General features: G+C 35.2%; 1 protein-coding gene across 1 annotated transcript; it reads right to left on the reverse strand.

The window, feature by feature from the left end:
* Positions 1-10,432: 10,432 nt before the first annotated feature.
* SEP1 (stress enhanced protein 1) lies at positions 10,433-105,943 on the reverse strand. Its single transcript, XM_089802325.1, has 6 exons — positions 105,757-105,943; positions 86,503-86,625; positions 85,785-85,898; positions 79,500-79,675; positions 13,220-13,273; positions 10,433-10,975 (listed from the first exon to the last, which is right to left on the reverse strand). The coding sequence occupies exons 1-6, from the start codon at positions 105,941-105,943 to the stop codon at positions 10,517-10,519; spliced, it is 1,113 nt and encodes a 370-aa protein (XP_089658451.1). The 3' UTR covers positions 10,433-10,516.
* Positions 105,944-144,179: the final 38,236 nt, after the last annotated feature.

Here is a 144,179-nt window from a genome sequence, read left to right on the forward strand (position 1 = left end):
CAAATGGCCTTCCCAATAGGTAGTGTCGCCACATCTGCAAGGCATGAACTATCGCAGCCAACTCCAAATCGTGCGGAGCATAGTTTACTTCATGAGATTTGAGTTTCCTAGATTTGTAAGCCACCACTTTACCATTTTGCATCAGAACACCCACAAGTCCATCCCCTGAGGCATCGGTGGTGACAACAAAATGCCCATCTGGGTCTAGAATAATCAAAATAGGTGCTGTAGTAAGTTTTTCTTTGAGTAACTGAAAGGCTTTCTCACATGCCTCCATCCACACAAACCTCTTCCCCTTACGCTGAAGGGTTGTAATTGGTGCTGCTATGCGTGAGAAACCTTTAACAAATTTCCTATAATATCCTGCAAGTCCCATAAAACTTCTAAGTTCACTGACATTCTGCGGAGTTGGCCATTCAAGGATGGCTCTGATCTTTGCAGGATCCACGGCGATGCCCTTGGCTGACAAAATGTGTCCCAAATAATGGATCTCCTTTTGATAAAAGGAACACTTAGAGAGTTTCCCGTAAAGTTTCTTGTCTCTTAATCGCTGCAACACTATCCGCAAGTGTTCTCCATGCTCTTCCAAATTTTTGGAGTATATTAATATGTCATCAATAAATATCTCTACGAATTTATCAAAACAATCTCGAAAAATGCTATTCATCAGATTCATAAAAGCAGCTAGTGCGTTTGTTAGTCCAAAAGGTAAGACTACAAACTCATAATGGCCATATCTTGTTCTAAATGCAATTTTAGGTATATCTTCCTCTCGAATCCGAAGCTGATGATACCTAGATCATAAATCAATCTTGGAGAATGCGGTTACCCCTTTCATTTGATCAAAGAGATCATCAATCCTGGGTAGTGGGTACCGATTTTTAATGGTCACCTTGTTCAACATACGATAATCTATGCACAACCTTAAGGTACCATCCTTCTTCTTGACAAAAATTACAGGAGCTCCCCACGGTGATACACTAGGACGTATGAATCCTTTATCTAAAAGTTCCTATAATTGCATATTCAATTCATACATTTTCGTAGAAGTCATGCGATAAGGAACCTTCGATTGAGGTTCTGCTCCTGGTATGAGATCGATAAAGAAATCAAACTCCCTTTTTGGGAGTAATTCAGGAAAATCATCTGGAAATAGATCTCTAAATTCTTGTAAAATAGGGTGGTCCTCTATTCGAGGTGGAGTCTCCTCTTGATTTTTAATATGGGCAATTTATAACTGACACCCCTTCCTCTTGGCCTTCTTCATCTGCATTGCTGAAATTTGCCTCAATTCCAAAGGTCGTTTGACACCATTTAGTGTCAAGGAATGACCTGAGTAATCAAGACATCTAATTACCTTATCCCGACAGTCCACCAAGGCCGTATGCTCACTTAACCAATTAATACCTAAGATGACATCATATGAGCCCAGAGGCGCTACATACAAGTTGACCTCAGTTCGAAAACTAGAAAGTTCCAACTCGCTACAAGATAAGCATTGCTCTACCCTGCGTTCAGCCCTGTTATCATACTCTACAATCCATGGTGCTATCATAAAACCAGCCCTAACAGGTATCTTGGTTAATATTTTAGGATCTACAAAACATTCAGTAGCACCAGTATCTATTAAGATAGAAATAGGGTAACCAAAAAGTGTACCAGTCATCTGAATGGGAGTGGCCTGATAATTCGCCTGTCGATGATCCACTGCAACATGGATACGGTGTTACGAGGGAAAGTCTTTCTTATCAATTCGCTGTGAACACTTAGCAGCATAATGGTTTCCTCCACATATGTAGCAGCCTCCCCTAGGCATTCTTCTATGTTGACACCCTCGGTTGTTTCCATTCTTGCCACCACCATTTCTGGAATTTTGATTGTTGTTCCAATTTTCCTTATTTCTGTCAAAATTCTCATGTCCTTTGTCTTTCATGTTCCTAATTTGTTGTTTCTTTTCTTTTCCTTTTATTCCATCATCTTGATACCCTTTGTTATCCTGATATGTCCTGCTATCCTAAAACTTCCTCTTGTAGTTCTGGTTGAAGGATTTGTAGGATGAAGCATCCTTCAACCTCTGCTCCTACTTTAGGGCCTTACACAATGCAAAGTCCATGGTTTCAGGCTCCTGCATCTCAACCTCACTATAAATTTCAAGTCGCAAGCCCATTACAAACTTCTGCGTTCTAAAGAGTTCATCATGCTGATACTGTGGAAATTATTTCACCAAATGGTAAAATCGCTCGTGATATTGCGTAACATTCATGTTCCCTTGTACTAATTTATAGAAGTCTGTTGTTTTCCTATCATAATAAAGCTGAGGTAACCATCGTTTGCGAAACAACTGCAAGAATTTTTCCCAAGTTACCTCTCCATGTTGGAGTTTCTTTTCAACCATAACATTCTCCCACCAGTTGGCTGCTTCACCCATTAGCTAATAGGTCGCCCATACTACTCTAGATTTCCCAGTGTAGTTTCGCACTAGGAAATACTTCTCCATGCTAGTAATCCAAGCCTCTGCATCTTCCCCAGAAGCTCTTCCATGGAATGTGGGAGGAGTTACCTTCTTGAGATCCTTGCTCAAATCAGCAGCTATTTGAATTCTATCGGAATTAAGGAGAGCAATTCGACGGTCAGCTTCTATTTTCTACTCTATTTTAGACCTCCTAAGAGCTTCAGCCATTTGCTCACCCTCACGTTTCTTCCTTAGCTCCTCTTCCTGCTTACTTAAGGCTTCAGAGTGTTGATTCTCCTCACGCTTCCTGGCCTCTTCTTCTGCTTGTCTACCTCGAGCCCCTTGCTCTAGGTTGTCCATCCGCTGGCTTTGTTGTTGTAACAAAGCCCCCTGTTGGGTTAATAGTGCCATAATCTGATCCAACCTCTCATTAGGTTGTTCAGCCCGTGCACTACTACTCGACACTACTGTTGGAAAAAAATAAAATGGCTTGGCCAAGCACTTTTCAACCCAGAATTACCTGTAGAAGAAACAAAAACATAATGCAACCATTCTACAGTACTGGCAGATAGGGAAACTAAACATGAAGATATCCACCTATCTGTCCCATAAATCGCTACATTACACCTGACATGAGGGGATATACTTGTTAATGCTACGAACAAGTTGACATATAATTTCATAACCATCGCACAATATCAGCCATCAGAATACACTTCAGACTTCTGAGGTACATAGTTCAGCCAACTGAATTAGGAGTTATACTATGTTATACTGGTTAACCATCTAATCAATATGTAAAAGTTTTAAAAAACAATATTTCCAAGTGCAGAATAGTAGATACAATGATACAACTCAGTTCCTGAGTATGATATTTGTGAGTTAATTGATGTCTTACCCAAGATAGTCTAGTCCGTACTGATAAGAGTAGTGTTCAAAAAGATATAAGAGTCCAACTTTAACATCTATCCGCAATGTCGTTAAGAGTTGAGGATTACATTAAGGTTAAAACATGCAATCCCTATAGTAAGATTTAGCTTCTAACTTTTAGAGTTTTTTTGTGCTTCAGTATTGATCATAAATAAATAAATAAAAGTTCAGCGTATTAAAGGCATAACCCAGCTTAGGGTATTAAAGGAAACAGTGTTGCTGACGTCATGACTTCTAGATTTCTAGTTTAACATTCTATGGATCTATTTATTAATTAACAGCACTATGGCTTAAATAGCAACCAGTATGGTTAACAGGGTAACAGAACGGTGTCGTCACAATCACAATCAGTCACAACTTTACCGGCTACAGTAGTATTTTTTTTTTTGACAAAGTTCTTTTCAAGACACAGCCCAAATGCTCCCTTTCCCAACTTATGTCTAAGTTTTTTGGTGGCAATTTTAAGATCTTTTAGGTGAATATTTCGAGAGAGGTTGGTATATCATCGCCCTCCATTTTCTCAAGCTGCCTTCTACGCCTTCGCTGGATAAAACCCATCCACTGATTAACAGGGCACCCTAAATAGCAACGCCGAGAGGAATTAAAATGGAGAGCACGAGCACCGTACTTCTCCTTCCTCCTCCTCTCCTTGGTTGACAACTGTGACGAATCTGCAGCAGCCAAGCGAAGGAAGATTGGCTGGTCTTCAAAAGATATAGAATGGACGCTTAGCAGGTCGCCAAAGCACATCTCACAAACAGCAGGATTGGAATCAGTGAAAGCCAAGGCTTTGCAGGACAATATGTGAAAGGAAGAAACACATGCGTACTCACAAACCAATTTAAGTCAAAAGACTCTAGCAGAACTTTAAAGCAGGCATAATAATACCATTTACAAAGGAAAACGGCAGGAGAAGATTTCAGAGCTTCCACATTCACTGAGTTACACAACATGGAATGCCCAAATAAATTCCAACGCAATTTAAACAAAGATTTGCATTTTCCTTCATACTATTGCTAGTCAAAAAGCAACACTTCCAGTAATACAAAAAGTAGATGGAGGCTGAATGTTAAGCAAAAGAAAACCTGGAAGATTGTGATGTCTGTTGATACGATTGTTCCTACCAGTTTTCTGCCCAAGGTCCACTCCTGCCATATGACGTACAAGGTTTTAGATGGCCCTCTTTCCTGTCTTGTTCCCCATTTCTTCCCCAAACCCTATTCTTAACGTTGTTTCTCCCAAAATTGCCGTGTCAACTGACCTAACTGCCCGCTTCGCATTCATGCGGAAATGTAAAACAAAAATATCTCCCCCAAATTTTAACAAATGACTTAATAGGAGAACATCTCAATTTTTTTTTTTAAACAATTCGTTTCACAAGAAAACTTATATATACATAGTTACTATGGTTATGAAATAGTAGTAAGAATGCCCCTAAGAAAGGTATTAATGCTATCCACATATACTCAATTAACTTTAGATCAAAAAAATTCATCAATTTAATTTATATTTGCCTATTTCAGGGTCTCTTATTTAAATCAAATGTTATTTCCACATTCATTCTACTGTCTAGAATTAACATAGTAAGGCACAGTAACAGTATTCTAACATCATATAAATCCTAAGTGAAGTGTGTGTGGTTGCATAATCATCCGACACATCCCCTTCCAGGGGGCTAACCTTCTCTACCTCGACCACACTTCCACCGTGACGATCCCTGCATCCACTCAAACACTCACAACCATAACAAGGAGTCAGTATCGATCATTATTAACAACTTGTTTGCAACATTATTTAAGAATAACATTAACTGAATTAGTACTATAAACATTGCATCATGATTACATCAAATAACATCATCATTGAATGTAATATTTCATATGTATCCATCATCATAATTCATTTCAATTAGAAATTCTAAAACATTTACTTTCATTCAACTTTTAACTAAGTCTTAGTTTTGACCAAGTCGACATAGCCACATAAGCAAGAAGGAAAATGTTCTAAGGTGAGACGTGACATCCTTTCCTACTAGGAAAAGGCATCGTCCCGATGTCTTTCACAACAATTTTTTTTTTTTTTTTTTTTTTTTCACATACCAAAACAGTTATGTTTTCTGAAATTAAACAACTATAAAAAAAGATGGGGAAATGAGTTTTGCAAATCATCAGCATCTTCCCAAGTGGCACTTTCTACCCCGAACTGGTCCCATTGGACCTTATAATGGAGTACATCCCTATCTCGTACCTTAAAGGTACGTTGTTCAATGATTCGTGTGGGCTGAACTGCCATCACCCCTGGATCCTATACTTGTAATGTACGCCAGTCAAGAATGTGAGATATAGTAGGATGATAGGATTTAAGCAAAGATACATGAAAAACATTATGAATGCGGGCTAAAGTAGGCAGTAGAGCAAGCCGATAAGAAACTGTGTTGATGACTTCTAGAACCTCGAATGGACCAACAAATCTTGGAGCAAGCTTGGAGCTTTTGCCAAAAGAGATTGAACTCTTTTGTGGCCTAACCCTGAGAAACACCTTATCCCCGATTTGAAATTGGCGGAAAGTGCATTTCTTGTCTGCATAACTCTTCTGTCGATCTGCTGCCTCCTTCAATCGACTGCAGATTAGAGACATCTGTTCTTCCATGTCTCTTAGCATCTCAGGACCTACAATAATCCTGTCCTCAACCTTATCCCAACTGAGAGGAGTCTGACATGTTCGGCCATAGAGAGCCTCAAATGGGGCCATACCCAAAGATGAAGGATAGGAGTTATTATAGGCAAACTCTACCAATGGAAGATATTCCTCTAGTTTGTACTGCTAATCCATACAGTACATGCGTAGCAAATCTTCCAATATCTGATTCGCCCGCTCTGTTTGACCATCAGTCTCAGGGTGGTATGCTGTACTGAAATTTAAACGTGTACCTAAAGTGGCGTTCAAGGTTGTCCAAAACCTTGAAGTCATCCGGGTGTCTCTATCAAAAATAATACTCTCAGGGATACCATGCAGTCGAAAAATCTCCTGAACAAATTTCCTTGCCAATACTGGAGATTCGTCCTTCAGGCTACAAGGAATAAAATGAGCAACCTTAGTTAACTTATCAACTATGACTAGGATAACATCATTCCTCTGTCGAGTCATGGGTAAACCCTGTACAAAATCCATGTTGATAACCTGCCATTTATACTGGGGAATCTCGTGGGGGTATAGAAGACCTGCTGGATGAGCATGCTCAGCCTTAACACGCTGGCATTCTAAACACTGGGCTACATATTCTATCACATCCCACTTGAGTCCTGGCCAATAATACAAAGGCCTTAAGTCAGCCATCATCTTATTTACCCCTGGATGCCCTAAAAATGGAGTGTTATGCATTTCCTCAAGTATAATTTTCCGCAATCCTTCACGATCAGGAACATAAATCCTATTTTGGTATATAACTAGACCATCCTCATCAAAAGAATAGTCGTCAAATCATGGATCAGCAGCATCCATATCCAAGACTGACTTTACCCATTCATAATGAGTATCCCCAAGAAGATATTGGAGGATATACTCCTTCATGCGTGTTCGAGATGTAGAGATAGCAGCAATATGTCTCCTGCGGCTAAGTGCATCTCCTACTCTGTTTTCTTTACCCCTTATATACTCGATGCCGAAATCATATTCACTGAGGAATTCGAGCCATCGTCTCTATCGAGCATTTAGATTTGGTTGAGTGAAAATGCACCTCAACCCCATATGATCAGTCTTCAGCTCAAATGGCCTTCCCAATAGGTAGTGTCGCCACATCTGCAAGGCATGAACTATCGCAGCCAACTCCAAATCGTGTGGAGCATAGTTTACTTCATGAGATTTGAGTTTCCTAGCTTCATAAGCCACCACTTTACCATTTTGCATTAGAACACCCCCAAGTCCATCCCCTGAGGCATCAGTGGTGACAACAAAATGCCCATCTGGGTCTGGAATAATCAAAATAGGTGTTGTAGTAAGTTTTTCTTTGAGTAACTGAAAGGCTTTCTCACATGCCTCCGTCTACACAAACCTCTTCCCCTTATGCTGAAGGGTTGTAATTGGTGTTGCTATGCGTGAGAAACCTTCAACAAATTTCCTATAATATCCTGCAAGTCCCATAAAACTTCTAACTTCACTGACATTCTGCGGAGTTGGCCATTCAAGGATGGCTCTGATCTTTGCAGGATCCACGGCGATGCCCTTGGCTGACAAAATGTGTCCCAAATAATGGATCTCCTTTTGATAAAAGGAACACTTAGAGAGTTTCCCGTAAAGTTTCTTGTCTCTTAATCACTACAACACTATCTGCAAGTGTTCTCCATGCTCTTCCAAATTCTTGTAGTATATTAATATGTCATCAATAAATATCTCTACGAATTTATCAAAACAATCTCGAAAAATGCTATTCATCAGATTCATAAAAGCAGCTAGTGTGTTTGTTAGTCCAAAAGGTAAGACTACAAACTCATAATGGCCATATCTTGTTCTAAATGCAATTTTAGGTATATCTTCCTCTCGAATCCGAAGCTAATGATACCCAGATCGTAAATCAATCTTGGAGAATACGGTTGCCCCTTTCATTTGATCAAAGAGTTCATCAATCCTGGGTAGTGGGTACCGATTTTTAATGGTCACCTTGTTCAACATACGATAATCTATGCACAACCTTAAGGTACCATCCTTTTCTTGAAAAAAATTACAAGAGCTCCCCATGGTGATACACTAGGACGTATGAATCCTTTATCTAAAAGTTCCTATAACTGCATATTCAATTCATACATTTCCGTAGAAGTCATGCGGTAAGGAACCTTCGATTGAGGTTATGCTCTTGGTATGAGATCGATAGAGAAATCAAACTCCCTTTTTGGGGGTAATTCAGGAAAATCATCTGGAAATACATCTCTAAACTCTTGTAAAATAGGGTGGTCCTCTATTCGAGGTGGAGTCTCCTCTTGATTTTTAATATGGGCAATGTATAACTGACACCCCTTCCTCTTGGCCTTCTTCATCTACATTGCTGAAATTTGCCTCAATTTCAAAGGTCGTTTGACACCATTTAGTGTCAAGGAATGACCTGAGTCATCAAGACATCTAATTACCTTATCCCGACAGTCCACCAAGGCCTTATGCTCACTTAACCAATTAATACCTAAGATGACATCATATGAGCCCAGAGGCGCTACATACAAGTTGACCTCAGTTCGAAAACTAGAAAGTTCCAACTCGCTACAAGATAAGCATTGCTCTACCCTGCGTTCAGCCCTGTTACCATACTCTACAATCCATGGTTATGTCATAAAACCAGCCCTAACAGGTATCTTGGTTAATATTTTAGGATCTACAAAACATTCAGTAGCACCAGTATCTATTAAGATAGAAACAGGGTAACCAAAAAGTGTACCAGTCATCTGAATGGGAGTGGCCTGATAATCTGTCTGTCGATGATCCACTGCAGCATGGATACGGTGTTACGGGGGAAAGTCTTTCTTATCAATTCGCTGTGAACACTTAGTAGCATAATGGTTTCCTCCACATATGTAGCAGCCTCCCCTAGGCATTCTTCTATGTTGACCCCCTCAGTTGTTTCCATTCCTGCCACCGCAATTTCTAAAATTTTGATTGTTGTTCCAATTTTCCTTATTTCTGTCAAAATTCTCGTGTCCTTTGTCTTTCATGTTCCTAATTTTTTGTTTCTTTTCTTTTCCTTTTATTCCATCATCTCGATACCCTTTGTTATCCTGATATGTCCTGCTATCCTGAAACTTCCTCTTGTAGTTCTGGTTGAAGGATTTGTAGGATGAAGCATCCTTCAACCTCTGCTCCTTCTTTAGGGCCTTACGCAATGCAAAGTCCATGGTTTCAGGCTCTTGCTTCTCAACCTCACTATAAATTTTAGGTCGCAAGCCCATTACACACTTCCGCATTCTAAAGAGTTCATCGTGCTGATACTGTGGAACATATTTCACCAAATGGAAAAATCGCTCGTGATATTGTGTAACATTCATGTTCCCTTGTACTAATTTATAGAAGTCTGTTGTTTTCCTGTCATAATAAAGCTGAGGTAACCATCGTTTGTGAAACAACTACAAGAATTTTTCCCAAGTTACCTCTCCATGTTGGAGTTTCTTTTGAGCCATAACATTCTCCCACCAGTTGGCTGCTTCACCCATTAGCTAATAGGTGGCCCATACTGCTTTAGATTTCCCAGTGTAGTTTCGCACTAGGAAATACTTCTCCATGCTAGTAATCCAAGCCTCTGCATCTTCCCCAGAAGCTCTTCCATGGAATGTGGGAGGAGTTAGCTTCTTGAGATCCTTGCTCAAATCAGCAGCTATTTGAATTCTATCAGAATTAAAGAGAGCACTTCGACCGTCAGCTTCTGTTTTCTACTCTATTTCATACCTCCTAAGAGCTTCAGCCATTTGCTCACCCTCACGTTTCTTCCTTAGCTCCTCTTCCTTCTTACTTAAGGCTTCGGAGCGTTGATTCTCCTCACGCTTCCTGGCCTCTTCTTCTGCTTGTCTACCTCGAGCCCCTTGCTCTAGGTTGTCCATCCGCTGGCTTTGTTGTGGTAACAAAGCCCCCTGTTGGGTTAATAGTGCCATAATCTGATCCAACCTCTCATTAGGTTCTTCAGCCCGTGCACTACTGCTCGACCCAACTTTTCGTTTAGATCTTGTGGCCATGGTAGTATTTCAAAACACCTGTCAAACATAGGTGCAATTAGCATAGTAGCCCAAGGGCCTAGATTTAAACCATGCGCTCTACTACCATATATAAAGAACCTTTTTAGACTAACTTTGTCACATAAACTTCAATCGGAAAATGCGGAAGAGACTATGCACAAATAAGTGGAAAAGACATACTATTCGTTACAAAGATAAATAATGCATCATTAAAATTTATCATCATAAATCCTTTTATATACATTTAGGACATAACATACATCTTTTCTATTTAGCTATTCCAGCTTACAGCTTTTCAACAGTTACATAAAAAGTTTCAGTTACAAGTTGCAGCTGATCAACATAACAGTTACAAGTTACCCTTCTTGAAAGAGCATCAAATTAGAGCTGAATTTTAATGAATTACAATATGATAATTAAGTACATCTCAATGACGAACTGGGCAATCAAACTGAGATGACTCTCCAAATAAATAAGTACATCTCAAATGACGAGCTGGGCAATCAAACTGAGATGACTCTCCAAACAAATAAGTACATCTCAAATGATGAGTTGGGCAATCAAACTGAGATGACTCTCCAAATAAATAAGTACATCTCAAATGACGAACTGGGTAATCAAAGTGAGATGACTTTCCGATGAGCTCTCTAGTGGTTCCAGTCTCCAAAAGTTGTAGGACGTCTCCCACCTGCTTCCCGAGACGGAAGTGTGGCCCAGGCGCTTTAACCTCGCCAACCACGGAGTGAAGTACTCCCCCGGGTCTCTTCCTGACACGAAGAGCTCCCCGATCCTGGCACGAGAAGCCTAGCTTCCCGGAACAAGATGGGTCGGATGTATCTGGTGCGACCGTGTAACATTTCTCCATTGCAACCATGTGCCTAGTAGTCTAAACACGAAATGTAGCTGGGAAATAAATAAATGAACTACATATCTACACATATGCAGTAAAAGAATTCCAAATAGGTATAACCATGTGTCACATATACAGTATTTGGAAAAAAATAAAATGGTTTGGCCAAGCACTTTTCAACCCAGAATTACCTGTAGAAGAAACAAAAACATAATGCAACCATTCTACAGTACTGGCAGATAGGGAAACTAAACATGAAGATATCCACCTATCTGTCCCATAAATCGCTACATTACACCCGACATGAGGGGATATACTTGTTAATGCTACCAACAAGTTGACATATAATTTCATAACCATCGCACAATATCAGCCATCAGAATACACTTCAGACTTCTGAGGTACATAGTTCAGCCAACTGAATTAGGAGTTATACTATGTTATACTGGTTAACCATCTAATCAATATGTAAAAGTTTTAAAAAACAATATTTCCAAGTGCAGAATAGTAGATACAATGATACAACTCAGTTCCTGAGTATGATATTTGTGAGTTAATTGATGTCTTACCCAAGATAGTCTAGTTCGTACTGATAAGAGTAGTGTTCAAAAAGATATAAGAGTCCAACTTTAACATCTATCCGCAATGTGGTCAAGAGTTGAGGATTACATTAAGGTTAAAACATGCAATCCCTGTAGTAAGATTTAACTTCTAACTTTTAGAGTTTTGTTGTGCTTCAGTATTGATCAGAAATAAATAAATAAAAGTTCAGCGTATTAAAGGCATAACCCAGCTTAGGGTATTAAAGGAAACAGTGTCGCTGACGTCATGACTTCTAGATTTCTAGTTTAACATTCTATGGATCTATTTATTAATTAACAGCACTATGGCTTAAATAGCAACCAGTATGGTTAACAGGGTAACAGAACGGTGTCGTCACAATCACAGTCAGTCACAACTTTATCGGCTACAGTAGTATTTTTTTTTTTGACAAAGTTCCTTTAAAGACACAGCCCAAATGCTCCCTTTTCCAACTTATGTCTAAGTTTGTTGGTGGCAATTTTAAGATCTTTTAGGTGAATATTCCGAGCGAGGTTGGTGTGTCGTCGCCCTCCATTTTCTCAAGCTGCCTTCTACGCCTTCGCTAGATAAAACCCATGCATTGATTAACAGGGCACCCTAAATAGCAACGCCGAGAGGAATTGAAATGGAGAGCACGAGCACCATACTTCTCCTTCCTCCTCCTCTCCTTGGTTGACAACTGTGATGCATCTACAGCAGCCAAGCGAAGGAAGATTGGGTGGTCTTCAAAAGATTTAGAATGGATGCTTAGCAGGTCGCCAAAGCACATCTCACAAACAGCAGGATTGGAATTAGTGAAAGCCAAGGCTTTGCAGGACAATACGTGAAAGGAAGAAACACATGCGTACTCACAAACCAATTTAAGTCAAAAGACTCTAGCAGAACTTTAAAGCAGGCATAATAATACCATTTACAAAGGCAAACGGCAGGAGAAGATTTCAGAGCTTCCACATTCACTGAGTTACACAACATGGAACGCCCAAATACATGCCAACGCAATTTAAACAAAGATTTGCATTTTCCTTCATACTATTGCTAGTCAAAAAGCGACACTTCCAGTAATTCAAAAAGTAGATGGTGGCTGAATGTTAAGCAAAAGAAAACCTGGAAGATTGTAATGTCTGTTGATACGATTGCTCCTACCAATTTTCTGCCCAAGGTCCACTCTTGCCATATGACGTACAAGGCTATAGATGGCCCTCTTTCCTGTCTTGTTCCCCATTTCTTCCCCAAACCCTATTCTTAACGTTGTTTCTCCCAAAATTGTCGTGTCAACTGACCTAACTGCCCGCTTCGCATTCATGCGGAAATGTAAAACAAAAATATCTCCTCCAAATTTTAACAAATGCCTTAATAGGAGAACATCTCAATTTTGTTTTTAAAACAATTCGTTTCACAAGAAAACTTATATATACATAGTTACTATGGTTATGAAATAGTAGTAAGAATGCCCCTAAGAAAGGTATTAATGTTATCCACATATACACAATTAACATTAGATCAAACTTTTTCATCAATTTAATTTATATTTGCTTATTTCAGGGTCTCTATTTAAATCAAATGTTATTTCCACATTCATTCTACTGTCTAGAATAAACATAGTAAGGCACAGTAACAGTATTCTAACATCATATAAATCCTAAGTGAAGTGTGTGTGGTCGCATAATCATTCGACACATCCCTTTCCATGGGGCTAACCTTCTCTACCTCGACCACACTTCTGTCGTGACGATCCCTGCATCCACTCAGACACTCACAACCATAACAAGGAGTCAGTATCGATCATTATTAACAACTTGTTTGCATCATTATTTAAGAATAACATTAACTGAATCAGAACTATAAACATCGCATCATGATTACATCAAATAACATCATCATTGAATGTAATATTTCATACGTATCCATCATCATAATTCATTTCAATTAGAAATTTTAAAACATTTACTTTCATTCAACTTTTAACTAAGTCTTAGTTTTGACCAAGTCGACATAGCCACATAAGCAAGAAGGAAAATGTTCTAAGGTGAGACGTGACATTTCTAAGGTCAAGATTCTCTTTTATCTTATAATGTAGTGTGGTCATTATCATAAGAACCTTATGATAGAATGAAGGATTTTAGGTATCTTATAGGATTCATAATTTTGATTTGTTCATGGTTTATTACAAGTGTAGCTAAGGCCCAAGAGAAATGTGGAGAATTTGTGATTCTCTTATCATATAATTCTCCTTCTTATGATCAAGTTTTGCTTGATTCTATCAAATTCTTAGGTCACTATGTAGGATCATTATGAGGTAATCCAAATGCTACACTTGGGCCATCAATCTCTTAATTCACGTGCAAATTAATGATCTTGGAAGAATATCAAGTGTGGTGTCCTACTAGGGGATTGATTGGTGCCTACCCCTAGTTTGCTTTTCAGTTATTATTGTCGAACTCTTCTAGGCCAGCTTTATGTTTATACTCGATGCTCAGTGACATTGTTTTTCAAATTATTGGATATTGTTTCATACTCAGTTGATTATATGACGAGTTATTTTGGTACTAGTTATTTCTTGTATACATTGATTTCAATTATTTCATGATGATAGTTAGATGAATTATTTGTGTATTTTATATGGATACTTGCATGTGTATAGTGTACCTATCTGTTTACTTTTTGTATGATGTTTCTGATATGGTTGAGGGAGGGAGTCATAGTCACCTGCTAGTTGGGATCTACACGATGTACCACTTTCGGCCATTGTATGTTTAGTTAAGAATATGAATATGTACATGCATAGATTTTATGCATATTGTAGGTATCAGGTATTGACTTCCCTGAATTGCCAAGATGAGTGTACCCTATCGCAGTATTTCAATGGTATAAGTGGGGAGATAATTCTTAAGTCCAAATCCTAACCTAAGCAAATTGTCCTAGAAAGTAGGATAAGTATCTGAGTTGTTTACCCATCTGAATTTGTCAAGTGACATGAATTTGTGACTTTGACCTTGGAGTTTGATTATGTTCTTTGTCTTGCAGTTCAGTGTTCGTAGTTCATCTTGTGGATCTGCGATGATTTTCAGTTGTAATTAAACCAAATTAAAAGATAATTTATTAATTTAATTTAAATAAAAAATTTATAAATAAAATTCAATATTTAATTATATTTAATTGATTGAGAAATTAATTATATAAAAGAATTAAATTTAAAAGATCATATTAAAGTTTAATTTTGGGCGTAATAATATTTATTTAATTCAATAATTCATTTTTAAACAAATGCTAAATCTTATTATTACTTAAGTTAATAAATATTTTTATCAAAAATGTCTCAAGAATTAATTAAAGAGAAAAAGAAAATTATTTAATAAAGATATTTTAGTTAAATGGCAAAAAGGTTGTACATGAATATTTAAAATGTAATAAAATAATAAAAGATCAAGATCAACGGGTCTTCTTCTGTGAATGCACAATCGAAGTCCTAAATGTAGGGGAGAACTCTTTATCAGAGATCTAGAGCTCATTTTTATAGGAACTGGGTTTTGGAGGAGCAATTTTGGAGAAGGAGGTTTTCAGAAAGATAGGGAAATACTTGCGTACTTCATGCACTGTCGAATTAGCAGCAAATTCAGGTAGAATCTTGTGGTTAATTTGCGCAGTAGATTTTCATTCTTAAATTTCTTATCTTCTTCATGTCTAGATTAATCTGTTCTCAGAATTTTAGATTTGGTTGATATCATTGTGTTGTAATTTACTGGTTTTTGTTCTTGATTTCATCAGTGAATTAATTAATTAAATTGATACCCTTGTCATATACTTTCATTGTTTGTCATTTTGAAATTGTCTGTATTTGAGAAATTGAGAATTGGAAGCCTCATTTCGTGAATTTAATAGATGGGTATTTTAATTAGGTAGGGTTTTGGGATGAAATTGAATTATAGAATGAAAAATTTGATTGCTTATTCGGGTCTTCCCTATCAGATCTAAATTCACAATTTTTATTAAAAAAAATCTAAATAAAAATTTGATTGAAGGGGGGTCATATTTATTTGTTTTTAATAAACAAAAAAAAAAAATTAAAAATGTTTTGGAGGGAGGCAGGACACCACATCCACCTTCCCTCTCGTTTTCTACCTCCCTCATGGCATATGGGGTCGCAGCAGTCTTGTTGTGTCAATAGCGATACCGCTGATGTAGGACCTGTTGCAGTAGCATATTTGTTGCAGGCCTGTGGGCCTTTAAAACACGTTGACCTTTCCTTTTAAATTTTTTTTTATCTTTTATTAAATTAAAATATTATTAATGATTTTTAATAATAGAGAATGATTTCAGTAATGTCAACATGTCAGGATTCCCAGTTCGAGTCATCTGAGATCTTTAATGAGTCTCAGATTCAATAGGACTTTCAAAAGGCATTGATCCTATCGGAGACTCTAGCTGATGATGAGATTTATAATTTAGATGAGGTTGTTACTAATCAAATTAGAGAATGGGTGAGGTCTAATAGCTTTATGGAGCTAGAGAAGGACGATTCTCGGGCTGTTGGGGCATAGGCTGAAGATCTGAAAGTTTCAAACATAAACTAGGATGTTGTAGAGCAACCTGAATCCCAAGAGAAGGCAGAGCTTTGCTCAGAGTTGATAGTCTCAAATTCTGCCCAAATGTCATTAAAATTGGGTTTTGATCCTAAAAAAATACTCTCAATTCAACAGACCCCCTCTCAAATCATCCAAGATAAGCCCACTCCGAAGAAAAGAGGCAAAAAACCTAAGAATACTCAAACTAAAGAAGAAATTGCAGCAGGTATCCAATTAACCTTGGATGGAAAATTCACACCCTCATAAAGATTGACGAGGAGGACTAAGTGTTCTCCTTGTCAACCATGAAGATAATTTCATAGAATGTCAAAGGATTAAATGCCTCTGAAAAAAGATACAGAATCAAGAAAGAGTTGGATTCTATGAGAGCAGATGTCATTATTTTGCAAGAAACAAAAATATCACAAGTAACTTTGATGAAACCATTGGGAAATGGTCAAATTGGCAATCAGTTCATAGAGCCAGGAATGGTGCCTTGGGGGGATTGGTCATCCTTTGGGATTCTAAAGTAGTTCAATGTCATCTATCAAAGTAGAAGGACAATTGGAAGGCATTATCTTTGAACTGGTTTGACAAAAAATTCCTCCTGTTCAATGTATATGGCCCTTCTACAACATTGGATAAGTAGAGAGTTTGGATGGAATTGACTCACGTGGTTCAATCTCACTATGACCAACATATCATAATAAGGGGAAATTTTAACACTATCCTCAAACTGTCTAAAAAGTGTGGTGGCATCACCCTGCCGCTGAAAACCATTCAAGATTTCTCCAAATTTGTAGAAGATAACAACCTTATGGACATCGAGCCAACAAGTGGCTCATACACTTGGACTAATAAAAGAGTTGATTATGCCCAAATAGCTATCAAATTATACCGATTCTTAATTTCTCAAAATTGGAAGTTAACTAATTCTACCTTTCTATCAGATATCATGCCAAAGCCAGGATCTAATCATTTTCCTATCAGCATTCAAGTGAGTTTTCAGCCAGCTCAACATAGCCATTATTTAAATTTGAGAGAATGTGGCTGAGACATTCAGTTTTTCTGCTCTCAATCAAACAATGGTTGACTACTACCTCCCCCCCCCCCGCAACTGACAGAACCAAAATGTATTGATTCGCAAGTAAATTGAAATTTATCAAAGTTCAAATCAAGAAGTGGAATGAAGTGGTCTTTGAAAACATTTTCAAACAAAAGGAGACTGTCAAGCAACAGCTAGAAAATGTTCTTGAGATGACTACCAATCAAGGTATGGACAATGAATCTTTTGCCACACAAAAAAGGTTATCACTTCAATGGGAAGAATTGTGTAGTATAGAAGAGGTTTATTGGAGACAAAAATTGTGGGAACTTTGCCTAAAGGAGGGAGATAAAAATACAAAGTACTTTCATGCTTCAACCAAGAAAAAAATACTTGTCAATCAAATTTTCTCCATTAATAATGTGGATTCTGGCATTATTCTAACAGATCCTCAAAGAATACAAGATGATGGAGTGAGGTTTTTTAAATACTTTTTAGCCCCTCTGATTCTTCTAGATGCCACGGCCACACGCGAGGTTGAACTACTTGAGTCCATCCCAACAATTGTGTCAAAATCGAATAATTTGAGGTTAATGGTGCCATGTACAATCTAGGAACTCAAAAAGGTTATCTTCTCACTTCCTCCAGATAAAGTGCCAAGTCCAGATGGATTTACTGCTCTATTCTTTTAAGCATGTTGGGATCTAGTTGGATGGGAACTCCTTCTTGTAATTGGAGAATCCAGATCTAGCAAATCCATGCTAAAATACTTCAAGACTACTAAAATAGCTATTATTCCTCAAGCTAAAACACCTAAAACCTTTGCTGATTTCAGGCATGTTTCTCTATGTAACAATTTATAAAATCATCATGAAGGCCATATATTTTAGAATGCAATACTTGGTACCGAGCCTTGTATCTCAGCCACAAAGTGGGTTTGTTTCGAGCAGGGAAACAATGGAAGGAGCATTAGTGGCTCATGAAACACTCCACTTCATAAATACTAGCAAATCGTCAGATTTTTCATCAAGTTGGATATGATGAAGGCCTATGATAGAGTTTGTTGGGATTTCTTGTTTAAGGTTTTGCGCAAATTGGATTTGGGAAAATTGAAGTGGGTGAGGGCCTATATCTCAAGTGCTTAGTTCTCAATTTTGATTAATGGGGTGTCAGCGGGTTTTTTGCTTCCACACAAGGAGTCTAGTAGGGTGATCCTTTATCTGTAGTCCTCTTCATTCTGATGGTAGAATCCTTCAGTAGACATCTTCAGAAATAGCAAGCTTCAAGTAGCTGGAAAGGTGCCCAAATAAGTGAGACAAGCATTTCAATAACACACACCTTATTTGCAGATGATACACTACTTTTTGGAGCCTCCACAGTTTCGGAAGCAAGACAGATTAAAAAATCTTTGGATTTGTATACCTCAACCTCAAATCAAAAAGTTAATTCACAAAAGTCAAAGATAAATATGTTCAATGTCAATCAGATAATATCAAACAACATTGTCAGGATCTAAGGATTCACAATAGATTTTTCGCTTTATGTCTATCTGGGTATTCCTTTTTCTGTTGGAGCAAATAGAACAAGTTACTGGACACCCATAATTGATAGAATTAAGTCAAGAGTAGTTTCTTGGAAAGCAAGATGGCTTTCACTTATAGGCAGAGTCCTCCTTATTAAATTGGTGCTTTCAACAACATCAAACTACTACTTATCAGTTCTCAAAGTGCCTACTTTAGTTATTCATGTCATTCAAAAAATTCTGAGAGAATTCTTATGGACAGGAAATATGAATGGGGATAAGAAAATCCCACTTGTGTCAATTGATAACATGGCACAAGCAAAGTAACTGGGTGGTGCGGGGATTCATGACTTGCAAAAATGGAACAAATTGTTCAGAGGTAAGCTAGAATGGAAAATGTATACTAATTTGCAAAATGTCTGGTGTCAAATTATGCAACATAAATATCTAAACAATGCTAATCCAATCAGAATCCTCACCATTCTTGATCCTCCTAAAGAGTCAACAATATGGGACTTTATAATGTCTTCAAGAGAGTTAGTAACCAATTACATCTCTTGGGAAGTCAATAGTGGCTCACAAGTCAAATTCTAGCATGACTCATGGAATGGGGAACCTCCCCTTGCCAACTTTGAAAGAATTGAGGATATTGTTTAAGCTTCTGAAAATGTATGGACAATTCACTTAATAAATTTTGTGTCAGATGTATGTATGTTCTCAAGAAGAGTGATATGGAAAGATCCAATAGAATTGCCCCTTCCACCCATGGAATGTAAGCATATGGAAATGATTCTCTCATAAAAAGGTGGTCTATTTGTCAACCTTGGAACCCAAGGTGATTTGGGTTCCCAGTAGAGAGGGTAACTTCAATATCAAAGATGGATATAATCTTTCTCAACAACAAGAAATTAATAAGCATCCCTCTCATGCTTTATCCTTTTGTTGGTGTCACTTCACACTACCCAAACTTGGATGGTTTTTGTGGTTAGCTTTAAACAAAAGGGCATTAACTAGTGACTAACTCCATTAATTAAAGATTGAACAACCTTTCAATTGCATTATGTGTGATCGTGAAGAGGAAAATGTGGATCGTCTTTTTTTTAATTTGCCCTGTTACCCAACAATGTTGGACATTTGTTTTAGGAAAATTGCAGTACTCTACATCTCTACCAAACAAATTATGGGACTTGTTTTAGTCATGGCCAGAATTATTCTCAAATTCCCTCTTCTCCGCTCTATGGTTATGTATTCTAGCTTTGGTTGTTTGGGTGATTTGGTGGGAGCACAACAAAAGAATTTTGTGTAAAGTAATTACTCCAATTCAAGTGGTTCTTTCAAATTTGGAAAAATCAATCTCTGAGGTGGTAAACACCAGTCGTTCAAAGCTTAAATGTAATCTTCGTATGACATGTTCAGACAGTATTGTTACATGGGAATGGAAGCATATTCATGGTCCAACTGGGTGGTGTCACCAATCATTTTCTTCAAAGACTCAAGACTATCATCTAGTTCATTGGATTCATCTTGTCCAGGGGATTGTTAAAATAAATTTTGACGGCTCTTCGAGAGGTAACCCAGGGAAATCGAGGGTGGGTGTGTACATTTGAGACCACTAGGGCTCTGTTTTGGCATTGAAATATTTCCCACTCCCCCAACGTACAAACAATATGGTTGAGGATCAGGGTTTACTGATTGGGCTGGCTCTTGCAAGAGCAAGAGGATTTCAATGTGTTCAAATAGAAGGTGATTCATTGGTAATAATCAATACTTGCATTAAGAGGAAATCATGTAATTAGTAGCTTGAATAAATTCTTCAACAAGTCTGGCTTCTCCTTAATTCATTTCAAGAAATTTACATATCTCATACTCTCTGCGAAGGTAATGTGGTAGCAGATCACCTTGCCAATAAAGGTTGTGATGGTCATGAAGTGACAACATTTTCCCCTAAAGAAGTTGCTAGGCAGGATACTAAACTTCATGAACTGATTGTATAAGATGTAAATGATCTAGGCAATCATATGAACAACTAAAGCCTTCATTAGATTGCTAGCTGATTGCCAGCATGGCCTGCAAGGAAATAAGTGCTTCTAGTTGCACTCGCGTCCAATTCAGTGTTTTGTTGATAATTTAGGTATTTGGCATCTCAACGACTCTTGGATATTTTGTTTGGGTTCAGCTTAGGGAAAAGGTGCCCCTCATGTATAGCTCTCAGTAATTTTGTGATTTCCATTTGAAAAAAAAAATGTAATCATCCATTGTATATATCATACATGTATATGACAATGATTCTGAGGTTTCTTCCTGATTCTTCCACAGATGAGTCTTTGAATCAGTTTATTAATATAATTACGGTGCCTAGTCCACTTTGGCATATGTATGTATGTATGTATGTATGTATATATGTATGTATGTATATACATATATATGTATATGTATATATATGTATATATATATATATGTATTTATGTATGTATGTGTATATGTATGTATGTATATACACATATATGTATATGTATATATATGTATATATGTATATATATATGTATATATGTATACATATATACATATACATATATATGTATACATTTATATATATGTGTGTGTGTGTGTGTGTGTGTGTATATATATGTATAAATATGTATATATATGTATATGTATATGTATATGTATATATATATATATATATATATATATATATATATATATATATATATATATATATATATATATATATATAGATATGTATACATATATATGTGTGTGTGTGTGTGTTACATATATACATATATACACACACACACATATATGTATACATATATATGTATATATATATATATATATATATATATGATTTTGAATAATAGTTTTATTATTTATTAAATTTGTTAATAATTAATAATTTATTTATTATAGTGTAGTAATTATTAATTAATTTAATTATTGCAGTTTAATTAAATAAATAAATTAAACTGCAATAATTAAATTAATTAATAATTACTACACTATAATAAATAAATTATTAATTATTAACAAATTTAATAAATAATAAAACTATTATTAAAAATCATATATATATATATGTGTGTGTACATACATATATATGTGTGTGTACATATATATGTATATATATACATATATATATGTACATACATATGTATATGTATATATACATATCTATATATATGTATATATATACATATAGATAGATATATATATATATGATTTTTAATAATAGTTTTATGATTTATTAAATTTATTAATAATTTATTTATTATAGTGTAGTAATTATTAATTAATTTAATTATCACAGTTTAATTCAGTTTAATTAATAGTAAATATTGTATAATAAGTTTAAATTAAAATGTTATTATGTTATTATTTAATGATTATGATTATTAATAATCTTGTGATTATTTTATTAAATAATCAATTATTAGTATTTAAGAATTTAGTAATTATTATTTAAATTATTTTATGATATTTAATAGAGGCATTTTTATATTCAAAAGTTAATGGTATTGATGCGTTCAAATTTGAAAGTGAAAATGGGTTAAGTTGTAAGGGAAAAATTTATAAACTTTGGTAAAGTTGAAAACTTACATCGAAATGAAAATGAGGCCTTGAAAACCTATAAGAAAAAATTAAACCTTTGTGTTTTCAAGACCTAATGTATTGAGAAAGTTACATTGTTTTTACTATATGTGATATGTGGTTTATTGATGTTGGGTTTCGAGGTTGACTTAGCTTTGACCAAATCATGATGTTTACCAGAGGCTTGGGGGTTTGTTATGTGAGGTCATGATGATGTTTTGTATATGATCTTTTATACCCAACCTTGGTGATGTGTTGTGTATTTCTATGATGAGTTTGATCTATTGGTGGTTATTGCTTTCCAGTGTTCTTGTGTGGAATTGAGGTGAATGGTGTGACCTTTCTGACATAACCTTTGAGTCTTCAATCAATTATCTTTGGATTGCTTCCCAGTTTCTTGTATAGAACTAAGGTGATTATGAGTTATTATTTTTTAGGTGACGTCATGTGGTTTCATAGTTTTGTATATGTATACTTGATTTTGGATCAGTCTTGTTAGGATGATTGTATTGGTAGAATCTATGATTATGATCACTAATATTTCAATACTTCTCAGTTGCTTGTTTAAGAACTAATGTGTGTTTTATGGTCATTTGAGATCTATTGCTTTTGATGAGCTTAGGGTAGGTTATTTGTATTTCATGTTGGGAAGTGGCTTACAATGGAGGTCAAGACCCTCAAGAGGCTGACGGGTAACCGATTGTAGGTTATTTTAATAAGTGATAACATTTCATTAAATGGGTTTAAAATGAATTAATAAGATATTGGTACCATAGAAAGTCACTAGGGGGTCTAGGGTATTAAAAAACTACCAGGGTAACCTTAGAGATGACTTGTTAGTATGCCTTGTCTGTATGAAAGGATATTGACGCTGCCTAGAGACACTAGGGGGCTCGGAGTACATAGTGGCTACTAGGTTAACCTTAGAGTTGGCTCATGTGATGACATTTACACACTTGCATAGTAGATTCCCTACATGTCATTGTTGCCTATGGGTTTAGATGTCACTTGTGGGTACCTTGAGTTAGATTACTTTCAAGTTTTTCTTGACCTAGATGTTGATTTTGACTTTTGAAATTTTTATCCTATTTGGGACTTGAGACTATCTCCTCAGTGTGGTGGGAGTGGACCCTTTTCAGGTTATCATGAGGTCGAGTGGTAGTGCTTTTTACTTTTGCCATTGAGATCCTACAGTTTGATGCCATGGCCAGAGTTCCTTGTTCTGCATTTCCTTTCATTCTATTTGTGTGTAATATGATGGATGGTTATACCTATTGCATTGTATTTTAATTCATGGATCTTAAAGAGATGATGTAATATATGTTTATGATGCATATTCTTTCAGCCTTTCATATCTTGTGACCTATATAGTGGATGATTGTGCATTCTAACTATTGCCAAGTGGCATTTGAGATAATTATAAATTTTTTAAATGGATTATTACTTGTAGATTATTCTTTAATGTGGATGTGTTATATATTGGTTTTAGTATTAATTAAGCTTAAATGTGATTCAACATCATAGGACCCTTGTTGGAATTTGTTTTATGGTATGTGCTTATGTTTATGTTATTACTTTTGCTATATTATTTATGTTGTTAAGTTACTATCTTTATAAAAAAAATGTTTGGAAAATGTAGTGAAACTTTAGGTTAATTTCTTTTGGGTTCCCTGGTGGGGCGTTACAATGATCTTTGTTCTAAATGATATTTTGTAAAATTTATCTTGTTAAGTTAGTTTCTATATAGTTGTTGAAAAACGTTATTACACCTCTTGGGGAAAAGGCATGTCTTTTCACCTATATTGATTCCTCTATTATATAAAGAGGATCATTATGTTCTAGGGATGAATTCATAGATACAATCTTTTAGAAACTCATAAATTGAAGAATGCATAATTGGAATTTCATTTTCAGATCTTGCATCTAGTTCAATGCAACTTTATTCCTATTATTAATATAGTATCAAGGGCTTCTATCTTTCCAAATTTGTGCAAATTCTTTTTGTTATTTGATTTGTTCCCTGTGGTATCTATTTCACGAAGGTAGATCTTGAATGTGCTATCTTATGGGATAATTGTTTTGATAATATTATGATTTCAATAGAAAAATTAATATTGTTTAACATTTGGATTATGTCTCACTAGCCTTCTCTATTAAATGTGGCATATTAAATAATTGAAACACATAGAAGTCGTTCAGTTCACAAATTTCTTCAAGCAACATATTTAAAAATTGTCTCTCAAGGTTAAACATAGATCACTTAAGCATCATTTCATTACCTAAGGAAGGCAGGCACTGATCTTACATTACTTTGAGTTTTGGTTAAGCATTTCTACATTCTCAAAGCAATCTATATTTAAACATTCACAACATACACAATACATTTAAGCAATCATATAGTCTAAAGCAATTTATACAAGAGCATGTCCTTCTTTAATTTTTTAGGGCCTGGACCCCATAAGGGAGTCAATGCCCTCCTATAGTATAGTTCTCGGTTGTGGGGGACTAACTATACCCCCCAACCTAGTGAAAGGGAAGCTTCTGATTACCACCCAGCCCCAACCCCCTACTTTTGTCATGGCATATAGTTGTAGATAGGGCCTCTGTAGGTTCATGCAAACGCACCACCCTAGGAGAGAGGGATGATACATAAGAGGCCCTTATAGCTTCACTACGGACTTAATTACTTACTTACTTATGAGTGAGAGCCCATGAGAATTGTTTGTTGGTTGGGTAACCACACGTGCGTGATCTATGAATGTAATACCCCACCCTACTGCCCCAACTATAGAAGAGAGGGCGGGACCTTCCATAGCCATAGAATTTGAAGGGAAGGGCGAAATTCTAGATAGATAGTTCCCGATATTGCCTAATCAAATTCTAGGGTGGGAGAAGAACTCAAACATTTTGTATGATTCACAATTTGATTTTCTTACGATATATTGCCAATTTAAGAAAGTGTTTGACTAATTCATATTATTTTCTATAAAATTTCTTCAACCAACAGATTAGGTTAAGGTATAGGCCTACCTACCTTGGTTCTACAAAGGCTAAAGTGTAGGAATTCAATTTCATAAAAGATTGCATTCATTAGACCTCCACAAGCAACATTGTTGCAAAGCAGGATGCTAGGCTAGCTGGTCATATGAGAGATTTAGTGAAGACAAATCCACTCTTATTCCATGGTGAGAGTATTGGTACCAAAGCTGAGAATTGGTTGATAAACATAGAAATATGGTTTGCGATGCATGCTTATGAGAGCAATACTAAATCTATATTTTCTATTCTGCAGTTACAAAGCTTTGCATCTAACTGGTGGAATTCAGAGGAGCAAATGTTGTATTTGGATATTGTTATAGTATCATGGGAGTTGTTCTTAGAGACATTTCGAGCTCATTTCATATCTAATTATTGGAGGCAACAGTGAGCAAATGAATTCCATGCCTTGCATCAAAATAACCTATCCATAGAATCGTATGAGCATTGTTTCATGGAATTGAAGCCATATTCAGGATTCCAGCACGATGAGGCCATGTTAGTACAACATTTTGTGAGAGGCCTTAATGTTCATCTCATTCAGGATGTATGGCTCCTTAAACCTAAAACAGTTAGGGAGGTTGTTGAGAAGGCTTTGGTAACAGAAGGGAGCCTCGCTATAGAGCGTAGTTGCAGTACAAGTGGACAATACAGATGATATTATCGGTCAAGATTAACTCAATGGGGTACCTAGTATTAGGGCACTGGTTACACCATATTTTTCCCTTCATCCTCGAAGGGAGGACAAAACATCAAGAAGAAAAGTTTCCAGGATTATAAGAGCAATAGATCACAATTCAATTAGGGGGGTAATATTGGAAAGGACATGAACTAGTATCATAACAAGAGACCATACAATAGCCAACTCACATAGGATTCTAGGTCAAGTTTCAGTGCAAGCAATGTTCAATCCTCTAGTGCACCACCTATAAAAAAGGATATTTACAAGAGGATAGAATGTTTCTCATGTGGTCATTTTGGACACATCGTAGTTAATTATCCACAGAGATTATTTCAGGGACCCAGTCAGCATTAGGCAGTTTCTAAGCCTACTATAGGAGATGCAGGGAGGTCTCATCGAGTATTTGCAGTTGTTGACCATCACCAAGAAGAGCATCAAGGCATTGTGGTTGAGACATCATGTGTGTGTGGTGATGTTCTGATTTCTATCTTATTTGACTCAGGAGCTACATTTTCATTTATTTCTCCATCTTTAGTAGAGCATTGTAAACTAGTTAGGGAAAAGCAAGATAATAGGTGGCAAGTTGAGTTGGCCTCATGCACCAAACTACTAGTAGAATCTTTCGTGTATTCTTGTGTTTTGGGCCTTGGCAACTTTGTCACCCCTTTTTCTTCTCTTCAAGCCAACTCCTGGATGTATAATGAATTAATGAATTTCAAAAGAAAAGTGGGAAAGATGCGGCAGGACCAGGAAATTGATCGCACAAAGGTCACTTAGATGGAAGTTTAGGTTGGTAATATACTGGATAAACTAAAGGAATATGAACACAAACTTTGTTTATTGATCAAAGAGAATGGCAATAAGATGGAGCGGCTTACTTCCAGCATTTATGCAGCAGTTGCAAGCCTAGGGAAGAGAATTAATGAAGAAATCATGTCTCCAGGTGGTCCAAGTAAAAGAACTAGACAGAGCTCAAGGAAAAAGGCAGCCGAGGTAACTAGGGATCTGCCACTGATACCATCCAAAGCACTGTGGAAGCAGGCAAAGAAGTTGTGAAAATGATCAAAGAGTTGCAGTAGCAGCTAGTAGTGTCCCTGGTATCTGGTCTCTGTTTTGGTAGTACTCCTAGTATCTGGTTATTGGTCTTGGTTTTTTATCTGGTTTTTGTTCGTTGTTAAAAACTAGGTTCCAGGTCCTTGTAAAACCTGGTTTCGTTTTATGGTTTTATTTTGTGGTTTCAGGTCCCTGAACAACCTGATTTTGTTACTTTTAAACTATAGGTTTTAGGTCCTTGTAAAACCTGGTGGTGCTTAATGGTTTTTCTTTTTCTTTTTTGTTAAGGGTTTTGGGTTCCCTTCAAAACCTATTTTTACCCTAATCTAAAACTTTGTCACCCCTTTTGATCTGCATGTTATTATCTTGGGGTCCTATGATTTCATTTTTCGGATGGATTGGCTTGATGTGCATGCAACCAAAATTGATTGTCGTCACAAGAGGATTCAATGTGTAGATGATTTTGTGGTTAATGCAGACATCATTGGTATACAAAGACCTATCTCCTTGTGTATGATCTCAGCAATACAATTGAAACAATGTATGTGACACGAATGACAGCTCTTTGCAACAACTATTGATGACTTAGACGAGAATCAGAGCTGAGAGTCTACCCTAGATAATCATCCTCTTCTACGACAGTATGTTGATGTTTTCCCTATAGATATTTCAAGTATCCCCCCGAAATGGGAGATTGACTTTCCTATAGATCTTGTTATTAGAGTGGCGCCTATCTCTAAGGCACCATATAGGATGACAACACAAGAGTTGAGTGAGTTGCAACTTTAGCTAGAGGAGTTGTTGGGAAAAAAACTTCATCAGACCTTGTGTTTCCCCTTAGGGATGTCCTGTCATTTTTGTGAAGAAGAAGGATGGTTCCCTTCAATTATGCATTGATTATAGACTTTTGAATAAGCTCACTATAAAGAACCAATATCCTCTTACTAGAATTGATGACCTATTTGATCAGTTGAAGGGAGCCAAGATGTTCTCTAAAACAAATCTCAAATCAGGGTACCATCAACATCAAATTCATGAAGCAGACATTCATCGAACTACTATTTGCACTAGATATAGACATTATGAGTTTACAATGGTTCCATTTGGTTTGAACAACGCACCATCAATCTTTATGAGCTTGATGAAAGGATTTTTTTGTACATACTTGGATTGATTTGTTATTATTTTTCTTGATGATATTTTGGTTTACTCAAGGACTATCGAAGAGCTTGTGGGGCATCTGAGGCAGGTATTGCAATGTTTATGAGATAACCAACAATATACCAATTTTTCAAAATGCAATTTTTTTCAAATTGAAATCAACCACTTGGGACATGTATGATATGCCCTTAATATTGGTGTATATAGAGTTATGAATAGTCAACTTGTGGCTATCTTAATCCTTAACTAAGTCATGTTATCATTATTATATTATTATTTAGGTATGAAGGTCAGCCTAGGTGTTATGTAGGGTTGTGTCTATTCAACCTAAGCATAATTAGGTATATATATAAGAGGTTGTGAGTCTTATTTCATCATCACATTGGAAGTGTGTTCTCATTGGAGATATTTGGAGGTTGCCTGCTTGAAGTGGCCTATTACTCTCAGTTATTATCACGTATTTATATAATATTTCATATTATTTCTTCTATTTTGCAAGTTATTTCATTACAAGTGGTATCAAACCATGATCTTGGCACCATAGAAGCAAGATATTTTCTCAACATTGGGGTGATTTTGGGAAGAGCATAACTTTCATATTTTGGTGAATTTTTCAAATATTTTTAAAGGATTTTTGAAGACCAAATTAAAGAAGCTATAGTCCAAAATTTAGAGGAATTGAAGCAAATTTGAGAAAATTATTGCAGAATTTCTATTTCTACACAATTTATTGAGATCTTCATATCTCTCACATTCTATCAAATTGGAGTATAACTTGTATTGAGTTTTTGAATACATAGTAGATAAGCCTAAATTTCAAAGCTTGGAGAAATTAAAGAAAAAAAAATAAGCAAGATATTGCAAAATTCGAAAAATTCTCTCTCAAGACAGCAAATTTGCTAATTTTTTTTGGCTTTTTTTTTTCCAAGTGTATCTTGGCCCTAGTAAGTTACAGTAAATAAATAAATCGAAGAATTTACATTTCATTTGTGTGATTTATTTCAAAAATATTGGTTTCCATCATGACGAGGCCTTCAACAAGAGACAAAAAGAATGCTACCACACTGGGGAAATCCTCTAATCAAGATTGGGAAGCAACAGAGGATTGTAATTCCAATAAGGAACTTAGTAAGTTCAAGGAAGAGGTTACGAGGGATATGTTTGACCTACGAGAAGATATATTAGATATATGAAGCATGTTAAGCACCTATATGAATGAAACAAGGAAGGAGCTCCCAAGCAATCAAGGTGAAACCTTCAAGTTGACTAATAATGACACAAATTTTATTAATCCTACAAGATCTAGGAATTTTTTTCCAAAGTTGGGTATGCGCAAATTTGATGGCAAGGATCCTCTAACATGGATAAATCAAATGGAGAATTTTTTTTGAAGTACAACAAATCCCACATGGACAAAAGGTCATGATGGCTTCCTTATATCTAAAACCAGATCAATTCATTTGGTATCATTGGCTTTGTACTCATAGGAGGAAAAGGGGTCTCACTGTATCATGGTCAATTTTTATAGAAGAACTCCAAGCACAATATAACAATAGTGTGACAGAAAACTTCTTTAGCCAACTTGCTAAGCTTCAACAAATAGGATCAGTTAAGGATTATATTCCAAAATTCTAAAATCTATCCTTAAGAGTGGATACAATTACAGAGAACATGAATGATTTATTCTTGGGTGGTCTTAAGGATCACATTCAACATGAGGTACGCATGTTTTGTCCCAGCTCACTAAATGAGTCTTTTATATTGGCACGCAGTGTAGAGGAGAAGTTATTGATTCCTAGAAAGCAAGGGGCTAATGTGACAAGAGAAAAAGGATATTCAACACCTTCTCTTCCTCAACCTACTAGGTTGACTCCACAAAAAATTGAGGAGAAAAGAGCAAAAGGGTTGTGTTTCAATTGTGATAGCAAAGATAGTCGAAGACATAAATGTAGTGAAAAGAAATTGTTCTATATTGAAGGTCCAAGTGAGGAAGAAGGGGATGAGCCCATATTAGAGGAGGGTAGGGAGTCAAGTGAGGAATCACATGATTCTCAGCCAATCATTTCTTGTCATGCACTTTCAGGTTTTAGTGCAACACAAACTCTCAAGATAGTGAGTTTCTTAAAGAAGCAAAAAGTAACAATGTTGATTGACTCAGGTAGTACTCATAATTTCAACAAAAAGTCGGCAACTCTTCTAAATTGTTTTATATATCTAGCCCCAGAGTTTCAGGTTTTGATCACAAATGGGGGTATAGTTAGTTGTTTAGGGAAGTGTCATAGTATCAAATTATCCATGGGAGATTATCAACTTGATACCCCAATGTATGCAATATTCATGGGTGCAACGGATATTGTTCTGGGAGTACAATGGCTTACTACATTGGAAACAATTGAGATGAACTTCCCAGAACTATTCATGGGATTTCAATCAAAAGGAAAGGTAGTGGAGCTAAGGGGATTGAAGGAAAAATCCCCACAAATGGTAAGCTCTCATCAAATGCAAAAGCTTCTTAAGAAAGGTGTAGATGGCTTTGTGGCCCAGCTATGTTCATTAGAAGTCTCTCAATCTAATGCTCTTACTCATCCAGATTTACAAGCAATAATTGATCATCAATCAGTGATTCTTGGAGATATTCCTAAAGGACTTCCTCCTAAGAGGGATCATGATCATGCCATACAACTAATTCTAGGGAGCCAGCCACCGAACATTAGGCCTTATAGGTAACTACACATACAAAAAAGTGAGATAGAAAAAATTGTTGAGGAAATGCTAGATGCGAGAATTATTAGGCATAGCCAAAGTGTTGTGATCGTGCATAAGAAGGATGAAAATTGGCACATGTGTCCAGATTATAGAGTGATCAACAAGTACACCATTAAAGATAAGTTTCCTATTCAAGTCATTGATGATCTTCTAGATGAATTAAATGGAGCTATGTATATTACCAAATTAGATCTTAGATCAGGTTATCACCAAATTCGGATTAAGGAGTAAGATATTTGTAAGACACCATTTCGAACTTATGAGGGTCATTATGAATTTAGGGTGATGTCATTCGGTCTTACCAATGCACCATCTACATTCCAAAGTTTGATGAATTCCATTTTTAAGAAGTTCTTGAGAAAGTTTGTGTTAGTGTTTTTTGATGATATATTAATTTATAGCAAGACTTGGGAAGAACATTTGCAGCATGTAGATCAAGCATTACAGTTACTCGAAGATTATCAACTCTATGCTAAGCCATCCAAATGTGCTTTTGGTCTTAAGGAGGTGGAGTATTTGGGACACATAGTTTGAGATGAAGGAGTAAAGGTGAACGCTAACAAAATTAAGGCTATCATGGAATGGCCTATTCGAACAACTATTAAGAAGTTGGGTTTCTTGGGATTGACAGCATACTATAGAAGATTTGTGAAGAATTATGATCGTATAGTAGCACCCCATACCACTCTATTGAAAGAAGGATTCTTTTCATTAGAATGAATCTGCTAATGTATCATTTGAGCATTGAAGAAGGCTATGTGTACAACTCTAGTGCTTGCCACTCTAGACTTCACCATGGAATTCATTGTGGAATGTGATGCTTCTGGAAATGGGATAGGAGCAGTTCTCATGCAAGAAGGTCAACCAATTGCTTTTGAGAGTCGTCAATTAAAAGGTAAAAATCAACTCAAACCTATTTACGAGAAGGAAATGCTAGCAATCCTTCATGCAGTTAAAAAATGGAGGCCTTATTTAATGGGTCAACACTTCAAGGTTAAGACAGATCATGATAGCCTAAAATATTTTTTCCAACAAAGACTATCATTAGAAGAGCAACAAAAATGGGTAACTAAGATGTTGGGATATGACTTTGAAATTGTATACAAGAAAGGGAAGGAAAATATTGTGGTCGATGCACTTTCCAGGAAGGATGAAAAAGATGAAGCCTTATTGTGTGCCCTTTCAATATTACAAGAAAATTGGGTGGTAGAAGCCAAAGAAGAGTGGAAAAATGATGTTGCAACAAGTAATCTCATCCAACAAATAAAAAATGACCCTAGTAGTTCAGCTAAGTTTTGTTTAAAGTGGGATATTCTTTGGTATAAAGAGTGCTTGTATCTCTGCAAGAGTTCTAATCTTAAACACAAGATTCTCAAAGAACTACATGAGTCCCCAATTGGTGGTCATTCTGGATTTTTGAAGACATATCATCAAGTCAAGCAAGATTTTTTTTGGGAAGGGCTAAAATGTGATGTTCAAAAATTTGTGGCTGAATGTTTGATTTCTCAAAGAAATAAGGAAACAATTAAGAGAACAGGTCTCTTGCAGCCTTTATCTATTCCTAGCCAACAGTGGGAAGAGGTATCGATGGACTACATCACAGGGCTTCCCACATCTAAAGGTCATAATGTCATCATGATAGTAGTTGATCGCATCACTAAATATGCACAGTTCATTGCATTATCACATATTTTTATAGCAAGTATAGTGGAAAAAGTTTTCTTGGAGAATATCCAAAAGCTAGATGGTAAACCTAAGGTTATTGTTAGTGATTGTGATTATATCTTTACTAGTCACTTTTGGAAAGATTTATTCTTATGTTTGGGTACTCAATTGGCTCATAGTTCTTCACACCATCCTCAATCAGATGAGCAAATTAAGGTTGTTGATAAATGTTTGGAAGGATATCTATGTTGTTTCACTTTAGAAAAACAATCTCAATGGGTAGATTGGCTACCTCTTACAGAATGGTGGTACAATACTTCTTTTCATAGCTCATCAAAAATGTCTCCATTTTTGGCACTTTATGGATATCATCCTCCTTCCATCACATCATCATTAAAGGTGTCACCAAGAGTTTAGGTAGTAGAGGACCACTTGCTTTATCAACAATAGGTACTTTCAAGACTCAAGGAGAATTTAGCTATGGCACAAAATTGAATGAAACAAGAAGCGGACCTACATCATAGTTAAAGAAATTTTGAAGTTAGGGACTAGATCTTCTTGAGATTGTAGCCTTATAAACAAATCTCAATGAAGCACCAAAAGAAGAAGAATAAGTTGTCTCCAAGATATTATGGACCATACCAAATCATGCAAAAGATTGGTAGTGTTGCCTACAAGCTTGAGTTGCCACAAACAACAAAGATACGTCCAATCTTTCTTGTTTCTTGTTTGAAGAAGGTAACTGGGCAGAATATTCCTGCTCAAACAGTACTACCAGAACTTGATGAAGAAGGAAGAATAATTTTGGAACCAGAGTGCATTCTTCAAACGCGTACAAAGAAGCTGAGGAACAGAACCTTGACTCAGTATATCATCTAATGAAAAAAATTACTAGTTGAAGAGGCCATATGGGAGGACAAAGAGTTCATTCAAAAGAATCCACAGTTGGTTAACATTGAGGACAATGCTTCTTTCAAGAGAGGGGGCATGCTACGGCCTTAATATTGGTGTGTATAGGGTTATGAATAGTCAACTTGTGGTTGTCTTAATCCTTAATTAAGTCATGTTGTCATTATTATATCATTATTTAGGTAGGTAGGTCGGCCTAGGTGTTATGTAGGGTTGTGTCTATTTAGCCTAAGCATGATTAGGTATATATAGGAGGTTGTGAGTCATATTTCATCATAAGATTGGAAGTGTGTTCTCATTGGAGATATTTGGAGGTTGCCCCCTCAAAGTAGCCTATTATTCTTAGTTATTATAAAGTATTTATATAATATTTCATATTATTTCTTCTATTGTACAAGTTATTTCATTATAATGTGATTTCTAATGAGGTCGTCTTTGTTGATCCCTCTAAGATTTAGGCTATATTGGATTGGCCAGCACTCACAAATACTTTAGAAGTTTGTAGATTCATGGGATTAGCAGGGTACTATCCTCGGTTTGTACAAGATTTTTCAAGGATAGCACATCCTATCACTTCCATACAAGGGAAGGGGAATAAATTCATATGATCATAAAAGTGTGAGATTGTATTTGAGACTCTTAAGGAGAGGTTGACTAGTGCTCCTATTCTAGCAGTACTTGATCCATCTGGTGACTTTATGGTATGTACAGATGCATCCCAAGAGGGTATTGGTACAGTACTCATGCAAGATGCCAGGAAAATCAAGAAGCATGAGTTAAACTACCCAACACATGACTTGGAGCTCGTTGCAGTAGTACATGCAATTCAGAGATGGAAACATTTTCTTTCGGGGCATTGATTTGAGCTTCATAGTGATCATCCCAGCTTGCAGTACATCTTCACACAACCAAATTTGAATTCTAGGTAACATAGATGGATGGATTTCCTATGTGAGTATGACTTTGAAGTGAAGTACATACAAGGGAAATAAAATTTTGTTGCAGATGCACTAAGTAGGTGAAAACATGCAATTTTGGCAGCCACTCTTAATGTTGATTTGAGGAGTCGTATCATTAAGTAACTTCCTATAGATGGTTGGTATTAGGAAACAAAGGTAGAGACTAATGCTGGGAGACCCTTCGAGCGAAGATATCCAAGTTTCACTTTGGAGGATGGGATTTTGCACCACTTAGGTCATATTTGTGTTCCTCAATTAGATGGGTTGTGTACCTTGATCATGTCAGAGGCTCATCAGGCACCATACTCAGCACATCCTAGATTTAAGAACGTGCATGCATATCTTTGGCAACTCTATCATTGGTCTGGGATGAAGAGAGACATTGCATATTTTGTAGCATGTTGCTTGGAATGATAGAGAGTTAAGGCAGAGCACCAACATCCGACAGGACCCCTACAACCTAATCTCATTCCTAAATGAAAATGGGATATCATATCTATGTACTTCAGTGTTGGTCTACCAATTTCCTCACAGAGGCACGATACCATTATGGACACTATAGATCGATTGACCAAAGTGGCACACTGCTCACCCTTGTGATCTTCATACACAACTTCTATTGTTGTTAAAAATAATTATGAAGGATATAGTTCGTCTACATGGTATTCCTAGGAAAATCATCTCAAATAGAGATTTTGTGTTTACATCACATGTGTGGACTTCTCTCCAACAAGCATTAGGAACACAACTAAACTTTATTTTAGCATACCATCCTGAGACTCGTGGACAAACAAAGAGGGTTAATCAACTCTTAGAGGACATCTTGTGTATGTACCCAATGGACCATCAGTCTCATTAGGAGGACTAATTCTACCTTGTAGAGTTTGCATATAATAATGGATACCAGTATGTCGCCTTTTCAATCCCTTTATAGTTGCCCTTGTTGTCTGCCTTGAGTTGGGATAGACTAGAGGACTATGTACTTATGGGTCCCAATATGCTTCGAGACATGGAGTAGCAAGTGGAGCAAATTCGTGAGCACTTGGTTGTAGCCCAAGATCAAAAAAAGAAGTATGTTGATGCTCATCGAGTTGATCGGCAGTTTGTAGTGGGTGATATTGTATTTTTTAGAGTGTAGGCATGAAAGAGCCCAATCCACTTTAGAAAGGGTTCTAAGTTGTTGCCTCACTTTGTAGGTTCCTTTGAAGTTCAAGAGCATACTGGGCATGTTGCCTATCCTCTTGCCTTGCCACAAAGTCAGTCGCATGTTCATGGATTTTCCATGTATCAATTCTTAGGAGATATTACCCTAAACACATGTACTTGATTGGATTACTTTGCAGGTTGAGGATGGTTAGCTAGCACTAAAGCTTGTACACATACTACAACAATGAAAACTGATCCTCAAGGGTCGAACCATCAACCAAGTTAGGGTCCAATGGAACCCCAATAATGAGCACTCAACTACTAGGGAGGAGGCCTCACAAATGAGAGAGTTGTATCCATATCTATTTTGGGAATTCCAAGAGTAAGCCCACTCTTAGGGGGAGGATGTAGTGCCCCTCCATTTTGACTCAATTGTTTAAATATTTATTTTATGTAGCTAATGCAGACACTAGATGATACTTATATTGATGACACTAGACATACTATTGATATTTACATGATGGGATATTCTTAGACTTGGTTATGATTCTTTTAATGGAAAGATGACAGTATGATAAGATCATATTATTTTCTTATGATTTCATGGTTGGCGATTAGTTGTGATATTGTGACTTATTATGGTTCGATATTACATGTTAATCTTAGAGATGTTCTATTGCTATGGTTTCAATTTCATAATGTAGACTCTAGATGGATAAATTATTATGAAATTTATCATGAATTAATATTAATTAGATATTTATGCAAAGGGAATTGAGATGATGAATTTCTTTGTTTACTCTAGGACACTACTAGTCTTAAATTATATGATCATTTGTTTGGATATTTGTATTGGTTACTGTCTTCGAACATGTATGTATGTATGTATGTGTTTTGACTTTGTGGTGTAGTTGCAGGTACCATGCACATTTCCCTAAATTGATAGGATTGAGTGTGTCCTCCCTCGATGGAAAATTAGTGGTTAATGGAGATGACCTTCAGACCCCCACTACTCTTGTTTTGATTCAATATTACTTTTGGTGTCTTGTCTTGCACTTTCTTTTTCTTTTTCTTTTTTGGTATTTTGAGCTTTCACTTATCATTTTTGTCTCTTGCACCCTTTGTCCCCTGTCAATAGAAAATAGTGAAATGCAAGTGACCTATACAAGACAATGAAAAAATAATATTAGTAAGCAAAATAAAGGAAACATGAAATGATATAAAGAAATTAGTAAATTGGAAACATCGTCATCAATAGAGGTAAGAAATCATGTTAATGGTGATATTGTAATGTACCCACTATTAGGGCTAGTTTGGGACAAGTAATGCTTGCAAAACAAATGGTTAGAACCACAACAATAACAAACTAACGATATTATTCTACCCTCTAATTTAACCCCCAATCTTAAGGACGTCTCAAATCGGGTTTCCAAGCTCATAGCTACCTCATCGTCTTCTCGGGAGCGCACCCCTTAAGATTGTTCTTGGACGGGCATCCTCTATCCAAGGCCAATCACATATGCATATGCTAACATCGTCAAAATATTCTAGCACATTGATTCTCGGTCATGGTAGACAATGGAGATCTTAATATCTCACATGCTTCATGTATCGAGTCTCATTAATATCCATGTTGCTAACCCCATAGGTTAACACAATATTATCCACAAGTAAGATTCATTAATATAAATAAATTCATAAATATAATTAAACAAATATAATCCACAAGCATACCTCTCTTACCTTCTTTTCTTGGTCCATGTGGCTCTATCCTTAGTTGGCCCTTCAATGAATTATTCCTTCTAGATTATCTCAACTTTATATTTACTTTCCAAAATTCTTCTTTTTATAATTATAAAAAAAGGACAAAATATACTTTTTTGTTTCTTCTTTTCCAAGAGTCGCAACCTTTCATAATAGAAATCCTTTGAAAAGTCACAGCACTTCATAGTTATAATCCTTTTGAAAAGTCACAACACGTCATAACTAAAATTATTTTAAAAAGTCACAATACTTTATAATCAAGATACTTTTGAGGAGTCGCAACTACTCATAATTATGACCCTTTCAAAGGTTCCCATCCTTTCAATATCATTAATACATTTTCATAAAGTCACTTCCTTATTTTCTTCATATCACTTTCCTCTTCCATTTTTCATTTTTAAACTCCTCTTTTCTCCTCTTCTTTTTTCTTCTCTAAAATAAACTCTCATCCCTTTTATATCTTAAATTTAAGGAATCGTGTCTATTTGTTAAACATCTCTTGACTTTTCATTAGATTTAGTTAATTTATATTATTCAATGTTATATTATTTATTTACTTACTTATTTGTGTTTATTTTATTTATTATTAAATTCTATTTAGAAAGTTAACATACTTTCTATAATATTGTCTCTTGTGTTTAATTTTATTTCTTTATTTACTCATTGAAATTTTATTATTTTTTAATTATTTAAAATAGCATACTAAATATTATTTCATGAATAATATAGATTAAATTATTATTATTTCCTAATTTTATAATTTACTATTAGTTTTAATGTAACTTTATTATCATTATTTGTTTAATAACATTGTATTATATAATTATTATTAAAATTCTATCTTAAAATGGGGATATGACAATCCACCCTTCCTCAAATTACTTGTCCTCAAGCAATTAAATAATATCTTCTATTGAATTGAAATATATATTTCTTTTAGTCCAAATTCTTCGATTGCCATCATGGATATGTTTAAATCCTTTCAAATAGTCATTAACTTTCTACACCAGTCTTTCATATAAATTATTTTTCTAGATCCTCTTTAACCCTACAGGATGACAAGATCATGCTCTAATACTATTGTATTGTACCCACTATTAGGGTCAGTTTGGGACAAGTAATACCCACAAAATAATGGTTAGAATCACAACAATAACAAACTAATTATATTATTCTATCATCTAATTTAACCCCCAATCTTAAGGACGTCTCCAGATCGGGGATCATAGCTCATAGCTACTTCGATATCTTTTCAAAAGTGCACCCCTTAAGATTCTTCTTGGATGGGCATCCTCTATCGAAGGCCAACCACATATGCATCTGTTAACATCATCAGAATATTCTGGCACATTGATTCTCGCTGATGGTGGACAATGGAGACCTTAAAATGAGGATATGATAAATATTACAGTTAGCTAAAAGATAACAAGTATGTTGATCAAATGGTCATGTATATCACAATAGTATAAATGAGAGTTATGTAAGATGAAGGAGCATATTATTATCATCCTCATTATTAGTATTAGTAACTAAAAGATTTGATCAAAGATTAAGGTTACGATAATAGTGATACAAAAAAATATTATTACTATAAAATATATAGATATAAAAATAAGTGTACATACATATATGCAAATAGTGTACATACATATATGCAAATATTTGCACATAAGCCAAGCAATAATTTAGTAACTATCTCACTACCATTAACAATATTAATAATATCATAACAATTGTTATAATGAAAAGAACTTTTTCCACGATGATAGTCATTATTATTAAATTTTCGTCAAAATACATAGGATTACTAATTTTGTATATGAAGAATGAGTGTAATGGATCTACAATTTAAAAATGTTACAATATTTATTATTCTTATTGGTATGAATATTAGAAAAATCAGCAAATCTATTTGAGGTGGAATAGAATAAACATTGATATTGTAGTATGAGAACTCATATAACCATTTAAAAAGAGCAGATAAATAAATTGTATAAATGTTATATCAATTTATTAAGACGAGATTAGAAACAATATTTACAGAAGAAAAAAATCCAACTTATCGAAAGAAGAACAAAATGTAGTGAAGAAAGAAAACAGAAACCACTTTTTTTGGGAAAAATCAGAAGTGACAGCAAGTATGGTGTGTAATAAAGGTGTTTTCAACAGCATAAAACAGAGCAACATATGGGAAGTGTGCAAACTTTTTTTTTATAGATTTGTATGGGTGAAAGGGGTTGAAGTATTAGCGTGAGTTGGGAGATTGGAAGATTGTTTTAGAGGAGACTTTAGTGTATGGTTATTAATTAAGAAAAGGAACAAACACAGGTATTTGAGGGAGGAAAGGAAATGGTTATTGGTACCTCCATTCTCAAAAGAATTTGCAGCCAAGATAGGGGAATGAAGTGTTGATATTTGCTACAAGTGGGAAGTAATTCGGGTGTAGGTGTAAGTTGCAGCAAGAGGAAAAGCAAGTAAAGAGAGTGGCAAGCACTTATTGGATTGAGGTAGACTTGTTGTCTTCAATTTTGGCTTCACAAAATTGAGGCAACCCTATGAATTGTTCTTATGGATTCGTAGGTGCATCCTCTTTGTTTTAACACATCGATAAAGTATCATAAAGTCACTTCATTATACCTGAATTGTGCTTTATGTTGTTCTACCTATGTATTCTTTTAAAGGTTTCCATCAAGTTGAATCCCCAATTGTTTGTTAGTAAGAGTTTTTCTTCTCTGATTGCAAAGCTCAATATTTGGAAAACTTTCACGTCTTTTCTTTGTTTTCTTGTGTTGTAAATAGTCTTTGGTCTTTTTTTTTTCCTTAGGTGAATAGCCCTTGGAATTCTGCTCAATTCGAGCTAACTTAAGTCCAAATTAGAGTTGTCTAACTCAAGTTATAAGGGAAAAAATAGGGTTTTTCAAGTCAACTGCATATTTTTATTAAAAACCTCATAAAAGTGGGCTTTTTTTGGCAATTGCACGACATAAGATTACATTTGATATTTAAAGTGGATTTTGTGGTCCATTTTAAAATTTCAGATCATTCTTTGTTAATTTGACCATAGTTTTTAATATTTTATCAAAATAGCATTTTCATGTGACTTTATTAAAAACTATAGTTAAATATTAAATATAATTACTTGAGACAACTTAAGTGCATAAGGTGGAATTTTCATTACACATTGCATACATCAACATACAAATCACTATATGAAAACCCACTTCTAATAAATTATAAGTCCCAACAATAATTTAAATAGACTTTTTATATGCAATAACACGTTTTAATGTGTTAAGTGGGTTTTTAATATGCATTTGCATATTTAAAACCTATTAAATCAATGTAAGTGACAAAATCTAACTCATTTACATATGTTGTTGCATGTATAAGTTTATTTTAATTATATTAATGCATTCAAATGGAGTTTGTCTAACTTATTGCATAAACATCCTTATAAAATTACCACTTAATGGATTTTGTAAGTTGAAATACATGTTTTCATAACATGTATATGCACTAGATGGTGATTTTGGACTCAGTTGCATGTGTATGCAATATTTAAAAACCCATTTCACTTAGCCTAAGCCAAAGTGGCATTTTTTGGCCCAACTAATGCATTTTAAAATGTGTTTTCATGTTTTAAAACTTCACCAAGGCAAAGTGGCAATTTTTTGCCCAATTGCATGTCTTTCAAAAACATGTAAATGGTCTCCAAACGTGCGTTTAAGCAACTTGTAAAATTTTATAAGGAAAAATGGTGATTTTGGAGCACATTGCATGCATTATAATGTATGCATTTGCATAAAGAAATCTCATTTTAAACTTGCAACCTACATTTGCAGGGGTTGTAGGCACATTTTTCACATGCAAATGCAACAAAGAAGTGTGTTTTTACTTCATAACATGAGACTTTTCTATCAAACACCCAAAAGTGGTGATTTTTACCCCAAAAACACATGTTTTTGGCTTCCAAAACTTCACTTTTTCTGGGCATTTTTATCCAAAAACGGGTTTTCTAGCCTTCAAATGCTCATATCTTAAGCATTTCTTGGTCGTTTTTTATGATATAAGGGTCATTTTTGCCTAAAATCACCCAAAGAACACATTGGGGTACTCAAAAATGGAGTTTGTCGAGTGTTTTCTTCATTTCTCAACCCATCTAGGACATGTTTTTGTCAAAAAAATGCCATAGTTTTGAACAATTTGCACCAAAATAGCAAATGAATGGATCAAGATAAGTTTGAAAGTATTTTCTATCCTTCCTAGCTTGCATTCAACTCTTCTAAATCATTTGATATGTTTTGGACACCATTTGTTAATACATTTGCATATGGCATTGATTTGGTCAAAGTTGTTCCACATTTTGGGCATTGCATTTCTCTAACTATATCCACATGTCCAAATTCGAACCATGTAATGAGGATTTCAAAATCTATTTAAGTCTTGGTTTAGGCATATATAAAATTCGAACATCTCATGGATATTTTCATATTTGCTCAAGATCTGGACAAGGTTTTTGTCTTTCTCATTTTGGTGGAGTGGAGATAATTTTTCTTGCTTATTTTCTCAAAGGCATTTGTATCTATTTTTGTTTGAATGTTCATGCAAGTCACTGACATTTCCATTCTCAAATTTGTATGATTTTTATTCTTGAATTCATTCTTTCTATCTTCTGTCTTCTTCTCCAAGTTGCATATCCAAGGTCTCATTGTACTTGCATATGCAGTCGACTGTAAAATCTCATTCTCAAAAGAAAGACAAGCTCATTGTTTTCCTCAGATGCAAATGCAAGATAAAACCCCACCAATATGCATTTCGTGAACCTCCATATAGCTGCCCTATGGTTGAAGAAGAATTTCCCAAATGCTTTTCAGATACAAAGTATGACTTACACATATTAAAGCATGCTATGTTTTTATTCCATTACACTTTAATCCTCATTTGCATATTTTAAAACTCGATGTTCGCATATGCAATCCACTCCAAAAAAATGCAGTGTAGGAGCACCCAAAATAAATGATGAATCATCAAAGTCCTAAGAACATTTAGAATAGTTTAGATCTATCATCTAGGCATCTAGACCAAATTGTAAGACCTAGTTCCAAGATTGGCACAATTAGAAGCCCTTGGTCAACTATGGTCTAAGATGGTCAAAAGGCCTAAAATCCTAGGATTTTGCATTTGTTCATATTTTAACATGTTTGGATCCTATTTGGATCATTTAGATTAATTTTTCGTAACATTTTCTTGTAGTTTGCAAAAATTGCAAAAATTGCTTAAAAAGTTGTCAAGCAACTTTAGCAACTTTTTGCAAAATAATTCAAAAACTTCCCCAACAGCCATAAACAAGTTTGAAATGTTATTGTGACCATTGGAAGGCCTACAATAAGCCCTTTCAGGCAGGTGATAGGCAGAATGATGTACTTACACTTTTCAAATCAATAAAATACCTTGTTTTTCCTACAATCTGTCTGTTGTCACGCATTGTACGGATCTGTTCGGACACATCTAGGGTTGAGACCCGCATTTCTGGATAGGTGGATGAAGTAGCTTTGCAATGCATCTAGTTTTAAGTCTTCATCTATCTCCTAACTCAAGATATTCATATTTTTGCACAAGTTGGTTTGGAAAAGTTGAAAACCTAGGGTTTCAAGCATTTTTAGGTATAACCAAGGATTTCACGATGGGAATCTATCAGCCTTTGGTGAAATCCTAGTGTTTATCATGTATGGTAAGATGCAATTGGCTTATATCTATCAGGAACCATCAGATATTTGATGCCCTAGACATGCAAGACCCATGTGTGTGCTAGGAAATGAATGCAACATCTCCCACAACTTGCTCCAGACTTTGCATCAAGGCTTGAAATCGGGTTTGTGACTTGTCTAGGGTAGCCCTCACATGTTCCCATCATTGGTTTACAAGATGGAGTCTTAGAACATGTACTTACTGTTAGAATTCTTTAGAACAATTGAGAGGGGGGTGAATCAGTTATCCAAGGTCCAGATGTACAATTAAAACTTTTCACAACTTAGTGAACCCATATCCATAAAACATTTTCATCATGCATGCATCCATTAAATTATACAATCACTTAAACTTGTAGGTTACTGTCAAATCAATTTGCAAAAAACTAAACATGAAACATAACAGATTCAATAACACATTTGACACAATGATTTAACATGGAAACCCAATTTGGAAAAAACTACCAATAACATGCTACTCATTCTCACTCTTCTGAAGGGATGCCCTGTGAAAGGCCAACCCTATTAAAGGTTACAATACACATTGTTAAATGTGACTTGGTTAAAGGATTTCAATCACTCTGTTAGGAAAGAGCCTTATTAGAGGACTTTAGATCATTCACTTGGAATGTCACTCGGTTAAAAGATTTACAAATGACTGTTAGGTCAACCATAATCCAAAGGATTTACCCTAGACTGATACAATGATTAGAAGGTAATAGTAAGTCTTGATCTGATAACAACTTACAACTCCATTTGCAGATTACAGATCTTTGTTTCAGTCCTCCATTCTGCTTGGCATTGACATTCTTCAGCTATGATAGCTTGTTCACCCTTCAAGCATCCATACCCTTAATCCTTCTTGCTTTGCTTGCCAATGTAGTCTTTTCTCTTAGGTCACTGAATGAAGCAAATACCCTAGACTCCTTGTCTTCCTTAGGTTCTCGCACATGACAACCCTTGCTTTTAACCAGTCATCTCTATAAATAGAGAATTAAGATATTTTTTCATTCATCTTCCATTGTCCATTTTAGGGTTAGGTTGGATTAGGTAGGATTCAATGAATCTACCCCTCATTTCATTGCATTCCCTTTTAGAAACTTATCCTTTCAATCCTCTTTGAATTGTTGGATTAAGTAGGATTCAATGAATCTATCCCTCATCATTCCCTTTTAGAAGCTTATCCTTTCAATCCTCTTTGAATTCACCTCAAAATGGTTCATCTTGAATTCTGTGCCACCAGCTCATCAAGCTTATCTTCAACACGGTTCACACAATCCAAGAAATCAAACTTATTGGCTCAGATTCATCGAATTCACGATCTTTCTCATAATGCTGACACTCAACATTAACTGGCTTCTAATACTTGGCACAAACTGCGTTGCTCGGCATCCTTTGTCAAAACACTTGGCAGAAACTAAAGTTTATTGGTGCTAGGCATCAACTAAAATTTACTCGGCTTACACTGAAATTGACTTTTCTCGGCTCCAATTAATTTTCTGCTTAGTTTACACTATCTTTGCTAGGCACCTAATATGCAGAATGTTAAGTTTGGTAGACAAACTTCGTTTAACTTGTTCTTCTAAACATAATCAATGTAACCATCCTTTGCAACCTTAAATAGATTATCAATGCACTATAATATCATTATCTTAACTAATCCTTGTACTCTTTTTCATATCATAACTCAACCTTTCCTCTAGGTGTTATAGTTACCTCATTTGATCAAATCATCTTCATCAATCAAACAAATGATAGTACTTCAATCATATAAGCAATTGTCTTACTAGCAAGTAGTGGGTTTGACATCAATGACAAAACAATGATTAAAACGCATATTCATACTTGTGTCAATCTATTTTCAACAATCTCCCTCTTTGGCATTGATAAAAAACCAAACTAACCAAACTTAATCAGTATGACCAATCATAATACCAAAAAGAAAATAATTCTTTGTATTGAAATCTCTCCCTCTATCAGCAACTTTCATCTTCTGAATAGGTTACAAAATATTTTTTTGATCATCAGACAATCAACTCGTCCTTATGACTCCCTCTTGATCACTTCTTATATCTCCCTCTACATTATCTCCCTCTTACTAGATAGATGTTTCTTTTGTGTTTTTTTCTTTCATCTCCTTCTACAGAATCAGGTAGATCAAGATTTCTCCCTCATATTTTAGTTCCTTTATCTCCCTCTTTGACAACAATGTCAAATACTTTTCATCTTAGTATACAAATATGAACATTTTCAGTTTCTCCCTTGGTCACCTAGTTTGTGACTGATTTGTGTTCCAACTCTTTGATTACTTAAGGCAGCTCCTAAAGTAGAACCCATTGCATCAATGTATACCATATGTCAATCAACTTGTTTGATGCAGGGCAATCCTCATGCTTCTTAGATACTCTTTGATAGGGGTATCACCCCCAGTTTACCTCCTAGATACTCATGAGCATCCTTAGGTAATGCTTTTGTAAAGATATCAATAATTTGCTCTTTGGTGTTGACATATTTCATCTTCACTTCTTTATCTTGAACTAATTCTTTCAAGTAATGATACTTGATTGCAATGTGCTTAGTCTTTGTATACATCACAAGATTCTTTGATATATTTATAGCACTTGTATTATCAGAATAAAGTATCACAGGTTCAATGATTTCTTCTTTCGTACTTTTGAATAGTTGTTTGATTCATACAATGTTTGTACAATTCACTGTAGTGGCAACATATTTAGCTTCAGCAGTAGATTGAGATATACAAATTTGTTTCTTGCTAGTCCAAGTAACCAGCCTTTTGCCTAAAAAAAATGCTCCTCCACTAGTGCTCTTTCTGTCATTAGTATTTCCAGCCCAAACAGCATCAGTGTAGGCCTTCAATTCAAATTTCTCATTTTTTCTTGTAGTATAGACCATACTCCTATGTTCCTTTCAAATATCTTATTATTCTTTTACTACCATCAAGTGATTCTCCCTAGGATTAGCAGAGAATCTTGCAACTATTCTACAAATAACAGGTCTATTATGTACTACATATTGTAATTTGCATAGACCTGTATCATATTTGATTCACCTCAGCTAAATCATCATTCTTTTACAATTTATGTCCTATCACCATGGGTGTGTGTATTGGCTTGGAATCTTCCAATCCAAAAGTTTTCAGTATCTCCTTAACATACTTTGCAACAATCCCTACAGATAATGCAATATCAAGTCTACTATGTACTACATATTGTAATTTGCATAGACCTGTATCATATTTGATTCACCTCAACTAAATCATCATTCTTTGACAATTTATGTCCTATCACCATGGGTGTGCTTACTGGCTTGGAATCTTCCAATCCAAAAGTTTTCAAATATCTCCTTAACATACTTTGCAACTATCCCTATAGATAATACAATATCAGGTCTACTATGTACTACATATTGTAATTTGCATAGACCTGTATCATATTTGATTCACCTCAGCTAAATCATCATTCTTTGACAATTTATGTCTTGTCACTATGGGTGTGCTTACTGGCTTGGAATCTTCCAATCCAAAAGTTTTCAGTATCTCCTTAATATTTCATCTAATGTACTTGCAAACTCAACAAGAACTTGATCTCTCCAAACATAGACATCTCAAATTCTTGCTTCATTTCATTAGCAAAAGCCTTACATAAAGTATCTTGACCTCTCAAATCCAATCTTCACGAGATAATTATGCAGCTTCTGATACCATGCTCTTGGTGCTTGCTTCAAATCATATAATGTTTTGTGTAGTCTACATACCATGTTTTTGTTGTTAGCATCAACAAATCCTTCTGGTTGTTCTATATAAATCTCTTCCTCCAATATATCATTCAGAAATGTAGACTTAACATTCATTTGATAAACTTTGAAACCTTTGTATGCAAAGTAAGCAAACAGAGTTCTTACTCCTTCCAACCTTGCAATAGGAGCGAATGTCTCTCCATAGTCTATCCCTTCTTCTTGTGCATATCCTTTACAAACTAATCTTGCCTTGTTCCTTGTGACTTCACCATTTTCATCTAACTTGTTTCTGTATACCCACTTGGGACCAATCACATTTTTTTCTTCTGGTCTGGAAACTAGAGTCTGTGTCTTATTTTTCTCAACTTGTTCAATCTCTTCTTTCATGGCTTTACTTCAGTCCACATCTTCTAAGGCATCTTTCATTGTTTTAGGTTCTTGCATGCTTAGCAGACATGTATCATTTCTCAACTTGTTCATTGTCATTGGTCAACATCTTTTATCACCAATGATTTGTGTAGCATGGTGATGTCTCTTGACATACTTAGACAATCTTGGTTCTACTATGTTTTCTTCATTTAGTTCTCAACTTCTCAATCACTATGTACATCTATGTCAGGTAGTCAGCATCTCTTTCATGTACACTAATCTCATAATCAGAATGTACCTCAACTTCATTCTGTAACTCGACACCTTAATGTAGCTCGGTTCCTGAATGCAACTCAACATTCATAGTATGTGACTCAGCAGTCACTGAAACTTGTTGTTAGTTTGCAACTTGATTTACAACATCTTCTTCAGCAAGCATACCTTCATAAAAGTATATGAATGATTTGTATTCTTCTAATTCCTTCATAGGTTTAGCCTCATATACTTCTATATATTCATCAAATTTCACATTTGCACTTTCCACAACTTTGTTAGTGTTAGTATTTAAACAATTATAAGCTTTACTTCTTGTGGAATAACCAAGAAATACACCTTCACTTTTTGCATCTAGCTTAACATTCTTGAAACCTTTGAGAATATAACACTTACTTCCAAATACCTTAAAATATTTTACATTGGGTGAGTAGCCATACCATAGTTCAAAAGATGTTGAATGAGTACCTTTCTTGACTTGTACACGATTTAAGGTATAGATAGTTGTACTTACAGCTTCTCTACAGTATTTCAAAGAAACCTTCTTCTCCATCATGAGTATCCTCGCACAATCCATTACAGACTTGTTCCCCCTTTCAGCAATTCCATTTTGTGGAGGGTTTCTAGGAGCAAATGTCTATCTTTTGATTCCTCTGTCATTACAAAATGTCTCAAACTCATTCGATGTAAATTCTCCTCCTCTATCAAATCTCAAACATTTTAGACTTTTACATGTTTCCTTCTCAACTCTTGCTAAGTACCACTTAAACATTTGGAAAGCATTAGATTTCTATTTTAGATACATAAATGTCATCATTCTAGAATAATCACCAAGCAGCATAGTGTACTTATCTCCTTTGTAGCTTTGCACCTCAATTGGTCCACACAAGTCAGTATGAACAATCCCTTTAGAGATATGAGTCTTACGCATAAAACTTGACTTCGTCATTTTCTCTAACTGACATTGTTTGCAAATTATATTGTCAGGCTTCTTCAACTTACGCAAACCTCCGACTCTCATATTACTAATACTAACCAAGTTATCAAAATTAACATGACATAACCTCTTGTGCCATAGCCACACATCATCAAATTCTACAACTAAACAAGTAGCATCCTCTATATCAAGGTAGAATATATTACCTCTAGTTTGATCACCTTTTTCCAATCAGTTTTACATCAATATCATATATCTTAGCAATTTTGTTCTCAAACTCAACCTTATAACCCAAATTATTTAGTTGTGACACACTCAACAAGTTAGTTAAGTTCTTCAACATAATAAGCATTGTCACATAAAATCTTTTCTATGAGCTTGATAGAACTTTTTCCTTTTATCAGACATGGTGCATCATTACCAAACCTTACACTATTTCCATCATAATAATTCAAGGTAATGAACTTACTTTTTATCTCCAGACATGTGATGTGGACACCCACTTTCAATGATCCATCCGTCATTCTTGTTCACACAAGACACTAGTGCAATTACCTCATCCTCGTCAGATTCATCCTTCATTGCAACATACACCACTTCATCATCATGATTGTCATATCCATCTTTTATTTCCTCTTCAACAATATAGCAAGACTTCTTGCCTTTGTCTTTGTAGTCTCTATTGTCTTCATCTCTTCTACTTATGTACTTGTCACCACCTCTATAATTCTTCTTCTTTGGACATAAAAGCAACCATATGACCAACCTCATTGCAATTAAAACACATGATAGGTAACTTATCTTTAAACTTGTCTTTACCTTTGTGAAATCTCCTTGCTAATAGTGCTTCAAGTTGATCTACATCTTCTTCATTTGTATCACTATTACTGGACACATATTTTGCATTCTTCTTCTTCTTCTCATCAGGTTCCTTTAATGGCAACTTAGCTTTGAAAGCAGATTCAATATTTTCAAGTCTATAATTATCAAAGTTAGATAGCTCAAAAGCAATGAACCTACCTACTAGACCTTCAAGACTTAGATTATTCCCTAGCATACATCTCAGTTCTTGTATTGTAGAACCTCTAATAACATATATATGCAGCAGTGTTCTCAAAACTTTGCTTAGTACAGTATCATCATCTATTGTACCAGTGGCTCCTTTATTGCATTAACATCTTTTATCCTAGAGCAATAATAAGCAATATTCTCATCTTCTTGCATTCTCATATCATCGAACTTACCTCTAAGACTTTCAACTTTAGCTCTTATAATATTTTTGTCACCTCCATAGATGGTGTGTAGAGCATCCCACATTTTCTTTGCACTGCCACAATCCTTGATATCATCAAACTTGGCATAACTCAGGGTAGAGGCAATCTCCAACATTGTCTAGTTGTGTTCTTTCTTTCTTTTTTAGATCTTCAGCAGTTAGGGCTCCAGCAGGATTGACATGCTCAACAGCAATGGTAGTTTGTGCATGATCTCCAAGATCTCCTAGGTGTAGCTTCATCAAACTTTGTCATGCAGGAAAGTTACCTCTATTAAGCTTGGGTACCTCTCTTTTCCACATCTTGATCTTTTTGCTTCTAGTACCTTCAAACTAGTCCTCTTAAGCAGATGGCTCTGATACCAATTGTTGGAATTCTTTAGAATAACTGAGAGGGAGGCTAAATCAGTTATCCAAGGTCCAAATGTACAATTAAAACTTTTCACAACTTATTGAAGCCATATCCATAAAATATTTTCATCATGCATGCATCCATTAGATTATGCAATCACTTAAACTTGTAGGTTGTTGTCAAATTAATTTGCAGAAATGTAAACATGAAACATAATAGATTCAATAACACATTTGACACAATGATTTAATGTGGAAACAGAATTTGGAAAAAACCACCAGTAACATGCTACTCATTCTCACTCTTCTAAAGTGATGCCCTGTGAAAGGCCAACCTTGTTAAAGGTTACAACACACATTGTTAAATGTGACCCAATTAAAAGATTTCAATCACTCTGTTAGGAGTGAGCCTTGTTAGAGGACTTTAGATCATTCACTTGAAATGTCACCCAGTTAAAGGATTTACAAATGACTGTTAGGTCAACCATAATCCAAAGGATTTACCCTAGACTGATACAATGATTAGAAGGTAACAGTAAGGCTTGACCTAATAACAACTTACAACTCCATTTGCAAATTACAGATCTTTGTTTCAGTCCTCCATTCTACTTGGCTTTCACACTCTTCAGCTATGGTAGCTTATTCACCCTTCAAGCATCCATACCATTAAGTCTTCTTGCTTTGCTTGCCAATGCAGTCTCTTCTCTTAGGTCACTGAATGAAGCAAATACCCTAAACTCCTTGTCTTCCTTGGGTTCTTGCACATGACAACCCTTGCTTTTGACCAACCATCTCTATAAATAGAAAATTAAGATATTTTGTCATTCATCCTCCATCGTCCATTTTAGGGTTAGGTTGGATTATGTAGGATTCAATGAATCTACCCCTCATCTCATTATACCCTTCTAGAAACTTCTCCTTTCATTCCTCTTTGAATTCACCTCAAAATAGTTCATCTTGAATTTTGTGTCACCAACTCATCAAGCTTATCTTCCACACGGTTCACACAATCCAAGAAATCAAACTTGTCAGCTCAGATTCATCGAATTCACGATCTTTCTCATAATGCTAACACTTGGCGTTAACTGGCTTCTGATACTCAGTACAAACTACATTGCTCGACATCCTCTATCAAAACACTTGGCAAGAACTAAACTTTATTGGCGCTCAACATCATCTAAACTTCACTCGACTTACACTATTTCACTCGGCTTACACTAAAATTGACTTTGCTCGGCTCCAAATGATTTTCTGCTCGACTTACACTATCTTTGCTCGGCACCTACTATGCAGAATGTTAAGCTTGGCAGACAAACTCTATTTAACTTGTTCTTCTGAACTTGATCAATATAACCATCCTTTGCAACTTTAAGTAGATTATCAATGCACTATAATATCACTGTCTTAATTGATCCTTGTACTCTTTTTTATATCATAACTCAACATTTCCTTTGAGTTCTATTGTTACCTCATTTGATCAAATCCTCTCCATCAATCAAACAAATGATAGTACTTAAATTATATAAGCAATTGTCTTACTAGCAAGTAGCGGGTTTGACATCAATGAAAAAACAATGATTAAAGCACATATTCATACTTGTGTCAACCTATTTTCAACACCTCCTTTGTTAATGGAGACCTAATAGGCCTACTTGCCTAGGCAAGAATTTGAACAAAGCCCTATTTGTTTGCAACATCAAACCTTGGTGTTTCAGCATGTTTTGCAAGTCCCAAAAGGGTATCCAAAATTGTGATTTATTCCATGGGTTGTGTGGAGATATTTTCATTTAAGTTAGTTTTTCATCAAAAAGGGCTACTACCATTTTTGAGTGGCTTAACAAAGTAACTATATGCTAGAAGTCGCATTGTTGGATATTAACCATTGGTTCATTTCATTTATGACCTAAATAGACCATTTCCTTGAGTATGTGTCTCCCTTGGTCATTTCATGAAGTTCAAGTTTGTTTTACCAAATTTGGTCAAATTGTGCATTCTGAGCAACTTGTGATTGGTGCTTGCACTTTTGATCATCATACCAAGACATTTGGTTGGAAGAACTTCAATGAAGAGGGTCTAAGGACCATTTGATCATCTTTTGATCAATCCCACTAGGCTCCATTGCATCAAAAAGTTTTTGGTTATTTTAGTTATTTTTGAGCAATTCTACGATTGACCCATTTGCTCATTCACTAACCTCTATCATTTCATCCATTCTAACTATCCATACCTTACCTAAAATTCATGTTTTTACATCAAAATTTTGCCATGGACCCCTCACATGACGATGTTCATACAATATGGAACTTTCATGTGACAGTTGCGCATTCACACCATTCGGCAATGTCAAGAGAAGTTACACCAGCAAAAGGGAAAGAGACTATTGTTGGATTCAATGACATTCTCAAGTCACTCAATCATCAACTCGAGTTGTTGGACGGAATCTTGGTGTCTAGAACAACATGATGGAGATTGATTTGGACGTCTTGTGTGAGTACTTAGTCATCACGTTTGTTGAAATGAACCATGATTATGCACATGTGATGACCAACAAAGAAAAAATTCTACAAGGACTTCCAAAAGATGCAAAGGCAACAATAGCTAAAATAACTAACCAATAAAGCACGATTAGAGAGGCATTCAGAGGGCTATCATGTGAAATCATCACTAAAGATAACAAATTCAAGAATCAAGAAGATGTTCTCACAAAGTTCACAGAGGCCATCTGCTTACAGCTTGAAGTGGATGACTTCAACATCAATGTAATGGATACATTGACAAGCTAGAGGAATTCATTAAAGACTCTGCAAAATCAAATGGAGATTTGTAACAAAGAGATATCTGGAGCAACAAGCAATACTCAAGAAGGTTACAATGATCTCGCAACACACTAGTGAACCAAATGCTATAGTTGTACACAAGTCCCTACGAAATTTTGGAAAGTTGGTTGGTACCATATGAATACTTCCAATCAGATTTTCATATGCTTTAAGTAGAATAACAGTAGGAATGTTACATGTAAAGAGCATATATGTTGTAAATGCAGAATAACATGCACTTGTACAACCAACTCATGTAGTTAAGTTGCAATCGCATTAAGTATGCAACTTTGAATAAAGTCAAAATAGTTAGTTTTAGATAAGTCAAGGTGGTTGAGGTTGTTCCACTTTTTCCTCCACCTCTCTCTCTCTTATTTTCCTATATAAAGGAGAGAGCTCATTGTAAATAACCATCTTTTGGAAAGCCAAGAAAATTCTGCCAATTTGTATTGTGGACTCTAAGGCTTTGTGCTTGAATGTAAATCAGATTGCTTTCAATAGAAGAGATAACTTGCTTTCAAAGTTTGTGTTGATTCAAGTTGTTTGGAGCATTGATCAAGCGGGATTTGAATTTAATTGTGCAGACTTTGAGTTTCCTATTACATTCAGAACCAATTTGAACTTTTGAAGCCTTTGTGTTGCAGGAGACAAATTGCAATAAATAGTAATTGTTGTAATCACTTAGAGCTGAAGACTTTAGGCTTCATTTGTAAGTGTTTTTATTAAATTTGAGAGTATCCAATAAGAGACTTTGTGCCTTATTGTTTATTTTGCTTGAATCCTTATTCGAGACATATGCAAGAGACTTTGGGTTCCTATTTTTGTTTCACAAAATATAAAAAAGTAAAGTGCTACCCCTAGTGTTGTTCTTATGTCAATTCCAGGGTCACCGGAATTATCGTAGCAATAAGGCATTTTTTGTTAAGTTGGAGAGTTAGAGTTGTATGCAAATCATCCTTGAAAAAAGAGGAATTGATCAAGAGAATCGTCCCTTTTGTAATTAGAGTTAAATTCCAATTGAAGGCCTCCCCTGTTGTTGCGAGTAGAGAGAAATCAGATGAAATGTTGCCTAAAGTCACAATTTTGTAATTCATAGTTAGTGATGTACAAAATTTTTAGCCAACAAGATTTCAAGTTCTTCTAATCTTGATTCAATATTTTGTTAACTCTATAAAGTCAAGTAATAAATCTGATTTCTATTAATAATCATGGTGTAGTGTGATGTGAAATTTGGATAGTCTATTTAGTGGTTTGCTCTTTATGAGCTAAGGAGTTTATTTGTGTAATGTGTAATTGCATGTACTATTAATGAGTATTTAAGTTGGAAGGATCACTCGTATGAGTCATAGTAGATGCTAATAGGCTAAGATTATTAGCAAAGAGTAAAATAGTTAGTCACCAAAGTTGTTCACAATTGTATAAACTATTATAATTTTACTTTCTAGTAAGTTATATTTCTACATGTCACGATTATAATGCTAGAAACTAAATGAGGTAGAATTTTGTCAATAATCATAATCTTCTATAGTTATCTTAAATCTCTTTGAAAATATTTTCATTGATAATGTAACCTTACTGTAAGGAAAACTAGTTAACGCAAAGACATTAAACATATAAATGTGTGGGCTAATATTAGTATGCAATAGAAAAATATAAAATAAGAAAAGAAAAGAAATTCTTATTTATAATTGTTGGTGTAAATATGTATTTACTATTTACACTTACTTAAGTTTACTTAGGTTAATGCATTATTTTATTATTTATTTATTAGTCACTTAGGAGTATGCGCACTCTTCTGAGTTGTCATGTTGATAACACAGGAGTTTGTACCTCTTTTATGCACATGGTGTCTACAACATAGGAGTTAGCACACTAATTAAGCACATGATGTCTACAACATCTCCACTTGAGATACACCTTGTCATTTTTATCCTCTCATCTACAATGATGAATAAGATGTGTGCTTAGTTGTCATGCTTCTCTTGTCTCTTAGTTCTTTCTAGAGACATTCTAGGTGCTTCCTGAGAGGCCTTTATATACAGGCACTCCTAGTGTGTTTGTACATACAATACAGAGCAATGTATGAGAACATACTCTGATATATTGATCATACTCCTTTTTTATCTACAATTGTGCTTGTGTTCGAGTTCTACGATCTTGGGTGAATCTTGCCCTAAGAAAAATTCTTACATGGTATCAGAGCTATACCAAATTCTTACATGGTATCCGAGCTCTTGGAGAATTTCTCTTCACATAGTCGTTCGAGACCATCTTCTTGCTTCAGCACCTCGACCTGAATCCGAAGTATCGTAGACATTAGGAGTATCTAGCCAGATCTGAGCTCGCCATTGCATCTGAAGCGTCGATTCAGTGAAATTTGACTATAATTTTGCCTACCCTAGGCATAGTTGATTATGAAGCAAAATTTTTTTGCAAACTGGCACCCAAAGGACTGATTTGCAAAATTAGTATGATCATTTCAAATCTATACATTTAATTTTCAGATCTGCATTTTTTCATCTGCATTTCTTCTTCTTTTTCGGATTTGCATTATTTTCTGAAAATTTTTTGGCCATCGGGCCATAGGAGAGATTTTTTGCAAGTGAAGATTGGTGCTTGCTGGTGCAAATCAGATATTTCCATCACATTCAGAAGGTCAAAAAACCCCCAAATCAGATTTCGTTTCATCCAAATCGGACATCTGAGGCAAAATCTAGAGCCATTTAATTTTTGGAAGCGCAGCGACGATTCAAAAAAAATAACAGCAGCAGCGATTTTCAAACAGCGATATCTCCCTCATATGGACTCCTTTTTGCAGGCAATTTTTTTTGTTTTGGGGGTAGAATTTCGTGATCTACACATTGGTGTAGGTGGTTTGAGATCTCTATTCCTGAATTTTTTTGCAACTCACAAATCTCGATTTTTGCCACTTCAAATGCTTAGAACAGGCTCATCTGGACTCCAAATCAGGTTCCATTTTTTTTTAAAGTGCATTTTTTTTGTCTACTTTCCAGATCGGTAATCATATTATAGGTTCTGTGTACAAAAATACTACTTTCAGAAATAGGCCCTAAATTGGCAAGCAGCTACCAAGTGCCTAAATCATTCAGTAAAGGGGGGTTCTTTGATTCTTTGGGGGTTCATTGATTGATCTCATGGATTCTTGTCAAATATGTCAATCTGGTATTAAACCACAATTGACAACAAGGAACTATCACAAATGGAGTATTTTGATAATTGATCATCTAAGAGACCATCAAGACTTGCTTCCTTATCTCTATTCATTGCCACCACATTTTAATTGGACACATCTTGTGCACCTTCGCCACTTTCTGTATAACAGTATGAGTAAGGAATCTTTCGCTCCTCTTAGAGTGGCAAGTTTTCCTTATGATATTTGGATGTCTATTTGGGAAGCATATGGAGATCCATATGTTCCTCCATCTCCAAAGGATATTCTACATCCAGTCACTCTAGCTATGGTTTCTTCAACTCCAGATGCGATCACACCTCCAGATGCTCATGTTGCTCTTACTGATCCTGTTCCAGCCATAGATGCTTTGGATTCAATGCAGCAGGACACTTCATGTCTTATTATTTTACCTTCATGCGACGACTTCCTTCTAGCCATTGCAGGCCTGTTCGTGGAGTCTCACATTGAAGATGTGTGAGACATCCTAGATGATATTTGTCATCTCTTTGAGGCAAACTTTTCAATCATTGCCGCAATGACAGATTCATGTACTTCAGCACAGCAGGGTATACTTTGTCTTCCAATTCCAACCTCAGGTGATGACTTCTTCACTGACATTTCAAGTTTGTTTGTGGAGTCACACATCGCACATTTGGGAGACTTCTTTGATGATCTTCCGCTTCTCTTTGATGAGGACGATTCTTCTACAGTTGTTTCGAGGGCTCACTCTAACCCTCATGTCCATTCTCTACATGATCAGTCTTTACAAGCTGATGTGATTGTGGATCCTTATGTACAACAGTTGCAGGAGGTCTCTCTATCATTTGAGGAGACTGTTGGTTCTTTGAAACAGGTTCTACAGCAATCATTGCTAAATCTACACTTCTTTTCAACAATTTTGGAAGGAACCACCATCGGTATCGACATAGGGACACTTGAACAAGTTTCAAAGATACCACATTATCGAGATTCCTTCTCCCTACAGGGGACGCATCTCTTTAGTACCACTACCATTGTTTCTTCCAAAGGGAAGGAACATCATTCAACAATCATAGATCAGCTTCTACATTGGAGCATTTCTCATTGGACGACACTTTACTTTTGGGGGGGAGACTACCTCGTCTCCTTCTCCTTTATGGGGGGGACTTTTTCCCCTAAGGAGGTTTTGTCCTTCCCTTTCTCTTTTGTATATACTTGATGTATGTTGTAATGGGCGGGAGGGGTCTTGATTACTCCATCCATCCATGCATCTTGTCTTTTCATCTCTTTTTTTGGGGGAAGGTTTTTCCCATGAGGTTTTCCCTCTTTCTCCGCTTTATGAGAGATTGCATTTTCATTATGTACATGGGTACCTAACATGGCCTAGTAGTCGGGACCCATCTTGCATTTCATCTTAGTTTTCGTAAGCTTAAGGGCATTCCCCTAAGTTGCACTTAAGGGGGGGTGTTGGTTTAAATATGTATTTACTATTTACACTTACTTAAGTTTACTTAGGTTAATGCATTATTTTATTACTTATTTATTAGTCAATTAGGAATATGCGCACTCTTCTGAGTTGTCATGTTGACAACACAGGATTTTGCACCTCTTTTATGCACATGGTGTCTACAACACAGGAGTTAGCACACTAATTAAGCACATGGTGTCTAAAACATCTCCACTTGAGATACACCTTGTCATTCTTATCCTCTCATCTAGAATGGCGGATAAGACGTGTGCTTAGTTGGCATGCTTATCTTATCTCTTGGTTCTTTCTAGAGACATTCTAGGTGCTTCCTGAGAGGCCTTTATATACAGGCACTCCTAGTGTGTTTATATATACAATACAGAGCAATGTATGAGGACATACTCTAATATATTGATCATACTCCTTTTTGGTCTACAGTTGTGCTTGTGTTCGAATTCTATGATCTTGGGTGAATCTTGCCCTAAGGCAAATTCTTACATGGTATCAGAGCTATACCAAATTCTTATAATAATCTAAGAAATTGCTTGAATGTTCAATATGCATTGATTAATTTTGTGAGTCCGCTTAAAGAAACACATCTTTTGTCTTGCATTATTATTGAGCCTTGACCTTTATTTTATTTTGGTATGCACCACTATCCCATGCCTCTATGTCTTGTATCGCATGCTCTTATCATGGACATTAGAAGTTATTTTGAGTTGTGTTCTCCTTTGGGTATTTAACCACAATTATAATTTCGGATGCATAGTTTGATTACTATTCTATTTTGTGGCAATGCAATGATCTCGAAGAAATGTTGTTGCTTTTTGTTGCTTGAGGGTTTGGTGATTTTGCACCCCCATTTCCTACGTATTGGGTTTCTTCCTTTTTTTCCTTCCTATGAGATTTTATTGTGGGAGGGATTTTTAGGTACAGCGTTGGGTGGTGGCTCGCACTGGGGCCGAAGCCCAAAGTGGCTAGTCCTAGGTAACCCAATGATAGAGTTTTAAACAAGTGGAAACTAAATTAAAATTAAATTGAGTTGGGTTATCATTAAAAGATTATTATGCCTCTCCCACGCCAAGAGAATGCATGCTCTCTTCATGAGGGGGGGTAGAGAAGGCTTGTCTGTTTATGCGACATTGAGCTGCTAACCTGTACATCCATGGCACGTTGATTTTCAAGTATGACACCCTTCAATTGAAACCTAGAATCATCTCATTTTCTTTTCACCCCTCCGTATAGGACATTTTCTCAAACTTTTCATATCTTTGTCTTGATATTAAAAATGTTCCTCATGTGATCTCTTCTTTAAACCAATTAGATTTATGTTAATTTTCCTAAGTCTTGGCTATTGTGAACTTTTTCTTTCTATCCTATAGACATCTCCCAACTTGAGGGGTGGATCGTAAGGTCCACATGGTTGGGTGGTGAGCATTTTTCCACCGAGGTCAAGATTCTTAGTCTGTGGTCCCTTGGCTTTGTTACGACAATTTGGCTTCCTCATCTTCATGGAAATTCTTAGATCGGAGAACACTGGATGTAATATCACATGATGTATTAAGTTATTGAAATTGTAAACCCTTGCGATTGAAAACCCATGTAAGGACCATGTAATTTGTGATCCATATTGTTCAAAAGTGGAATAAGTTTTATACACGGTAATATAGTTCTTTGTATGGAATTTTCAAGTAAGAACTATGTTGTTACTTTAGAATACATGTTTGTACACACTCGTGCCCTTTAATGTAATCTTTTTGTGCTTTGTCTAATGACATTAAAGGTGAATATTTTAATAAAGATTAAGTAGAAGGATGTTATTCTACCCACCATTCTTAGAGGTTAATTAAAAAAAAATCACTTCTACATGTGATATTAGTTCCCTAGTTGGGGCATTACAGCTATTGCAACAAGCTTCCCAAGAAAAGCAATAATCTATCATATAATAGCTTCTCTCCAAAACTCTAAAGGAAGTCTTGGCAGACAAACCCAAATTGGAACCCCCAATGGCAAGTCCTCCATTGAATTGAACCCCACATGACAAGGTTTAACAAATAAGCCCACATGATTGTAAAAATAAGGGCCTCCTTCAAAAATATGATTCTCATTAGACATGCAGGTAAAGAAGACTATAAAATAGCTTTTCCCAAATAGCATTATCTCCTACCCCCCTTCAACCTACCATGTGCGGCTAATCCAAACCTCCAATGCTGATAAAGAAAGTTGGATGCCCACAATTCTACAAATCCAAGCATGCTTCCTCCAGTGACATCTTCCTTAATGGATTCAAATAGAATGACAAGGACATGAGGATAATTACTCCTTGAAAGGCAACCATTCATTTTATTTAGTTAGAGCTCACTCCCACATCGAAGGAATCTATTGGCTTTGCATGCACACTTAAAGAACAGTTCGGCACCCACAAGTACCAAAGTATAAGATGCCCTAAGATCCTCCATGTGGATAGAGATCAATATGGCAGTAACACACTTTGCCAAAATCCCTTATGCAACCCCTCCCAAATGCCACTAACAGCCACAAATACATATTGACAGGTGGCACAGTCTTGTAATTTCTTTTGTTCATAATTTGACGCTTGTTCCTATTAATTTTACATGCATTTACATCTCTATTTCCTTGCATTCAGCCTTATCCCATCTACATTTACAGACATTTCCAAATGATTGTCATTGCAATGCGACAGACATCCGAAGATTCAACTTTTAGATTTCACTCATAGTGATGGCTAGTATAAACTAGTAAATAAATTTAACTTTTTTACATAGTTGAGTTAATCAACCGAAATGTAATATTTCAAAATTTAGGGGTAATAGGTAGGGTGTCGCTATTCTTTTTCATTAGTACCTTAATTGACCCCATGGTATTATGTTGATAAATCCCTTATAAGTCATTCAGGATTTAGTTCTAATCAGACAATTTGTAATCTGACAAGCAAGATCTCATTCCTTGATATTCATTGAGTTGAAACTGCCCCTCTGCTACCCTGTCAAAATTATCTTGTGCAAGAGAAGACAATCCAGAAAACCTCGAGTCTCCGAGCACAAATTAAAATTTAAAGAACAAGAATATCAAGATGCTTTTGCATTTTGTAAAAGGGAATAATTTTATTGGTTTCTGGCATAATATATAATTCACAATCTCTACAAATGAGATTGTAGCTTTACTAAGATTTAACACTGACAGTGAAACTCAATTCAAAATGCCAATGCAATTAAAAAAGGATACGTTGTATGAATGATAATGACATTGGGTTGATAATCTCATTAAATTGAACCCCAAATGTAGAAAATATATCAGGGCAGGAAACCACAGAATATAGGATATAGGGATGGAGTAGCGATACCCATTCAAGTTACATGTGTTGACTGGACCATTTTCATACCAAATTCAACAAACTAGAGTACAAATTCAGTAATCAGTCTTTGGAACCAGAGTCAAAAATAAAGTATGCAGTCAGAATTCCGATTGCAGCTGTGAGTCCCAACGAAACTGTTGGCAGGGGCCTAGTAAGTCCAATATTCTGCAAAATGGGGAGAGAATTTGTCAAAGATTTTCCATTTTGGATGATTACCTCAAAGCATTTTGCAATTTATACAGCTGTAGCTTTCAATGGTCTTATTTAGGCTTATGAAATCATGGGTGTCTCTGAAATTAAGCCTTTTAAACAATGGAAAACAAATCATATCCAGACAACAAAAAACACCAAACCCCAAATCACTATCCACACTTGCAAAGTGGCGTAGCTTACACTACAAAACTGTGTCACATTTAGAAAAATATTAGGCTATGTTCTAAACTAATGATTTGATAATTTCAAGGATCCAGATAGTTTGGTGTGAAAAAGAGTATTTCACTATTTGGAAGACAAAACATTCTAAGAAGAATTATCAAGTACAACCTTTATAGAGATTCTCTAGCAACTATAGTAATATAGTAGCCTATAAGGAAAAGTAGCAAAAGAGAACGTAAAGCAATTATCAACACCTTGAACAAATTGTGAAAATTGAGCATTCAAACACTTACAATAATATTATTCCTTATCAATATTCCATTCAGAACTCAAAAAGTTGAAAAATCACAAAAAGAAATGAATTTGAATATCTTTGTGAAACTAAATGAGTAATTATGTTATCCTAACCATGATTACTAAAGCCTCCTATACCAGAGGCACACAGAAAGCATACCAAGATAAGGATGCAGGTGTCTCTTCTGAAAATGACAACATTTCAAGCATACTTCTAGATGAAAAAACACTAACATATTATATTGCTTAAGGAAATGGATCATGTGCCAAATTAAATTAAATCATGAGAATGAAAATGGAAAAAAATTATTCCAATTCATATTCAACACTAAATAGTTTAAACAAATAGTCGGAAGAATGAAAGCACGGAGTTTGACAGAATCTAAATGCACACAATTCAACAAGTGTAGCTTCTATCTGTTACTGAATAGAGAAGTTACAAGGTGGTAGTTATCATTAGGGCATCATGGGGCAGTTGCATCATATCCACAGCTATATACTTAAACCCAAACATGTTTACTTAGGCTGCCCTAATGATGGAATTCACAATAATAATAAGACTAAACATAGCTGTTACTAGCAAGTTCTGAAGGTTGTCAGTGCTACCAACAGGTTGTCTTCATGATTTTAAGACTGTAAGGAAGCCCATAAAGGTTGGTGTCTAATGTTATTGAATGCAAAGACAGTCTGTTGAGGAAACTGTGAACAAATTGGGACTCATGCTCTGTTTGAAGCCCCTGTGCAACTACAATAACCACCTGAATTGTTGCAAGTCCTAGAAATCATAGCAAATAAGAGTATAGTTGGTTTGAGAAGATGGTGCCATGATCATTGCAAGGAATTTCATGAGTGAATGAACAGATATAGAGGAGGTATAGATGAGTAGAACTGGCACTGGAAACACCCAATTTGATTGGTCTTAAGATGTAAGCCATGAATCTTGTTTGGCTGTGATTGTAATGAAAGATAAAAGCTTCTATTAAGGTTCAATGGATATTAAATAACATTTGCATTGGTCAATTATTGTTTGAAAGCACAGAAGGGTATAAACAAGTGAGAAAGATGGCAACTCCTCTGGCAAGCCCGCATGTGGATCAGCAGAAACTGAAAGTTCACAGGAAAAAGATCAAAGGATCCTATGCAGCACTGCAAGACATGCAAGATCATTTTGATAGCAAACAATTGGGAAGACAGTGGTTGAGAGCATTTCCAGCAATGCTACAGGGTATAGCCATCCCAGTTCACAAAACTTGATGCTTCATCCAAAATCTCTTGGGAAGTGCTGAAGAAGACATTTGAGGCCATATTTGAATTGCTATGGGACAACAATGAGATTGTTGTCAAGATTTACAACAACAAAGGGAACTATAAGAAAGTGCAAGTTTAATATTGTAGGCTCAAAAAGTTGCCGGTAAAGTTGGACAACCAGCAAGCCAATGGGTTGAAGAAGCGGTGGTCCATCGAGGGATTAATCCCCATGTTGCGGAAGAAGATGAAAATAGCGCCTCCATCGTTGTATGCCTATGCTTATAATCAAGCAATGGACATCAAGAGTGAAAATAAAACATCCTCTCAAGGGACAAGGACAAACAATGACGACAGCACCAAAGGTCACAACAATGATGAATGGAAACAGTCCAAGCCCTACGATGGGATATGATGAGAATAATGGAAGGCAGAGAAAGAAACTAATAAACTAAGGTGTATTGAGCGCAGATTTGAGGGGCACGGAAAGATAATTGTCCTAAAAAGACGTTTGTGAGATTCGCAAAGTGATGGGTGATTCAATAAAGGAGTTTTGATAGATTTTGAAGAATATAATTACATGAGTACTCTTCACATAGGGAGAATCCACTTCATTGAAGCCACATAATGCATCACCACGCAATTATAGCAATCAACAAGGCGGGAAAAACCTAATATGATATGACTTGAAAGGATGCCCTCCCATACAATGCCTACAATGTAGCGAATGGGAAGACTTTTCGAGAGGTTATTAGAATAAGAAAGACATCATACAACTACCATGCAAATGGTGTGGGCAGGGTGCCCATGAAGGCACCAACTTCTTCAAGCAGAAGGGTACTGATATGCTTGATTTAGAGGAACAAGAGTCAATTCTAACAATCCTAAGGGCACAGACAAAGAAGGTGATGTACCTAGACCTTCGTATGAAGGTATGACTCCGAGAAGCTAAAGCAGAAGTAGAACAGTTGATGGCAAAGGAATGAATAACATCTAATGGAACTGCAAGTACATCATTGCGATCAAAGTTGTAATGTCCCCTCTTTAGTTCGACATGGCATTGATCATGGATTTGCCTATTCCAGACTCTCGTAGGCAAATGGTGTGGAAAGAGAGTCAATTCTGCGGATCAGATAGTCATATCTTGCTCTTGAAGAAGTGTTAAGAGGTTATATTTTATCATTATGTGATATTGGGGCCCACATGTTATAATTTTAATTTGAGTTGCACTTTTTATTTTATAAAATTACTTTATTATAAAAAAAGTGCATTATAATGAGAAATTATAAAGGATGTTTCTAGAAGTTCTAGCAACTTCTTAGAAAAGTGAATAAATAGAGGGCTGGGCCTCTCATTTGGACATGCTGGGATTGGAGAACTCTTCTACTTCTTCATTGTGAAGACATTTGTGGACTTTGGATCTGCAAATTATTCGATCTTTGGGAACGAATCACTCCCTTGGATTGGCGACTTTGAGGGTGTGAAATATCACCTGAATTGTTGCATAATTGGAGTTGGTATTCAGCCATCTCATTGGAGCTTATTGAGAATTCGTTGTTAGGGTTTGTTTTTGGTTGGAATAAGGATTTCAGATTTGCCCTATCATTGGAGAAGCATTTGACAAGAGTTTGAAGACAGAATAAGTGCATTTTCAGAATTGGCAAAGCAGGGTTCGGAACCATATAATTGCTCATATCTCCTCAACCCCTTGGAGTTATTTTTTTATGGTTTTACAGGGTTACTACCTAACCCTAGGCGCCCATTTTCCTTGCATTTGGGGGTCCCAAAACCCTAATATTATTTTATTTCAGCAGCCGTACAGGTACGGCCTGGTACAGCCCTGCTAGTTTGGGCAGCAACAGCAAATTAAGGACAGTTTGGGGGTGCGGTTGGAGGTCTTCATCAACTTTTTGCATCAGAACGTGGTGTTCTTCCATAGTTCTTCAAACCAGGTTCTTGCATTCTGAAATATATGTCAATTTTTGGGTAAATTTGCTGTCATACAGTCATTGTAATAATCAGTCCAGAATTGGTAATAAAACAATTTCAGAATTTATTGCATTGTAATTGAAATATCGTTCAAAGGCTTTATATATATTGTAATTCTGCGATTATATTCTGAAAGTATCAAATCTGAAATTGCCATATTCTGAATATTGTTACTGTTACACGCCAAGTGTTTGACAAAATTCCTAAGTTCAGTTTGAGGGTTTCTGCGGCCTTTATAGAGAGGGTCATTACAAAAGTCAGAGAAGAGCATTGTCTGGTAGGTGTAATGTCCCCAAATTAGGAGAACCCAAATTTTGCCCTGTATTATATCTCTATACAAAAGAGAGTAGGGTTTTTAAGGTACTTTTTGTTAATGTTATAGCTATGGTTAGAATCCATAAGGCAGCAAAGTTAACATAAATGTCTAAATGGCCTATCAGCCTTAGACATTTATATTGGGGATTTATATTAGCGATTCATATATATATTAAACATGAAAATATAATTAGTATATTTGTTAAATCGACTAAGCTTAACCACCACCTTTCTTGGATTAGACGTGTTGTTTCATATGAGGGTCGATCCTTGGTGAAAAGGTGCCTCTCACATATATAGAGATGTGCGATTTCGTTTGTACAAGAAATCAAATACCAAGCAACAATCATATTCAAGGGCTTTCAAAGAGTTCAATTTTGGCAAACATCATTTTTAAAAAAATATCATTCCCCAAACCAGCTGAAAACTTGTTACAGTTTGTTTGAAGGGTAAAAATCTGACTTTCAAGACCAAGTTGAGCCAACAAAAGGTGCTGTAAGTGTCATGTCTTTAGGCCTAGGTCTGAAACCTTCCATGGAGATTCAATTTTTTGAAAAAACATGTAGAATTCCTAAGTCATTAATCCTTGCTAGCTCTGATTGCAGACCTTTTAGGGGATTAAATTCAAGTTCTAAGACCATGAGAGAGCTGAAAATGCATTAGCTTCAGACTTAAATCTGAAACTTCATAACAGGGGCGATGTTTCGAAAAATTATAATAAATTCACAACTTGCCCATTCACACCAAAGTTGATTGCTGAGTGTTAGGGGGTTGTCCTTGCACGAAATGTAGCAAGTTAAATGTTATGGGGAGAAACTGAATCAATAAAAATATGGGGAAATTAACCTCTGAGTCTGATTAGGCTATATGTAACAACACTAAGGACATAAAAATTTACAAGTCCATGATCAATAGAGGGAAACCCTTCGAGAAAATCGAGACATCAAGAACAATTTCAAGGACGAGTTCAATGAGACAATTTCCTAAAGAAAGAGGATGAAGAAGCAAAATCGAAACAAAGATCAAAGATGAGCAAGTTGAGGTGGCGTCAAGTCATCATTCAACCTATCAAAGAGCCCCAAGTTGACATCTCCAAGATCATCCAATCAGAGTCATTCACAAATGGATATGTGGAACATATTATTTTCTTATCGGTGCATCCTCAAGGGGATATGGAATGTAATTTTCTCATTGGCTCATAAGGTGGTGCCCTATTCTCAATGGTTGTGTATTTAATATTTGTAGCAAACCTAATTAGAGTTTTCTATAAGTTATTTCAGGCCATTGGTTTCAAATCAATATTGGCCATTCATTGTAATTGGGGCTCCTATTACTCCTCTCATTTGTAAAAGGGGGAGACTCGTTAAAATTGTTGCTATGATACTGCCAAGCTTGTTCATAATTCATTATTGGTCTTTATGGTGGATTAATTGTACCATTTTGGAGTATTGCATGGTTTCTACAATTCCTCACTTTGAATAGGATTTTGAATCACGTTGAGTACAAGTAGTGTTTAGTTGAATCGAAGTGATTGTGGATGCATCTTTGCTGAATTCACTTAGACCATACCATTAGCTTCTCATTGATCGCAAGTTTGCCTTGTGTGGTCAATTGGCATATTCACAAGCTTAACTTCAATTATTGCTTGCACATTAATATGCATCAATGGACAGTGTTAATGGAATGGTAATAGTTTGAACATCTCACGTTTAACTTAGGAGATCCCACTTGCTTGATTGATCTTGATGGCTAAACTAAGTCTAGTGGAGTCAGAAAGACATTCATAGTTTCTTGCATTCTAGGAGTAGAACAGTTTTCTAAACGCTTACCCTTTGCAATTTATTTGGTTGGAAATAGTTGATGTAGTTGATATCCATTGAATGAATAGCACAAGTCTTTTTGTGATACGTAGCATATCACATCATAATAACTGAGAAGTCCACGATAAGAAGGAACCATGGGGTTGTCTCATTTGATCACACAATTCATATGCATTGTTTAGCATATGAGCATCCTTATTCAAGAGAGAATTGGAGATTTGGTGTTTCATCTTGGAATAATAAGTATTCAGTTCTGCATAAGGTGGCATAAAACTCACATCAACACAATGCCTCCTAGCCTCATGTGGCTCACACCATACAAATGAGGTTGTGCACCTAGTGCGGTGTCCTATCACTATTCTCATCCTTGTCACTTCTACCTCACCTCCACTAGTTGAACATCCATATGCATTGGTTCACAATGATAGAAGTCATGAGGATCATTCATACCAAGGTGCTCAGAATGTCCCTCCTTCCTAAGCCCAAAGGCAGTCCCCTTGTCCCCTTTTCACCCCAAGGGACTCCTTAGTCACATAGCGTAGGGTGGTGTGCTTAGAAGGTGACCACATCACTATTTTCCCTCCATGTGACTAACTCATTTCATCCACCATGGCTAATTGCAGCAAGACATAAAACATAATTGATAAATCATACATAAATTCTATATTACTGCCCTCACAAGTTATCAGTAAAATGCATATTAAACCACTCATATAAAGGTATATATATCTGAACATTTATATCTACATAATACCATAATGTTAAAATGCATAAAAACTCTAAATAAAGAACAGTCATTAAAACATTAATTATAAATCGATGTTCTGAAATATTTATATAAATCTGTTCTTAATTTCTTCTTTTCTTCTCTACCAATGATGGTATGATAGGGTGACACTTAAATGATCAATGTTTAAATGATGAATCGGCTGATTTAACAGACATTTGATGATTGATTTATGATTCCAAAATGTGAATTGATTGATGATGATTTGATTACTTGTTTATTCACTTTGTTGAATTGATCTTTGATAATTGATTGATTGTTTGATTCGACCTTTTCTGATTCATAGATTGCTTGATTTTATGATGCATTGATGAGTGATGATGTATTTATGTTTGATTGGGCTTATCTCCCCTTTATAATTTACAGGTGAAAGGGTCACCGCCTTCATAAAATTTGAGTCACCACATTCCATTGTTGCTATTGAGGATAATATATTGTTCTCCCTTTTTTATTATGTGCCCTTTTCAATAATGTTCTTCTATATTATATATCCTTTGAGCATAGGAAGTCACACCATTTCATTTGTCAATGCCCGTATTAAAGGGTCACACCCTTTGGTAATGAAAAGATACATTTGTTTAACAACAACTGCTGTCACTTTCACTTCCTATCTCTTACTTCTCAAATCTATCTTTACTACTTTTTAAATCTGTACATATTCCATTTAAGACCTGCATATCTTCTTCTTCTAGATCTACATATCTTATTTTCTTCTTTCCCTCTCAATTCTTATTTCAGATCCCTCCTTATACTTCTGCTCTGAATCTGCTCTAGATCTCCTCTACTCATTTTTCCCCCATTTCATTGATCATTCTTCTCCTTTATATCTTCCCATATGAGGGAGGGGTCACACCTCTTCATCATGTCTGCCTTTTGGCACAAGTCACGGCACTTCACAATTGTCCCTCTTTCAAAGAGTGACAACCCTCTATAATGACATCCCTTTTAAAAGTCACAACCCTTCATAGTTACAACCCTTTCAAAAACTCACAACTCTTCATAATCGTAACTTTTTGAAGAGTCACAACCCTTCATCTTTTGAAAGTCGCTTCCTTATTTTCCTCCCTTTTCCTTCAATTTTTCCTTAATTTTTATGCTCCACTCTTTCTTCCTCCTTCCCTTTTTTCCTCAAATGAAGTTCTCTTCTCCCCCTTTTGTACCTCTCACTTGAGGGAGACAACTTTTCCATTTATGCCCTTTGACCATTTGTTTAACTTAACTAAATATTTATTATTTAATCCTATTTCAAAAAGGAGGCATGACTGCAAGTGCTACAAACAATCTTACCCATCCAAGTGAGAAACCTTCAAACTATGCACATAGGTGTCGACCAACACGGCATCAACCCAGTAGCAACACTAACAACACAAAAAATAATGATCGATACACAACAATTCCTCTTGGACATCGTACTCATGTTGGTGCAAGAGTACAACGCATTCCTTAGGAGGGGATGGCTGATTGTTGGCAAGACAGATCACAATTGGAAGCAAAACACACTGTCATTTGAGAATAAAGGGAGGAAGTACATCATCAACCTAAGAAAACAAGCAGTGAGCAAAGAGTTGGCATCCTTTGAATCAAAGTTCAAAGACAGAGTTGCAAATGGACAAAGAAAGGAAATTCAAGCCATATGGAAACCCGATAACAAAGGGGTGATTGATCTAGAGAATTATTTTGAAGATGAGACGAGTTCCCTGCAAGGTCTATTTGACAGGTAAATGAAGGACTATGGCGTATATCTGTCAATATGTAATTTTCTTGAAGCTTAAACTCTTCATAAAGAGCATGTAAAGTTATGGACAATACATTTCATAATACAAGGAGTAGAAAATGTAATATGCCATGTAAAAAGGAATGTCAACAAAAATCCACTTCGCCAGAAATTTTCAGGAAAAGAACAAGGGAAGTAGAAGAGATTAAAGATGGAAAGCAAAAAGTAATGAAGACTATGTAGAGGTTATTGTTTAATTCACACTCTTGGCTATAATGAAATTTCTTCTCAGCATACGCCCTCAATGGGAAAAGGGCACTCTCAAAATCCAACTATACTTCTAGAATCCAAGACTAAGTGGAATTGTTTGTACAGCGCCCACCACCTACTAGCTATGTGCGAACATTGGTACAAACTGTTATTAGAGGTCTGCTACAAATGTATTCACATTGTCATGTTTCCAGTATATATTTTCCAAATGACAGCGACTTCTTATATATATAAGAAAGTGAGTAAAGAATAGACATGTCCCATGAAGGGACATGTTTGTTCATTAACATAATTACAATCTTCTAATTAATTAATTTTGTATATATATATATATATATATATATATATATATATGCTACAATTTATCCGAGTGAAGCTATAAAACATCAACACTCCCTCTTAGCTAAGGAGGATAAACATAGGACATGTATTACACCATTGGTAATATTAAGTATGACAAAAAAATATCTTGGATCAGATGATATCTATCATTTTGATATCATAGTTGATATTATGAGTATTGGCCTCCTAGAATATCAAAGATATTCACCAAGTACTCAAAAGGTTTTGATATCACATCTGATATCAAGAGTATTGGCCTCCCAGAATATCAACATCCAATATTCACCAAGTGCTCAAATAAGGTATGATATCATATTTGACATCACGAATATTGGTCTCCCAGAATATCATAAGATATTCACCAATTACTCAAAATAAGGTTTGATATCACATATGATATCAAGAGTATTGGCCTCCCAGAATATAAAAGATATTCACCAAGTACTCAAAAGGTTTTGATATCACATCAGATATCAAGAGTATTGGCCTCCCAAAATATCAACATCTGATATTCACCAAGTGCTCAAATAAGGTATGATATCACATTTGACATCACAAGTATTGGTCTCCCAGAATATCATAAGATATTCACCAATTACTCAAAATAAGGTTTGATATCACATATGATATCAAGAGTATTGGCCTCCCAGAATATCAAAGATATTCACCAAATACTTCGAGCAATAGTCTCCTAGAATGTTGAGATGCAAGACATTCACCATTTACTCAATTTATTTGATCTCATAATACAAGCTATTGTAAGATCGTCACCTTACAATAACTTCTACAAATACAAGTGACATCATTTGGAAGTCGTCACTTCCTCATGATGTACACAGCGGGTAGGCCCATTAAAATCACATAGTCATGGGGAATATTCCTTAATCACAATCTTCTTGTCTAATATAATTTATTGATCACAAACGAATTCATCTCAAAGTGGTTTACTCCCTCTTAATCAATGTGATTGAGATCACGGAAGGTTGACTGAATCATATCATATATTTACTCCCTCTCTTTCAAAATTGCATGAAATGTCAGTCTCCCTCTGAATCAATCTCCCTCTTTTTCCTGCAAGAACATTCTCAGAGGAGTACGTATTGGAATAAGAATAAGAGAGTGACTAATATAATACTCAATCCTTACCTTTCATACTCTCATAATGAATATTAAATTATTAAATATCATTGTAAATGAATTCAAGTATATAGTTCACATGCAATTATACATCCTTACCTTTCATACTCTCATAATGAATATTAAATTATTAAATATCATTGTAAATGAATTCAAGTATATAGTTCACATGCAATTATACATACTTCAATACATTTTATTTCCACATATATTTTGAATTATAATAACTCATAACGTTTATTCCACCATAAAGAAGAATATAAATAAACTTTGTAATTAAAACATACCTTATCACTTACCTTTATTGACATGGTGGGTCCACTATTATCATACCCTAAATACTTTATTGACTTGCCATTTTTCTTCATAGTATGTCTTATTTACCTTAATTAATGCATGAGTAATTAGGACTCCTTAAAAGAGCGTTCCATTCTTATATTCTCGTGCAATTTCGTTTCACTATCCCCATGGCATTAATAGATTCTAAGTACCTCAATTTGATGATGTCTTGATTCCTTTCAATTCCATAGTGCTGACGTGGATTGCTATATTCATAATGTAAATACCATTATTGGTATTTCTATCCCCTTGATCGTTTGTTGCTTGAGATGGTTTCTTTAATAATTTTAATTGGCAATGAAACTATCTACTTGGAAAACCTAAAATATTGTTTACACCTTCAGCTGAAAGTTGTCCACTGAAAACTATCCAGAAATCTCTCCCATTATCTCTTCTCGCATGGCAAAAGTTTAAAGTCGGGCTTCTATCTCCATATCAGTAAACCACGATCAGTTTTCACAGTGCCCCTCCAGGCATGGATTTCTCACTGCTGAGCTAGGTGAGCCTTTATTATCATATGCAGCGACTCGGTTAAGAACTTATGGAGATTGGTCCATCTTACATCGAATATTTCCAACAGTCCTCCACATGCTAGGTGTTCTATATATTGGTGGTTCAAAATAAATAAATTAAAAAGGGTAGGGTATCATTTCTTCTTGATAGATGGGCCCCTTCCATACCTGAGGCAAGTGTATTTAATATCTTCTATTTACCATGGTTAGTAATTTCATAGGCCGAGTGATCTTGCTGTAACATTGATGTTGATCAACACTTGATCAATGTTCTTTGTTCAATTAACTCATAATCACCTATCGAGTATCTGTTCATTTTCTTTGATTGTGATTTGTGAATTCTGCAATATACAATCACCATTTTCTCCTAATGTTATTTGCATATTATTGTCATGGTGATGCTGAGTGTTGATATCGTTGTATGGCAACCATAAAATAACATGGACAAGATAGCAAATATTACAACTATGATTGAAGATATTACTACCATTGATGATTAGGACTTCATTAATATGATGATTTTAGAACTATTGGTTGAAGTGTTATTTCTCTCCGGATAATCATTGTGCTCATTAATAACCGATCCTTATAATCTAATTGTGTGTTCTCGTCATAGAGTTTATTTTTTTTTAAAACTGAAGCCCTCACAAACAAGTTTGATTTATATTTTACAAAGGCCCTCTACTCATCAATGATTTGACTGCAAACGGTCATCCGAGGCAACAAGGAGAGTTTCTTTGTGTCGTACATAGCTTGTCTTTAACTAAACTTTTGGAGTCAACTTGGATCCACGTCTTTAATGTAGAAATCATTTTCTTCACTAGTATAAGATTCAAGTTGTTTTCGCATCTCATCGAAACACTCATCACTGATGAGTTTATTCTTCTTCAACTGTATTCTTTGTAGTTGCATAATGCACTAACTTGATCACAAGTTATGTTTTTACATATTGGTAGAGTAGATATGCATTCAAGAAATCTACCGGCTGGTAAGGAACCTGCTCTAATACCATGTTAGTTTTTAGAGGTCTGCTACAAATGTAGTCACATTGCCATGTTTTTGGTATATATTTTCCAAATGACAACGACCCCTTATATATATAAGAATGTGAGTAAAGAATAGACTGTTCGTTAACATAATTACAATCTTATAATTAATTTTATATATATATATATGATCTCATATATATATATCCAAGGCTGGTTTGTAACCATGTGGGGGCCTATTTTTTTGATGCCCTGATTATCGGAAGTAAGAATGGGTGGTAATAGAGTGCCCTATGCCACCTGGCATTCCTCCGAAATAGGATAAATTTAGATAATATGTAGATAGGTGGATTTGGCTCGATTGTCTCTTCCTTTTCTGACGGTTCTTAATAGCGGAACTGTAGCTAATGGTAATTTTATTTCGAGTTTGAGTATCGAATTGCATCTCCATTGGAGGCCCACAAGGATAATTTATTCTCTACCTTACTGTTTGTTTAGGGCAGGTTTATATGTTTTATATATTTTAATAAGTTTAGGAGAAAATTTTAGACATTTCTTGATATAGTTTAGAGCTTTGGTATTAAGATGAGTTAAATAATATAAATTTAGATATAAATAGTTCTGTAGTTTAAAGAATTTTGCAAGTTTTATGATTAACCAGTTTGATTGGCAAGATGGTTAGACAGGAAAGCTCGTACTTGGCAACTATGCAAGAACATGAAGAATGTGATGGAATTTCGTTAAGAATTCTTGTAATGTTTCAAGGAGCTTTACGCTCATTATTGTGTGTAGATTTGATCTTTGTAATGTAATATATGAGACGAATAATTTGACTAGGGTATGCCCCTTTTATGTTGTAATAATATAAGATCATGGTCCCGGGCTAGAATAGAGGTTTTCTTTCCCCGTTCTTTCCTACTAGTGCCAATTTGAACGGTGGAACGCTATTGTATCTTATTTATTTTATTAATAATCAATTATCATGGCCATTGGCCGTTTACCAATCAATATATATATATATATATATATATATATATATATATATATATATATATATGCTACAATTTATCCGAGTGAAGCTACAAAACATCAACACAAACTAGGGCACAAAGTTTTCAAGGTTCTCAAACCATATGGCTTATTTCATCCTATACCATATGACGTGTCTTATCACGAACCATATGGCTTTCTTATAGCACTTTATGGCCATTCAATTTGGTACAAAAAAATTCTCTAAATTTGGCATGTCCTCCTACAAACTTGGTACAACTTCACGTAGCAGAGCCAGAAACAATACAACTTTGGCAAAGCTTCTCGATGCAACGACAAGTATTCAGTGGTGTATGAATCCTTAGAGCTAATCTTTCTCTATAGTGCACCTTGCATTCCATATGGACACACTTGTGATAGAATGCTTGATGTTGTTTACGTCACATGCGACCTGATTCTTATCTCATACTGTAGTCTATAGGCTCAAACTTAGAGAGTACTCGGTAAGCCCAAAATTTTCAACTTGGAGAAAACTCGACAAATTAGAAATAACTAAAAATTAAAATCTCCAACAAAAACATTTTTTTTGTAAAATTCAACTACAAAATGCACTAAATTAAAATATTGACATCTTGTGTGCCATGGAGTTTTGTCTGGTTCTAAAGATCTTAACTTGAGCTTGAAAGAGGGGGTTGCACCTCTCAAGCCTGCTAGGAACGTTCTCCCACACCTCTGCAAGGGGCACTGCCCCTTGATCCCGCTAGAACCATTGCCCCCAGACCCTCATTTGATTTTTCAGGTGCACTACAAGTTAAGTGTACATAATACAAGTTATTGTCTACACTCTTGCCATTAGTCTTCCTAAACATTACTTGATGCTTACTTTTAGTCTTCAAGACAACACTTTGCTTTGGGTGAATGATGCAATCAACATACAATGTCTATTGTTATGTTCAATAATATTTTTTATACAAAAAATGTATTCATTGTACGTATTAAGTTGTTTGTTACTCTCAAGAAGTTCTAAGCATCACTTGGTTGACGGTTGTATTCCTCTTGGCAACAGTTGGGTCTTCAATATATTGTGTATTGTCAAGGAAATTTTATCAAACACCAAGCACACAATTATTAGAATTTCTACTCAATTAAAAATGAACAGTTAATATGTTTGATTCTTTATTAGATATTATATTTAGAATTCTTCTCAGAGAATTCAAAAATATCTTCAGCAGCAGTTAATAATCAGTGAAACCCAGGGATTCACACTGCCACTAGCAACATCCATTCTATACAGTTTGTTAACTTTGTTATCTAATCTGCCACTAGCATCATGATAATCTAACCAGCCTTAAAATTGTTTGGTTTAACCATTAGGGTATTCAATGGAAGTTATTTCAGAATAAATGAATTACAATTTGATTCGTATACATTTATTACATCAATCAAATTAAAATTTTGAATCTAGTTTCTTTTAATGACCCTTGGTTGGACGTTTGTTCTTCTCTATGAAAGAAAGGGAGATGTAGAGTTAAATCATCAAACTAACAAACGTTTTTTGTGTGCTTTTAATATGATTTTTGGAAGAATTTGAATTATTCTGCTTCATGTGGAGCATTTAAACCAACATGTCTATCATTCATTATTATTCTTTTCAAACTTATCAGACAAAACTACAACTAAACCTTTTCAAACTTATCTGGTTCTGAACTATCCCCAAAAGGAGTTGTTCTCTGTCTATCTATCGTATTAACTTGTTTAGTCACTTAAATTGAATGAGTTTTTCGGCATCATAGGGTTATCTCTCTTTCAAGTTGACAGGATCCAGTTCTGATACAGTATTTAATGTACCATCTCAAAATTTTCATACATATCAAATCCCAAGCACATAATTAAAATAATTTCTACTCATTTATAAATAAGCAATTAAATTTTATTTCTTCTGGATGAAATAAATTCAAAAATTTCAGAGCCCTATTTCCTCTTTCTAGCTATATCATTGGATCCATTCTCTCCCTTTGTTGACTTGATTTCCTTTTATAGGATGACATCTTTTTCTTGCATTCTTATGTTTGTTTGATTTGTATGTCTTGTATAAATTGAAACTCCTTAGGGATACATAATGTGTTCTTCCCTTCTTCAATGCATCCAACATCCCTTTCGGCTTTGCATTCTATTATAAGGAATCTATCATTTAGGGCATATATTGGATTTTCTTTCTCTCTTCTCTCAAGGATCTGTTATCCCTTGGTTGTTTCTTTCATGATAAGAAGCAGGCATAATGTGGTATCCCTTCGTTTTTATTTCATTTCTCTATAGATTTGAATTGTTTTATGGAGAATTTTATCTGTGGGAATGTGTTGCTTTGTTACATGCATGGCTGCGGTTTTTGCCTAACAAGTGTCTTTTCATATCTTAAATTTTAATGCTTCTCATTCAATGATCATCTATAGTTTACTTCATATGTGATATCTTTTCTTATCCTATGATGTTTTTTTCTTTCATCCCCTCTATGGTGCAACATTATATCCTTCTTGTTGGATATGGGATGTTTGTGTTTTGTGCATGGCTATCGGTTTTTGGTTACGACTCATCCTTATATCTTCCAAGATTTTGTTAGTAAATCCACCATAGATTTTATTTTCTTGTCTCACGCTTCGGGGGCAATAAACTTTGTATGTCCTTTATCTCTTTTTTCTAAGGACCTACTTTCTTTAAGCTTACGTGAAACCCATTTATTATGTAATATTGTTCTTTTCTTTATGGAAAATTATGTCTTGACTAATGGATTATCTCATTTGCAAGAGGTGCACGCCCTAGGTCATCACCTCTTCTTTATCAAATAAAGCTATGTCCATTATATACACTTTGTTAACTTTGTTACCTAATTTGCCACTATCATCATGATCATCTAACCAGCCAGAAAATTGTATGGTTTAACCATTAGGGTCATCATTGGAAGTTATTTCTCAGTAAATGAATTACAATTTGATTCGTATCCATTTATTACATCAATCAAGTTTAAATTTTGAATCTAGTTTCTTTTAATGACCATTGGTTGGACGTTTATTCTTCTCTATGAATGAAAGGGAGATGTAGAGTTAAATTAGATAACAAATGTTTTTTGTGCGCTTTTGATCTGATTTTTGGAAGAATTTGTATCATTCTGCCTCATGTGGAGCATTTAAACCAACATGTCTATTATTGCCTTATTATTTCTTTCCAAAATAATCAGAAAAGACTGCCATGTCTATCATTGCATTATTCTTCTTTTCAAACTTATCTGAACTATCCCCAAAAGAAGTTGTTCTCTGTCTATCTGTCATATTGACTTGTTTAGTCACTTAAATTGAATGAGTTTTTTGGCATCATAAGGTTATCTCTTTCACAAATTGACAGGATCCAGCTCTGATACAGTGTCTAATGTACCATCTCAAAATTTTCATACATATCAAACCCCAAGCACATAATTATAATAATTTCTACTCAATTTATAAATAAACAATTAAAGTTTATTTCTTCTATAGATGAAATAAATTCAAAATTTTCAGCTTAAATGTTTAATTCTTTAACGAATATTATATTTATAGTTCTGCTCAGAAAATTCAAACTTATATTCCACAGCAGCTAATAAGTTTAAATTTATCTTCAACAACGGCTAATAAGTTAAGTTAAAATCAACAGCAAATCAAAAATAATTAGAATGTCTATGAAAGGTCTCCAAAACTGTACAATAGTTATTGACAACAATTGTAACTAATCATATCAGATTTCCATAATCCATAATTGTTGCATAGCTAGATTTCTGGATTAGATCTTGTGCTAGCTTTTTGAAATCTAACACAAAATCTAAGCCAGAAATCTAGCTACGCAACAACAATTATAACTGTTTAACACATGAAACTCCTATGCAATCTCTAATTGAGATTGCTCCAGATCCGAATCAGGGGTTTTCATCCTCTAGTGATGGAATTCAGAGTGATTCCATCCTCTAATTCCACCTAAAGGGGTTTCATCCTTAGATCAGATGGAACCACAGTTCCATGCCCCAAAGCCTGAAAGGAGTAATAGTTAGATAATAATAGATGTATTTGAATCATTTATTTATCCTTCTCCTTGCTTGGTCTTCCTTATATTCATTTACCTTGAATGGACATACCTTCTCACATGCCCCTTGACCTTCATCAAAAATATAATATTTAAACTTTATTTAGTTGATTACTAATTTTACCCTTCTCAAAAGAAATCGCAAGGCCTTTTTGCAACTGCCATTACATCAGCCCTATAAAAGCATAGGGGGCATCACCAAGCATTTTGCGATCTCAAGGATTAGGTTAAAACATCCCTCCAATGTCCCTCAATTTTTTTAATGCCCAATCATACCAAGAGGTTTCAACCCATCAGATAGCCATCTTGTCACATCCCCCTTCTTTCATATTTTCAGAATATGAACATTTGACGGATGTAAACAACTTGAAAAAACAATAAAAAGACAAAATTCAAACTTCATAGTTTTTCATTGCTCAAATACAACTGCCAAATTTTGGATGTCTATTTCATCATATGGAACTTAAGAATCTTGTTGAGAGCTGTTTTCATGATAAAATAGCAAATAGATAATTGAAATGTCATATTTATATTTGGCCTTGTCAAACTCAAATATCACTTCACTTGTTCAATGTGCAATATTATGGATGGAATGACCAAAAAGTATATATTTAGAAGTTTAATGTAGCTTATTACACAAATAAAGAGCTATAAATTTTAAGTTTTCTTTTTCTTTATTCCACTTTTCAATATATAATACCCTTCACCATCCACAGAGAAGTGCAGGTATGCAAAGTTGCAGGCACAAATATGGACCTACTTATTAGTTGTTCTATTTATCTTACTCCTTCAGTCCATGCACGTGGCTTGTAAGTCCAATAACAAATATTTTAGTGAGTATCTACAGGCTATGACTAATTCATAATGGTAGGAAAAAGCATGTACAATCATCAACAAAGAACTGCAAGAGATGGCCACAGGTCAGTTCACATAGTGCACATCAGAGCTTATTTTGCAGGGACTTTCAAATGCTTATTAAAAAGAAATTAAAATCTCAGATTCACACTTGTCCTATGTTTTGTAAAGAACATCACAAACTCATTGCAGTATACATAACACCTAGAGTCTCTAGCGGCTGGAAGACAGAAATCCAGGAGCAAATTCTTCCAATTTTACTCAATGCAGGATTCTGATATCATTCCCCCTAGAGAGGGAAAAAAAATGCAATCAAAAATAAATAATGTATTGCATACCAAAGATGCAAACTAATAAACAACTTTTTTCTAGTGAGTTTTATGTATCAGTTTCAATTTTTCCTTAGAATCAAATATGCAGCATGAATAGCGTGTCATTGAGTGTCAACCTTCAAAAAGAAGACATGGTGAAAAAAGGCTATTGAAGCAAATGCATAATATTTACACACCTGTAAAAGACCCTTTCCAGTAGTTATCTCCACTGCAATAGCTGCAGCAAAACTAAGCATTGCAAAGCGACCCAACCATACACTCAAGTTGTTCCCCTTCTCAGTGCTCTGCTCACATCGCACTGCTGAAAAACTTGAATGCTTTGCCACCCTTAGGCTTGAACCTTGGAAATTTACTGGAGATGATATAATGTTAGTCCATATTTCCTAGGTGTGACAGAAGCAGAAGGTGAATGGTGCTATTATGCTATATGACAGATAATTTGGTTGAGATTTACAAAACTGAATTTAATTGATATGTACCATTGACCAACAAGATGTTGAACTGCTATAAATGTCAGATATACATGATTAAAGTTCATCAGGTCTTCAAAGTCCACAATAATAATTGTGGATGCTTCCAGAAAACAGTAAAAATTTAGTTTGCACAACATTTGTGATCATACTTCGTATTTGGTCACCATGATCTCTCATTTTTAGTCATCCCAATGTCCAATCAAATCATGAAGCATGATAGTTGACGGAAAGTAAAAACATGCATTTGTTTCCACAAATGTCTCACTTCAATATGCATCAAGTCAAACTTCAGGAAGCAATAATAACTTCAAATTATAGCAGGACAGTGATATGATCCTTTCTTGCAACAGGGATGATCACTTAAAATGTAAATCTTCTATTTGTTTATTAAATTGTGTATTGAAATTTGCACACTAGAAAAAGGTCATTCATCTGTCTTGAGAATGTCACATGAGTTCTGCAGAAACTCTTCTTAGAGGTTATAATGGAGGAGTTGGTAGCGATCTTATCTTAGGGAATTTCATACAAATACTAAATTAAAAAGTCACAAAGCTTCTTAGGTGTTGCAGAGAGTTACAAAGCTTTATAAGCATTAATGATATCAAGTTTTCACAATCCATTTTAGGTGTCAAGGCTCAAGGCAGTCGCATAGCATCGTAGGGAGTCACAAAGAATGAGGGAATTACAAATCTCTGAGGTGTCATAAGGAGTTAAAATGTTTTCTCTTTGATGATTACAGTCACTTACCATCCTACATTAAAGTCTAAGTTCTAAAAAGATTGTTAAGTCTCAAAAGTTAAAAAGAATTTCTTGAAAGCCATCAAATGGTTTTATCAGTTATCACAGTTATCTGTGGATAGTCTATGGAAATGTACAGCCCTTGAAATTTATAATGGAAAGGTTTCTTTTAATGTTAATTAAAAAGCCAACAGTTTGTATTCCAAATTCAATCAAAAGGCCAAAAAACAGAAGAATCAGACAGTCTGAGCAGAGATAGCAGAGATGCGAAATCAACTAATTCTTCTGTTTTTGGTTTATGGTGATATAAAAGCGTAATTTGTACTATCATGAGTGGACAGAAACAGCACATAAAAAGCGTTGGAAAGAGCACAGAGGAAAAAACAGCAGTAATTCATTGTGTGGTGTTCCCTAGGATTCAATTAAATTCAGTGTTCCACGGGGACGCATCCACTGTGATTTTGGGGTCATACTCGTCTCAGGGACAAAATGGGGATGCAGGGACGGATTTTTGCCATCCCCAGAGCTGTCCCCTTTTTGTCAAATTCGGAAACATCCTCGAATATGCATCAAGTCAAACTTCAGGAAGCTATGATAACTTCAAATTATAGCAGGACAGTGATATGATCCTTTCTTGCAACAGGGATGATCACTTAAAATGTAAATCTTCTATTTGTTTATTAAAATGTGTATTGAAATTTGCACACTAGAATAAGGCCATTCATCTGTCTTGAGAATGTCACATGAGTTCTGCAGAAACTCTTCTTAGAGGTTATAATGGAGGAGTTGGTAGCGATCTTATCCTAGGGAATTTCATACAAATACTAAATAAATAAGTTACAAAGCTTCTTAGGTATTGCAGAGTGTTACAAAGTATTATAAGCATTAATGATATCAAGTTTTCACAATCAATTTTATGTGTCAAGGCTCAAGGCAGTCGCATAGCATCATAGGGAGTCACAAAGAATGAGGGAATTACAAATCTCTGAGGTGTCATAAGGAGTTAAAATGTTTTCTCTTTGATGATTACAGTCACTTACCATCCTACATTAAAGTCTAAGTTCTAAAAAGATTGTTAAGTCTCAAAAGGAAAAAGAATTTTTTGAAAGCCATCAAATGGTTGTATAAGTTATCACAGTTATGTGTGGATAGTCTATGGAAATGTACAGCCCTTGAAATTTTGAAATGGACTTTTATTTAGAGCTTAAAAAAGTTTCTTTTAATGTTAATTAAAAAGCCAACAGTTTGGATTCAAAAATTCAATCAAAAGGCCAAAAAAAAAGAAGAATCAGACAGTTTGAGCAGAGATAGCAGAGATGGGAAATCAACTAATTCTTCTGTTTTTGGTTTATAGTGATATAAAAGTGCAATTTGTACTCTCATGAGTGGACAGAAACAGCACATAGAAAGCATTGGAAAGAGCAAAGAGGAAAAAACAGCAGTAATTCATTGTGTGGTATTCCCTACGATTCAATTAAATTCAGTGTTCCACGGGGACACATTCACTGTGATTTTTGGGTCATACTCGTCGTGTGGACAAAACGAGAACGTGGGAATGGATTTTGCCATCCCCAAAGCTGTCCCCTTTTTGTCAAATTCGGAAACGTCCTCGAAACGGCAAATTTTTTTCCCCAGGATGCTAGAGCCTTTAGGCATTTTGATTTTTGTTATATATGTATGTGATATTGTTATAATGGAAGTACTTAGTATTTGTCATTTGATAATTTTCCATGTATTGATCTTCTAAAACGTCTATGGTGAATGGTTTATCAATGTTATCATATGAATATTTGAATTTTGTCTCTATATATAAAAAAAATCCCCTATGTTTTTAATCACTGTCCCCGGAGGTCCCATCCCCACACCGCAAACATGTCCCCGTCCCAACTCTCTAAAGCATAAAATAAATTTTATTTAAGTTGGTTTATTGCATTGTCAGCATTCATGCTAATGGATTGTGGAAATCTGATTAGTTAGAGTTAATAGATAGTATGAATTGGGATTGTTATTTCCTATCAATAGTAATGCATCCAGTTGCCTTGACTCAAATCAAAAACTATGACTTGAAAGCTATGAACTGTTATTAATGACCACTCTAAGGCGGAAGGAGACATGATGTAAAGACTACCAGTTAAGAGGTCGGTCTAGTGGCTAACCGAGAGGCTTTTGGCACTCCAAAAGATATGCATTAATGTGGCTCATTAATGAGTTGGCTATCAAAGTTAAAGAGCCAATCTTATCAATCTTTTGGCATTTTTTGGCTTTTGAGTTCTTCTTAATTCTTTGATATGAATGCTTAAGCATGGCCTTCTTCTCTCCCACTGCTATGGGTTTAAACACTAAGGTTGTTCCTTAGAGGATAAATGCAGAAAGGAAAGAAGGAACAAGATTAAGACTCTACAACATGAATAGGGAATAGAAGTCAGGTGGCTGGTAAAGTCCAATATTTGTGGTATCTTTTGTTATTTTGGAAATATGAAATATACACTATGCATCGATTGGTAAATTTAGATCATTGAGTTTTTTGTTAGTAAAATGATTTTGTTTACCAGGGCTGTTGTGATTTTACTAATTATTTTTTATATTTATAATTGATTCAATTTAACCTTATATCCAATGTAACCCCAGTACTAGGGTACGTCGGGACGCCAGGACCCTGGGACGAGTTTCTAGGATGGATGGAAAATGGGCCTCAGGATGGCAGGGGGATGGCTAGGAGACCGCAGCAAGGGGAGGATGGCGCAGGGAGGGGTGTTGTATGGTATACAGATAGAACTTGAAATGCTTGTTATGAAATGACATTTCAGTAGAACATACGAAATTAAAATACTTGAACATAGCAAAATTGCAACATGAACTAGAACCATTGAACATTCAACATGGTAACATATTACATACTCAATAGTAACATTCAAAAATCAAAATTCAAATAGAAATTCAAGTACCCATCCCAACAGCAGCATGGTTGCGGAATGGCAGAGGTGGGGGTACTTGAGTACGCAAGTACACAGTGCAGGGACATCTCAAGGACTGGAGGGTGTGAGTCCCTGTGTTACACAGCTTATATCAAAAATCCTATAACTAAAAAGCAACCCTCAAATTTCATTTAGTTTTTTTTTTTAACAGTGGGAATTTTTTGTCGGTTGTCCCACAGATGACCAAACATCTGAGCAGCATTCCAAACTTTAGAATGGTATCTTAGAATGTTCACAAAAGTTCTTGCAGACTGTGGATAGCCAAGGGATGTTCAATGCCATCCCAAAGTCCTGGAAATGTCGACAGGACATGGACAAGGGTTTCAGAGGGCCATGTCCCAGTACATAGCATCAAACCAATCCAGCTCAATGTGAAGTCTTATATTCCCCGACTCCGCCCATTGTACCAACTTGAAGCTTCCTCATCTAATCATAAGCCCTTGATGGTGATCACTTCTTCTTCCAAAATAGTTGGATATAAGTACAATAACCTTTCATTTCACTGAGCCATTCTATTGCCTGGTGTGGATCTTGCCTAGCATAAGTTGGTAAATTTATCCTCACCGATGTTTTATCAATGTATTTGTTACCACTCTAGTTCACCTTGTTCCCAGTATTTATTTACTCCATGTTTAGATTGATGTTGGAGTTATCTGCTGAATGCTATTTTATCCTATATGATTCCTACATTAGCAAATCAATGCACAATTTCCTGAAATTTAGCATTAAAATGCAATTCCATCCTTAGGTGATGCCAATTTAGCATGTTATAATGTTATTATGTAAAACCTTCTCTAGTTATTAAATATCAGTATCATAACTTTCCTTGTGTACAGAACTCGGTGTAGACACCTGACATAACCTGCTATAGTTCTCTGTCTGTCATTTTCTTCTGCCTCTGATTTCCTTTGTTCCATTTTATTTCAGCATAGTTCATTGTCTCTAGAATTTGCTTCTGGGACTTGATGCAGCAATTGCTCTCCCATTTAAAACAATTTAATTTAAAGAATAATACCAAAATATATATATAGGTTTTAAGTTATAGTAATAAATTAATATTATCTTTGTAAATATATATAGATGTTTACTTTTATAAACTTGGCTTGAAGATTTTGTTTTCCTATCCTTAAATCTCCTTCTGCCTATGCGGCAAGATACCCGCGCCCTCAACATCTCCTACCAGCAATCTAAACTAACATAATAACAAATCTTATGTACCATACAGACTGTAATAAGTTCCGATTCCATTTTGTGTGTTGGCTTCCTTTGTTGCCCATGGATTGCAGATGTTTTTAGATTTCACTTATACATTTGAGGAAAGAACAATAAAATCTTGAGATTTAGTTCAGATTACAGTCTCAGTCAAAGAGTGAGCAACAGAAGTATTAGCTAGTCATTTCAGCAAAGATAGACAGAACTCAAGATTCTCAACAGATTCCAGATTTTTCAAATTCACCAAGAAGTTCTCCTACTTCTATATTCCTTTTCTGTCACATTATGTCTTGCTCCCTAAACTTTGATATCTTCACTTAAACAAATAATTCCTTCATCAAAAATAATTTTGCACAAGAATCCCCATCATAATGGGCAACAATAACCCAGAACATCCAAATCAGTTGCGTTTCAACTATTACAGTCATTGGCTGCTTCACCTTCCCCTTGCCCTAAATGACACTTCTCACCTACATCGTCCTTGGATAACCAAATGCAGGTCCATCTACGACCCAAATTTATATTTGTAAAAACAATTCCCTCTTTCTCAAACTTTATGCATGATATGATCATTTAGTTTGCCAGATTCAAACATTTGGCAATAGATCGTATTGCATTATGCTTTTAGTGTGGATCTTAGGATGTTTTCGAGTTGCAATAATCAAATGAATAAGCTGTTTACTGAATGTCAAATTCAATGAGCTCGAATAGTAAAGGTGGATGGGTTTTGAAAGTGAAGCCACAGGTTCAAACCACAAGAAAGATTTGTTAACATACGCAACGGAAAAAACAGGGTGCAAACCTTGCGATGAATGAGTTACCCAAAAACTAGTTTACGGAAGAAAAGCATTTACCCAAAAAAATGACTATATATCGAAAGTCCCCACCTCATTCCTCTTGGCAAGCATGCTTAGTTTATGCTAAGAAAAAAGTCGACATGAATATGCCTTTTTAGTTTTTATTGAATGGACCAGGAATATCTGTGATGAAAAGTATATCAAAGGGAAAAAAAATTGGAAGAACAAATATTAACGAGATTATAAAGATTCATGAGCATACTTACAAGACTGAGCGCATTGCAGCAGCTGACGAGAAGAGGAAGAAAAAGAGAGCCCATGTCTAGCCCTCATCAACGAGGTTGCTGAGCGGCAATACTTAGCTTCACCATTAAAACCAACTGAGATATATGCCCAATTATTTTAACCTTTTTAGTATGCGGACAAAATAAGTAAAACCTGCTACTTCAGAACTAAAACCTACTAGTTATGTAGGCAAAATAATTAAAATATACGGTGTAAGCATAGAAAATTACTAAATTTGCTGGCTATATTCACCAGATAACTAAAGCATGCTCAGTATATATCACAGAATAATTCAAAAACATGGTGAGCACATAACAAACTATTAAACACACGCTGACCATATACAAAGAAAAATTAAAACCTGCAGCGTATATATAGAAATGGTTAAAACCCGTTACATATATACACTATAATTTATCCCTGTTCAAAATAGCTAAATTGGATTAAAAATGCACGCAAGACAATTCAAACCTGCTTATTATAAATTTACATAAGAAAAGGAACTTCGTTGGAAAAAACGACTAAAACCTTTCAGTTGTATAAACAAGATAGTCAGATCCTGCTGGGCATATGAAAACAATAATAAATACTCACTGGCTATTTTAAAAACGACAATTCAAATGTTCATTAGTTTTTTCTTTTCAAATCAGAATAGAACACAGTGTGTTGCATTTACAACAGTAAAATTACATTAAATACCTCGGCACAGAGGAGGGCTCAACCCTCTGAGTGTTTGAGCCATTTGTGTCACCGTTACTTTTCCGGATTTGGAATCGCGGAAGCGTCGTTTATATGAGTGAAGGGCTGAAATGCTTGTGCAACCTTTCAAACATTATCGTTATCATCAAAATCTCATCCAAATCAATTATTGTCCTAATTTAACAGATTATCTGGGATTTCGCTTAAATTCCCTCCGGGATTCGCCAAACGAGGAAATTATGAAATGAAATTGGTCTTAAACAAATGGACTCTTCCATGTGAGAAATTAATTCAATGGGAATAGGAAAATCCAAAGAATTAAGAAATTCAGCATTTGGTTGTAAACACGTAATATAGAATTATAATTTATTAAATTCTAATTTTAGTCTAAAATGAGCATAGAGGAATTCCTACTCAAAAGGTGGAATAGGAATAGTCTATTCTTATTCCAGTTTTTTAAAACCAAATTTTATATCTCGTCGGTCTGGCCCTAGTTGCATAAGCCAAATTATTAGAGGGAAGTTATTTTTTGGTGAAATGTGGTGAGACACGCAATGATAAAGGCATAATTGGGGAGTTCGAACAAAGTTTTCTCAAATGTATTAAGCAAGTCCAACTCCAAAAAAACTCCTTAATGTCGTTTGATGCTCAAATTATTAAAAAAAATTTAAAAATATTTCAATTACAATTTTAATTCTTGCAACCAAACATAGAATATACATATTTCGACTCCTCTTCCAGTTCAACCAAACATATCCAAATGATATTCCAGAAATTATTTTAAGAATGTGTGAATTCTAGAAGTGGGCTTATTCCAGCATTACTGAATGTCGCATTTAGCAATTCCTGCAACCAAACAGACCCTTCGTTTGGTAGCAAGAATTAGATTGGAATAGATATTTGTAAATTCCAAAAATCTTAAATATTTCGTTTGGGTGCATCAAATCTGAATTGAGAATAAGAATACATATTCCAATTTTAGCCTAAAAATAAGCATTTGCTATTCCACCTAAATAGGTGGAATTGGAATCCAATTCTTATTCCAATTTGAACTTTTTCATATTTGATAAAAAAATTCAAGTCCAACAATAGAGGTTAACGTTGGCATGGTCATAGGGTCTCATAATATAAATGAGCTTGTTTTGATTCGCCGCAATGTAGAAGTTGGTGTAAGTGATTTTCCCTTGGATTGTGCCATTCTGATTTCTTTTTCTTCCATTAAACCCTTATTATTGGGAGGAAATTTGCAACCAAATGGACCCTAAGAGGTTATAACATTGAAAGTAACATGCAAAGCACATTTGAGATATATAATTGTCAAATGTGAATTCATATAATCTTAAATTTAATTTAAATAGTATATTTGTATTTCAAAATCTTAGAACTGTAAGAGTTGTTCATTCATGGATTTTTTTCCATTGTTAGTCCCTACGATAAGGTAGGAGACTACAGTTTTTGGTTAGCAATTCCAACATTAATTTGCTCTTAGAAAATTGTAAAGTTTCATTAAACCTATGATCTAAAGAAAATTCTATATTAAAATGATATTAAAAATTTTAATTTATTATTTCCTATTGGCTGCATTATATAGATGGCATGATGTGCATTGATGTGTCTATTGCATGCACCCTTCTATTACTAGGCAACTTTCTGACAGGACATATGTTACAAATGTGTTTATGTTTAATGGAGATCTTATTATAATTATTGAACATCCCATAATCATAAATCTTAAAAATCACACCAAACTATTGATAATTAGCAAATTGTATCCATATATGATAAGGATGCAGAATATCGCCTTTGATAAAACAACCACAATTGATGAAGACAAGTTAGTAGTAAGTTTTAATGTACTTCTAAAGAAACCTTGCATCTTTTTAATATATATTGTAGATTCAATGTCAACATTTTACTGTCTCCTTTTTTTAATGCGGAGCCCTCCAATCTGCTATGGAAATCCATTTCATTTTGCTGTTTGTAATATAGAATTCTACACAAACAAGTTATGATTTTTTCTTCTTGTTTGCATTATATGCCTGAGCCATACAGCTCAACGACAACAGTGGAAGCAAATAGGACAAGGCTATGGACTACTATGCACCACCTAACACAAACACTATCCACTAAAATTTTAAGTAAAAGCATTTATTTTCCATTAATGCATCTTGAATCTTAAATGTTATTTTCTAAAACATAAAGAGATGTGGGTTGCTAGATTTAGTTGATTTGTTTTTTGGCATGTGTTTTCAAACATGTTGCTTGATTCAATTTTGCTCAATTCTACTTCATATTATGTGTTTTTAAGTGTATGTAAATTATTTCTTCCAGTTATTTTATTTGTGTCAAAGAGTGGTGTGTGTGCACTAAAATGGTGTGAATCACATTTCGTAAACAATTTAAGAATTCAATATTTTTTCCTTTTAACCTTCTGGATGATAGTGGCAATATCGAAATGAATTTCATGCACATGTATTTTGAAATTTGTAACTTTGCTTCTTGTGGGCATTATGCTTTGGTTGTAAAGGGGCATCCTTTTGTTGGATGTTTACTCTTCTATTTCAAAGACTTTGTATATTTCTCTCTAATTCAATGGTTTTCCAAGGTTTGCTTTGATAGATTCATATCTAAGATTTTTTTCACTGACAAATGAAGATGATTCTTAAGAAAGAATCTCCTCTTTGAGAAACAATCGGAAGGGGACAGAAAATGATTCTTTATTTAAATATATTTCCTACTCCTTGTAAATTGTTTTGGGGAAAGAAATTGCTTCTTTAATTAAAAATATTTCCTATTCTTTGTAAATTGTTTTATTTGACCTCTCTCACAAAGATCCCCACATCCTAGGTTTTGAGTTGAGTGCAAACCAATGCTCTAATAGGGATGACATGAGCCAATTGCCTCATCATTACCAATTTGCTTGTTTTGTTTCAAATCTTTCCTGATATAAAACAAATCCAATTTTTCCATCAATTTTCTTTATGCCGATGCATAGTTGTCGTCAAAGCAAATTAGGTGGTGTGGGTAAAAAAGTTTCAAAGGTGCATGTTTAAGACAGTTGGTAGCTCAATTAAAAAGAAATATGTGTAAGCAGAGGACCATAAGAATTGTCTTTTTATTAGTTTCTTAAATTTATTTTTAAAACCATGGACAGTGTGGAGCTTGTTTTGCTATCATATTATTTTTCCTCCTTTCATATCTTCGCATGTGTTTTTGTTTTGGAATGCATAGCCTCTCAATTAATAAACTGAGAATCTTTTTTAAATAAGATTTGCATGGAATTCATTAGTTCAAGCAATAGAGTATTTGGCACCCTTTGAACTATTCACAAAATTTGTAACATTCGAGAATTGACAACATATAAAACGTCCTCCTTGATGTCTATCGAAATCTTAAATTTACATTGACAGTATCCTTTGAAAGGAAATAGTAAATTTCTCTTTGGTTTGTTTAGCATATGCAGTGTTATACCAATTTTGATATTTTTCATAATACTTTTCTAGTAGGCATAGATAAAGATGGCTTAATTTTATTGAAACAAAGCCAAATCTCTCCTTTTAACTCAAGTTAAGTATTACTTTTTATTTCAGTATTTTTGTTTTTTTTTTAAATATGTAAGTTTTTAAAGGGAAATTTCAATTTACTATCTTCTCTGCTCCAATCAGCTAAATTGGCCTTAAAGAAAAACTTAATTATTGATTTATCAATTGATCATAAATGAACATGATATGAGATCTTGGTCCAAATCTAATTATTGATTTATCAATTGATCAATAATGAACATGATATGAGATCTTGGTCCAAATCTATAATTCACATGCTTCTACAGTGAGATATTTCACACATTATCAATTTTTTATGTTCCATGAATTATTTTGTGGGATTTTTTTATGCTTTAATATAGGAAGAGAAGATTTTAGTCAATCAATTTTACAAAATTATTTGCAATAGCTATTGTACACAACCTATGTTGATTTTTGTGGGATTTTTCTTGAAATTTAACCTAGTTAAGAAATCATTGTCATAGGTTAAATGTAGATAACCATAGTCAAAATTAACCCTAGTTAATTATAGTCATAAATTAAATGTAGTTAACATAGATTAATTTTAGTTGATTACATAATAAGTGAAATTAATTTAGTAAGCCTAATCTAACATATCTAACTTAATCCTAGAACCTTTATAATATGCAAATCCTAAAACTTTAATAATAATACTAACTCTGAACATTAATAATAACCCTAACATAATAATACCACATGGTAGGAAACAAACATGTGAACATTCTACGAACTATCTCCAAACTATCTTAGAAAAAGAGCTAACATATATCTGCAAAAATATACCTCCAACTATGCATAAGGAAATATCTTCAACGAGTAGTAATAAAAACTATAAAACACAACTTATGTGGTTTATAGATATAGAAGGAAGGTGTTGAAAATTCCCAAGCCGAAGTGAATCCTTCATTAATTATAAAATGCAATCATTTTTATAGTTAGCTCTGCATCATTTTAAACAAGGCTTCGTAAAATGTTATCTGAGAACTATGTTCATACTTTCTCACTGGCATTGTTAATAGCACAACACAAATTGCATAGGATCATGAGGTTTCAAAGTGAGCAAGGAATAAATTTTGGTGGAAAAAGGTTGTGATTCATTCTGCACAACATCTGCCACAAAGACTTGGGAGAGGCAGTCATTAATCCAAGGCTAACATTGACCCAATCTAGCATCTTGGAGAAATTATATATGTGATATTTTACATTGCCTGATCAAGTCTTTAAAATTGCAGGTTCTTTGCATCCCGACTTGAGTTCTACACAATCCACAATTGTGCCCATAATGAGCTTTATCTTTATTTCCCCCAATGCAACACTAATATTATCACATTCTAGTTTGATGATCTTTCATTTGTGTAGGTTGACATCACACTCTCAAAGAGGCATCTATTCCACAAATATTTGAGCCAACATCATCGAGCTAGTCCAAGAAGATTCATTTGTGCCCAATCTTAAATCATAGTACTCTTTGTGCGACTTCCATTAGACACTTCCAAACACAATCTGCATTCAAAAGTTTTGGTAAGACATTCAAAAATGTATTATTTTCTCATGAGCTCAGTCTCCCAATTTGACAAGATTTTCCTACATCTCAATGACATATGTCGGTGGACCAAACTCCTGAGCAGTGTTTTCCTTTGTAGACACCTAGACAATAAACAAACTTTGGAGTAGCATTTTCCTCTACACAACGTCATCTCCAAATGCAAGCAATGTAAGAACATACCTGAATAAATTAAAAAATGAAGCCCACTATTGTAGCAGCAATTTTCTCCTTCTATGACAATAGTTTTTTCCCAAAACTAAAGGCGATATAAAAGAGATCCATATTCAAGATTTACCAATCAAGTGCTATAAAAATCTCCCCTATACAATTTTATCTTATTTTATTTTGTTGAAATCAAATATTTAATCCTAGATATAGTTAATAAGCAGTGGATTAGGTTGAAAATTATACGTAAAGATGTATCCTACAAACTTTTGATTTTTTTCAATCTATGTGAACGAAGTAGCTACATAAAAAATTGACGAACAATGTTTTATCTTTTGGTGCACAAAATATGCCCTTCCCTTTTACTGCAAATTGATTCCATAATTTGTTCCTTAGAATTTTTTTTAACCAGTGAATAATGAATATGATAATGGAGGTTGGATTACTCTAAAATCTAAATGATTCATATGTCAAGAAGCAATATTTAATCCCCAAAAAACTCAAATTCCTTAACACCCTTATCATCAAATCTCACATAGGTCAATATTGCCCTCTACAAGAAGACCAAGATCGACATTGTCTAAACATCATTTGGATTCTATTCCTTTCATTCCTCTGAAAGAATTGGTTCTTAGATCACCCTTTCCTAAATTTAAACAAAATCACATAGTTGAACCAACTAGGAAGAAAACCCCAGCTAGCCAAAAGGAAGCAATTATCCCTAGACTGATGACAACTGACAAGGAGAAAATCCTCACTCTAGATCTTCAAGATTATGGAGTGGAATATACCCAATGACAATGTTAGAAGTACAAACTCTTTTCTAGATGGACAGGAACATGTGTAGAGGTGGAATCTATTGTGAGATGGTTGAAATAATCCTATAATAAGAAATTAGAAGTAAGTATCTTGGAAAATGACTTTCTTTGTATTGATTGTCATAGCTCCTATTTGAAAAAAAAAATTATTTAAAAATGCCCTAGATTTCAAAGAAAAATAATTTAGAGTCATTGACTAGCATCCTTTATTTAAGCCAAATAGCCCAGGATCCTTCATAATAGATCATGTTATTAGTTTGTCTGATATCTCTTTTTAACTCGTAACTAAAGAGACTCTAAATTTGATAGGTAACAAGTTAGAGAAATATGTAGCTTTTGTAGAAACTGAATTGAGGCTCTCTAGTCCTATAATCATAGTTAGAATCGATGTCATCATCTATAAACCTAAGCCATTAAATATTTTCCTTAAAGGAATATCACTCATGATAGAACCAAGAATTGCAAAAGGATCTTTCATAAAGGACCCTGTATTAGCTTCTCTGATCCCAAATCACGACCCTTCTTTTCCTTATCCTATTCCAAACACAGATTATCCTTAATAAGGAATAGGGAGGCTTTTACATCATAGAAACCCCTATAGGGGATGATTTGGAAGAGGGGGGAATAAGAGAAGTTGTGCCCTTACTTCCCTCGATTATAGTGGTAAATTGTTATCTCTACAAATCAAGGAGGAGAGGCCTCAGGAGTTCATGAATGCTCCCCTTCAGCCCACTTGGAGTTAGAGATAGCTATAGGAAAATCTAGGGGTGAGGATAGTTCTAAGAAAGATCTTAGAAAAAATATGGGGGTAGAAACCATAGAGGCAAGGAGCAAGGACTCCAAAAGGGATAAGCCTTAGAAAGACAACAATATTACTTAACGAGCAAAAAATAAGCATAAAAAATGAAATAAGTCAAAGGAGAGAGGAAAAGGATTATGGATGAGTGGGTGACTTGGATAATGACATAGATATCCAAGAGGAAAATTTGTGTACATCAAGTTCTTCAAATGAGGATCCCAATAGTGAAGCTAGAGTGGATGAAGAGGTTAGGATCATTTCTGAGCATTTATGTGAGTTTGTAATTAATGAACTAATGGAAGAATTTATGAACAAAATTTGTGATGAGGACTAACTAATGAGATAGAAGGAAGTTTTGATCAAGGAAATTTTAGAAGGTAATGATTTGATGGAGAAAGTGGAAGTGGAATAGATAATTGCAAAACTAGAAGATTAGGAGCTAAATGATCAAGAACAAATGTGGATAGTCATGACTCAACAAAGTAAGAATAATCTTGATTATGCAAAAATAAATAAATAAAGGGGAAGAAAATCCCTATAAGAACTCAGAACAAGAGATATATGTGCTCATGGACAATCCAAATTAACTGATATTTTTAATGCAAGGAAGGGGAACGTCCTTCTCAAGTTTCCATGAATGTCCTAACTTGGAATGTTAGGCGTCTAAACACTCCTAACAAGCAATGTGTCTTAAAATGTTGCATATAAAAGAAAAGTTACATTCATTTTATTACAAGAAATGGAGCTAGATGGGAATGATTTAGAGGGTTGAAAAAAGAAGCTAGGATTTATGTAGATATGGGGATCTCTAACTAGGGGAGCCTCAGGAGGTTTAGCGTTCATATGGGACTCAAGGTTTCCAACCATAACATCTTTAGAAGATCATGAAAATTGGAGTTGTGGCTTAGAAAGAAGCTCCCAAATGAAGTTGAACTTTAGGATTTTAATATTTACAAACCTATTCAAAATATGGAGAAAAATAGCGTCTAGAAAGAGATTGAAGAAAAGGTAATTATTTATAAATGATAAATTTCAATTATGGGAGGGTATTTTGATACTATAACTAATACATCAGAAAAAAATGGGTGGAACTTAGATACTCCCTAAAGCAACAATAGATTTTAACAAATGGATTAACTGAAATGGACTAATAGATATTGCCACTTCTAGAGATAGCTACACTTGGAATAATAGGAGAAAATGATTCAACTTTATTGCAAGGAAACTAACCATGTTTCTTTTAAATAGAGATATTGAAGAACTACCATTCAACTTGGAAGTAGATGTGAAATCCATCACAAATTTGGATCACTACCCAATTGAATTATGCATCATAAAGGATAAAAAGCCAGATAATTGTCCTTTCAAATTTGAACAAATATGGTTTAAGGATAAGAGCTTTAAAGATGATAGAAAAATAGTAAAACAAAATTGTTTTATCTGGGTCTAAACTTTACCAAGTGATTAACAAGCTACAAAGTATCAAGTAAAGGCTTAAGTTATGGAATTCTGAACACTTTGGGAGTATCTTTGAAAATAAGAAAGAATTAGAAGAAAAATTAAAGAATATAAACAAAGAGGTTATAGAGAAAGGAATGAATTTATCCTTATATTAAAGAGAGAAGTTCCTAATGAAGGATCATGAAGACATCTTAACTAAAGGGGAGTTATTTTGGAGACAAAAATCAAGAGGAACATGACTAGATGCAGGGGTAGAAACACAAAATTCTTTCACAATGGTATAAAACAATGTAAAATAGCTAATAAAATCACCTCCATACAAAATAAGGATGGGGAAAAAATGGAGGACCCACATGATATTGCAAAAGAGGCAATAAAGTACTTTGAATAGATCTTCAATAATAATGGTAACTAGAACCTAGGGGCAAAAGAATGATGCCCCAAAGCTTATATTCAAAGAGAAAAACAAAATTTTGTTGGGAAAAATTACCTTTGAGGAAGTAAGTACAACCCTTAGGCAAATGAATCCAAATAAATCTCCAAGTTTGGATGGTTCTCTAGCATGTTTCTTTTTAAAATGTTGGGACTTGTTGAGGCTTCACAACACACACCCATTTTTGAGTAAAAAATGAGGACCCCATTTTTTTCTTTTAACTCCTAGAAGCTTGATCCTCATAATAAGTTATCTTTTGAGGTGCCTCAAGGAGTAGAGCTATTTTAAGTTATAATTAGGAGTAGAGTAAGTTCACGTTGTTCGAGTTTAGGTAGGATGGAAAGCAAGTTTCAAAGCACTAAGGTCAAGTGCACACCCTGCACACTTGTACAAGGTGCACAGTCTTCAAGTCTATCCCTTTAGATGCACCTGTGCAGCTTGCATGGGTACACACCTCAACAAGGTGCACAAGGTGTGCTAGTTAAAGGGACCTATAAATAGAGGAACCCCTCACCACTCATTGTTCACCACAACCTCTTTATTACTGCATCCTCACACCATGATTCCTTCACATCTTTGTAGGTGCTATATAAGGATCTCTAGTACATTAGCACACATAGCACATCTGTACATGTGTGTTATATTTTCTAGGTGTGCCACACACACCTCTCCTCGAGAAGACCCACCTCGATCATCTTCTCACACTCTAACTAACGGTGCACAATTGCACACCTTATACACCTGCACAGGTGCACAATTACACACCTTGCACAAGTGGGAAATATGCAACATGCACAACCCCTTCAAAATTGTCTCCCAAGTGCACCCTACACATCTACGCTAGTTGTGCTAGTGCACACTTTTTCCTTTCTATCAGATTTCTCACCTAGTTAGTCAATTTTTACCCAATATGACTTAGTTGTTAAGTATCCTTTTGGCTTCCTAGTAGAAATATATTGATGTTTATCTTTTGTGCAAGTCATAATGGAATCCTTATCGTTTGTAGTAGAGAAGATCACTCCCAAACTAGTGACATTCAAGTTTTAGGGTGTACCCAAGAAACCAAGATTCACATACCTACATTATGAGATATTGGACACAAAGCTTGGGCAGAAAAATTGGAATGAGTTCTTGGTCATGTGCAATAAACAACATGATAGATTAGAGATGATCTCATCGCTTATCTTGAGTTGCTTGGTAAATGCAACATCACACCTGACATCAGTGCAATCCTTAGAGTTGATAATGGCATTGGCTAAACACTACATGTTAGAGGAGAAGGTAGTCAAGAGCATTACTAGAGAAATTGTCTTGGACATCCGCCTAGATAATATTGAAAAGGTCTTCCACCTACCTATCATCAATCAGTGCCAGAAGATCACATATGATGCAATAGAAAGATGGTATAGAGAGCATGAGTAAGAGGCAAAAGACTTGGTGCAAGAGAAATACCTTCTCACTAAGACCCCTCCCAATAGGAGAGAAGGAAAAATGGACATGACCCGAGGGTACATGATTGATGACATAGACTACTACATCATTATTTTGAGAAGAGTGATGTGTAACGCCACGCTCAGGAACCCAAAAGAAATAAATCTAACATGTTACAAAGTTTATTGAACTATTTTTTTTTAAGTTTAAACAACAGCAAAGTAACAATGTGGAAGAAATATACACATACATATCAAGTACACATAAGCAAGTACAAATATAATTTTTATTCCTCAAGGGTTCCTTCACATTGAGTCATGCTTAAGAAGTTTATAATAATTACTTTAAGTCTCAAGTACATGTTCATGATCATTAAGAAATAACATATACATCATCTCATAAGAAAAAACATAAATACATTTGATGAGTAACATTCACTGCACATGTTACAAGGTATGCGATAATAGATACAAGTACATCCAAATACAAGATACATGTAAACATATATACATCATCTGAATAGAAGTATCCAAGATACGAATAAGAATGATAAAGAGTACAACTACGCTAATGAGCATCCAACATCCACAAATCTAAGGGGACCCAAATGGTAAGAAGACACTAACTCCTGATCGCATGAATACCTAATCAGGTTCCCACTCCCACTGTGCAAGAGAGATAATGCATGGTCCACACACATATAATCATAAAATAATCCTAGGAAAGGAAATCCTGATAGCAATCTATCTCAAAGATACCAAGTACACAAGTAACTTCTAATCTCAGAGGCAACAAAGACATGTAGGAAACCTAATATGCATGTGGGAAAGTGTCATCACATGAGCCAACTCTAAGGTTACCCTGACAACCTCTTTGGACTCCAGCCCCTATTGACTCTATGTGGTATCAGTATCATTTCTTACAGACAAGGCATGCTAACAAGGCAAGGTCACAACCAAGCATCCTCTCTACTCCCATCCTAGCTTGTACTAGAACTCGAGGCATGGGTGAGGTAATACACTGACTCTTGTTATTTCATTTTAACCCATTTAATGAAATGTAATCACTTATTAATACAACTTACGATAGGTCACCCAGGGAACCTCTTTAGGGCTCTCGCCTCCATTGCAAACTACTTCTCAGCATACACATAGATAACCTACCCTAAGCTTATAAAAGTATATCTCATAAAATCACAATATTCACCTCAGTCCTATACAAGCAACTAGAAAGCACCTATAGATAAATCACAATATTCACCTCAGTCCTATACAAGCAACTGGAAAGCACCTAATAGATAAATTACAATATTCACCTTAGTCCTATACAAGCAACTAGAAAGCACCTAATAGATAAATCACAATATTCACCTCAGTCCTATACAAGCAACTAGAAAGCACCAACAGATAACTAATTGAAAATGCCATAGGTTGCACCAAGAAAATCACAATACATGAGCTTATAAAAAAGAACTCGATCTCATCACACAAACACATGGATATAGCACGTTGGTTGGGAATAAAATAATTGTGACAAATAACATCACATAAAAGCATCATAAAGACAACCACTTCTCAAGCCTCTGGTAAACATGCCTATCTAGTCAAACTACTAAGTTTCCCCCAAACCTACAACAAAAAAACATGACATCTCGACATGCATTTAAAACAAGTGTTGTTATTTAGTCTTTTTTTTTGTTTTTTTTTTTTTAAATTTTAATTAATATTTTTTTAATTTTCAAAATTAATAAATAATTTTTTTTTAATGAAAAATAAATCCAAAAATTAAAATTTTAAAATTAATAAATAATCATTTAAATTTTTTTTTTTTAAATATTAAAATAAATCCAAAAATTGAATTTTCCTATAAATAATAGAATTATATAATTTCTTGTTTTCACATGGCTAAGATATTTTAAAACATGCAATCACTATTTTTGCATTCCTTTGATCTCTTAAATCATGCAACCATAATATACTTCATTTTCTATTTTTAGTATATTTGTTTTCACATGCATGTATAAATTTAGTTACAACATGCTTTCCTCTCAATTAATCTTTTATTTTTCCAATAAATTTTGTAATTAAATTATTTTAGATGTAAGAATGATATTTATCTTTATTTAGAAAATTCATGATAATTACATGGTTCTAATGGCAACTTTATATTTGAAACCTTAGATGTTCAATTTATTATTTTCTTCCAATTTTATATAATCGGTTTTTTCCTATATTAGAAATTGTTTTAAAAGAATACAATCATAATAATTTTCTACAATTTTTTTGCAATAAATTTTTCTTGATTAATAAGTTTTCTTTTCCAAAATCTGTAACAAAAATCTTTATCCAAAAATCAATAAGCATTATGCAAGCACCCAAGAAGACACAAAGTAGACAGATCTTTCAATAAAATTCTACACTAAGTTTTCAAACCTTGCCTCAAAACCACAGCTAAAATCTGAGACAATCTATGAACACATGCAAATCCAAGCCCTCAGAAACTTTCAACATTTTTTTTGATCCAATTCCAAATTTTTGCTCCCAAAACCTGTATGTGTAGAAATGAGCTTGAATCTCTTAATAAAGAGTTTAACTCTACCTAGGGTTTCCAGTTTTCGAACATGCAAAGGCCTCTCCTTAAAATAAACTTTTATTATTTAATTATTTCATGCACACTTAAAGAACTTTTTATTAAAATATTCTTTTATTTTATTTTCCTCCACTCTATTAATTAGTGCAAACACTATTTAAAGCATAGTTTATTATTTAAATTAATAATAACAATTAAAAATTATTATTTAAATGCATCTCTAATTTAGTCATTATTAATTAAATAATTATAATAAAACAATATTAAATTATTAATCTTTTAATATTTTAATTCTCTTTTAATCGAACTTCTTAAATTAGACTTTTAATTAGAGCACATAATTAATTAAATATTCTAATATTTTAATATTTTCTTTTTAATCAAATAATAATTCTCAATATTATATTATTAATCCAAATATTATAATTAAAATCATTTACCAAGTAAATCACATAGTCAAATCCACATAAAAGCAACATTACCAAAACTCAAAATCAAACAACACAGATAAAGTTAAACTCATGGGTTTTAAAAGGGTGAAAGTTTGTTACGAGTCCTCCTTGCAGGACAAGTATTTGAGCTATGGTTGGGATTGGACATGAACATTATCTCCTCATTCTTAACATTGAGTTATTGCAATCGAGCACGCTCATCCTGAAATTCAGGGAAGTTGATGCTCAGTATCTACAAACCTGTATAGAAGACGAGCATGTACATGTGCATATATATCTAAGCTAGACAAACAATGGTGGGGAGTGGTACATTGTGTAGATCTTGACTAGCAAGTAACTACGACTCCCTCCCTTAACCACATCAAACACGTCAAACATAAAAGTAAAACAAACATGCACACCATACACATGCAAGTATGGGGTAAGTACTATAATAAGTATTGAGTACAAATCATCACATATTCAAACATGGAAAAATCATCATTGTGAATATAAAATACTCATCACTTGATATCATCATGAGAGCAACCACATTTACTAACTAAGAACTATTAAATCATTATTAATGCACTAGTAATAATAATCATCAATCAACATGTGAAATTTATTCAACTAAGTAATTCTTTATTGATATACATGTAATCCAAGTCATTAAATAATATCATAATTATAAACCTAATATCCTTGAAACTAACCACATGCATGAAATAGACATAAAAGAGTTTGGAAAATATATCAAAAAAGTAAACTATGGGTGGCATTACATGATGGGACTTCCCATTACAATTTATTTGAAGACTTGGATGGTCTATTGCATAGAGAGATGATCAAGAGAAGGGCCCTTAAGATTGATCGAGGTACCATAATCAGTTGCTTCTTGGATGAGAAACTCACCTCAGTCTACATTGATCTACGGTTCTACATGACCCCATATGTGGTCTACTTGCCATCTGCTAGGGCAATGAACTATTCGGGTCTGGTGAAAAGAGACAATCCACAATAACCCAACACATGGCCTTACATTGTGTACCTACAGTTGGTACAAAAGAAGGCTTCCAGACAAGAGCCCAAAATATAGATTGGTAAATGATTCCTTTATCTTCACCATAATCTAGTTCATTGAAGGGGATTATGCGAAAAGGCTATCAGTAGAAGCTATGGAAAGGATAACACAAATAGGTGGATACCTCATCTAGTACAACACCATCACATACACTGGGTAGCTACAACTCTCCTATGCTCCAATAATTTACCATGCTATCCATCAGATAGACTCATTCTTTTGGAGATTGTCAAGCAATTTGCCTTAGCATATGATAGAGTTCAAAAGTTTCATAGGAATACATGGGTGTAGCCAATCACCATATGGTCTTATGAGGTGAAGCAAAACCATGACATTACCACTTATGAAATAAGTTGGGAAAGGTGTCCTTTGGATGATTATCTGGTACCCCATTCTTAATTTGACAACATTGGGATGATCCAAAAGATTATAGGAAAGGAGTTCGTACTAGATGCCACCATTGAAGACCACTAGTTAAACTGTGTAGATGACTACAAAGTTCAAATCCAGAACCATTGTAGAATGAGTCTACCACTAACAAAGAAGGAACTCAACCTAAGTATACCTCTTAAAGTATGGAACAAAGATGGCCCAAACATCTTGGACCCCCTCTACAACAAAGATAGGACTGTTGAGCATCTCATTATGAATGCAAAGGTGACAATAGGAGAATGATGATATCCAACATCGGCATAGTCATGTCATTGAGATTAAAAAAAAAAGGGGTTAAGAGGCCTTTTCATCTGGCTGTGGTCCCAAATGTTCCAACTCTACAAGCACCTGCTAGGTTAGATAAAGGTAAAGGGATCAAATTCATTGTTCCTACTTACTAGGAGAAGTCCTCGATCTAATCCAAGATTGTACACACACATGCTAGAGATGTAGCATACATCTAAAGGGATGATAGGTTCAAGGGGAAGAAAAAGAGAAAGTTTGTTAAGGTAGAGGAGGCTCATCCCGGAGAACCTCCAGCCCAAACAAAGGCCTTCCCATTAGTGCCTAAGCATAGCAAAATAAAGACAGTGGTTGTGGGGGTAAAAAGAAGGAAGTTGAAGAAGAAAATTATTACCTCATCTCAAATCCCCAAGAACATCCCAAAGGTTTAGGAAGAAGAAAAGGAAGAGGATGAGGTTGATAATCTCCCTCTCAATAAGAGAAAATGCTCAGCATGAGTGGCTAAAGAGAGAGATGGAGAAGTGTGACACAAACACCCCTGACCATCCAAGATCAATCCATCCATACTAATGATGTCACATATCAAGAATAAGAGGTATTAACTGAATCTACATTGGGAAGTGGATCAAATGTGTTTTATTTGTCTAATTTTGATTAGATGCCCATCGAGATGCATTTGGAGGAAGTAGAGATAAGGGAAACACCACGTCGAGGTCCATTAGGTGATGAATATAAGACTATACCTCCCCTTCCATAGGGTCCAATTGGCATACCTCCTCTACCTCCCAAAATATTGGAAACACCTCCTTTGCCTCTACCACAACAAGACAATGTGTAAGTGCTTCCTCCAGTGCTAGAAGAGCAGAGCCAGAATATTGCAGAGGGGAGACACATATAGTCTGCATAAAGGAAGCTCCATAGGAGGGTCTGATGACCAAAATAAAGGAATAAAATCCCTCAATATTTCAACCATCATCCTCCATTCATATGACAATAATAATTACTTCCAGTGTGGAGCAGATAAGGGCATAAGAGACCTCAAAAAGTATTAACAAGGGGAAGGGATTGGCAGTCACGATAGTGCCATCATCCAACCAAGACATGTTAACAATAGGAATGACTCCAACTTGGTTAACATAGGTAATAGAAACCAAGCAGAGGACATACATACAAATGTCATGGGAAGGTTTCTTAGTTTTTACAAAGATCGTGTTGATAATAGTGTCCCCCTTGGGGGAGCCGCACCAAATGGCCTTGATCTCAAAGAATAGGTAGGATGACATGGTGGTACACACATCCATTGTTGGAAATCTAATGGAAAGTGTGATGTTGAGAGGGGGGGTGTAAATTATAATCTCTAAAATGTTTGCCACTTCAAATATGAATCACATTCAAACTTAATTCATCACACATCTCTACCTTAACCTTAACCATGCATCATCATATATCAACATGTAATATCAAATTTAACATCTAATAACATGAATAACACACATAAACAATAGATCAACACATGACATGAGATGTGGTAACATAGAAACCCTCCAAGATGAAAGTAAAATTGCGGTGGGGATGACACCCACAAAATCTTCACTTGTAGCAATAGAGTATGCTTGTTAGGAGTACAATTTTGATCACTTCTAATGATCTACCCTATGAGGGATATGCTCTATTAAAATCTAATTATACTATTAATTCTACCTTGATTAAAGGATTTATACATCACAATAAAGTGATCGCTCTGTTAGGAGATTTATAATAGGTATGTTAGGACCACTCTATTAAGAGATTCACCTGATACACTAGTTCGAATGTAATAAATGCCATTAACCTTAAATTTTCATTTAATTGCTAATAACATATCTTCTCTTTCCAATATTTAATCACCCCAATGTGATAGATATGCAATATCTCCTCTCTGCACTACTTGGTCACCTTAGTCCTTCAACCTTTGATTCACCTTCAACTGCACAATCCTCTCGCTAACAACTTCAACAACACAATTTTTTTCCTGAAAACCTTCTTTTATAGCCATCTAAAGAAACTTCTAGATCTTGATTAAGGATTAGGATTCATCCTTTTTTCCACTTTATCATTCCATTTTTATGATTAGTTGATCACACAACATGGGGATTGATGATCCACAATTACATGGGTAATTACCTCCTTGATTCATAGCTTGAACTTAGAAACATGTTTCCAGCTTGACAAAAATGGTTTGCTTATGATTTTTTGTTATTCCAAACTCAACTACAAAAACTGTATTGCTCGACACATATAGCTTATGGCGCTCTCTGCTCGTCCTTCGTGGTTTCCCTAGGAATGAACTTAACTTAGCCAAAACTAAATCTACCTTCTAAATTGCTCAACCCATTTTTCCTCTTGAATCACTCGGAAACCACTTAAATGCTCGATCACTATGGATTACTCAGTGACGTTTATGTGCACTCAGCAGTATAACTACCTCAATACATACTAAACTTATCCATTTCTTTACTTTGTAGCTCTACCTATATAGTGTCTCGATTGCAGTGATGACCAACCAACAATTCCTAGTAAATGACTAAGTATTTTGCACTAATAGACAATTGGTTTTTGGGGTAAAAAATCTCCCACTTTGGCATTAGTGGCAAAAACACTTATCATTATAAAAAAATGCATACATAACAAAACTTCAAAACTATAACTCCCCCTCTGGGTGTGACCTATAAAGTCTCTCCCTTGTGTCTCTTTGTACAATATTCACCCTTGTTTTTGTCATAGTTGCTTTATGGTAACATTAAGTTGGGGATCGGGAACTATACCAAACTTAACCAAAAATGGGTGCTGCCATCTTATCACAATAGACAATGTATTATCCCAGTTTGTCTTTGATTATTTCAAGAATTTGGTGTTCAATCCCCAATTCGGCATCTAAGTCCACTATATTATCTACAATAGATAAATTCTAATTGCTCTAAAAAAGATCCTTAGCAATCTTCAAATGTCTTCGCTTTATCTTCAAATGAGATGTCAACAAATGTTGAATTGCTATAATTTCTACCCTTATTTTACACTCCTCTTGTATTATCTTAGACTGCTTACCTTGCAAAAATCTTAACTTTGAAAAATGTGTTGAACTTAAACTTACATCCAAGGTTAGTGTATTCCCACTCTACTGTAAATCAACATCAATCTTGTCCATTTGATCTCTTATTTCTTTTGTAAATGACAGGACATGACATAACTTTATAAATAATATATTTACATTCTGAACTATCTTTTCAAAATCATTTGCAAGATTAGAAAGTTCAACCTATTTTACTACAATTTTTGTTGCAACTTTCTCCATCACCTTGTTCTCAAATTTCCTTTCAGACCTTTGCATCAAATTTTCCCTTGTATCTATATTATGTTTATTTAAGTTCTTCACAATTTGAACTAATTTTTTGATGACATTGGGGTGGGGTGGGGGGGGGGAACGGGGGTGGGGGTGGGGGTGGTGGGGGGGGGTGGAGGGTGCGGGGTTCATTCAAATTTTCTACATCAATATTTTCAAGAAATGTATCCTTGATTTCATACAATACATGTTTATGTTGATGTTCTCTTTACATTTCCTCTTGCTTAGCCTTTCTTGCTAACAACTCACTTAATATTTTCATTTGATCATAAGTTAATGTTTTTTGTGTCCCAATTAGGCATCATAATCACTTCTTCAAGTGTAACAAGTTTACCTTGAATTCCCATTGGAGACTTTATTCTCTTCCCCTTTGAGTATGGGGTGTTAGAGCTTGGCAACGCTTGATGTAGACCATCAATTTGAAGATATATGCTCACTCTTTGTGCCTCCTTAGTCTATGTATGTGCCACATTTGTTGTTTTCTCCTCAATAGTAGTCACTTGTTGTTTAGGTGCATTATTCTTTTCCTTTTCAACATCAGTAGTGAGTTCACTTGTGGAACTCAGTTGTCTAGCCTTCTCAATTGCCTCAATCTAAGGTCCTAAGGCACTCAATCTCTCACCTACAATGGACTGACCCACTTGATCATTCTAGCTCTTTTCATTCCTTTCCTCTTCAATATTCACATTGACATTGCCCTCATTGGCATCATTTTGTTGTTTTGGAACATGTGCATTTTCTCCTTCATTGGCTGACAGACTTTGTTTCTCAGCACAACCATCATTTCCTCCAACTTGTGCTTGATCTTGACTAATTATAACAATAGGAATAGTAGAGGTAATAGATGTAGATTGTACATGTTGTGTGGACTCCTACGCACCAATCTTGGGATAGTCTTTGACTTGCACAATCACAGGATTAGGGTCTGTTAATTTCTCATGAGTTGGCATCTGTACTGACTCAATTTGTACATAATCTTCACTTTGTTTCTCTAGCTCAGATGTGACATTTTCCTCACTTAACACATTTTTGTTTGGGCTCATTTCTGGTTCATCATCTATTACCATTGTTTATGTCTTCCCTTCACTCTATTATACCATATTGTGAATTGTGTCAACAAAATTTCCTGTATCATCATAAATATGTTCTTTGTTGTCCAATTGAACTTGTTCATGATCATATTTTTCTATCTCATCTTTTTGCTCATCATCAAGGATCAATCCATATATTTTCTTCCATATTTTTTTGGCTTTCCTCAACAACATTTTCTACTTTACTCTTCAATATCTAAAAAGCCCTCCTCTAGGAACACATTGAGCATTGTAGTCCTTCATGGATTTTGAGATTTTTTTCTTATTCAACGTTGGCATCACTTGGGCAAGTTTGCCTTACCTTATTTTCCTTTTAGTCATTAATACAAACTTCCATTTCTCATCAATTCTTCCATATAGCTCATTAGATATCATGTTTCCTGGCTCTAATGGTGTGCATTTGAAGTTTTCCATCATATCAATTAATGCTTCTTCTACTTTGATCTTATCCTCCTTACTCAATTTATCAAACTTTATAAAATGAAATCTAGATAAGTATGCACTCTCCCTAATGTTTTCACATACCTCATCTATTATCTAGGGTTTCTTGTGCACATCAACCCTGAACTAACTTGTGTCCTCAGATTCTATTATTTCTTCATCATCTTCATCCTTTGAAACTACAAGCCTTCTTCTTGGCTTCTTCATAGGTTTGTTCGGTTGGGCCTTATATGGGGTACCTTTTCTCTTTATTGAACTCTTGCCTTGTGTTGGTTTTGTCACTTTTACTACTCCCTTCTTCATTGGCTCAACAACTACAGTAGTATTTGCCCTTGTTCTCTGTCAATTATTCTTTGTGTATCAGAGGTAGGCTTTGAATCTTTCTTCTTACCTTTTCTAGTTTGTGGCTTGACCACAACTATCTCTTTCCATTTTCCTTTAGCTTACTCTTCTTCATGACCTTCTTCATTATCTCTTGGTAGACCTTCACCTTTGCCTTCAATAATTTGTAGGGCTGCCTCTTGCTCGACACCTTCTCCCAAAACCCTCTCCAAATTCTTTATCATCCATTTTCTTTTCCTTTGCAACCTAGAAATTCTTTATCATCCATTTTCTTTTCCTTTGCAACCTAGGGACCTTTGTCTCCATCATGATTTTACTCTAGTTGTTTCATATGTGTTGAATAGCTTGACATCCTTATCTATGGGTTCATCTACAAATGTTTTGATTGCTGCAAAAACTTCATCCATGTTGATTTCATAACCCAGTGGCTATAGACATGCAATCCTCGACATGACTGCTTGAATATAGGTCCTATTTGTATCTACTAGAAAACAAATGTTCTCATAATACTTATCAACCAATTATTTAAGGATCCTTTACCTACACTTCATTTTCTATTTGAATCCTTCAAAATAACATCCAAGACTGATTGAAAGTTATCTCCCAACTGACTAATAAACTCATTAATTTATGTTGGGTTGTCAACTTCTTCTTACTCCAAGTGATATTTCCTTTAGTAGGAAAATAATTTTGCACATAAAAAAATATGAAAACTAGTAGGGAATCAAACTTACACATTGTGTTCTTTGCCTTTCTGATGCTTCTCAAATTCTCATCCAATTGTTGCAATTACAGGTTGGTAAGTTCGTAGGTATGACCCTTCTTCACAATCTTCCAAGTGACATCAACTACAACATAGGGGATGGTATATGGTTGAATTAATTGATAGAAATTGTGAGAAATAACCCTCTCTACAAAGTTTTTCTCGGCATCCTTGATGGTAGAAATCATCATTCCACACTTCTTCCATGCTACAATAGTGTTTTCTTCAATTACATTCTTGCTTTGACAACAAATAATCTTCACTTTATCTGTCATAGGGTAACTTGTCACTTGGTGAAAAATGTATTTTTTTATCTCAATTGGTCCACCCTCTACCCACAACTTCATCTCATGTACTCAGTTCAAAATGATCTTAATCCATTATACTTTGAAAACCTAGGGAAAATCTAGAGCACGTGTGAATTTGGCCTCCACAATATGCTTATGCTTCTCTTTTAGCTTCCCATCAATGCAAAGGTTCTCATATGCATTTCTTAGTTTGAAATCACCTATTTCACCAGTCTTACATGTATACCATGACCTAACATCATGAATCATGATAACCCTAAGTTGGATAGATGATAGGGCACTAGATGCTTCTCCTTTCACAAAATTATCTAGATATACTTTAAACATTGGTGGTTTAACAACTTCATTATGAATCAATTGCACACTACTAACATTTGATGCTTGCCCCTTCTCAAAAGCCAAACTTGATGCCATTTTCATGTTTATAATTTGAATCTTGAACTCTACTTTGCTTGGTGTTAATAGAACCTTCAAATCACTCTTAACTATCAATGACATGCTGTAAGATCTTCACAAAAAATTCTCAAATTACCCCAAAAATGATCTGACTCTACTAGCTCTTGAAAACACGAATGCAAGGTATTCAAAATTATTGTAAAAATTCATTATAAGGGTCAAAAATTTAATTTTAGGGCCTCATAAATGTTTTGTGCACATAGTGGCTGCATGAAAATTGTCTCAACCTTCTATATAAAACTTGGAAGTCATACTTCCTTCAATCTTCAAATTGGCTAATATACTAACTTGGTCAATACTAGCAATCATACTCGATTGCTTAACTCTTTCATCCTTCAATGCTTATAGTCAGTAATTATTAACTTTTCAACTTGGCATCCATACACATTACTTGATTCACACTTCAAATATGTCCTAATTTATCTAATTATATGATCATTTGGACTTTTGTACTTTCAATATTTGGAACTAATGTATGTTTCAATAATTTGAAATACAATTCCATACATACCTCTTTGTTCAGTTTGTGATGGGGGAATTGCCTAATACATTGGATTAGATAATCACAAGTTCACCATTTCAATTGTTGCCTTCATTAGTTTTTGAATTGATTCATATGGTTTCTCACTTCTTCAACATTAACTTTTCCTTTGTTATTATTTTCTTCATTATTATATTTTGATGCTCAATTCATACAATCTTTGCTTAGGCGATTGACCATCTTATAGTTAAAACATACTAGACCAAAAATTTTCTAGTTTCCTAATCTTCATCTAAGATGTATCCCTACACAAATTGTTGCAATATGTCCATACTTTCCACATAATTAACAATTGACTCAAGTTTTATTATCCCAATCTATAGTATTTCCTTTCCTAGTTGCATTGCCTTGACCTTTAGGTGTCCAACTATGCTTTGCATTAGATTTTCAATCTTGTGCCTTGTGACCATACTTCTAACATGCATAATAAATACCTTCAAATCTATATGTAGCTTGTGTCCTATTGGTCTTTGATCTACACTCTTGTGGTTGATGTCCATGCTCTGTTGCAATTGAAACAATTACCATTGAATTTAGGCTTAGGATTTGACTTAGTAGTATTGTTCCTACAAACATTTGTTGTATGACCTAGTTTTCCATAGTGATAGTATGTAGGTTTCTTGTTATTTGGTTTTGCATTCCTTTGTTCTTCGTGCTTTGATGATTCTCCTTGCTTGGTAGATGACACGAACTCAGTGTAACCTAATCTATTAGTGTGATGACATCTTCTTTGTGCTTTTAGTTGTTCATCAATTTGTCTCATAGCCTCTTCAAATCTGTTCATTCTTTCAATGATTTCCTTTTCAACTCTTAGCTCATTTTTTAATTGATTGTTCTCAAATCTCATATTTGTAATCTCTTCCACCTTCCTAGCAATCTCAATGATGGGACTATTTGATGACATTTTTTTGATACATCTCGTGATATTTGTGATAATTTCCTATGTTCATATTTGAAGACTTTTTAAGCTATGATGACTGTATAAGTATGTAGAGTTGTCAACTTTCATATTTTTTATATACTTTATGGTTTGTCCATATGATATTAGAAATCAAAACTTTTTCTTGATTCATGGAATTAGATATGTGTGTGCTAAATGAATATAATGTTTCCTTCCTATGGCATAATGGGGTATGTTCCTGTAGCCATGTGTAATGAGAAAAGAATAGTTAGTTGTTACATTAAATGCTTTTCTATAAGTTAATTCTTTGGAGGTATGTTTCGAAGTTGGACATTGTACAAACTTTCACAGGAACAAGTTAACCATACCAAGGAGTGGTATTCAACATTTGGTGGCGTAATCCTATATTTATTATAATAAATAGTTGGAGGAGGAATGGGTCGTCTTAGTTGTCAACGTCCCTGCTCAAATCCAAGAGCATCGTGAACTATATCTCAGGAAGACTTGTTCTATGATTAATGATTCCCTATATTTATTGTAACTCATTGATGATTCAATTGAACATACTTCATGGGAAATCTTAGAAACAATAATTTTGTTTCAGTTAGATAGTATAAATAAGAAATTTCTTTGATTTTCCAAAGTTAGTTGGAAATCCATTTTAATGCAACAAGTAGTAAAGTTTGCAATTTTATAATTTCTAGTTGTACTTTGATGGATTGAATATGAATATGAATAGTATGATACTCTTCTTATCTAGTGTTTGAGTTCTACATAGTCTTTCCATTCACTCATCCAAGGTGGCCCACTTGGTTAGTGAATGCTCTATTTTGGTAGAATTAGTTTCCTACTTTTATAGAAGTAATTTAATGATATGTTGCTCTTACATCCATGAGTAACCAAACTAGTGGTTGTTCTGTAACATAAGCAATAGAGTAGGTCTATTTTTGTATTGTGATGTTTTCAATAGCATAATTATTTTTATTCCAACTTGGTGTGATAGTTTTAAGATCTATTTGGTGTAGCTTAGTAATGACATCTTAAGAGGTTTAAAGCATATACTTTTTAGACATCATTTCAAGTCTACATCTCTAGTCAATATAGTAAATGAGTCCAACGGTCACTAGTTATTGCTTGAGAATGTCCAAATTCACAAGTTGTAAAGTTTAGTTTCCAAGTAGTTTAGTTCACTCAATCTACCTTCATCAAATAAGTCTTCAATGCTTTCTTCCTCATATTGTGTGTCATTTTGTTGGATTATCATTATGTCCTTCCTTCTCTTTAGGGATTTCTTTAGTTCCAACCTTGACTCTCTCAAATGTAAGTTGCAAATCAAGCTTTTGATTTTCCATCACATTTCCTGGTTTGTAGGCTTCCATCTCCAGGATCTTTGACTCCAAGAGGTTAGACTTCTTTCTTAGAGAACACCACTATGATACCAATTATTGGAAATCTAATGGAAAAGTATGGTGCTGAGAGGAGGGGTGAATATAAATCTATAAAACTTTTTCCACTTCAAACATTAATCACATTCAAACTTAATTCACCACACATCTTAACCTTAACCTTAACCATGCATCATCATATGTCAACATGTAATATCAGTTCTAACATCTAATAACATGAATACCACATATAAATAATGGATCTACACATGACACAAGATGTCATAACGCAGAAACCTTCAAAGGTGAAGGTAAAACTGCAATGGGGATGACACCCATAAAATATCCACTACTATAGCAAAAAAGTATGCCTATTAGGGCCACAATTTTGATCACTTCTGATGATCTGCCCTATAAGAGGTCTGCTCTATTAAAATTCAATAAGAATGTTAAGTCTACCTTGATTAAAGGATTTATACATCATAATAAAGTGAGCACTCTATTAGGAGATTTACAATAGGCCTGTTAGGACCACTTTATTAAGAGACTCACTTGATACACTGGTTAGAATGTAATTAGTACTATGATCCTTCAATTTCTACATGATTGTTGATGATAAATATTCTCTTTCTAATATTTAATCACTTCAATGTGACAGATATCCAATATCTCTCTTTGTATTTCTCGATCGCCTTAGTCCTTCAACCTCTAATTCACTTTTAATTGTGGGGTAAGTGCACAAAGTTGTGGTGCCAAAAGGGGGGTATAAGTGGCTACTTTTTTTTTCCAAAATAAAAAAAATTGAACTTTGACAAGACTTTTAATATAGTTATGCTAAAAAATTCAAGATATGACAAAAACAAAAGTAGTAGTCTTATGACTCTAGTTTCTAAACTACTAAATTTTTTTTCAAAATGGTTTTGTTTTAGGCCCTCAAAAAGTGGGGCCACAGAAAGTGGTACTGCATTTTTAGAAAAAAAACATAACATAGTGCAAAGTGTGGCCTCCCTAAAAATTTTACTTTTATTTTGAAATTCTTTAATCACTCTGGTCAAAAGTTACCTAACACCATGTAGTTTATCCCAAAAAAATTGGGTAATTTAATAAATAAAAAAATTAATGAATTTTTTAAGTGGAGACATCCCAAAAATGTGAAATAGTTGTGTGCTCCCCCTAGAAATTGTTGCAAACTTATCCAAAATAAAAACTTTTTTTTCAAAGTGTGTAGAATGGAGTCTAGTTTTTTAAAAAACTAACTTGTTGCAAAATTTGATGAGCAAGCTAAAATCTACACCCCAATTAGTACATGTTGTTTTTGAGAGAAAATGGACATACATTTAAAAAAAATTATTGTTGGAAGGCTTGAAATATTATAAATTTGAAATAAATTATATGGTTATATAGCTAACATAGAGATCTATAATATTAGGTAACCTGATTTCATCGATTCTCAACCACAAGGAAACTTAAAGGAGAGCACAGAAGAAAAATCAAGCATTTTTTTGTATGCTTGATGCAAAACACATCTCAGACCAATTTAGAGCTTCCAAACCTTTGGATTGGATCCCCAAGACAAATCAAAGCCTTAGGCTTGGTGGTATCCAATGCTTTAGATAGTGCATGTGCACTATAGTGTGTGAGTGCTATTTAAAGCATTTTAAAATTTAAGGCTTAAATAGCATGTACGTGCTATTTTTACCTTTTTTTAATTCAAGGATTAAATAGCGTGTATGAGCTATAGTGCGCACACACTATTTAAGCCTTCAATTTCAATAGAGGATGTATAAGGAGAGAGGGAAGGAGAGAGATAGAGAGGGAGAGAGGGTAGAGAGTGAGAGAGAGTAGAGGATGGGGAGAGAGTATGGGATATGATGTAGAGTGAGAGAGAATGCAAGAAAGAGAAAAGACAATGGGGCAAGATATTAGGAGAGGATGCAGAGAGAGAGAGGAGGAGGGGGATTAAGATAGAGTGAGAGAGTAAGAGAGAGTAGGGAATAGAGAGGGAGAAAGGGAGGAGAGTGAGATAAATAGAGATAGAGATCAAGAGAGTGGGGGCGGAGGGAGGGAGGGGGGGAGAGAGAGAGAGAGAGAGAGAGAGAGAGAGAGAGAGAGAGGGAGAGGGGGGGGGGGATGGGGGAAAGAGTATGGGATAGTATGCAAAGAAGAGAGAGAGGGAGGCGAATGAACGAAATAAAAATAGAGCTCAAGAGAGATAGAAGCAGAGGGAGGGAGGGAGAGAGAGAGATCTTTCTTTGCATCCTATCCCACGTACACTTTAAACCCCCATCACCTACTCTCTCTCTCTCTCCCCCTCCCCCATCCCCTACTCTATGGGGGTTCAAAGACTTCTTGGGATATGATGCATATAAAGAGAGAAAGGGACATAGAGCAATGGACAATAGAGGGAAAGGGAGGGAGGGAGGGAGGGAGAGAGAGAGAGAGAGAGAGAGAGAGAGAGAGAGAGAGAGAGAGAGAGAGAGATCTTTCTTTGTATTGGAGGGAGGGAGAGAGGGGGGGGGAGGGAGAGAGAGAGAGAGAGAGAGAGAGAGAGAGAGAGAGAGAGAGAGAGAGAGAGAGAGAGAGAGAGAGAGAGGGAGGGAGTAGGGGATGGGGGTTCAAAGAGTACATGGGATAGGATAGAGAGGGACGTAGAGTAGGGGATGGTAGGGAGGGAGGGAGAGAGGGAGGGAGGGAGAGAGAGTGAGGGATGGGGGTTCCAAGTGTATGTGGGATAGGATGCAAAGAAAGAAAGAGGGACATAGAGTAGGGGATGGGAGAGAGAGAGAGAGAGAGAGAGAGAGAGAGAGAGAGAGAGAGAGAGAGAGAGAGAGAGAGAGAGAGAGGAATGGGGGTTCAAAGAGTATGTGGGATATGATGCATATATAGAGAGAGAGGGACATAGAGTATTGGATGATAGAGGGAGAGGGAGAGAGAGAGAGAGAGAGAGAGAGAGAGAGAGAGAGAGAGAGAGAGATCTTTCTTTGGATCTTATCCCATGTACACTTTAAACCCCCATCCCCTACTCTATGGAGGTTCAAAGAGTACTTGGGATATGATGTGTATAAAGAGAGAGAGGGACATAAAGTAGTGAATGATAGAGGGAAAGGGAGGGAGGAAGGGGGAGAGAGAGAGAGGGGTAGAGGGAGGGAGAGGGAGAGGGAGAGGGAGAGGGAGAGGGAGAGGGAGAGGGAGGGAGGTGGGGAGGGAGGGAGGGAGAGAGAGAGAGAGAGAGGGAGAGAGGGAGAGAGAGGAAGGGAGGAGGGAAAGTATACGGGATAGGATGCCAAGAGAGAGAGAGAGGATGGGGTAGGGAGAGAGGGAGGGAGAAATGGAGAGAGAGGGGGGAGGGAGAGGGAGAGGGGGAGGAGAGAGTAGGGGTTTCTATTATTGTCTGTGATTTCCAATAGCATGCATGCATTATGGAGAATCCCATAGCATGTATGCGCTATAGTGTGCATGAGCTATGGGCTAGGCTCAACAAGCCTAAGCCCAAGCCATAGTGTGGGAATGCTATAAAGCATGCGTGCTAAAAAAAAGGTGTCATCTTTTTGGCACCACAACTTGGTGCATTCACCCTACACAATCCTCTTGCTAACAACTTCAACAACATGAAATTCTACCTTAAAACCTTCTTTTATAGCCATCCAAATAAACTTCTCAATCTTGATCAACGATTAAGATTCATCCTTTTTGTTTATTAGTCATTCTATTTTTCTGATTGGTTGATCACACAACATAGGGATTAATGATCCACAATTATAGGTGTAATTACTTCCTTGATTCACACATCAAACTTAGAAACATTTCTCCAGCTTGAAAAAAATGGTTTACCTATGATTTTGTTCCATTCTAAATTCAAATACACAAAATGTATTGCTCAACACATATAGCTCCTAACGCTCGGCTCTTTGCATTCTTCATGTTGTCCCTCAACATGAACTTGATTAAGCCAAAACTAAATGGAAGCAAGAGTAGGGAATATGACTTAATTGAGGGGTATAATTCCTTTTATCTCTCTAGATGGGCACAAAAGTCTCCCTCCCTACTACATTATGTTTGAACAAAGCTTTTTTACCCAAGGCATGATTTTTTACATGGTTAGTTTTAAATAGAAAGGCCCTTACCTCACAAATATTAAAAAAAAATGGATGCCAATGTTGGAAATATAATGGGAAAGTGAGATGTCGAGAGAGAGGGGGGGTGGTGAATTAGGATCTCTAAAAAAAATGCCAGCTCAAACATAAACCATATAAAACATAATTCACCATACACCTCAGCCTTAACCATTCAACATCATGTAATATCATATCTAACATCTACTTTCATGAATGAAACAAATAAACAAGTAATCAACACATGACATAATATTTGGTAACACAAAAACCCTCTAAGGTGAAGGTAAAATTGCGGTGGGGATAACACCCACAAAATATTCACTACTATAGTAATAAAGTGCCTATTAGGGCGATAATTTGATCACTTCTAATGATCTGCCCTGTGAAGGATCTCATTTGTTAAAAACTTACAAGACTATTAAGTATACCTTTACAAAAGGATTTGAACTTCACAACTAAGTGAGTACTCTATTAAGATATTTACAATAGGCATGTTAGGATCACTTTTCTTAGCGATTCACCTAATACACTTGTTAGAATGTAACAATACCTTCATCCTTCGGTTTGCACTAATGTGTTGATAATGGATCCTCTCAATCCAATATATAATCACCTCGCTGTGATTGACCTATAATATCTCCTCACTACATTGCTTGGTCACCTTACTCCTTCACAACTTGTTGATTCTCCTTTAGATTCACATGCACACATTCCTCTACCTCGCAAAAAAAAAATCTATCTTGAAACCCTTCTTATATAGGCATCTCACAAATATTGTACATTACAATCAACGATCCACATTCATCCTTTTTGCTACTTAACCTTTCCAATTTTCTAATTGCTCCATCATATTGCATAGGGATTAATGATGTGTAATCATAGACATAATTGATTAGCTCCTCAAACTTAGAAATATGATCCATGCTCAATAAAATGGTTTACATAGGATTTTGTGCCATTACAAACTCATATATTTAAACTATGTAACTTGACACTTATTGTCTTTAATGCTCAATTATGCTTGGTTATTCATGTTGTCCCTCAACATGAACTACACTTGACTTAAACTATTTGATCTCTAAAATGTTTAGCTCACATGTTTCCCTTGAATTGCTGAGCAACAATTGAAATGTTTGGTGACTGTTGATGTGCTTGGTAGCTACTATTGCTCGACACCTGCTAAACTTATGTACTTATGCTCTTTATATCTTGGCCTTTATTTTGGATGAGTCGCAGTATTGACCAACCAACTTTGCCTTTTGAATGAGTAAGTTTTTTTCACTATTTGACAATACTAAGATTGTCTTTAGAGGCAACAATCTTCCCATTTGGCATTCATGGAAAAACACTTATCATGCTCAAAATATGTCATAACAAAAAATTCAAAAATTTCAACTCCCTCTTAGGATGTACTCCACACCTATAGCTCGATCGTTGTGTATGACCTTGTAACTTACATTTGCAAAATATTTTCCAAAAATATTTTTGTAAACTCTATCTCCTTATTACTTTGTTTCCCCCTTAGATTTTTGAATCATAATATACATAGCATTTACATTTACATTTCTTCCTTCAAAATTGTCCTTCAGAATCTTAATACATCATTTCCCCCTTGTTATTTCCACTTATATCGAGAAGTGACATTCAATTGTGGATCAAGGATTATACCAAACTCATTAAAAAATGGGTGACATAATCTCATGAAAATAGTCATAGTTTATCTCAATTCCTCTTGAGTGTATCAAAAACTTACATCTCTTAATCTCAAATATGGCTATGAGATCCACCATGTTGTCTGCTATATATAATCATTGACTCTACATTAAGTCCTTAGAAACCTCAAAATTCTTTTGCATTACTTCCAAATGAGGTAATAACATAGCTTGTATAGATGTGATCTCATTTATGATGTTGCATTCCTTGTGCAATAACTCTGACTACTTACCTTGCAAAAATCTAATCTTTGAAAAATAAACTAAACTATAACTGAGATCCAAGTTCAGACCTTGACCACACTTAAGTAGATCTTCATCAATTTTGTCCATCGTCACCCTTATTTCTTTTGTAGATCTAGGGACATTACATATATTTGCAAAAAATGTGTTTGCATTGTATACTAATTGCTCCAAATCAATAATTAGAGTGGAGAATTCAACTTTCTTGAGTGCAATCCCAGTTGCCACTTTCTCCAATACTTTATTTTACAACTTGACCACTGCATGAATTTTTCTTGAGTTTCAACATCAATCTCATTTAGCTTCTCCATAATCTTGATCAACTATTCAATTATGGAGGCCTTATCATCTAAATTATCAACACCAACAATATCAAGAAATATATCTTTAATGTCATGTAATACCTATCTTCATTGATGTTTTTTTCTCATCTCCTCTTGCTTGGCCTTACTACCTAGCAAGTCACTTAGTGTTCTCATTTGTTCAATGCTTAATACAGATGTGTCCCAATTAGGAATCACATTCTCTTCATCAAGATTAACAATTTTAGCCTTCATGGCTTGTGGTTACTCCATCTTCTTCATATTTTTTCTCTTACTTTGAATCTGGAGTGTTGGAGCTCGAAACTGTCTATTGTAGACATTGAGTTTGAACTTCCACATTTGATCTATGTGTCTCCTTAGCTTGCTTAGGCTCTATATTTATCTATTCATGTTTATACTTTCTTTTCTTCAAGATTTTTCTTTGCGAAGGCTTTTTAGCTTTAACTTCTTATTTCTTAGGCTTGGTCACTACTACAATAGTTTCCCTTATCCTTTTTCTTATACTCTTTGTGTTGTAGGGACATGCTTGGTGACTTTCACTGTACTTTTTCTTGGATGAGGCTCAACAATCACTATCTCTTTACTTATACCTTCCACTTTTTTTTTCTTCATTGCCTTCCTCTTCATGTCAGTTGACATACCTTCACCTTTATCCTTAGTGATCTATAATGGTAGTTCTTGTTCAGCTCTGTCTCCTTTTGCTCTCTCCAAAATTTCTATCATTCTTTTTCTTTTCTTCTCTATCTTAGGAGCATTGATCTATCCATGATAGGGTATTTAGTGACTTATTGAATGATCTATTTGGTAATCTCAATTGGTCCTCCTTCCAACCACAATTCATCTCATCAACTTAGCTAAGGATAATTGTTATCCATTCCATCCCTAAGAAAATTTAGGGCAAGTTTTAACCCTTTCTTGGATATGTGTTAATATTCATCCTCCAATCTACCATCAATACACAACTTCTCATAAGCACTTCTCAACTCAAAATATCCAACCTCTCTAATCTTACACACATAGCATGCTTGAACATCTTGAATAAAAATTACTCTTGGCAGGATCGAGGATAGGGCACCTAATGTATCTCCCTTCACCGCAATCTCTAGATATGCTTTGAACTTAGGTGGATTACACACTTCATTTGTAGTCAATTGGACACTACTAACCTTTGATTCCATCTTCTTCTCTGTTGTAGATGAATTGGATTCCATATTGTCGCTTAGGGTTTGATCTTTCAAGATTTTACTTCACTCTACTACAACAAAAGTTTCAAAAAAAATTCTTCTAATGTCAATGACACTTAATAGATCTTCTCATACTTGCTCAAATTTACTTAGAAATCACTCAGGCTCAATATGCTCTTGAAAATTTGAATGGAAAATGACCAAAATGATTGAATAAATTTGTGATATAGGCAAAAAAATGTAATTTAGGGCCTCATTAATGTCATGTACATATAGTGAGTGCAACACAAACTATCTCAAACACTTCTATGAAACTTGGTAGTAGCAATTCACAAACTTCATTTAGAACTTAGCCAAAACTATAACTCAGTCATGGTTAAAATAATTTACTCACTCACTTGACACTTCTCAAACTTCAATAATAACACTTGGCCATCACTTAATTTTCAACTCAGCATCCAAACACTTTCACTTGGTTGACATTACCACTTTTTGTACTTATGCATCTACTCTTATGCTAATTTTTAATTTCATGCTTACAATATTAGGAATTGATGTATGATTTGACAATTTGAAATACACTTCCATATATACCTCTTTATCTTAGTTTGTGGTGTTGGAATCACTTGATCTATTGGATTGGGTGATTACAAATTCATCATTTGTACTAATGCCTTCAGATTTCTTCTTCCAGGTTTGATTCGTCTAGCTTCTTACTTCTTCAACATTAACCTTAGATTTTCCATTGCTCTCTTCAACATTAGATGTAAGTACTCAGTTCCTATAGTCTTTTCTTAGGTAACCAACCTTATGATAGTGAAAACATACTAGACCAAAGTTCTTCCAATTTCCTTATCTTCCTTTGAGATGTATCCTTGCACAATTTTCTGCAACGTGTCCATACTTTCCACATAATGGACAAGTGACCTAAGTATTGTAATCCAAATTTATTGTATTGCTTTGCCTAGTTGCACTGCCTTGACCCTTAGGTGTCCAACTGTGTTTTGCATTATATCTACAATCTTGTGTCTTGTGACCATTCTTCTGACATGTATAGCAATAACCTTCAAATCTAGATGTAGCTAGTATCTTGCTGATATTTGATTTACACTCATGTACTTGATGTCCATTATTGTTGCAATTAAAGAAATAACCGTTAATTTTTTTCTTATAATTGGACTTACCAGTTTTGCTCCTACAGACATTTATTTTGTGAACTAATTTTCCACAATAATAACATGTAGGCTTCTTGTTCTTTGGTTTTGCATTTCTTTATTTTCCCTGCTTTGATGATACTCCTTGCTTGGCAAATGATACAAAATTGATATAGCCTAATACAGTAGTATCATGAGGTCTTATTTGTGCTCTTAACTGTTCATCTAGGTGTCTCATGGCCTTTCTAGAATCATACATTATTTTAATGATTTTTGAAGAATTTGATAAGAACAAATCCATAGATCCCATAGAACACTTGCCACAAAGAATAAAAAGACAAGAGAAGACAAGGGTTCGACTATGAAATATGCAAGAATATATTATCAGACAAAAAGAAGAAGAGAAATATATAAGGGATCAATCCTTATAGAAGGAGATCATAAAACCTAAAAGGGAAACCCTAAGAGGGAAATGACATTTAATAATTAATATTTTGATGCAGGAGCATCGTGGGTTTTCTTGGTGACTACTTTGGAGGAATGCTCAGTAGTTACTTTGGAGGTAATTTATGTGTTTACCAAGTGTGTTCAGTTAAGCTTTGGTTCATGGTCAGTGATTGAAGAAGCTCAGTCATCTTTGGATAGTTCTCAATCGGAAGGAATGTAGCCTCATCAATGAGCTTGGTGGATGAATGGACTCGGTGATCCTAGTGGAGCTTGGTCATCGAAAGGAGTGTAGTAATGTTGGTTGTGCTTGGCTTGTACTGCTAGGTTTGCATTGTAGTATTGCCTGAGTAGCTCAGTCAATAAAGGGGTTCGGTTACTCAGTAGTTGATAGAGCTCAATGATGCTTGTGGTTTTGTTGATGCTAAGAGGTTTTCCTTATAGAAGGAGATCATAAAACCTAAAAAGGAACCCTAAGAGGGAAATGACATTTAATAATTAATATTTTGATGTAGGAGCATCATGGGTTTACGTGGTGACTACTTTGGAGGAATGCTCAATAGTTACTTTGGAGGTAATTTATGTGTTTACCATGTGTGCTCAGTAAAGCTTTGGTTTGTGCTTGGTGATTGAAGGAGCTCAGTCATCTTTAGATAGTTCTTGGTTGGAAGGAATATGACCGCATCAATGAACTTGATGGATAAATGGACTCGAAAATCCTAATGGAGCTCGATCATCGAAAGGAGCTCAGTAATGTTGGTTGTGCTTGGCTTGTACTGCTGGGTTTGGGTTGCAGTATTGCCTGAGTAGCTCAGTCAATAAAGGGGTTTGGTTACTCAGTAACTGGTAGAGCTCAATGATGCTTGTGGTTTTGTTGATGCTCAGAGGTTGTTTCTAACACTTGGTTTCTATGTTGCCTAAGTTGTCTAGGATCTGGTTGCTATTGTGAGTCAACTTGGCATTTAATTTGGTTGTATTTAATTTATGTTGAAAGCCAACATCTGGCTTAAATATTCATTTCATGCAAGGGTTATTTAATTTTTAATTTTGCTAGGCTGACTTGTGGCTTAGTTGGGTATAAGTAAGTGGGTATTGTCGAGTCTTTAGGCATTCATTCAAGGCAGTGAGTCATTATGGAGTGTGGAATCCAACATAGAGAAGATGGAGTAGCTAAGTGAGCAAAGTTTTCTTAAGTGTGTGAACAGAGTGCCAAATCTGAGGCAGTTTACACTTGGATCTTGGGTAAAGTTTGAGAAGGGCTATTAGATGAGGCTTGGGAAACAAGGAGATTGCTTGGTGGGCTTGCGAGCATAAGTTTAGATCTTCCTTGGATGTTTGTACCAGAGTGTGGATTTAGACTAGCTAGGATTTGGATTGGATCTTGAGGGATCTTGCACAACTATTTTTTGTAATTGCTATTGTATTTGGCCAAAACCTGGAAGGCCTTACAATCGAGCACATTTCATGTAAACAATTATTTTATGAATAAAATTTTGTAAGTGGTATCAAATCTTGCATTTTTGTGTTGTTTCTGATGTGTGGTTATTTTTTGGGGGCTAGGACATCACCTTTAGGAATTCTCCTACCCTACACTACTTTAGATAGTATCAGAGCATAGTTTTTCATGAGTATGTAGAAAGATCGTCGAAGCTGAGGTAGTTTTCACTAGGACCTTGGGTTGAGAGGAATTAGCCTAAGCAGATACTGATCTAGTGGTGATTATATTGAGGGTTGATTGCTTCAAAGTCTTGGTTTCTGATTCTTGGTGTGGGGTGGTAGATTATGATCTGACCTACACTTGCAGATGGATCAATTGATGCAAAGATGGAAGGTTGGTCTTTTTGGAGCATGATTGAAGATATTTTGTGTGATTTGTGTTGGAGATTTGTGTTCTTGGACTTGTAATTTATTCCTAGTTGTTTGTGTGAGGTGGCAGGTTGCGATCTGACTTGCAAATAATTTAGGTTTGCCACAAGGTGTGTGGGAAGGATTTGTTGTAGAGGGTTTGTGAAGATCTTGGAAGATGTCTCCAAGAATATTGGACCCTGGGATGATTATGAATCTCTGTGATGTGTTGGAGAAGAGGCTTTCAAAGATGTTAGCTTGATTGGAAGCTAGACTAACTGATCAAGTTAAGGAAGGGATGGTTGAGTTTCACAAATGCTTGTGGAGTTGAAGTCTACTGATCTGGAAAAGAGTTGTCTCGCTTGTTAGAAGACTTGTTCAAGAGAGAAGAGTGCATGACAAGGTTGAGGTGGAAGAGGTTGGTTTTGTTGATCAGTTTGTGGAGTCTAATGCAAAACCTATAGAGCAACTTATGGTTGTTGTTGAAGAGGTTCCTAACCTTGTTGATGTTGGGATGATGATTTGTTTTCATGATCAATTGGTTGAGTATGACATAGAAATTGTAGAGTGCTTGGTCATGGATGATCAAGTTGTTGTGGGTGATGATTTACATGTTGCAGAGCATCTTGTTGTGAGTAATGAGATTGTTGGTGTTGAGAGTTTGGCATGTGCTGCTAAGGAGTAACATATTGTTGTTGATGTGGATTTAGTCTTGGATCTACATGTTGGTGTTATAGATGTGGAGTCTGATGCTCTTATGGATTGTGGTCATAGGTTGCATGTTGATTGGTTAATGGTGATTCATATGCTTCTAATGTTTGGATGACTAAGGTAGATTTGGATGATGTGCAGATTGGTTTTCTTATCCTTGTTGGAGTGGAAACCTTCAATGGTGAAGATGAATATTAGATCAAATCTTTCATTGCACATCAAAGTGTGGGACACACTTTTCTATTTTCCTTAGGAGTTTGATTGACTATCATCATGGATTTTCTTGGTGACTAATTTGGAGGAATGCTTGGTAGTTACTTTGGAAGTAATTTTTGTGTTTACAAAGTGTGTTCAATTAAGATTTGGTTCATGCTCAGTAATTGAAGGAGCTTGGTCATCTTTGGATAGTTCTCGACTGGAAGGAATGTGGCCTCATCGATGAACTTGGTGGATGAATGGACTCAACAATCTTGGTGAAGCTCAATCATTTAAAGGAGCTCAGTAATGTTGGTTGTGCTTGGCTTGTACTATTGGGTTTAGATTATAGTATTGGCCAAGTAGCTCAATTAATAAAAGGGTCTGGTTACTCTACAGTTGGTAGAGTTTAGTGATACTTGTGGTTTTGTTGATACTTGGATGTTGTTTCTGACACTTGATTTATGTGTTTCCCAAGTTGTGTGGGAGTTGGTTGCTATTGTGAGTTGAATTGACATTTAATTTGGTTGTATTTAATTTATGTTGAAAGCTAACTTTTGGCTTAAATATGCATTTAATGAAAGGGTTATTTAATTTGTAATCTTGCTAGGCCGACTTGTGGATTAGTTGGGTATAAGTAAGGGGATCTTGTAGAGTCTTGAAGAATTCATTCAAGGGAGTGAGTCATTTTGGAGTGTGGGATCCAACATGGGGAAGATGGAGTAGCTGAGTGAGTGAAATTTTCTTAAGTGTATAGATAGAGAGATGAATGTGAGGTAGTTTACACTTGGATCTTGGGTAAAGTTTGAGAAGTGCTAGTAGCTGAGGCTTGGGAAACAAGGAGATTGTTTGGTGGGCTTGTGATCACAAGTTTAGATCTTCCTTGGAGATTTCTACCAGAGTGTGGATTTGGACTAGCTAGGGTTTGGATTGGATCTTGAGGGATCTTGCATAACTACTTTTTATAATTGCTATTGTATTTGGCCGAAACCTGGAAGGCCTTATAGCTGGGCACATTGTATGTAAGAAATTATTTTATGAATAAAGTATTATAATTGGTATCAGATCTTGCATTGTTTTTTTGTTTCCACTATGTGGTTATTTGTTGGGGAGTAGGAAATCTCCTTTGGGGATTCTCCTTCCCTGCACTGCTTCATAATTAATTATTAAATGAGAATGCATGTGCATAAAGTGAAAGCTTAAGTAGGAAGTAAAGCTAATTTAATAAATTAAATTAAATTAATCCTTTACTCTAATATCCCCCCTTAAGATGAGAAAAATGCATATGCAAATAGTACATAAAAAAGAAAGGAAACTAGAATGTTGAAAGCATAGATGGGTCTCGACAACATGGCCTAATGAGGTACCCAACACAACCAAATCTCTGAAAAATAGAGAAATGGAGACAACCATGTGGGAAAAACCCTACTCCAAAAAGAGATAGAAGAATGCTAAGAACAAAAGAAGGAAGGAAGGACTCGTCATTAGTACCCCCAAGGACAACTTCCTTCACCCCAATCATAGAACATAGCTAAAGATATCGTAGGGATGCAAAAGGTTTAGTGAAGATATCTACAATCTGCTTAGTAGTGGGAATATACTCCAAGCTAAGAGAGACATCATGATTCAAGTGCCTAATGAAGTGCATATAAAGCTTAATGTTCTTGATCTGCTAATGCTCAATTAGGTTGCGAGAAATGTGTATAGTACTTTGATTGTCACACCAAAGAAAGGTGGAACTATTAGGGGTGAATCCAAACTTTGTCATTAATTATTGAAGCCATAAAAGCTCCTCACTAGCTAGCATTGCTGCCCTATATTCTGCCTCTATAGATGATAATGTAAGACAATGTTTCTTCTTAAAACCATTGATAAGACCATAATCAAGACAAAAAGAACAAAGCAATAAGTAGACTTTTGATCATTAGTATCACCAACCCAATCTAAGTCTATATAACCAACAATATGAGGATCCATTGATGTATAGTGAATGTCATAACTTGAGTACCCTAAATGTACCTCAAAATATGTTTGGCAACTTTCCAATAACTCTCATGAGGATCATGTGAGAATTGAGAGACAAGGTCAACCACAAAGGAAAGATTAGGATGTGTGTGTGTCAAATACAATAAGCTACCTACAAGTTGTCTATATAAAGTAGAATCCATTGTAAGAGTAGAGAAAGTGGTAGATTAAACAACACATGATTGAAAAGGTGTGGGAGTAGGCTTACAATCAAGCATGTTTAATCTCTAAAGCATATCAAGAGCATAATTTTTCTAGAGTATGGTTATCCCATTTGAAGACTAAATAATCTACAGGCCTAAAAAATAGTGTAGAAGCCTAAGGTTTGTCATCTCAAATTGTTGTCTCAAAGCTTGACGAATACTCTGAATCATAAAGGGTGAGCTACGTATAATGATTAGATCATCAGCATATATATAGCACAAGTATCAATAGATCAACCCCATGGCACTAAATGTACAGTGTAGGATTGGAATGACAATGTGTGAAGTATGATGCAATTGGGAAGGATTCTCATACCAAGCTTGAGGGGCTTGTTTGAGACCATAAAAGGACCTCTAAAGTCTACAAACCATAGAAGAGTCATGCACAAAACCTTGAGGCTTCTCCATATAGATCTCCTCATGTATGTCTCCATGCAAAAAAAAACTCTTCATATCCATTTGAAATACTATCCATACCTAAGAAGGTTCAATATAGAGGACATGGCAAATAGAATTCATCTTGGCAATAGGAGCAAAGGTCTCAAAGTAATCAATACCCTCCACCTATGAAAAGCCCTTCAAAACAATATGTGCCTTATACCTATGAATAGAACCATCTACAACATACTTGGCGATGCAGCAAGGATCCAAGGGTACCCCTACTGGAGGTAATATGGATCATTGCAAATAACCACACAGTGGAAACACAACAAAAATGCAAGATCTAGTACCAATTCTCAACTCTTTATTCATAAAATATATGTTTACATGCAATATGTCTAACTGCAAAGCCTTCCAGGTTAGGGCCACATACAATAGCAATTACAAAAATAGTTCTACAAGATCCTTCAAGATCTAATCCCAACACTAGCTAGTCTAGATCCACACTAGTAGAAAAATTCAAGGAAGATCTCAACTTGTGCTTGCAAGACCAAGAAATCTCCTTGTTTCTCAAACCTTAGCTACTAGTAAAGTAGAGTGCTCACACCAAAAGCTTAGTGAGACCACAATCTTCCACACCTTAGGGTAACTCTACCCTACCAACCCTTCTAGAGCCCATAATGACTCCTTTTAGAAACCTTCAATACAACCACAAACTTCTGCACAATATTTCAACCTTCAAGGCAACTTTCCCTTTTAGTGACTCTAGGGATCAACAATGGGAAAATGAGCATAGACTAGGAAATGGGCTCCAATCTATTCCCTAGACCAAACCAACACTTGAAACATTCCAAGGGACACTTAAGGATCATATTTCTACTAAAATTTGGCTTCCCCAACTCTGGTTATGCAAAGTTTCTCTTAAGAGGCCTAATTCTACTTGTAGCCTTTTTACTGGTTTTAGAACAATAACTTGGACTTTTCCCATAGAACTTGACAAAAAAACTAGGTTTTTAGATAACCTTTTGTAAGTTCTATCAATCCCACCAACTCTCCAACCTACTCAAGCACCCTTGAACCTACACAAGCCTCATAGGCCTAATTGGCCAAATTAAGCATGGATCACTTGGAAATGAAAGGGGATTGGTACCTAGGTCTAGTTTATTGGTGTATAATGATTTACCTATCTTATTCTACCATGAAAAGATCACTCACCAAGTTCTATGGCCTCATATCAAGTCTTGTCCACAAAATCAACACTTTCTTGACTGAATACATAGCAATATTTAGCATAGGGCACGTTCATAGGACCCTTAGATTCTTTGAGAAAAATCCACCACTTAGGAATCTTAAATTAGATGCCCTAACCTTACAAATTCTAGAAGGCCATGAAAAACCAATAGTAGAATTGCAGGTTAGGGCCACATCTTGAAAACCCTCAATTTCAAGGTTTGTTGAACTAATTGCAGCAAAAACACTCTATATTGCTTCAAAATAAACCAATAAAAATCAAATCAAGTGCAATGGAACCAAGACACAAAGATCTACTAATTCATGCAACCAGATTTGATCTCCCAATCTATGCAACCATATTTGATCTCCCAATCTGTACAATTCTCTACAACCAAGAAATGCTCAAAAAATTTGTGTATTCTTTATGAAAAACTGCTTAAATGTACACCACATCACACCTCTAACTTCCTTGAGGGTGTTAGGATCTAAATACAGCATTTTCAACCGATACTTGGGTGGTTAGAATATTCATAAGACACGTTGTATCTTTTTGCAAAAGTTGTCAAAAAAATTCTTGCAAAAAGCAAATTTTCAACTATTGCCTCCTAGGACTTAACCACTTGGACACTTGCAACTCTTAAGGTCCTAATAGGATGTAATGACTCATAAAACACACTTAGAGTCATTTTATTAGCTAAAACAACCAAAAAGCATGATCGTTAGGACTAAGTGAACTTAGGTTTATATAGGCAGCTTAAGTTGACCTAATAAAAGGATCATCCTTGTTAAAAATAAGCATAAACCAACATAAAAAGTGAGGTGGATCATCACCCCTTATCTTCCATCATGAGGCTCCTTCAAGCTAATCAGATGACCTATCAAGTCATCTAGGTGCCCTGCACCAACTAGCCCTTCTCAAAATTCACTATTCTGCCACATCCTCTTCTCCAAGATGGATGATTCATCATGACTCAAGAATTCACAAAACACCTCTACTTATAACCAAATAAGACACAAGTTGTCTAGCCTATTAAAAATTAAAATAAAACCTTTCATTAAATATTTTCATAAGCCACAAGCCAACTAAAACACTCATTAACTACCCATAACCTAAATTAAATGCCAAAAGTCAGCCCATAGACAACTTGGGTAACACAGACACCAAGAGATGATTGAGTGCCAAAAAAATTCATTGAGTATCAGCAACTCACTAAACATAATTGAGCTCTCTTCATCAACTGAGCCAACTTGGGCAACACTCTATCGAGTTCCTAGTATAAATCAAGCCACAATATATGTCGAGTTCCTCCTTTGATCACTAAATCCCTTCAATAAATGAGCTACTTAGTTAATACAACAAACATGAACAATTTAGTATCAATCAAGCCACACCTCTTCCTTTGAATGAGTCCTCCAACTCCAAGGCCAAATCACACCAAAATGCAGGATTGCTAACCAGCCATGGATGCTCTTGCATTAGGTACCCCAAGTTTGAAAAGTTTTTCTCAATAGTTGGAAGAACATCTTCTAGAATTTAACACATAAATCCCAAATTGGTTCTTCACATACTTATCCTCCAATTCGTCAACTTTCACACTTTTTCCCTTAATCTTCTTCTACTTCTTCACATCTACCCTTAGTGTTCCACAAGTTTTCTTTCCACACTAATCTCTAACCCTCTCAAAATTTTCCAACTCAACTTGGTTGCCAATACTCAAGTTCCTCCTACTAAGCTTTTCATTCTGCAAAGGAATCAGGGAATGCTTCCTGACACCTTTCACAATTGTAAAAACATTCTTGAAAAAATCATGCACAACCCTAAAATCATACTGCCAATGTCTACTAAGCAAAAAATGACAACTGTTCATGTCCACAATATCACACAACACTTGATCCTTATATTGCCCAATCTAGAAATCAACAAGGCAATGCTCCCTTATTTCAAAAGCATGCTCACCTTGCAACTAACCAATCCTGTAAGGATAAGGATGTCTCATTCTTCTCAAACCAAGTTTCTAAACCATCTCCTCAGCAATAAGGTTATCAATACTACCACCATCCATAATCACCTTGCAGAATTTACCACCAAACTTACAAAAAGCTCTGAACAAATTAGTCCTCTGATAAGATTCTAGTGTCCTTTGACCAACCAATACTTGTCGAGCTAGTAAATTCTCTCCTTGCTCAAGTTAATTAGTAGGGTTTTCACCCTCATTCACAACATCTCTTATGTCACCAGCCTTAGGACATTCATAAGATGTGTGTCCTACTTCACCACATTTGTAGCAAGTACCTTCAAACTTACCTCTACCTATCCTTCTCTTCTGATTAGTAGGTTTTGGTTCATCTTTGGCACTCAGTTTAGTTTTGTCGAGCTATCTTGCTTCTCCTTCCCTCTGGAATTACATTGAATTTTCCTCTTCAACTTGTCTTCTACCGTCAAGGTATACTAATAAACATCGTCAACCAAATTAATCTTCAACATACAAATCTCATCCTAGATATTGAATCTCAAACCATTAATGTACTGAGCTACCTTCTCCTTTGACAATTCTCTATACCCAGACCGAATAGTCAACTTGTAGAACTCCTCGGTATAATCTTTCATAGACATATCTCTTCGCTTCAAATTCTGCAACCTTTTTAACAACTCAAGTTCATAATAAAAAAGAATGAACTTAGCCTTCAACTTATTTACATCAACCTCCATCTAGTGATCTTCATTTCACCTTCCTCCTCTCTATCTCTTTACAATGATTTCCACCAAAGAGCAACATGTCCTTTTAACTTAGTTTTTGCCAACCTTACTTTGAGTGGATCTCTAATATTCTCTAATTTAAAGTTGTCTTCCAATTCACCAATCCAATCCATTAGTTCTTCAAGATTTAAAGTACCCAAGAAATTAGAAACCTCTATCTTACGCTTCAACTTCAACTGAGATCTAGGTCTAGCAAACTAATCAACCCTAGTTCCAATAGGTCTCTCAACATGATTAGTTATGTCCTCACCACTTGATCTAGCAACTTCAAAGTCTTCAACAACTTCCTCATAACCATCTTCAGTACTTACATGCTAAGGTACACCACCTATAGTACTTACAATTTTAGTAATCATGTCACTCTTCATCAATTCCATCTTAGATCTTAATCTGGCTTTAACCTCCTCCATCTCAGATCTAAAATTTTCTTTAACCTTCTTTAAGACCCTTTCTTCCACAACATCATTAAGATCATCAATTGCTCTAGGGTCCAATCTTCTTGGAGGCATCTTCCAAGATCCTTTGCAAACCCAAAGAAATAAATCCACAAATCTAGAAGATCAATCAGCTCCACAAGATCAACCTTCTCTTCCATCCTTCACCCAAGTCTTGGTGCAAACTGCCTCAACTTTGGTGCTCAGTCTACACACTCAAGAACAATTGTGCTATGATACTGTCTGACATAGCAAGGATCCCAAGGTACCCCTAGTGGAGGTAATTTGGATCACTGCAAATAACCATACAGAAAAATACAATAACAATGTAAGACCTGATACCGATTCTCAACTCTTTATTCATAAATTAATTGATTACATGCAATATGCCCGACTGTAAGGCCTTCTGAGTTAGGGCCACATACAATAGAAATTGAAAAAATAGTTCTACAAGATCCCTCAAGATCCAATCCTAACATTAGCTAGTCCAGATTTACACTGGTAGAAACATTCAAGGAAGATCTCAACTTGTGCTTGCAAGCGCACCAAACAATCTCCTTGTTTCCTAAGCCCCGATTACTAGCCTATCTCAAAATTCACTCTTCTACCACATGTTAGGATTAAACCTCAAACATAAATAGCAATTACATGCAAATATAAACAATATCATAATATAATAGATCACATAGAAAAAAACATAAGACACCAAGAATTAATGTGGTTCACCCAAACCCTAGGCTACGTCCACTAAACAACAAGTCCAATATTTTTAAGATTCAGTGATTACAACCTGATTACAATCTGTAATCCCTTATAGCTCAATACTACTACAAGAACCAATTTTCACATCACCTTGTGAAATAAACCCTAACCCTAAGCCCTTTTATACAAATATTTTCCTACTTTAGGGTTGAAATTGATTACAACATGTCGACCATAAATTGATGAATATATATAATAGCCAATTGGTAAATATTAGCCATTGACAAATAGTAGCCGACCATTGGCAAATAATAGTTGACCATTCTGAAGTATGTATAACACTTCCCTAATCAGTCACCACAAACTTACAATCTCCCACTTGGGGATTGATTAGACTCCACACTAGACAACAATATCCCACTTGGAGACTGATCTTGTAGCAATACCACTACCATATGGGGCTCCCATTAGATCAAACCACCCTGGATTATGTTGTTCATTTATTCCTGTTTAGTTTAGAATACCAACCGAAGCTAAAGAGGAATTCAACTTCTCCCTTGTCACTACCTTTGTAAACATATATGTTGGATTGTCATCTATATGCATCTTGTCCAGGTTTAATTGTCCATCATCCAAAACAGATCGAATGAAATGGTATCACAACTATATGTGTTTTGTCTTTGAATGCAGACCTAAATTCTTCACAAGATGAATGCCACTCTGACTATCTGAAAACAAATACTTAGCCCTTTGAGGATGTCCCAATTTTTCAAAGAAGAACTAAAGCTATATCATCTCCATAATTACCTCTGTAGTAGCAACATAATCTGCCTCTATAGTGGATAAAGCATTAACCTTCTCTAACCTGGAAACCTAGCTCACTATTGCCCCACCAACAATAAATACATAACCTGTAGTTCTAGTATCAATATCCCCTACCAAATCTAAGTCAACGTATCCTTGTAAATCAATAGTAGAGCCTTCAAAGTGTAAACACTTGCTAGATGTTCAGCTCAAATATCTGAGAATCCATTTGACTACATTCCAATGCTCAATTCCAGGATGACTAATAACCTGCTAATGACTCCCACTACATGTGCAATATCTGGCCTAGTACATACCATTGCATACATCAAGCTTCCTATAGCTAAAGCATAGGATACCTTGGACATCTTATCCTCCTCTTCTTGTATCTTGGGACACATCTCCTTAGTCAACTTCAAATGACTAGGTAAAGGTGTGTTGACAGCTTCAACATTCTCCATAGAGAAACATTGCAACACCTTCTCAACATAATTAGCCTAAGCTAGCATCAATTTCCTATTCTTCCTATCTTAACAAATATTCATACCAAGGATTTGTTTTTCTGCCACCAAATCCTTCATAGCAAATGCATGTGCTAATTGGCATTTTAGCCCCTTAATGTGATCCATGTTAGACCTAGCTATAAGCATATCATCAACATATACACATAAAATAATGTAGCTATCATCATACAACCTCTTAAAATAAACACAATGATTTGAATGACACTTATTGTATCCATGCTCATGCATAAACTTGTCAAATTTCAGTTACCATTGTCGAGGTGCTTGCTTCAAGCCATATAAACTCTTCTTCAATCTGCACACTAAGTTCTCCTTACCTTTGACCTCAAATCCCTGTGGCTTAGTCATATATCTCTCCATCCAAATCACCATGAAGGAAGGTTGTTTTAACATTAAGTTGCTCCAAATGCAAATCTTCAGTGGCCACAATACTTAAAATAGTGCGAATAGAAGTCATTTTAACAACAAGAGAGAATATCTCATCAAAATCGATTCCTTTTTTCTGGGCAAATCCTTTTACAACTAACCTGGCTTTAAATCTTTTCTTACCTCCATCCTCTTCTTTTAACCTGTAAACCCACTTATTCTGTAAAGCCCTTTTATCTGCAGGTAACTTGCATAAATCTCATGTCTTCATTTTTAGCAAAGATTCCATTTCATCTTTCATTGCAGACTCCCACTGAATCTTTGTATCCACCTACACAGCTTCATCATAACATTCAAGTTCATCATCTTTTGGAGTATCATCCAACACTACATAATCATCTTCTTTCTTCTCATGTTGTTGCAATAGATCTTTGTACAACACTTTCTCATTGAATATGACATCCCTGCTTCTTACAATTTTACAATTTTAAAAATCCCAAAGCCTATAACCAAATTCATTAATGCCATATCCAAAAAAGACACATTTCTTTGACTTAGCTTCCAGCTTGGTTCTATTTTTAGAATCTATATGAGCAAATGCTTCACAACCGAAGGTTTGAGAAAAGAATAATTCACCTTCTTACTAGTCCATGCTTCCTATGGAATACCACAACCCAGAGGAGCAGAGGGATCTTTATTAATCAAATGTATAGTAGTATTGATAGCCTCTACCCACATGTGTAAGGGAAACCCATCATGCAACCTCATGCTCCTTGCATTCTTCATTATAGTCTTATTCATGCGTTCAACCACTCCATTTTCCTATGGAGTCCTTAGAATAGTCTTCTATCTAAAAGTACCATTAGTGGAGCAATAATCTTCAAATTCATGATTGTAATACTCACCACTAATATCAGATATGAGACATTTTAATTTCTTACTAGTCTCATTTTCAACCAAGCATTTCCATTCCTTAAAAGTTTGAAATACATCAGATTTTTGTCTAAGTAAATAAACCCATACTTTTTTAGTTGCATCATCAATAAATGTAACATAATAATGAGAGCCACCAAGGGAAGATACCTAAGCTAGTCCTCATACATTGTTATGCACAAACTCTAATTTCTCCTTTTTATTTTCCTTCCTAGTCTTCACAAAACTCGCTCTCTTTTGTTTTCCATACACACAACTTTCACAAAAATCCATATTAACACATTTTAGACTAATGCAGGAGCATCAAGCTTGGATTTGGTGGAGTTATTCTTTTCATGGTTAGGGATGTGTTGGAGACACATTGGGGAACCTTGTCCTATGTGCACATAGAGATTGGAGTTATCATGTTAAAGTTTGAGTTGTTTTTACCTTGCTGCTGGAATTGTGTTTTTCTAGTTTTTGGGTCCCTGTTGCGAGCTATGTAACTAAATTGTGCAATGATTTAGAGGATAAAAATTTCAAGAATTGAAGAGTTCCTAGAGTAATATATCTAATTAAAGGAAAAATTCATAATTCTTTATAAGTTGGGAGATATGGCAATTCTCCTGGAGTATTAATTTCTAGCAGTTTGTGTGACATGTTTCTGTACATGACTTTTAGGATGGATGCATAGATATCCTTAATGAATCAGCCTTTGTGCATTTAAGATATTTTAGAGGACCTAAATTAATTCCTTCAATTTGAAACACGAGTTCTAATTCAATTAGGGTTATGAGATATCATGATTTTTCTTGGGTATCAATTTTTGGATATTTAATTTCTGTTGGAGGCTGACTTTTCGTATTTAATTTATGGATGGGTATTTGATTTGTTTTGTGGCCAACTTGTGGTTTAGTTGGGTATAAGTAGGGGGTCTTGTGGAGTCTTTTATTCATTCATTCATGGAGGGATTCATTCTTTCAAAGGAGGAGTGAGTGTGGAGAGTAGCTGAAGAGTGAGTTTTCTTGAGTCTGTGGATAGAGTGCTGAATGTGAGGCAATTTACAACAAGATTGTGATGAAGTTGTGAATGTGTGGATAAAGTGCCAAATGTGAGGTAGTTTACACTATGATTTTGGATTAAGTTGGAGTAGAGCTAGGGCTGGAGTCAAAAAAACAAGGAGATTGCTTGGTGGGCTTGCGAGCACAAGTTGAAATCTTCCTTGGTGGTTTCTTCCAAATTGTTGTTATGTTATAGATCTAGACTAGCTAGGATAGTGTATGGGTTGGATTTTGAGGGATCTTGTAGAACTATTATTGTAATTTCTTTGTATTTGGCCATAACTAGGAAGGCCTTACAGCTCGACACATTGCATATAATAGTTATTTTATGAATAAAGTATTATAATTTGGTATCAGATCTTGCATTGTTATTGTGTTTCCACTATGTGGTTTTTTTTGGGAGCTAGGACATCTCCTTTGGGGATTCCTCTAGCCTTGCACTGCATCAGGTGGTATCAGAGCTTGCATTATTGCTTCTTTTGGTTATTATGTTTCTGATGTGTGGTTATTTGTTGGGGGCTAGAACATCATCTCCTTTGGAGATTCTCCCACCTTGCATTATGTCATAGACCTAGTAAAACTTTCTTTGAATGAAGTACTTTCATACCCTTCTCACTCATGTGCCCAAGTCTGTTGTGCCAAAATGTTGTATCAAAATTTATAGCAGCTATTTGTTGTCCCTGCTCAACTACAGTAATTGTTTATGAACATTCATTTTTCTCTAAAACAATTAAAGTAGAAGGAGCAATATGACCTGTACAAAGATATAAGGTTCCTACTTTCACACCTTTTGCTACTACAAGAGAACCTTTTGAAACCTTCCAATTTTTATCATTAAAGGTAACTACACAACCCTCATCATCTAGTTGCTCTGCTGAAATTAAATTCCTACTCAGCCTTGGAACATGTCTCACCTCATGTAGTAGCCAATGATTCTCATTCTGCAACTTAATCTTAACTTTTCCCTTTCCAACAATCTGACAGGCTTCATTATCCCTCAAATAAACAAGTCCTAAATCTCCTTGGATATAATGAATGAAATAACCTCTATGAGGTGTAGCATGAAATGAAGCACCAGAATCTAAAACCTATGAATCATCAACACTTTCTAAAGACAAAAGTAAAGCATCCTCTTCGGATTTGTTACTTACCATATTTTCCTCCTTGTCTCCATATTACTTTTCCCCTTCAGTTTTCTTTCGAGTCCAACAATCTTTATTTTTATGTCCTGTTTTACCATAGTACCAGCAGTCATTTGGCCCTCTCAATTGAAAACTCCTCCCATTTGACTTTCCTCTTGATTTTTCATGATTTTTGGAATTATTTCCTCTCTCAATGGTTCTGCCTTGACTTTGTGCATTCAAAGCACTTCCTGATGTAGATCCACCTAAGGTTTTCCTATGAGTTTCCTGACTCAGAATAACACTGATCACATTATCATATTTTAGGACATTAGATCCAAAAATAGAATTACTCACAGCCATTACCATGCCATTCCAGCTTTCAAGCAAAGAACACAAAATCAAGAGAGCCCTAATTTCTTCATCAAAATTAATACCCATAGAAGATAACTAACTAGTAATAGTATTAAACTCATTTAAATGATTCGCAACAGATCCACCTTTTGTCATTTTCATATTAAATAAATGCTTTATGAGAAATACCCTGTTTGAAGCAGAGGGCTTTTCATACAATTTCTTTAGGGTTTCCATCAACTCTTCTGTCTTCTTTGCTTTTGTAATATTAAATGCCACTAATGGTCCCAGGCATAATTGAATGCTTCCAAGTGCCTTTTTGTCTAAAAGATCCTAGTCATTATTTGACATAGATCCTTGATTCTTGATTTTCCTTCCAATGGCTTCCATAGATCCTTCTGATAAAGATAGTCCTCCATTTGTATTTTCCATAACTTAAAGTTCTACCCATTAAACTTGTCAAGCCTCAGCTTACCCTCATCTACCATCACTCCCACTCAACTATGAGACTTTCTTGTAAAGGATAACTAAAAAAACAACTAGGCTATGATACCACTTGTTAGGATTAAACCTCAGACAAAAATAATAATTCCATGCAAATATAAACAATATCAAAAAATAATAGATCATACAGAAAAGAACACAAGATACCAAGATTTAATGTGGTTCACCCAAACCCTGGGCTATGTCCACCAAATAGCAAGTCCAATATTTTTATGATCCAGTGGTTATAACCTAATTACAATATGTAATCCATTAAAACTCAATACTGCTACAAGAACCAATTTTTGCATCACCTTATGAAACAATCCCTAACCCTAAGCCATTTTATATAAGTATTTTTCCAACTTTAAGGTTAAGATTAGTTACATCACGTAGGCCATAAATTGGTGAGTATAAACAATAGCCAATTGGAAAATATTAGCCATTGGTGAATGGTAGCCAAAAAAAAATTTACCCCAAAGAATTTATGAATTATTTAAAGTACTTCCCTAATCAATCACCACAAACTAACATCACATCCTCTTCTCCAAGATAAATGATTCATCATGACTTAAGACTCCACAAAATACCCCTATTTATACCCAATTAATAAACCCTTACATTAAAAATTTTCATAAGCCACAAGTCAACTACAACACTCATTAACTACCCAAAACCTAAATTAAATGCCAAAAGTTGACTCACAGACAACTCGGGCGACACAGATACCAAGACATGACTGAGTGTTAGAAACCTCTATCGAGTAACAACTCACCAAACATAACCGAGCTCCCTTCATTGACCAAGCCAACTCGAGCAACACTATTGCCAAGTTCCCCATGTAAATTGAGCCATAGTATACGTTGAGTTCCTCTTTGATGACTAAGTTCCTTCAATAACTGAGCTAGTTGGTTAATACAACAACCATGAACAACTTAGTATCTATCGAGCCACACCTCTTCCTTTGATCGAGTCCTCCAACTCCAATGCCAAACCACACCAACTAAGGATGGTCCTACATCATTTGGTATGGTACACCCACCTACACTAAACCAACTTTCTTCCTTTTGAAAGAGAACAAAGATGCCAAGTGTGGTTCTTCATCAAAGAAGAGTACTCCTCATGAATAGCCCTATCCTAATCAGAGTGTCTTGTCGCATGTGAAAAACTCTATGGATCATCTAAAATGACATGACTCAATAGTCTAGTACCAGATGTCTTAGTACAAGTGTGATGAGAATCTAAAGGATCTCTTGCCATAGGTCTAGCTACATCAACAGTATCATGAGCCCACTTGGGTACTCAAATAACATCAAGGGAAGGAGGGGAAGTGGGTCATCATCGAGATCTTCCTCAAAGGATATAAATCATCTAGAGAAGAAGAGGAAGTATTTAGGTAATGAGGGAGAAGCTAGTGATGGAGGCTCCATCAGAGGATAACACTCATCAAATCGAACATCTCATCGAAACAAGATCTCTCTGGAATCAAGATCAAACAACCTATATATTGGATACAACTGTTCAATTATGTATTGTCTTTGATGTTACACAAATGTCATATCAATCATCAAATATAGTCTATCGAGCTCAGTTGGTCAGCAAGGCAAAAGATAGAGTCTACTGAGCTCAGAAGGTTAGCAAAGAAGGTTTACAGTGTCTACCAAGCATTCTCAAGCTTTACCTTGTGCAGATAGCTGTTATCGAGCTCACTCGATCATCAAAAGGAAATATGGTAGAGACAATCCTTACCGAGCTCTCATGGACAACGAAAGAAATTTAGTTCTTACCGAGTTCACTTGGCAGCCAAAAGATTTTGCAAATTTTGCAGTGTTAACCGAGTTAAGATGGTTAACTCAAGAAATTATTTCTAGAAGTAGTGCTTACCGAGCAAGGTCACCCAATAAAGGATTTCATTGTTTTGTGAAATAAAGTTTATTTGTTTATTGTAATATTTGTAGCCGACTAATGTATGGTTTATTGGTAAATGTAACTTATGAATGAGCCGACTTGATAATCTGAATGGTATATATAAGAGGTCAAGTTGTGAATTCTAAGTGTGTGATGGATTTGATGTGATTCAAGTGTGAAGGAGGACTGGTTATTGGGAGAGCGAATTTTGAATTATGATCAGAGATCATTGAGGGGCAGCAAAGCTATATTTGATCAAGGAGGATCTAATGGTGCAAAATAGAGATCTGTAATCAACAAATTTAGTTGCATCATATTTAGGTCAATTCATTTTTACTTTCTAACCATTGTAGCAGTGATTTCAAAATCTATTAACAAAGTAGATTTAACAGCCATTTTATAAATCCTCTAACAAGGCGACAGTTTAGTTGAATTGTTCTAAAGACCTCTAGCAAGGCCACTCCTAACAAGGTGATTAAATCCTCTAACAGGCTCACACCTAATAGTGTGTATTGTAACCTTTAATAGGGTTGGCTCCTAATAGGGCTCACTTCAGAAGAGTGAAAATTGGTAGCTAATTACTTGGTGGGTTTTCCCATATTGGATTTTCACGTTAAATATGGTGTCTCTTGTGTTCATATTATTTACTTTTGCATGCATGCTAATAATTATGAATGCTTAAAAATTAGTAACAAGTTAATCTACCGAGTTACAATATTTTGTGATGAGCTTATCAAGTAACAACAGTGACTAGTTATTTAAGACATCTAAGGTTTGTTTTTGTGGTAACTGATTCACCCCCCCCTCCCTAGTTACTTCATCTATAATTCCAACAATTGGTATAAGAGTTCTTGGTGCTTGTAGGAAAAGATTTCAAGGATCTAAGCTAAATATTAGGATGTCTTACAAGAGGGAAATTTCAAGACTTAATAGGGACAACTTCTCAGCATGGCAGGGATTGATGAGACTTCATCTGGCTTCTATTGGTGATTAAGGGCTCAAGTACTGTGATGAAAAATATGCCAAACCTATTGGTACATTATCTGTCAATGATATTGCTGAAAAGAAGACTCACAACAACATGATGATGGATATTGCATCTGCTCTAAGTTATGAAGAATTTGATAATATCAACGATTGCAAAAATGCCTTTGAAATGTGGAACAAACTGAAAGAGATCTATGGAGGTGACGATAATGTAAGAAGAGCCAAAGCAGAAAGTTTGAGAGGATAATTTGATCAGATGAGGATGAGAGAGGATGAAAACATAGCAAAATATGTTGAAAGAATTAAAGCAAGTGTTAGTGCAATCAAAGCATCTAGAGGAGATATCAAGGAAGAGACAATTATAAGTAAAGTTCTTAGAACTCTACTTCCTATTTATGCAATCAGAATTTCTGCAATTCAAGAAAGAAGATGTGAAGCAAATCATAAGATAAATTTAGAGGCCATAGTTGGAAGATTGACTACATTCGAGCTAGACAACTATGATAATTATGTTCTAGCTGCAAAGAACATTGAATCAGCATTTCAAGCCAAGCTTTCACTCAAGGAGAAAGGCAAAAAGATAAAAGATCCTCAGTCAAATAGTGATGAAGAATCAAAACAAAGTTCAGACAATGATCTTGAGGTGGTTGAAGCTCTGCTAGCAAGGAAATATTCAAAAGGCAAAGGGAAATGCAAAGGTAAGGTTCCTCTAATCTATTTTTCTTGTGAAGAAATTGGACATATTGATGCTAGGTGCCCAAATAAGCAAAACAAGGGTGAAAAAAAAGGTCACAAGTGCAATGGCAAGAAAGACTTCAAATCATTCAAGGATAAATGTAAGAAAACATGTTTCATGGCTAAAGATTCTAATGATTCTAATGATGAAGAAGAAGATGAAATTATTTACATTACTGTAAAGGATGAATCTGATAATGATGAAGAAATGGCACTCATTTCTCATGTAAGCAAAAATGATACATGGATTATAGATAGTGGTTGTTCTCATCACATGACTGGTGATAAAACTAAGTTTGAACATTTTGAAGACTATGATGGTGGTAGTGTGAGATTTGGTAATAATGAACCTTGTTGCATAAAAAGAAAAGGAAGAATCTCTCTAACCAAAGAACTTGTATTTGATAATGCATATTGGGTAGAAGGATTAAAACACAATCTGTTGAGTGTGGCACAACTACTCAATAATGGATTCAAAGTGGAATTCATGCATGGAAAAGAAAGATTGCTGGATAGCAAAGGAAAGCTGATTGGATTTGGCACTCAAACAAAAGGTAACTTATTTTATCTTGAACTTGGTGAATGTTCATGTTTTATTGCTCAAGTTGAAGAAAGTTGGTTATGGCATAGGAGGTTGTGTCATGTGAACTTTGATAACTTGGTAAAAATAAGTAAATTCAGGAAAGTAAGAGGCATTCCTAACATAAAGAAACTTGAGGTTGGTCTATGCAAGAATTGTCAAATTGGCAAGATGAGAAAAACTAGCTTTAAAAGCAAGAACTATCAGTCTGGAGAAATTTTAGAAATTGTGCATACTAATTTGTGTAGACCTATTGGAATTGAAAGTTATACTGGTGAAAAGTTCTTCATTCTTTTTATTGATGATTACTCAAGAATGATGACTGTCATGTACCTAAGAGAGAAATCAGAAGCATTTGAAAAGTTCAAATGGTATTTGGCCAAAGTAGAGAAGGAAACAGGCAAAAGACTAAAATGTTTGAGGATAGACAGAGGTGGTAAATTCATTTCACATGAGTTCAATAACTTTTTCATTGAAAGGGGAATCAAAAGATAGGTTTCAACACCTAGAACTCCTGAACAAAATGGAATAGCTGAAAGAAGGAATAGATCTATCATGGACTATGCAAGAACTCTAATGATTGAAAAGAGCATTGCTATCAAATATTGGAAGGAAGCTATTAGAACTGCAGTTCATACCTTGAACCGAGTACAGCTCAAGAAGGACTCATTCAAAACCTCCTATGAGTTGTGGTATGGCTACAAACCCAATATAAGTTACCTAAAAGTATTTGGAAGCAAATGTTACATTTTGAAAGAATCTAGAAAAGGTAAATTTGATGTGAAGGGTGATGAAGGAATATTTTTGGGATATTCTTGCAAAAGTAAAGCATATAGATGTTTGAATTTGTCTACTCACAAAGTCATAGAAAGTGCACATGTAAAAGTTGATGAGTTTGTAGAAAGAACTGAAGAAGAAAGCAAAAGGGAACCTGAAGACTACAGGAGATTTGTTTTCATTGAACCTGATACAATGCCAGGTACACCTGTCATTCAGAAATCTTCTACTCCAGATTCTTCTGTAACCGAGTTGTAGGAAGTTCAAACCGAGTCAATACCTACCAAGTTGCAAGGACCCGAGTTGCAAATAGAAGCTACTGAATCAATAGCTACTGAGCCTGAGCAATCAGAACCAAAAGTTGAAGCACAAAAGGATAACAATGCAAGTCATTCAAAAGGCAAGGAGCCTGTGCTAGCCAAGTATGTCAGGAAGCATCATGCACCAGATCAAATCATTGAGACAAATCTGAAGGAACAATGACAAGAAGTAAGTTGAAAGGCACTTGTTTACTTGCTGATTTTGAACCTAGAAATGTCAAAGATGCATTAGAAAATGAAAGTTGGATTAAAGTTATGAATGAAGAGATAGAACATATAGAGAAAAACAAAACATGGACTCTTATACCTAGGCCTAAAGACAAAAATGTGATTCGAACTATGTGGGTATTTAGAAACAAGTTAAATGAAGATGGTAAGGTGTCAAGGAATAAAGCTAGACTAGTATGCAAAGGATACTCTCAAGAAGAAGGTGTAGACTATGGAGAGACTTTTGCTCTTGTTGCAAGATTGGAAGGTGTCAGAAACTTACTTGCATATGTTGCATACAAAGGATTCAAAGTTTATCAAATGGATCTCAAGTCAACATTTCTCAATGGTATACTGGATGAAGAGGTTTACATTGAATAGCCTGAAAGTTTTCTTGATCTAGACAAGAAGGACATGGTCTGCAAATTACATAAAGCATTGTATGGTCTGAAACAAGCCCCTAGAGCATGGTATGAAATATTGCATAACTATCTTATTCAGATTGGTTTTCAAAGAACTAATGATAACAATAGCTTGTACATCAAGGAAGGACCAAATAATAAGATTTTTTTGGCAGAAATATTTGTAGATGATACTTTGTTTACAGGAAATGATGATCTTTGCAAAGAATTCTCAAAACAAATGAACAAGGAATTTGAAATGTCAATGATTGGTGAAATCAAATTCTTTGTTGGTCTTCAAATTCATGAGAGTAAGAATGGCATCTACATCACTCAATCTAAATACATCAAGGAGATACTGAAAAAGTTTGGTATGGAAGATTGCAAACCAGTTGGGACTCCTATGTGTATTGGATTGAAACTTACCAAGGATGATGAATCAAAGGAAGTGGATCAGACATTGTATAGATCTATGATTGGAAAGTTGCAGTATGTAGTGCACACAAGACCAAACATTGCCCTTGTAGTAGGAATTGTAGCAAGATTCTCAGCAGAACCAAAAGAAAATCACATGATGGCAATCAAAAGGATCATGAGATATTTAAAAGGGACTGAAGATTATGGATTATGGTATAAACTTGGAGAAAATCTGGATTTAAAAGTGTTCACTGATGCAGATTGGGTAGGGAATGTTGATGACAGGAAGAGTACAAGTGGAGGAGCTTTCTTTCTTAGAAAGAGGTTGGTTTCTTGGACAAGTAAAAGGCAAAACTGTACATCCCAGTCCATAGCAGAGGCTGAATATGTTGCAGTAGCAGTAATCTATTCAAACATTGTTTGGTTTAAACAGTTATTGGAAGGTATGAAGCAAGAAATCAAGGAACTTGTTGTTATGTTTTGTGACAATACAAGTGCAATTGACATATCCAAGAATCTAGTGATGCATTCAAAAACCAAGCATATTGCTATAAAGTATCAATTTGTTAGAGAATTGGTACAGGATAAGGAAATCAGATTGGAATATGTCCATACAAAGGAACAAATTGCTAACATATTCACAAAGCCTTTACCTAAGGATGCATTCTTGTATCTAAGAGGTAAGTTACGGGTCGTTCCCCTATCTGAAGCTCACTGAAATACTATTTTAGTGATGCATCAACAAAAATAGAATTGAAGATCTATCATTTGATGCAAAAAAGTAATGAAGACATTGCATATGAATCAGTACTTAAGGTACATTGAATTTCATTTAAGTTTGAGTTGTGTTGTCTTTGGCATGTGTTGTCAAAGAGGGAGAGTTTATTGTCATATCTTTCTAAAATTTGCAAGAAAAAGAGAGTTTATGTAAGAGGAAGAGATTATTATGAAAGAGGGAGATTACTGTAATAAAATATAAGAAGCATTCTATCAGAAAAGTCTAGTTCTCAATTTTCATTCTGCTATGACATGTTGTGTTGCCATCAATGCCAAAGAGGGAGATTGTTGGATATAATTTTTGAATTGTGTGTTGTCTTTGATGTTACACAAATGTCATATTAGTCATCAGATAGAGTCTACCAAGCTCAATTGGTCAGCAAGGCAAAAGACAGAGTCTACCAAGCTCAGAAGGTTAGCAAAGAAGGTTTACAGTGTCTACCGAGCATTCTCAAGCTTTACCTTGTGCAGACAGTTGTTACCAAGCTTTCAAGGTTAAGCAAGAAAATTCAATTGTTACCAAACTCACTCAGTCATCAAAAGGAAATATGGCAGAGACAATTCTTACCAAGCTTTGATGGATAGTGAAGGAAATATAGTTCTTACTGAGTTCACTCAGCAGCCAAAGGATTTTGCAGTGTTAACCGAGTTAAGATGGTTAACTCAGGAAATTATATTT

The sequence above is a fragment of the Cupressus sempervirens genome, chromosome 9, assembly GCF_028749045.1.
Source record: "Cupressus sempervirens isolate cs-2001-9-10 chromosome 9, ASM2874904v1, whole genome shotgun sequence".
Taxonomy (NCBI): Eukaryota; Viridiplantae; Streptophyta; class Pinopsida; order Cupressales; family Cupressaceae; genus Cupressus; species Cupressus sempervirens.

Excerpts from the sequence above, each read along its gene's own strand:
- SEP1 (XM_089802325.1), bottom strand. The coding sequence starts at position 105,943 with ATGGTAATAGATGATGAACCAGAAATGAGCCCAAACAAAAATGTGTTA. Across the intron at positions 79,676-85,784 it reads GCTGCAATGCGCTCAGTCTT|TAAATTTCCAAGGTTCAAGC; the intron begins GTAAGTATGCTC and ends TATCATCTCCAG. Across the intron at positions 13,274-79,499 it reads CTGGAAAGGGTCTTTTACAG|TGTCTGAGTGGATGCAGGGA; the intron begins GTGTGTAAATAT and ends TATGGTTGTGAG.